At 47.4% G+C, this 121,896-nt stretch overlaps 2 protein-coding genes across 8 annotated transcripts; both read right to left on the reverse strand.

The window, feature by feature from the left end:
* Nucleotides 1-44,688: 44,688 nt before the first annotated feature.
* Nucleotides 44,689-121,655, reverse strand: FAM163A (family with sequence similarity 163 member A). 7 transcript variants are annotated; one of them, XM_032318763.1, is made up of 6 exons: nucleotides 100,259-100,298; nucleotides 82,066-82,382; nucleotides 52,880-52,970; nucleotides 49,706-49,727; nucleotides 48,630-48,744; nucleotides 44,689-48,080 (listed from the first exon to the last, which is right to left on the reverse strand). In XM_032318763.1, the coding sequence occupies exons 5-6, from the start codon at nucleotides 48,720-48,722 to the stop codon at nucleotides 47,673-47,675; spliced, it is 501 nt and encodes a 166-aa protein (XP_032174654.1). In that variant the 5' UTR covers nucleotides 48,723-48,744; nucleotides 49,706-49,727; nucleotides 52,880-52,970; nucleotides 82,066-82,382; nucleotides 100,259-100,298; the 3' UTR covers nucleotides 44,689-47,672. The 7 variants fall into 7 exon arrangements, with proteins under 7 accessions (XP_032174654.1, XP_032174655.1, XP_032174656.1 ...); XM_032318764.1 differs by lacking the exons at nucleotides 82,066-82,382; nucleotides 100,259-100,298 and adding an exon at nucleotides 121,517-121,655; XM_032318765.1 differs by lacking the exons at nucleotides 82,066-82,382; nucleotides 100,259-100,298 and adding an exon at nucleotides 121,510-121,655.
* LOC116576481 (mitotic checkpoint protein BUB3-like) lies at nucleotides 89,150-90,542 on the reverse strand. The gene has a single exon (XM_032318760.1). The coding sequence runs from the start codon at nucleotides 90,474-90,476 to the stop codon at nucleotides 89,496-89,498; it is 981 nt and encodes a 326-aa protein (XP_032174651.1). The 5' UTR covers nucleotides 90,477-90,542; the 3' UTR covers nucleotides 89,150-89,495.
* Nucleotides 121,656-121,896: the final 241 nt, after the last annotated feature.

Raw genomic sequence — 121,896 nt, forward strand, 5'->3', positions numbered from 1 at the left:
GATGATTACTGGTCGTGAACATCCAATATGTGTTTGGGATGCCTAAGTGCCATAGCCTGCACTTTACTCACAGTACCTAATGTGGCCATAGGCTGTCCTTGTTCTATCTTCATTCCTCAAAGGGTAAGACACTGTTATGAATGAGAATCCACCTCAGGCATTATCCCTGAACATATACCTTCCTAGGAATCACCTGAAGGGGCCTGTATGTGACACTTCATGTTTTCAACACAGACAGGTCCCACAGCTTCCAACTTTCCACAGACTCATCCTTGACGTGAGTACGTCCAGTAGCACTGTTCACTCGGGCATTTGAAGTGCTTTGAGCAGAGGTAGACACGCTGGAACTTCACAGGTGGTGAACTTCCAGTATGTGTCTTAAGGCCTACGTGTCTTACCCTTACCTTCACTCACAGTATGCAACCTTCCCTCTGTCCGTCCTTGTTCTTTCTTCTTTCCTCCATTGGAAAGAAACTGTCAGAAATAAGAATCCGCCTGATGGAGTTTCCCTGAAACAGAACTTCCTATGGTCAAGGGGATGGACGTCTGAAACTAGAGCCTTATCCGCGCCTAGTCCAGTTACCATACAGTCAGTCGCAACAGCTTCCTTCTTTGACAGACCAAACACTGTCAAGAAGCCCACCTAAGGCACACTTCCCTCACAATGTTTGATATTTTTTTGACACAGAAAGACAGTGCGGATGACCACTAGTCATGAACATCCTATATGTGTTTGGGATGCCTAAGTGCCATAGCCTGCAATTTACTCACAGTACCTAATGTACCCATTGGCCATCCTTGTTCTATCATCATTTCTCAAAGGAGAAGACACTGTAATGAATGAGTATCCACCTCGGGCAGTATCCCTGAAACATACGTTCCTATGAATCACCTGTAATGGGCCTTAATGCGACAATTCTTGATTTCAACACAGACAGGTCCCAAAGCTTCCCACTTTCCGCAGACTCATCCCTGTTATGAGTACCTTCTATAGCACTGTTCGCTCGGCCATTTGAAGTGCTTTGAGCAGAGGTAGACACGGTGGAACATTACAGGTGGTGAACTTCCAGTATGTGTCTTAGAGGCCTAAGTGTCTTACCCTTACCTTCACTCACAGTATGCAACCTTCCCTCTGTCCGTCTTTGTTCTGTCTTCTTTCCTCCACTGGAAAAACACTGTCAGAAAGGAGAATCCAATCCAGGGAAACAAAACTTCCTCAGGTCAAGGGGATGTACGTCTGAGACGAGAGCCATATATGCGCCTAATCCAGTTACCACACAGTCAGTCCCAACAGCTTCCTTCTTTGACAGACTACACACTGCCATGAATCCCACCTAAGGCACACTTCCCTCATAATGTTTGATGCGTTCTTGACACAGAAAGACAGTGCGGATGATCACTGGTAGTGAACATCCAATATGTGTTCGGGATGCCAAGGTCCATACACAGCACTTTATTTACAGTACCTAATGTGCCCATAGGCCGTCCTTGTTCTATCTTCACTCCCCAAAGGAGAATACACTGTTATGAATGAGTATCCACCCGAAGTAGCATCCCTGAACCGATACGTTCCTATGAATCACCTGTAAGGGGCCTGATGCGACACTTCATGATTTCAACACAGACAGGTCCCACAGCTTCCAACTGTCAGAAATGAGAATCCGCCTGAAGGCGTTTCCCTGAAACGGAACTTCCTAAGATCAAGTTGATGGACGTCTGAGACTAGACCCCTATATGCGCCTATTCCAGTTTACCACACAGTCAGTCCCAACAGCTTCCTTCTTTGACAGACTCAACACTGCCATGAATCCCACCTAAGGCACACTTTCCTCAATATATTTGATGCATTTTTGACACAGAAAGACAGTGCGGATGATTACTGGTCGTCAACATCCAATATGTGTTTGGGTTGCCTAAGTGCACTAGGCTGCACCTTACTCACAGTACCTAATGCGTCCATAGTCCGTCCTTGTTCTATCTTCATTCCTCAAAGGGGAAGACACTGTTATGAATGAGTATCCACCTCAGGCAGTATCCCTGAAAGATACGTTTCTATGAATCACCTGTAAGGGGCCTTAATGCAACAATTCATGATTTCAACACACACAGATCCCAAAGCTGCTGTGCCAATCCATGTTTTGGAGGCCCAACGGCTTTGGACTGCACTTACCCAGGTATCCAGCTTGTCCTGTGTCCGTCCCTGTTCTAACTTCTTTGCTGAACTGGGAAGAGTGCTATGAAAGGGTGTCCACCTGAAGAAGTTTAATGGAACACAGCAGTTCCGATGGTCAACGGTATATGACTCTTCATGTTTTCAGCACTGTAACATCCAACACCTTCCAGATTCCACGGTTGCATACTGCTGTGAGACATTTCAAAACATACTTCCCTTACTACTTTTGAAGCCTTTGTGACAGAGGTAGACAGGTTGCATTGACCACAGGTCATGCTCTGCCATTCCATGTTATGAAAGTCTAAGTCAATGGCCTGCACTTTACTCAAAGTATCCAACCTGCTCAGGGTGCAGCCTTGTTCTATCTTCTTTCCTCTACTGGGATCGCACTGCCATGCTTGGGTGTCCCTCTGAAGTCCTTTCACTGAACGCAGAACTTCTAAGCTCCCTGGTATGGATGTTCGAGATTAGGGCCCTGGAAGGGACTCACATTGGTTTCAACTCAATCACCTCCAGGAGATTCAATGTTTCCACCGACTAAAACATTCACAAGTCTTTCCTAAACAACACTTCCCATACCACTTTGAAGCTTTTTCAACAGTGGTAGAACAATTGGGATGACCTGTAGTGCTCTGCCATTCCATGTTTAGAAGGCCCAGGTGCCTTGGCTGGTACTTACCCCAGAGTATCCAACTTGTCCTGAGTCCGTCCCTGTTCTAACTTCTTTCCTAAATAGGGGACACTGCCATGAATGGGTGTCCATATGAAAGAGTTTCCTGTAACACAGAACTTCCAATGGTCACCGGTATGCCACTCTTCATGTTTTCAGCACAGTAAATTCCAACATCTTCCAGATCTCCTCAGTTGCAATACTGCTGTGAGACGTTTCAAAACAGACTACCCTTATCACGTTTGAAGCCTTTGTGACAGAGGTAGACAGATTGCATTGACCACAGGTCGTGCTCTGCCAATCCATGTCATTGAAGTCTAAGGTCCATGGCCTGCACTTTCCTCAAAGTATCCAACCTGCGCCGAGTCAGTCCTTGTTCTATCTTCTTTCCTCTACTGGGAATGCACTGCCACCAATGGGTGTCCCTCTGAAGTCGTGTCCCTGAATGCAGAACTTAAGCTCCCTAGTATGGATGTTCGATATTAAGTCCCTGGAAGGGACTGACCATGGTTTCAACTCAAGCACCTCCCGCAGATGCGATGTTTCCACTGAATAATACAGTTGCGAGTCTTTCCTGAACAACACTTCCCATACCACCTTAAAACATTTTCGACAAGGGTAGAACAATTGGGATGATCTGTCATGCTCTGCCATTCCATGTTTTGGAGGCCCAAGGGCCTTGGCCTACACTTACTTCTGAGTATCCAACTTGTCCTGAGTCCGTCCCTGTTCTAACTTCTTTCCTCAGATGAGAACACTGCTATGAATGGGTGTCCACCTGAAGATGTTTCATGGAATTCAGAATTTCCAATGGTCACCGGTATGCGACTCTTCATGTTTTCAGCACAGAAACTTCCAACACCTTCCAGATTTCCACAGTTGAAAAACTGCTGTGAGACCTTTAAAAACAGACTTCTCTTACCACCTTTGAAGCCTTTGTGACAGAGGTAGACAGGTTGCATTGACGACAGTTCGTGCTCTGCCATTCCATGTTATGGAAGTCTAAGGCCCATGGACGGCACTTTACACAAGTATCCACATGCCCTGTGTACGTCCTTGTTCTATCTTCTTTCCTCTACTGGGAAGGCACTGCCATGAATGGGTGTCCCTGTGAAGTCTAGATTAGATCCCTGGAAGCGACACAACATGGTTTCAACCCAGGCACCTCCAGCGGATTCCATGTTTCCACCGACTAAAACAGTTGCGAGTCTTTCCTAAACCACACTTCCCATATCACTTTCAAGTCTTCCACGTTTGAATCCTTTGTGGCAGTGGTAGAGAAGTTGCACTGACAACAGGTCACGCTCTGGCATTCCATATTATGGAAGTCTAAGGCCCATGGCCTGCACTTTACTGAAAGTATCCAACCAGGTCAGTGTCTGTCTTTGTTCTATCTTCTTTCCTCTACTGGGAACACACTGCCTTGAAATGGGGTCCATCTGAAGTCATTTCACTGAACAGAGAACTTCTAAGCGCCCTGGTATGGATGTTCGAGGTTAGGGCCCTGGAAGCGACTCACCATGGTTTCAACCCAGGCACCTCCAGCAGATTCGATGTTTCCACCGACTAAAACTGTTGCGAGTCTTTCCTAAACCTCACGTCCCATACCACTTTGAAGCCTTTCGACAGAGGTAGAAGAGTTTGGATGACCTGTGATCGTGCTCTGCCTTTCCATGTCTTGGATGCCCCAGGGCCTTGGCCTGCACTTACAGCAAAGTATCCAAATTGTTCTGGGTCTGTCCCTGTTCTACCTTCTTTACTGAACAGGGAACAGTGTCATGGAAAGGTGTGGACCGGGAAAAGTTTAATGGACTACTACACTTCCAATGGTCACCGGTATGCGACTCTTCAAGTTTTCAGCACAGTAACTTCCAACACCTTCCAGATATCCACGGTTGCAATACGGCTGTGAGACATTTCAAAACACACTTCCCTTACCACGTTTGAAGCCTTTGTGACAGTGGTAGACAGGTTGCATTGACCACAGGTCGTGCTCTGACATTCCATATTATGCTAGTCTAAGGCCCATGGCCCGCACTTTACTCAAAGTATCCAACATGCGCAGAGCCCGTCCTTGTTCTATCTTCTTTCCCTTCTGGGAATGCAATGCCACGAATGGGTGTCCCTCTGAAGTCATTTCACTGAACGCAGAACTTCTAAGCTCTTTGTTATGGATGTTCGAGATTAGGGCCCTGGAAGCGACTCACCATAGTTTCAACTCAATCACCTCCAGAATATTCCATGTTTCCACCAACTAAAACAGTTGCGATTCTTTCCACCTGAAGAAGTTTAATGGAACACAGCACTTCCAATGGTCACCGGTACGCCGCTCTTCATGTTTTCAGCACAGTAACTTCCAACACCTTCCAGATTTCCTCAGTCGCAATATTGCTTTGAGACGTTTCAAAAAAGACTTCCCTAACCACGTTTGAAGGCTTTGTGACAGAGGTAGACAGGTTGCATTGACCACAGGTCGTGCTCTGCCATTCCATGTTATGGCAGTGTAAGGCCCATGGCCTTCCCTTTACTCAAAGTAACCAACCAGCTTAGAGTCAGTCCTTGTTCTACTTCTTTCCTCTACTGTGAATGCATGGCTCGAATGTGTGTCCCTCTGAAGTAGTTTCACTGAACGCAGAACTTTTAAGCTCCCTGGTATAAATGCTCAAGATTACGGCACTTGAAGAGACTCACCATGGTTTCAACTCAAGCACCTCCAGCAGATTCGATGTTTCCACTGACTAACACAGTTGCGAGTCTTTCCAAACAACACTTCCCATACCACTTTGAGCTTTTTCAACAAAGGTAGAACAATTGTGATGACCTGTAGTGCTGGGCCATTCCATTTTTTGGAGGCCCAAGGGCCTTGGCTGGCACTTACCCCAGAGTATCCAACTTGTCCTGAGTCCGTCCCTGTTCTAACTTCTTTCCTGAAATGTGAACACTGCCATGAATGGGTATACACTTGAAGAAGTTTCATGGATCACAGAACTTCCAATGGTCACTGGTATACAACTCTTCATGTTTTTAGCACAGTCACTTCCAACACATTCCAGATTTCCATGGTCGCAAAACTGCTGTGAGACCTTTCAAAAAACACTTCCTTTACTACGTTTGAAGCCTTTGAGACAGAGGTAGACAGGTTGCATTGACCATAGGACACGCTCTGCCATTCCATGTTATGGAAGTCTAAGGTCCTTTGCCTGCACTTTACTTAAAGTAGCCAACCTGCGCCGAGTCGGTCCTTGTTCTATCTTCTTTCCTCTACTGGGAATGCTCTGCCACGAATGGGTGTCCCTCTGAAGTCATGTCACTGAACGCAGAACTTCTAAGCTCCCTGGTATGAATGCTCAAGATTAAGTCCCTGGAAGCGACTCACAATGGTTTTAAACGAGGCACCTCCAGCAGATTCAATGTTTCCACCGACTAAAACAGTTGTGAGTCTTTCCTAAACCTCACTTCCCATACCACTTTGAAGCCTTTCAACAGAGGTAGAAGAGTTTGGATGACCTGTGTTCATGCTCTGCCTTTCCAAGTTTGGAAATCCAAGGGCCTTGGCCTGCAATTACCCCAAAGTATCCAACTTTTCGTGAGTCCGTCCCTGTTCTAACGTCTTGCTTGAACTGGGAACACTGCCATGAATGGTGTCCACCAGAAGAAGTTTCATGGGACACAGCAATTCCAATGGTCACCGGTATGCCACTCTTCATGTTTTCAGCACAGGAACTTCCAACACCTTCCAGATTTCCACGGTCGCAATACTGCTGTGAGACTTTTCAAAACAGACTTCTCTTACCACCTTTGAATCCTTTGTGACAGTGGTAGGGAGGTTGCATTGACAACAGGTCGCGTACTGCCATTCCATATTATGGAAGTCTAAGTCCCATGGCCTTCACTTTACTCAAAGTATCTTACCTGCGCAAAATCCGTCCTTGTTCTATCTTCTTTCCTCTTTGGGGAACATACTGCCTCAAATGGGTGTCCCTCTGAAGTCGTTTCATGAACTTAGAACTTCTAATATCCCTGGTATGGATGTTCTAGATAGGGCCCTGGAAGCGACTCAACATGGTTTCCACCCAGGCACCTCCAGCAGATTCGATGTTTCCACCGAGTAAAATAGTCGCGAGTCTTTCCTAAACCACACTTCCCAAACCACTTTGAAGCTTTTTCAACAGAGGCAGAACAAATGGGATGACCTGTTGTGCTCTGCCATTCCATGTTCTGTACGCCTGAGGGCCTTGACCTGCACTTACCCCAGAGTAACCAACTTGTCCTGAGTCCGTCCCTGTTCTAAATTCTTTCCTGAACTGGGAACTCTGCCATGAATGGGTGTCCACTTGAAGAAGTTTCCTGGAACACAGAACTTCCAATGGTCACTGGTATGCCACTCTTCATGTTTTCAGCACGGTAAGTTCCAACACCTTCCAGATTTCCTCAGTCACAATACTGCTGTGAGTCTTTTCAAAACAGACTTCCCTTATCACATTTGAAGCCTTTGTGACAGAGGTAGACAGGTTGCATTGACCACAGGTGTGCTCTGCCATTCCACGTTATGGAACTCTAAGGCCCATGGCCTGCACTTAACCAAAGTATCCAACCTGCCCATAATCCGTCCTTGTTCTATCTCCTTTCCTCTTCTGGGAATGCACTGCCACGAATGGGTGTCCCTCTGAAGTCCTTTCACTGAACGCGGAACTTCTAAGCTCCCTGTTATGGATGTTCGAGATTAGGGCCCTGGAGGTGACTCACCATGGTTTCAATCCAGGAACCTCCAGCAGATCCATGTTTCCACCAACTAAAACAGTTGCAATCTTTCCTAAACCACACTTCCCATACCACTCTGAAGCCTTTCGACAGAGGTAGAAGAGTTTGGATGACCTGTGGTCGTGCTCTGCCTTTCCATGTCTTGGAGGCCCAAGGGCCTTGGCCTGCACTTACCCAAAGTATCCAACTTATCCTGAGTCCATCCATGTTCTAAGTTCTTTACTGAACTGGGAACAGCGCCATAAAATGGTGTCCACCTGAAGAAGTTTCATGGAACACAGCACTTCCAATGGTCACTGGTATGCGACTCTTCATGTTTTCAGCACAGTAACTTCCAACACCTTCCAGATTTCCAGGGTAGCAATACTGCTGTGAGACTTTTCAAAACAGACTTCTCTTACCACCTTTGAATCCTTTGTGACAGTGGTAGAGAGGTTGCATTGACCACAGGTCGTGCTCTGCCATTCCATGTTATAGAACTCTAAAGCCCATGGCCTGCACTTAACTCAAAGTATCCAACCTGTGCCGAGTCACTCCTTGTTCTATCTTCTTTCCTGTACTGGAATGCACTGCCATGAATGGGTGTCCCTCTGAAGTAGTTTCACTGAACGCAGAACTTCTAAGCTCCCTGGTATGGATGTTTGAGATTAGGGCCCTGGAAGCGACTCACCATGGTTTCAACCCAGGCTCCTACAGCAGATTCCATGTTTCCACTAACTAAAACAGTTGCGAGTGTTTCCTAAACCACACTTCCCATACCACTTTGAAGCCTTTTCGACAGAGGTAGAAGAGTTTGGATGACCTGTGGTAATGCTCTGCAATTCCATGTTTTGGAGGCCCAAAGGCCTTGGCCTGCACTTACCCCAGAGTATCTAACTTGTCCTGAGTCCATCCCTGTTCTAACTTCTTTACTGAACTGGGAACAGTGCCTTGAAACGGTGTCCACCTGAAGAAGTTTCATGGACACAGAACTTCCAATGGTCACCGGTATGCAACTATTCATGTTTTCAGCACAGTAACTTCCAACACCTTCCAGATTTCCACGGTCGCAATACTGCTATGAGACGATTCAAAACAGACTTCTCTTACCACGTTTGAAGCCTTTGTAACAGAGGTAGACAGATTACATTGACCACAAGTCGTGCTCTGCCATTTCATGTTACGTAAGTCTAAGGCCCATTGCCTGCACTTTACTCAAAGTATCCAACCTGCCCTCTGTACATCCTTGTTCTATCTACTTTCCTCTACTGGGAACGCACTGCCACGAATGGGTGCCCCTCTGAAGTCGTTTCAGTGAACACAGAACTTCTAAGCTCCCTGGTATGGATGTTCGAGATTAGGGCCCTGGAAGCGACTCATCATTGTTTCAAAACCCAGGCACCTCCAGCAGATTCGATGTTTCCACCAACTAAAACAGTTGCGAGTCTTTCATAAACAACAATTCCCATACCACTTTGAAGAGCTTTCAGACAGAGTTAGAACAATTGGGATGACCTGTTGTGCTCTGCCATTCCATGTTTTGGAGGCCCAAACTTGGCCTGATCATTTCAGTAAGTGCATCACGCGGAGCGACTGATCCTATAGGCCTCTTAAAAGCACTTTGTGCCCCATGTCCACGGGTTTTGGGCCTCAGGGTCTCCCCAGGTCTTGGAGCTCTGCCCCAACCTACTAAATGGTTTCAGCAGAGCCCACCCTCTGAAAATCTTTCTGAGAAGCAGCCTTACATGGGCAACATTTATCACCTTTGATACTGGTTGCCTGATGAACTCTGAACGCCCACCTGGCCGCCTATTGATAGACCAGTCCAGAATCCTTCAGCTTGCCCTTCAGGAAAATATGTGTATTTGTGTAGGTTAGGGCTTGGAATTAAGCAGCTCCCATGAACACCCCAAGAGCACATTCCTGTGACACACTCTCTCCCATCACTTGCCCTTTTTGAGGCATCATACTTAGCCTGACCTGAATTACCTGCACGTGCCCATAGGTGCCTGGTTTGCTGGCCTCCGGCAGCTCCACATGGGGGCACTGCTGCTCCGCCACCACCTCAGCCTCAGCCCCAGCCCCTCCACTTTCCCTAGGGTCAAAATTAGGAATTGTCTCTCTCTGTCACAAGCAGTGAACTCCAAAAACGAGGAAGTCATCCTATCTCAAGCAGGGTAATTTGCTTTAAGGTAAGTCCTTATAGAGGTGTGGACAACCAGCTTTGATTTGGCTCTAAGCTCCCTTTTCATCCTTGGATTTGTTTAACTGGGAAAAGATGCCAGTTTACTGAGATGACCCTATAGAATGGAGAAGTTTTTAAAGATTTTAATAATTTATTTGAGAGAGAGAGAAGGAACAGGGAGGGAGGGGCAGAGAGAGAGGGAGAAGCAGAGCTGAGCGGGGAGCCTAACGTGGGGCTCCATCCCAGGACCCCAGGATCATGACCTGAGTTGGAAGCAGATGCTTAACCAACTGAGCCACCCAGGCGCCCCTAGAATGGAGAAATTGTTTGCCTCTCTTTTTGGCTACCCATAATAAAACTTGGGCATGTTTTCAAACCCTCCCACCCTCTTCACATCAGAGGAAGGTAGGATGATCTTCCAAGATGCTCTTGCTGAAGGTGGTAAGACTCTTGAAGAAGCCCCTAATAATCCACTGAGAGCCCCTGCAACCTTAGCCATGCCAACAGCCGACTCTAGATGGAGCCCTTAAGACACCATAGAAACAAGCTTAAGCATTATAGACTCTATATTTAAAGGGCTAAAGAGGGGAATCCCAAATCAAAGAAGCAAAATAAAGTTCAGGAGATAAAACAAAAGCCTAATGAAGAGCTTTCAAAATGTTTGGAAATTGCTTTTAAGGTCTATAGAAAATACATAGACATGGACCCAGGGGACCCAGGATTTAAAAATGATTAAAAAATGACCTTTATTTGTCAAAGTGCTCAAGATAGTCAAAAGAAATTGCGAAAAGTAGAGGAAGCTCTAGACATGTCTGTGTCTCATTTGGTTGAAAGAGCCTTTAAATTTTTCAAGGGCAAAAACCAAGTTCAAGAAAGAAAAGGACAGAAGGTGAAACAGGTTGTTTTGGCCAAGGGCTACTCTGGACCCAGGACCACCTCGCTCTCTGCCACAAGGAAGAGTTCCATCTAAGGTCAGCTGTATGGACTCCAAGCCCCAAACCTTAGGGGACATGCCACAGTGGCACCCCACCAAATTGCCTACTGCAAGCAGGAAGGACATTGGAGAAAAGAATACCCCAGCCTAAACAAAGCCCCAGAAAAAGGCAAGCAGCCCACCATTCACTAGATGCCAGCGATCACTGGAAGTGATCAGTTGTAAGGAAGCCCATGAGCTCCCTTAGACCTTATAGACCCAGCCAAGATTTCCCCTATGGACTCCACATGACCAGTGGGAATCAAACTCCTGGACTTTTTTTTTTTTGCGGGGCGGGGGCGTTGGTGGAAGCAGAGGGAGAGAGAGAATCTTACAGTCTCCACACCCAGCACAGAGCCCCATGCAGGGCTTGATCTCATAACCCTGAGATCACAGTCTAAGCCAAAATCACAAGTCAGATGCTTAGCTGACTGAGCCACCCAGGTGCCCCAAACTCCTGGACTTTTTGTTTGATTCTGGGGCTAGCTATTTGGTACTCAACACTTCGTTTTCCAAATTGTCTAGAGAGTGTTAATGACTGGACTTTGGGGAAAAACCTTGAAAAAGTCATTTCTCCAACGCTTAGACTGTCAAATGGGAAAAATACATCTGAAACACAGGGTTTTTGTATTTGCCTCAAAGTCTTGTTCCACTGCTGGGGCAAGGTTTACTGACAATATTAAGTGTTAGAGTCACCCTTGCGCCCAGACAAATGGTCATCAAAGTTTTTACCTGATCAGGCTTACTCCCTCCAAGCAGTACTGTTGCAACAGACTAGAGACTGGCCAAGATCCCAGTAGAGATTCTGTGAGATGTGTGGGCAGATGGGAGGATGCAATGGGCAAAAATGGTAGTCCTTACACATATTAAAGTCTGTTCCGAGTCAAAGGTTTTAGACTTAAAATAGTACCCTCTGATGAAGCTTGCTAAGACAAGATATTGTCTTATTCACTGTGTTCCTTGAATGTGACCTCATCTGCCCTTGCTTTGCTCCATTAAACACCCCAGCTTCACCAGTGCAAAAGCCAGGCATACAAGAATACTGTTTTATCCAAGATTTAAGGGCAATTAATCAGATTGTAGAAGACATCCATCTGGGGGTGCCAAATCCTTACACCCTGCTCACCACTCTGTCCAGAGATTTTGGTTTGTTCACAGTTTTGGACCTTAAAAATGCCTTTTATTTATTTATTTATTTATTTATTTATTTTTGCAATTCTATAAGCCCTGATCCCCAAGATTTGTTCACTTTTGAATGGGAATACCCCAGTACCAGAGTCAAGGAACAATATTGCTGGACTGTTCTTCCTCCAGGGCTTCAAGAATTCTCCCACTATCTTTGGCAAAAGCCTGGCCAAGAATTTGAGAGACCTTCATTTGGAAGAAGGAGCTTTTCTCCAAGATGTAGACAACATTCTGATAGCCACTAAGACTAAAGAAACTTCAGATCAAAACACAATATTAACTCTAAACTTCCTAGCCAAGCAAGGCTAGAGGGTCTCAAAAAAAAAAAAAAAAAGAAAGAAAGAAAGGAAGGAAGGAAGGAAGAGAAAAGGAAAGGAAAAGAAAGGAAAAAAGAAAGAAAGGGAAAAAGAAAAAAAAATTTCCCAACCATTCATCAAATAGTTGGGTTTTCAACTGTCACTGGGGCAAAGGAGTCTATTCTCTGTTAGGAGGAAGTATGAGTGTGGATAGCAGGCCCACCACTAGAAGACAGTTACATGGATTCTTGGACATCTGCCATATCTGGATCTCCAGCTAATAACCAAACCCTTTGATGAGGCTCTCAAAGGAGGAGATAGTGAGTCCCTCAACTGGACTAGCAAATGCCATAACACTTCCCAAGTGATCAAAGAAAAGTTACTCACAGCTCTTGCTATGGGTCTTCTAAATATTAAAAACCATTTGGTTTGTTTCTTCATGAGAGACAAGGAATTCATCTTGGAGGTTTTAACCCAGAATCTGGGCCACAACAGGCGACCAGTTGTCTCCTTTTCAAAACAACAGAAATACAGTGACTAAGGGATGGCCCATCTACTTGAGAGCTATGCTTGTCACCCATGATCTACTGCCAGAAAAATGAGAAGTTCACACTGGAGCAGTCTCCCACAGTGTGCACATCCCACTATGTGCTTCCCCTCTGGGAACAGAAAAGGGGTTATTGGCTCACATCAAGAAGACTGGGCAAATATCAGGCCATCCTCCTAGACAACTCAAATGTTACATTAAAGGCAGTTTCAACTCCAAGTCATGGCACACTTCTTCCAACCAGTACAGAAGAACCCATACATGACCATATACAAATAACTGAACAAGGTTATTTCAGCTGCCCTCACCTGATGGGTTGCTATTAGAACAGCCAGACCTCAAGGTGGTCATTGATGAAAGCAGTTTCATATATCAAGGTCACCGTAGGGCTGGATATGCTGTAATGACTCACCAAGAGGTCCTAGAAGCAGATGACCTTCCACCATATACTGTTAGGGTCCGTGATCAAAGCAACAAGACTGATAGAAAGTGAAGGTCAAGCAAAGCTTTATTTCGCGCCAAGCATAAAGAATCAAACTGACCGGTCAGGGCTGTCTCTTACGAAAAGGCGACGACGATGATCCCGACAAGGTCACTCCCAAGAAGGCCGCTCCAGACGAGGCTGCTCTGCAGATGAGGCCGCTCCCCAGTCAGAGCCGCTCCCAAGAAAAGGCCACTCCGGACAAGGCCACTCCCAGGATGAGGCCGCTGCTCGATGAGGTTGCTCCCCAGACAGGGCCGCTCCCAAGAAGCGGCCACTCTGGACGAGGTCGCTTCCTGGGTGAGGCCACTCCCAACAACGAAGAGGCAACGATGACAGCGATGATGACAAGGAGGACAACCCCGATGACACAGACTCTGCTCCCATGACGCCACTCTGACAAGGCTGCTACCCAGAAGAGGCCACCGCTGCAGACAAGGCCGCTCGTGGTTCGGGGTGGCGAGGCATTTTGCAGCGAGGTTTCTGGTGGCTAGGGGCTGTTGGCATCTCAGGGCCACTGGCGTCTTGGGATCACTGGCATCTTGGGGCTGCAGGCGTCAGGACTGCTGACAGCTGGACCGCTGGTGTCTCAGGACCGCCGCAGTTGGGACCTCTGGAGGCGGTACCACAGGCGGCTGGAGGCTGCAGGCTGCGGCTCGGGGCTGCCAGAGGCAGGACCGCCGGCGGCGGGACCACTGGCGGCGGTTATAACTCTTAAAAGAGCTGTTACAGCTCCTCCACTCCACCGACTCTTCTGCTCCTGCGACTCTTCCGCTCCCGCCAACTCTTTCACTCCCGCCAACTCTTCCGCTCCCGTGGACTCTTCCTTCTGCTCCCGCCACAGCGCTCCTGCTCCCCTGACAGCCTCGCACACCAACCTTTATGGGGTTGGTTGAGCCCCGCCCCTCCACAGGTGGCCAATCGGATCTCAATTCACCCTAGTGGATATATGCGTGCCTCACTGATTGGACATCTCCACCTGGCCTGCCCCGCCCCTACATCCGGGGTCCACAAGCAAGTTCCTCTGGGAGGGGCAGGCCCTTACAATACTTAAGCACAGAAAGCAAAATGTAGCAAGGACTTTTCATCAAGATAAGATGAAAAGAGTGACTCTTTTTACTGACTCCAACCAAATACACTTTTTCACTGGCACATGCTCCTAGGACCATCTGGAAAGAAAGAGGACTATTAACTACAGTGGTAAAGGAGATTACACATGCCAAAGAAATCCTAGACTTGTCAGAAGCTGTTATGGAACCAAAAGAAGTGGTCATTGTCCACTGTCCCAGTCATCATTTTGTTTGGCTGCCCAAGGAAACAATCGAATGGATCAAGCCACACAAAGTTGCCTAAATCATCAATGATGGCTTTAATCCCGCATACAAACTTGACAAAATGTTGCCCCAAATACTTCCCTGATGATTTAGAAAGAGCTAATGAATGGGAATTTTGTTGGGAGTCCTGATTGTTCTCAAGATGCTAATTACAAATATACCCCCAAAGAAGTGGATTATAATAATCAGGGAAAATTCCTCATCCCTGAGCATCTTATAGAAGATGTCAAAAGTCACATTTAGGGGCACCTGGGTGGCCCTGTCGGTTAAGTGTCGGTTAAGTGTCAGCTCAGGCCATAATCCCAGGGTCCTGGGATCAAGTCCTACATGGGGCTCCCTGCTTCAGCAGGGAGTCTCCTTCTCCCTCTCCCTTTCCACCTCCCCCCGACTCATGCTCTCTCATTCTCAAATAAATCAAGTCTTTAAAAAAAAAAAAGCTACATTTTCCAGAACACCCATTACAGGAGAGATGCTACTCTCCAGTGAATTCAAAAATTCATCATAAGACCAAACACACACAGGACTATTCAAAAGGTAATTTAAAAATAGATGATATGTGCTAAAAACAACCCAAAGGTGGGACCGCCCATAAAAGAGGTCTGATCTAGAGGCACTGGACCAGGAGAAGATTGGCAGATTGACTTCACTATGATGCCAAGAGCAACTGGAAACTACAGGTATGTATTAGTGTTTCTAGACCGTTCTACTGGCTGGGGAGAAACCTTTCCTTGCTTATCTCAAAAAGCTTCTGAGGTTGTTAAAGCCCCCTGAGAGGAAATAGTTCCCAGCTTTGAGCTACCCATGTCTATTCAAAGTGACAACAAGAGGAGTTTTGACAGCAAAATAATCCAAAAATATCAGGTGCCTTGAATATTCATTGGAAACTACAGGCATCTTGGCGACCACAGCCTACTGGAAAGACAGGAAAAAGTGAATCATACCCTTAAAAATACATTGGCTAAAATTTGTGAGGAAATGAATTTAACTTGAACTAAGATTTTGCTAATTGTCCTGCTCTAACTAAGGATGGCCCCTAGAAGCAGGCTCCAATTGAGCCCCTACCAAATGCTGTATGAGAAGTCCTTCCTATACTGTGAGCATGGTATGAGCTTACCAGAGGGAACTCATATTAAGTGACTGAACACCATATGTAGTCTTTGAAAGCTACTCAAACTACTATACATGACTTTGCTTCTAACAGGTTATTATATCCTACGATGTTCCTCTCTACCACTTGTTTCCTGGAAATTGGGTCCCATTAAAATCCTAAACAAATGAGCACCTAGATTAACTCCATCCCCACGAGGTGGGACCATATGAGGTCTTATTGGTAATTAACTCTTCTGTTAAGTTAAAAGGTGTCAAGCCATGGATCCATCACTCTTAAGTTGAGATGGTTCCCTGGGAATCATCAGACCCACCATGCCCCACCTGTCAGAATGCCACCAGGAATGGAAACCATGACATAGAAGAACATAACAGCCCATATAATCCCAATATTGGCTTGTTTCATACCCCAGACACTGATTTCTCCAAATGGACCACTGAGGCTTTGCTAGACCTCCAAGTGCTGTTTAGAAGACAGACCCCAATGGACCAAAAATATAAGTATATGAATAATATTCATGCTATCATTCTCATTGCTTTGATTTAATTACATTGGGTGCTCATATTTAAGTACAAACATATAGCTCTTTTTCTTCTTTATCATATTTCCCTGATGATTCTGACTCCCTAAGCCTGGGAAGATAATTCCGTGATTAAGATTTCCCAGATCTGAGCTAATTCGGGAAATCTCTCTAGATGTTGATTGTCACTCAAAACCTTATTTGGAACATCATCATAGTGACCTCTTGCTAATCCCAGTGACCACATTTTCAATTGTTCCCAACTTTACCATGATGTATGACCAAAAAAGCCTATGCTAGATGCTGAGGAATAATGTAAAAGCAAAAAGAGTTAGAATCATAAAAATTAATTTCCTGATGGGCAAAAGAAACTCACTTGTTTTCTAAGATTTGGGTTACCTATACTGTGCATTTCATTACTTGGGTATGTAATAATCAAACAGGCTTTCTGATGTTGCTCCAAAACAAAGAAAGAAAGAATATTTTGGTCATGCAGAATGCACATGTTAAGGTAAGTACCAGAAAGTATTTCCAACAAAGTACAAAGGTGTTTCATTCCTCAAGCCCCTTTCCAGCAGGAAGTAGTCCGGGCAATTGTCATTCCGATCCCTCAAACCTTACGCGTGATCAAATGATGGGGGCCTGAAACTGACATGCCTAGTTAATAAATGCTTAATTCTTTTATCTAGGAAAACTCAGGTCAATCAATTAGATTTATGAGGTTGTTTTGTAGAAGTTGACTGATCACCAATAAGCAAAGACTAGAGGAAACCAGGAAGAATTCTTGCAGTTGCACAGAAGGGATCAAGAATGCACAAACCTTACTTACTTGACCTTCCCTTGCTTTACAGCCTTGTCATCTTTTTGGCTGACATGACTTGATACTAGAAAAGTGGGATCCAAAGTATCTGACCTCTGTCACTGGAACCACAGCAGATTCAAGGACTTACAAGAATGTACTGCACTCTATTATCCCCTCAGTGGCTTTGGGTCATGGTGGTCGTTCCTCTTGGTTCCAAATCTGCGTTGGTTGAACTCTAAGCCTTTCTTTGGGGGTCCTCTGCTGCTGGCTTCTGTTCTCACTCATTTCTGAGAAGGGAATTCCACCTGTATTCACTTTGAGTGGAAAATTCGAGTTTCAGGTGGTTGGTGAGTGCTCAGTAATTCTACTAAGGGGGCTTGTGATAATCATACCCCTTATGGAACTCCTACAGGATTTATGCTTAAGGAATATGGCTCTTCTAGCTGTAAATTTTTGCCCCATCACTCCTGTTATTTATATCACTCACATTACCTGGGATGATTTAAAACTTCACTGGCCAAAATGAACCACTTCTGATATCCCTAAAGTAATTTACTTATATGCACCACTGGAAAGGATTACACACCAAACAAAATGAGTAGGAAGCTTACTTTAATTGGCATCTGGAGGCCTCAAGAAGAAACACTGAGATTTTGTTTCTCTTCAGGCAGTTAACTCTAAACTTTTTGACCTAATTCATAGCTCTGAGAGGTTCTCAAAATTAGAAAAGTCAGCCAATGCCTCCCCTATCTCCTTCTTCAGAGTATACAGTTTGGCTCCCCATCTGTTTATCTGTTCCTCTTCAGCTCCTATGCATTTCTTGGGTCAAGATTTTCTTGAAGCCCCTCAGTCACACAGCTCCTTTTCCCCAAAGTTGGAAATATTTTAAAATATGGGACCCCCAAATACCAAATTTCAAGACAATCTAGACACCCTAATATCTGTCCCTGTTCTTTCTCTGAAAGACCCTAAACCAGAACCCCTCTTGCATTCTATTCCCAAGACTATTTGGTCAAAAAATTCCACCCAATTTAGTCATATTTATTATGTACTGCTCATTAAAATCCAGATTGTTTAAAGAAAGCTTCTGCCCAATATCAAAAGATACCCCTTAAGTTCTGAGGCAATCCAAGGAATTGAACCTAAAATTGAAGATTATTCACACACAAAAAATTAATTGTCCTTTGCATATGTGCTTTTGGTTCTGTAATACAAAGCTGGTTATTTCAGAAAAAGAAAGAAAAAGGGACCAACAAAAGTGGATGCAGGACGTTGTAGAAATTTTGAAGAAAAGGAATTTTATGTTGCGTGGCCAAAGCTTGTTGAGATTGAATGTGTTTGTAGGTTTTTTAAATTGAGCTCAATTGTGTACTAATATCAAATTAGAATTTGGTTTTCTCTCTGTTAAGACAACAAAATTATCCTAAATATTGGTCTGTTCTTAATAAGAAGATGTAAACAGGGGTGCCTGGATGGCTCAGTCAGTTCAGTGTCCAACTCTTGATAGCCACTCAGGTCATGGTCTCAGGCTCATGAGATCGATCCCAGCATTGGGCTCCACATTCAGCAGAGGAGTCTGCTTGAGATTCTCTCCCTCTCCCTCTGCCCCTCCTCGCTCTCTTCTCAAATAAATAAATATTAAAAAAAAAAAAACCTTGCCAACAAAGTTTCTTTACCATTAATGTAATCTGCCTTGGAAACAATGACTCTGGGTTTTTGTCTTTATCATGTATTTTATTACTTCAAAACTGAGTCTTCTCTATTCAATCTATGTAATCTTCTATATTTATATTTGAATTCTTTTTTGTCACTTTGGTTAAGTAGATAATTAGGTACTATCATAATTTTCTGCAATCCTATTTAGCCAAACATCTAAACCTTTTGATATTTTTAACAAACTTCCCCAAATCAAATTCTAAATAAAGTTTTTTAACCTGGAAAAATTGGGGGGATTTTTTTTTTTCTAGAGAGTCTCTGGAACATTCCAAAGGATCTATTAAACTAATTAGGCTTATTTGATATGATAAATTACATGATATGATAAATCTGACAAGCATTATCAAATAAGTAATACTAGGGCGCCTGGGTGGCTCAGTGGGTTAAGCCGCTGCCTTCGGCTCAGGTCATGATCTCAGGATCCTGGGATCGGTCCCGCATCGGGCTCTCTGCAAGCAGGGAGCCTGCTTCCCTCTATCTCTCTCTCTCTCTGCCTGCCTCTCCATCTACTTGTGATCTCTCTCTGTCAAATAAATAAATAAAATCTTTTAAAAAAATAAGTAATACTAAATTTTCTTTTTGTTATATTTACATGTGCATATGTTAATATAAGTGTTCCAAAAAATGTATGACATTCCTAAAATTCTGACACAAGTTCAATAGAAATCTGTTTTCTGTGTAACAGGATGCCCAATGCACTTACCCCCTGCTTCCTTTGGCCTACAGCTGATAAACAGGGATATACTTCAAATTTTCAAGAGCTTAATCAAATCTATAGAGGATAATCAAACTTTGGGAGAACGTCCTTTCCACAGCATGTTCCTGAGACAAAGACATTGACCATTATAGTGTTCAACCTAGAGACCTGGTTTATTAGAAAAGACATCTCCCCAAAGACTCCCTTCAGCATCGCTGGAAGCGACCATACCAGGTATTGCTAACTAATCTGCACTGCTAAATCAGAAGGCATTGACTCATGGATTCATTTCTCATTTTAAGAGGGCTCCAACATCCAACTGATCTATTAAACCAACCAAAGAACTCAAACTGACTATATCCCAGGGAAAAGAAGCAGACAAATCTGCTTTCCCAAGAGTCAGAACCTGGTCAGTACAATAATTTTTACACAATTACCAAAACCTTAGTGGAAACTACAAAACTCCCTGAGAACTTTGGACTCTTGTTCCTCTGTGTAGGAATTCTCATGGATTTTTGCTGTTTTATACTCTGTAGGATTTCTTCACTGGCGGTAACCAAATCTCCAAGGTTTCTGTGTACCTACTCTTGTTCCCTCCCTGCCTTTACATATATCAACACTACTAATTCTTTTGATCCTAATAGTTTTCCTCTCTCATCTTCTTCCACACATGGAAGGAAAATGTGATTGTTCAAGTGTCTCAATCCCTAGCTTTATCGGGGATCTGTATAACTGTTGAATCTGCAATCATTACCCAGTTTTTGCACACACACACACACACAAAAGTTTTGCAAAGACTAATGACCTAATAGTTCTGCCGGTCTCTAACTTCTCAAATGTTCTCAAACTTTACGGTAACTTTGGATAAAAAGCTTTGTGCTCTAGCCTACTGAGCCCAGATTTTCAGCCCCAAACTCCCATTCCTTGCTTTCTCCCAAAAAAAGCACTACCCTACACACTATCCACTTTTTTTCCCTCTAAAAAGACCAGTAAGCTCTTGGAAGGTGGGTTTTCAGGCTTACTTGTACCTGAAATACAAACGCATGGACCCATCTTTCCTGATAAGAATTTGCCATTTGTGAAACTTTCTTATCCAACCCTCTTCCCTTGGCCAGCCCTCCCCAAGCCTGTCAACTTAATGAAATTTGTGGAGAACTTCCTAAGACTGATCCCGACCTTGAACTCACCTCCTCTTCATTGCCTGTCATGGAATCTATAAATATTGTCAACATGTCTGGCTTGCTCTGTGCATAGAGCATATATTTTTGTGGACATGGTCACCAGTTTTGGGTCTATGAATGTCCTGCCATTTGGAGAGGCCTTGGTGGTGCGTGTTTTGGGAGGCACTTCACATCTCCTTTAACTGTTCTCAAAATGGCCTCCTGAATGTCACTCAAAAAGAAAAAGAGCCTCATCCATGGTGATTGATTACCTTTCCGAATATGAAGACAATAGCTGTGGCCACAGCCAGGGCTGTGATCTTCTTGCCAGATATTTCAGAGATCAAATATCTTTGAGTCTCAGGTTTGTGGCTTGGGATAGGCACATCAGACTTGGAAATTATGATGAGAAGTCTTACCAGAACTGTTAACAGAGTAGCTGCACCATTCCCAGAGCCATGGGAACCCAGAAAAGACCTTTAGGTTCCCTAGTATGGGTAGCCCTTCACAATGAGATGGCTTTAGATCACTTACTTGCAGCCCTCGGAGGAGTCTGTGCCACACGTAATACCTCTTGCTCTACTTGGGTAAAAACCTCACAGCAAGTAGTATTAGAAACCACTCTGTTGCTCAAATTAGCCACATCCTTAAAAGAGCATTTGAGCTTCACCCCAGGAGGCTTAATTTTTTGTTTGTTTGTTTTTGCACCACCCCCAGTGCTCCATGCAATCCGTGCACTCTCTAATACCCACCATTGGTTCCCCCAAGCTCCCACCCACCACCCCTTCAAACCCCTCAGATTGTTCTTCGGAGTCCACAGTCTCTCATGGTTCACCTCCCCTTCCAATTTCCCTCAACTCCCTTCTCTCCATCTCCCCTTGTCCTCTATGCTACTTGTTATGTTCCACAAAGAAGTGAAACCATATGATAATTGACTCTCTCTGCTTGACTGATTTCACTCAGCATAATCTCTTCCAGTACAGTCCATGTTGCTACAAAAGTTGGATATTCATCCTTTCTGATGGAGGCATAATACTCCATAGTGTATATGGACCACATCTTCCTTATCCATTCATCCGTTGAAGGGCATCTTGGTTCTTTCCACAGTTTGGCGACCGTGGCCATTGCTGCTATAAACATTGGGGTACAGATGGCCCTTCTTTTCACTACATCTGTATCTTTGGGGTAAATACCCAGTAGTGCAATGGCATGGTCATAGGGAAGCTCTATTTTTAATTTCTTGAGTAATCTCCACACTGTTTTCCAAAATGACTGCACCAACTTGCATTCCCACCAACAGTGTAAGAGGGTTCCCCATACTCCACATCCTCTCCAACACATGTTGTTTCCTGTCTTGCTAATTTTGGCCATTCTAACTGGTGTAAGGTGTTATCTCAATGTGGTTTTAATTTTAATCTCCTTGTTGGCTAGTGATGATGAACGTTTTTTCATGTGTCTGATAGCAGGAGGCTTAATTTTAAGTTTTTTTTTTATATTTTTAGCTGGATTACTTTAATTTGTGCCATATATGCTATTTTCAAATTGCTTATACAGCACATTGCCTATTGCTATACTACTACTCAAAATGTCAATGGTAATTGCTCAAAGACTCAAAACCATTAATCAAATCTACCATTTGACTAACAGAAATAAGAACCTGATTGACGGCTAGACCTTATTTCCTCAAACTTCCTTGTTACTCAAATGTGGCCATAAGACTCTCACCTAGGACCTACTTGGATATAATAAATATCAACCAGCTACGAAATGTACCCCCTCCTGAGAGATAAGATGGACAAGGATCAGGCTGCCAACCACTCCAGCAACGAAATGGAACTCCACCACCATGGACTTGATCACAGATGCTTTTCTGCCCAAAAGATCTTGATCAAAAGGGGAAAATGTGAGAAGAAATTCCAGCGCGACATAAGCATTGTTAAGAGACTCATTCAAAAGAGTCTAGGGGCACCTGAGTGGCTTAGTGGGTTAAAGCCTCTGCTTTCAGGTCAGGTCATGATCCCAGGGTCCTGGGATTGAGTCCCACATCGGGCTCTCTGCTTGGCAGGGAGCCTGCTTCCCTTCCCCTCTCTCTGCCTCTGCCTACTTGTGATCTCTCTCTGTCAAATAAATAATAAAAAAATCTTTTATATATATATATATATTTTTTTAATTTTTAATTTTTTATTAATATGTATTTTTATCCCCGGGGTACAGGTCTATGAATCAGCACTCACCAAAGCAAATACCCTCCCCAATGTCCATAACCCCACCCCCCCTTCTCCCAACCCCCCTTCACCCAGCAACCCTCAGTTTGTTTTGTAAGATTAAGAGTCACTTATGGCTTGTCTCCCTCCCAATCCCATCTTGTTTCATTGATCCTTCTCCTACCCACTTAAGCCCCCATGTTGCATCACCACTTCCTCATATCAGGGAGATCATATGATAGTTGTCTTTCTCTGCTTGACTTATTTCGCTAAGCATGATACGCTCTAGTTCCATCCACATCGTCGCAAATGGCAAGATTTCATTTCTTTTGATGGCTGCATAGTATTCCATTGTGTATATATACCACATCTTCTTGATCCATTCATTTGTTGATGGACATCTAGGTTCTTTCCATTGTTTGGCTATTGTGGACATTGCTGCTATAAACATTCGGGTACACGTGCCCCTTTGGATCACTACGTTTGTATCTTTAGGGTAAATACCCAGTAGTGCAATTGCTGGGTCATAGGGCAGTTCTATTTTCAACATTTTGAGGAACCTCCATGCTGTTTTCCAGAGTGGCTGCACCAGCTTGCATTCCCACCAACAGTGTAGGAGGGTTCCCCTTTCTCCGCATCCTCGCCAGCATCTGTCATTTCCTGACTTGTTGATTTTAGCCATTCTGACTGGTGTGAGGTGATATCTCATTGTGGTTTTGATTTGTATTTCCCTGATGCCGAGTGATATGGAGCACTTTTTCATGTGTCTGTTGGCCATCTGGATGTCTTCTTTGCAGAAATGTCTGTTCATGTCCTCTGCCCATTTCTTGATTGGATTATTTGTTCTTTGGGTGTTGAGTTTGCTAAGTTCTTTATAGATTTTGGACACTAGTCCTTTATCTGATATGTGGTTTGCAAATATCTTCTCCCATTCTGTCAGTTGTCTTTTGATTTTGTTAACTGTTTCCTTTGATGTGCAAAAGCTTTTGATCTTGATGAAATCCCAATAGTTCATTTTTGCCCTTGCTTCCCTTGCCTTTGGCGATGTTCCTAGAAAGACGTTGCTGTGGTTGAGGTCGAAGAGGTTGCTGCCTGTGTTCTCCTCAAGGATTTTGATGGATTCCTTTCGCACATTGAGGTCCTTCATCCATTTTGAGCCTGTTTTCATGTGTGGTGTAAGGAAATGGTCCAATTTCATTTTTCTGCATGTGGCTGTCCAATTTTCCCAACACCGTTTATTGAAGAGACTGTCTTTTTTCCATTGGACATTCTTTCCTGCTTTGTCAAAGATTAGTTGACCATAGAGTTGAGAGTCTATTTCTGGGCTCTCTATTCTGTTCCATTGATCTATGTGTCTGTTTTTGTGCCAGTACCATGCTGTCTTGAGGATGACAGCTTTGAAATAGAGCTTGAAGTCCGGAATTGTGATGCCACCAACGTTGGCTTTCTTTTTCAATATCCCTTTGGCTATTCGAGGTCTTTTCTGGTTCCATATAAATTTTAGAATTATTTGTTCCATTTCTTTGAAAAAGATGGATGGTACTTTGATAGGAATTGCATTAAATGTGTAGATTGCTTTAGGTAGCATAGACATTTTCACAATATTTATTCTTCCAATCCAGGAGCATGGAACATTTTTCCACTTCTTTGTGTCTTCCTCAATTTCTTTCATGAGTACTTTATAGTTTTCTGAGTATAGATTCTGTGCCTCTTTGGTTAGGTTTATTCCTAGGTATCTTATGGTTTTGGGTACAATTGTAAATGGGATTGACTCCTTAATTTCTCTTTTTTCTGTCTTGTTGGTGTAGAGAAATGCAACTGATTTCTGTGCATTGATTTTATATCCTGACACTTTACTGAATTCCTGTACAAGTTCTAGCAGTTTTGCACTGGAGTCTTTTGGGTTTTCCACATATAGTATCATATCATCTGCAAAGAGTGATAATTTGACTTCTTCTTTACTGATTTGGATGCCTTTTATTTCCTTTTGTTGTCTGATTGCTGAGGCTAGTACTTCTAGTACTATGTTGAATAGCAGTGGTGATAATGGACATCCCTGCCGTGTTCCTGACCTTAGCGGAAAAGCTTTCAGTTTTTCTCCATTGAGAATGATGTTTGCAGTGGGTTTTTCATAGATGGCTTTGATGATATTGAGGTATGTGCCCTCTATCCCTACACTTTGAAGAGTTTTGATCAGGAAGGGATGCTGTACTTTGTCAAATGCTTTTTCAGCGTCTATTGAGAGTATCATATGGCTCTTGTTCTTTCTTTTATTGATGTGTTGTATCACATTGACTGATTTGCAGATGTTGAACCAACCTTGCAGCCCTGGAATAAATCCCACTTGGTCGTGGTGAATAATCCTTTTAATGTACTGTTGAATCCTATTGGCTAGTATTTTGGTGAGAATTTTCGCATCTGTGTTCATCAAGGATATTGGTCTATAGCTCTCTTTTTTGATGGGATCCTTGTCTGGTTTGGGGATCAAGGTGATGCTGGCCTCATTAAATGAGTTTGGAAGTTTTCCTTCCATTTCTATTTTTTGGAACAGTTTCAGGAGAATAGGAATTAGTTCTTCTTTAAATGTTTAGTAGAATTCACCCGGGAAGCCGTCTGGCCCTGGGCTTTTGTTTGTTTGGAGATTTTTAATGACTGTTTCAATCTCCTTACTGGTTATGGGTCTGTTCAGGCTTTCTCTTTCTTCCTGGTTCAGTTGTGGTAGTTTATATGTTTCTAGGAATGCATCTGTGTTCGTCAAGGATATTCCAGATTGTCAAATTTGTTGGCGTAGAGATGCTCATAGTATGTTCTTATAATAGTTTGTATTTCTTTGGTGTTAGTTGTGATCTCTCCTCTTTCATTCATGATTTTATTTATTTGGGTCCTTTCTCTTTTCTTTTTGATAAGTCTGGCCAGGAGTTTATCAATTTTATTAATTCTTTCAAAGAACCAGCTCCTAGTTTCGTCGATTTGTTCTGTTGTTTTTTTGGTTTCTATTTCATTGATTTCTGCTTTGATCTTTATGATTTCTCTTCTCCTGCTGGGCTTAGGGTTTCTTTCTTGTTCTTTCTCCAGCTCCTTTAGGTGTAGGGTTAGGTTGTGTACCTGAGACCTTTCTTGTTTCTTGAGGAAGGCTTGTACCGCTATATATTTTCCTCTCAGGACTGCCTTTGTTGTGTCCCACAGATTTTGAACCGTTGTATTTTCATTATCATTTGTTTCCATAATTTTTTTCAATTCTTCTTTAATTTCCCAGTTGACCCATTCATTCTTTAGAAGGATGCTGTTTAGTCTCCATGTATTTGGGTTCTTTCCAAACTTCCTCTTGTGGTTGAATTCTAGCTTCAGAGCATTGTGGTCTGAAAATATGCAGGGAATGATCCCAATATTTTGATACTGGTTGAGTCCTGATTTAGGACCGAGGATGTGATCTATTCTGGAGAATGTTCCATGTGCACTAGAGAAGAATGTGTATTCTGTTGCTTTGGGATGAAATGTTCTGAATATATCTGTGATGTCCATCTGGTCCAGTGTGCCATTTAAGGCCTTTATTTCCTAGCTGATCTTTTGCTTGGATGATCTGTCCATTTCAGTGAGGGGAGTGTTAAAGTCCCCTAGTATTATTGTATTATTGTTGATGTGTTTCTTTGATTTTGTTATTAATTGGTTTATATAGTTGGCTGCTCCCACATTGGGGGCATAGATATTTAAAATTGTTAGATCCTCTTGTTGGACAGACCCTTTGAGTATGATATAGTGTCCTTCCTCATCTCTTATTATAGTCTTTGGCTTAAAATCTAATTGATCTGATAAAAGGATTGCCACTCCTGCTTTCTTCTGATGTCCATTAGCATGGTAAATTCTTTTCCACCCCCTCACTTTAAATCTGGAGGTGTCTTCTGGCTTAAAATGAGTTTCTTGGAGGCAACATATAGATGGGTTTTGTTTTTTTATCCATTCTGATACCCTGTGTCTTTTGACAGGGGCATTTAGCCCATTAACATTCAGGGTAACTATTGAGAGATATGAATTTAGTGCCATTGTATTGCCTGTAAGGTGACTGTTACTGTATATTGTCTCTGTTCCTTACTGATCTACCACCTGTAGGCTCTCTCTTTGCTTAGAGGACCCCTTTCAAAATTTCCTGTAGAGCTGGTTTGGTGTTTGCAAATTCTTTCAGTTTTTGTTTGTCCTGGAAGGTTTTAATCTCTCCTTCTATTTTCAATGATAGCCTAGCTGGATATAGTATTCTTGGCTGCATGTTTTTCTCGTTTATTGCTCTGAAAATATCATGCCAGCTCTTTCTGGCATGCCAGGTCTCTGTGAATAAGTCAGCTGCCAATCTAATATTTTTACCATTGTATGTTACAGACTTCATTTCCCGGGCTGCTTTCAGGATTTTCTCTCTGTCTCTGAGACTTGTAAATTTTACTATTAGGTGACGGGGTGTGGGCCTATTCTTATTGATTTTGAGGGGCGTTCTCTGAACCTCCTGAATTTTGATGCTCGTTCCCTTTCCCATATTGGGGAAATTCTCCCCAATAATTCTCTCCAATATACCTTCTGCTCCCCTCTCTCTTTCTTCTTCTTCTGGAATCCCAATTATTCTAATGTTGTTTCGTCTTATGGTGTCACTTATCTCTCGAATTCTCCCCTCGTGGTCCAGTAGCTGTTTGTCCCTCTTTTGCTCAGCTTCTTTATTCTCTGTCATTTGGTCTTCTATATCACTAATTCTTTCTTCTGCCTCATTTATCCTAGCAGTGAGAGCCTCCATTTTTGATTGCACCTCATTAATAGCTTTTTTGATTTCAACTTGGTTAGATTTTAGTTCTTTTATTTCTCCAGAAAGGGCTTTTATATCTCCCGAGAGGGTTTCTTTAATATCTTCCATGCCTTTTTCAAGCCCGGCTAGAACCTTGAGAATTGTCATTCTGAACTCTAGATCTGACATATTACCAATGTCTGTATTGATTAGGTCCCTAGCCTTCGGTACTGCCTCTTGTTCTTTTTTTTTTTTTTTTTTTTTTTTTTTTTTTTTTTTTTTTTTTTTTTTTTTGTGGTGTATTTTTCCGCCTTGTCCAGATAAGAGTATATGAAGGAGCAAGTAAAATACTAAAAGGGTGGCAACAACCCCAGGACAATATGCTTTAACCAAATCAGAAGAGATCCCAAATCGTGAGGGGGGGAAAAGGGGATAAAAAGAGGTTCAAGGGCGCCTGGGTGGCTCAGTGGGTTAAGCCGCTGCCTTCGGCTCAGGTCATGATCTCGGGGTCCTGGGATCGAGTCCCGCATTGGGCTCTCTGCTCAGCAGGGAGCCTGCTTCCCTCTCTCACTCTCTGCCTGCCTCTCTGCCTACTTGTGATCTCTGTCTGTCAAATAAATAAATAAAATCTTTAAAAAAAAAAAAAAAGAGGTTCAAAAAGAAAGAAAGAAAGAAAGAGAAAAAAAATAAAAGAAAAGAATTTTAAAAAAGAAAACGAATAAAGAAAAATATAAAAAGGAAAAATATATATATATTAGATAAACTAGTTAAAAAACGTTTAAAAAGAAAAGGGTAAAAGTTTAAAAAAATTAGCAGAAGAAGAGAAAAAAATGAAAAAGAAAAAAATTAAATTAACTGCAGGACTAAAAAAATCACAGGGAAAAAAAAAAAAGAAAATCACAGGGAGAAAGCCATGAATTCTGTGCTTTGCTTTCTCCTCCTCTGGAATTCTGCTGCTCTCCTTGGTATTGAAACCGCACTCCTTGGTAGGTGAACTTTGTCTTGGCTGGATTTCTTGTAGATCTTCTGGGGGAGGGGCCTGGTGTAGTGATTCTCAAGTGTCTTTGCCCCAGGCGGAATTGCACCGCCCTTACCAGGGGCTGGGCTGAGTAATCCGCTCGGGTTTGCTTCAGGAGCTTTTGTTCCCTGAGCACTTTCCGTAGAGTTCCGGAGGACGGGAATACAAATGGCGGCCTCCTGGTCTCTGACCCCGAGGAGCTGAGAGCCCGGGTCCCCACTCCTCAGTGCGCCCTCAGAGAACAGCGCCCAGTTACTCCCATCTGCCTGACCTCTGGCCACGCTCTGAGCTCACCCAGCCTGCGACCGGTTCAAGGTAACCCCGAGCTGTGATCTTACTGTTGGCTCTGTCTCTGTAGCCGTTTTTCCCGTTCCAATACTCGCAAGCTCTGTGACACTCAGACACCCCCGATCCTTCTGTGACCCTGCGGGACCTGAGGCCATGCTGACCCCGCGTGGGCTTCACCCCGGTTTAGCCTCTGGAGCGATGTCCCTCAGCAGAACAGACTTTTAAAAGTCCTGATTTTGTGCTCCGTTGCTCCGCCGCTTGCCGGGAGCCGGCCCCTCCCCCCGGGGTCTATCTTCCCGTTGCTTTGGATTCACTTCTCCGCCAGTCCTACCTTTCAGAAAGTGGTTGTTTTTATGTTTCCAGAATTGCTGTTCTTCTTCTCTTCGATCTGCCGATGGATTTGTAGGTGTTTGCAATCTTTAGATAAGCTATCTAGCTGATCTCCTGCTAGCTGATGTAGTCTCAGCCTGCTACTTCTCCGCCATCTTGACTCCTCCCTCGAGAAGTATATATATTTTAAGTCCACAAAATTTGCCAGAAACTGAAGAAAAGGTTTAAAACAACTTTTAGTACTTATACCTAGAAAGGTTAAATGCGGGTATATGTGTAATGAAATGGAGAAGATCTTATTCTCCAGAATTCCAGGGACTAGAGAAGGCAGACTGGCTTGACCTGGCTGCTTACCAAGAAATCAATACTTGAGATCAATAATAAAAAAATCTTTAAAAAAAAAAAAACTTTTTTTTTAATGCAACTAGGACCACTTCCTGGAATGTACCCTTCGACTTCACTGAATTAGAGATAATGTAACATCTGCTAACTAAATAACTAATCCTGTATCTGTCAGTTTAACTGCATCTGCACAGATCATAATTCTTTCAAAACAAATTATGTAACTTTGTGGCTTCTGCCTTTATAAACCTGCATTCCTGGGCCCACACTTTTATAATTCACATGTTGGTCAACTCTATGTCTCCCAAGATTGCAATCCCTAAGGCCCTAAAGCAACATTTGTGGGCTTTACAGGCTTGTGGTCTTCTTGGTCCACAGCCTCCAGTGTGGAGAGAGACCACCCCTCCAAAATCTTTCCAAGGCTTCTTAAATTGGCCATTTTCAGTTCCCATTTGGACTGACTGCCTGATAAAATCCCAAGCTTGTCCAACAATCAATGCTCCAAATATTGCTTAAGAGATGGTACCCCGGCAGTCCCACCCAGCACTGCCCTGGCAAGGCAGGCCAGATTTATTCAGCTAAACCTTCAGAGGGAATATGTGTATTTGTGTAGGTTAAAGCTTAGTATTAGAAGGAGGCCAGGTAGTTCCCTCCTCTGACCAGCCTCAGCTGATGTTGTCTTTTCTCAGGACCCTGGTACCCTACCTAACCTGTCCTCCCGCCACCCCTCAGCTCAGGCATGCACAATCCAAACCATGGTAACAAGGCTTGGACTACAAGAAGTTCTTCAGGACCAATGAGTTTGGGCAGGTCCTCCATCACCAGAATGGCCTCAGGGTACGGAGACCCCACGCCAGGAAAATATTTCTGAGTCTCCGCTTGAAACTGGGGATTGCTGATCCCTAGTTGGACTGGCTGCCTGAAGGTGTCCCAGGATTCTCCAGCAATGGAGGCTTTCCGATGTCTCTTCTTGAAGGGTATCCTAACCATCCCGTGTGGTCCACCTGGCTAGACCTTTCCAGTTTCCCCCAACTCTTCCCTCTGGGAGAATATGCAAATTTGTGCAGGTTAGTGCTCAGAATTAGCCAGATGCCTTGTGCCACCAACAGCCCATGCCCGGGACCTGGCTTCTTTAGCCCCTTGCACGTCCTTCTCTACACCCTTGCAGGTCCCGGACTATGTGGACCAATCTGCACGGCTTGTACATGCGCAGTGCACCCTGTGTCTTCTAAGTGTGGCTGGGGCTGCTGGAGCTACCCACATAGTCTGCGTGGACGGATCCTGCTCCCGAAAACCTTTATGAGGGGGTGACTTTAAGCTGGTGATAGTCCACATGAGGACTGGCTGCCTGGGGAGCCTTTGGCTTCTGTAGCCATGGAGGCTCCCAAGTGTCTCCTATTGGAGGATACTCTGGCCCGTCTTCCAGGCTGGATGCTAATCAGGCAGTGCGTTTCCTCCAACTCTGTCTTCAGGGTGACTAGGGGCATTTGTATAACACTTGAGATACTTGTACCCCAAAGAGCCTGCTCCTGTTGACTAGGCCTCTCTCTACACCTGCCCTGTTTCTGGTATCACAGCTACCCTGGCCTGAGCGGTTTGCGCATGTGCAATCCACACCTTGTCAGCCACCCCCGCCCCCACAGTGGTTTGCAGGAGCGCTCCAGCCCCTGGAGCTATGGGAGGACCTGACCCCCTGAACGGCCTCTGGGTGAAGGAAGCCCGGGTTGGCAAAATACTTTTGAGGGGGCCAGTTTAACTGGTGATAATCCCCATGTGGACTGGCTGCCTGAGGGAGTCCAAGGTTCTCCAGCAATCAAGGCTCCCAGGGATCTCTTTTTGGAGAGTATCAAAGCAGTCCGATTTGCTCCAGCTCTGCCTTCTGGGGGAATATGGACATTTGCGTCCATTAGGGCTTGGATTAGGTGGATGCCCTGTACTGGGGTAACCCACTACCCTGCCCCAGCCTCTCCAGACACTTGATCAGTTCCAGGTCCCTTGTGACCCTTACCTGCTGGCTTCCCCACGTGCAGAACTCAGGCCGTTAGCTGCTGGGGGTGGGGGAGGGTGTGGTCCTCCAGGTCCATGAGCTGAACCACCTGCATAGCCTCCTGGGGGTTTTCCAGAAGTCCAGACTCCCAGAGGTGACCTGTTGGCTTACTCCATCCTGTGCCTTGGGTCACATGCTGGCAATGGCCTCAAGTATGCACTTTCCTCCTCCAGCTCAGCCTTCAGGGCGATTATGTGCACTTGTGTGTGATTAGGCTTGAAATGAGGCCAATGCCAGGCACTCCTAACCTGCTCCTGTGACTCCCACTCCCTACAGCCACCTTTTCCCAAGTTCCTGGGCCAAAACGGCTCCTTCGACTGACCCTCACTGCTTGTGCATGAGTGTCTATACTCTGCAGCCGGCCTATGGCTGCTGGAGTATATCAGGACTTCGGGGTTCAGGCTGGTCCCCAACACCTGCATAGCTTCCAGGATACAGAGTGCCCCCTCCCCCGAAAATCTTTCTGAGGTATCAGTGTTAAACTATCATCAGTCCCAGTGGGAAAAAAACTGCTTTTCCCCTTTGCTTTTTACCCCTGCTTCTGTTCTTACTAGGACCTGCACCCCATCCTGCACATGCTTCCAGCCACGTCTTCCTTGTGTGGAACAAAGAGTTAATGATGTCTCTGAGGTCTTCCAGCACAGTGGTTTCTAAACCATGGGCACTAGACATCTTGACGCCAAGACCTCTGGCTTCAAAGAATGAGTGACTTATGATAGACACCTGGATCTTGTCCTCATCCCAGCCACTTCCTGGATGCCTGAGAGGACACGTACACCAGACTGGAAACACAGATAACACTCAGGGTGCTTTCCTTACCGAGTCTCCTGGGACCACCCCCCACAGGCGGCCCCAGGTCCTTGGACCCAGCCCACTGGCGTCATTTTGACCATCCCACACTTCCCACGCTGGTTATGTAGTTGAGTTTTCTATAGCTCTGTACTTAGGGAAATAGGCTCATTTGTGTAGGTAAGCCTTGGAACTAGCCAGATACCAGGTACCACCCCCACCCCCCAGAGCCTTTTTTGTGAACTAAACTCGTCCAACATTGCCCTGTGCCAGGTTCCGGACTAGCCTGAGCTATGAAGCCTGCTTATGCACCATATGCACCAATAAGCTGCTTTGGGCCGACCCAGCCCTCCAAACCCATACAGCGCAGGCCAGACGCCCTGCGTAGCCTTCTGCAACTCGGGATCCCACCTCCTGAAAACTGCTCTGAGGCAGCAGCTGCAAAGAGGGACAATCAGCCCCCTCGAGAACAGAACGCCTGATGGGCCTGTGCCACAATCAAGGCTCTCGGGTGTGTCTTACTGAGGCGACCCTGGCCAGACCTCCCATCCAGCCCTGGCGAGGCAGTCCAGATTCTTTCTCTCTGCCTTCCGGGGGAATAATCACATTGGGGGTGGGAGTAGGGAGGCACTTGGGTGGCTCAGTCGGTTAAGCATCTGCCTTCAGCTCACGTCATGATCCTGGGTTCTGGGATCGAACCCCGAAACCAGCTCAGCAGGAAATCTGCTTTGTCCTCTCCTTCTGCCCCTCTCCCTCCCTTAGCTCGTGCACGTGCATGAGTGCAATCTCTCCCTCTTCTCTCAAATAAATATAAATAAATAAATCTTTAAAAAATACAGATGCACATTTGTGTAGGTCAAGGCTTGGAATTCAACAATACAAAGCCCCAGGCGCTCACTCCTGTGAGCTCACCTCCCCAGGCACTTGCCAGGCTCCGGGTCTCTAGCTCCCTGAGCTGCGTGGTTCACACAGAAGCAGTGTGTATCATCAGCTGCCTCTGAGCAGCTGGCGGAGGGGGGCCAGGCCTGTGAAAGTTGGGCGTATCCCTGACTACTTGCACTGAGTCATCAGCTGAAATGGGCAACAACAGAGAGTTCCCAGTGGACCTGCTGGGGTCCTGGGCCTTGTGGTACAAGAAGGCTCCCAGATGTCTCTTATTGGAGTACACCACCACCAGTTTGCCCAGTTTAGCCCTATCTGTAAACCAGCCAGTATCCTCTCATCTTCAATCCATAAAAACATGTTAGTCAATGCTTTTCTTTCCAGTATTACCTGCAGTGTCTATTTGTTTTTATGTCTTTAAAAATCCATAGTTCAGTCCAGTACTGGGAAAAGACTTCCCACTCCTTCTTATGGAGGCTCATCAACTAAACTTACCCTTAGCCAAGGAGCACTTTCCTGAGCTGAAGAGCGCATTGTGCACTTGAGGAGTGGCGGCCTGCAAAAGGGCAGTGTTGGCAAGAGGATGGAATGCTTGCCACGGCTGGTCCATACTACGTGAGCCCTCCCTTTCCAGGCCCTCTCCCTGCCCTAAACTCCGTCCCAGTGTTATCAGCACAAAACTCCCGGCAGCTGTCCCTGTTGGTCAGATTAGAAGCAATTTAAATTTATTTCCCATCCCTGTCACGAAAGAAAGAAGCATCTCTCACCCTGACTTCCAAACACAGGTGCCTTTTGCCTTTTTTCTAGTTAAAAAAAAAAATGGGTTTTGCCAATATTCATGTCAAATTTCTTGGCATTCCTTCTTTTTCCTTAGGCAACCCTGACTGCTTTTGCATCTGTTTCTTTTCTTTTGTTTCCTTTTCTTTTCTTTCCTTTTTTGAGATTTTTCTGGTGGTTTATTTTGTAGCATTATGTTTACAATGCAAATTTATAATTTACAATATTTACAATGTTTAAAGCATTATAGGTACTTAAATGTTTGCCTGAACATGAACTATGACTATTATTTAAATACTCTAATAGACTATTGACTATTAGTTAAAATGACCTATATAATAAACACTTGCACACACACACATATGCATACATATACTTTTGGCTACTGCACTCACTTACCATGACCATAGGCGGGCACTATTAAGAAAACCAATAAATTGCATTTCTTTCTTATGGATGTTGAAGAAAATGCCTTATTCCCATGGGTTGTCTTGTTTTACTGAGAAGGAATCTTTTTCGTCTTTCTCAGTCAACTGATTCTTGATTGGTTCCAAAAAGACCCAGTTTATACAAGTGGCATGTGTCCTTAAGGATGGGACAAGAAACCGCCCTCCTTTAGCAGTAAGTCTAAGAGCCAAAGAATCTTGCAAGGGTCAGGTGACACCCGTGACACCCGTGGCCATCAGTGGAGTGACATAGTGCAGTCGCCAGGCCTGGAATCTGCTATGCCCTCCTTCACTATTTCCTGTGTGCCCGTTCTTATTCACGAGGCTTTCTTGAATCAGAGAGAGAGGGAGGTTGCAAGTCAGGCAGAATTACTCCCAGTCTGGGGTGTGCTGGCTGGGCATATGTTAACCCTAAGTGTGAATAACATTCAGCTGTGTGTCTGGAATGGAAGAAGCCAGAGTGTCTTCAGAATTCCTGCCTTAGAATATTGTCCAACCAGAATTAACGAGTCGAATAGCCCTCCACACCCCTCACCTACCCTTCTCCTGGCTTCCCGGCTGCCCTGTCCACACCCAACGAACACTGGATCTGTTGACAGACATCTTTTGTAAAATAGTTCTCTACCAAATCTGAATTTAGTTTTGAAAATCTCAAAGATTCAGTCCTGCAGTTTAGAAAAACAGGAACCCTCAGGAATACGTCTTAAAAGGCAAGCTTTCATTGAAATGGGCTCCCAAGAATGCGGCAAAACAGAGCCTGAAGGCAAAGAACACAAAATGTGTTAATAGTCGTTCCATAGACCAGTGGAACAGAGAGCCCAGATATGGATCCTCAACTCTATGGTCAAATAATCTTCGACAAAACAGGAAAAAATATACAGTGGAAAAAAGACAGTCTCTTCAATAAATGGTGCTGGGAAAACTGGACAGCTATATGTAGAAGAATGAAACTCGACCATTCTCTTACACCGTACACAAAGATAAACTCAAAATGGATAAAAGACCTCAACGTGAGACAGGAATCCATCAGAATCCTAGAGGAGAACATAGGCAGTAATCTCTTCGATATCAGCCACAGCAACTTCTTTCAAGATATGTCTCCAAAGGCAAAGGAAACAAAAGCGAAAATAAACGTTTGGGACTTCATCAAAATCAAAAGCTTCTGCACAGCAAAGGAAACAGTCAAAAAAACAAAGAGGCAACCCACGGAATGGGAGAAGATATTTGCAAATGACAGTACAGACAAAGGTTGATATCAGGATCTATAATGAACTCCTCAAACTCAAACACACACGAAACAGGCAAACATATCAAAAATGGGCAGAAGATATGAACAGACACTTCTCTAATCAAGACATACAAATGGCTATCAGACACATGAAAAAATGCTCATCATCATTAGCCCTCAGGGAGATTCAAATTAAAACCACATTGAGATATCACCTTACACCAGTTAGAATGGCCAAAATTAACAAAACAGGAGACAACATGTGTTGGAGAGGATGTGGAGAAAGGGGAACCCTCTCACACTGTTGGTGGGAATGCAAGTTGGTGCAGCCTCTTTGGAGAACAGTGTGGAGATTCCTCAAGAAATTAAAAATAGAGCTTCCCTATGATCCTGCAATTGCACTCCTGGGTATTTACCCCAAGGATACAGATGTAGTGAAAAGAAGGGCCATCTGTACCCCAATGTTTATAGCAGCAATGGCCACGGTCGCCAAACTGTGGAAAGAACCAAGATGCCCTTCAACGGATGAATGGATAAGGAAGATGTGGTCCATATACACTATGGAGTATTATGCCTCCATCAGAAAGGATGAATACCCACCTTTTGTAGCAACATGGACTGGACTGGAAGAGATTATGCTGAGTGAAATCAGTCAAGCAGAGAGAGTCAATTATCATATGGTTTCACTTATTTGTGGAGCGTAACAAATATCATGGAGGACAAGGGGTGTTAGAGAGGAGAAGGGACTTGGGGTAAATTGGAAGGGGAGGTGAATAATGAGAGACTCTGGACTCTGAAAAACAATCTGAGGGGTTTGAAGTGGCGGGGGGGTGGGAGGTTGGGGCACCAGGTGGTGGGTATTATAGAGGGCACGGATTGCATGGAGCACTCGGTGTGGTGAAAAAATAATGAATACTGTTTTTCTGAAAATAAATAAATTGAAAAAAAAAAAGTAGTTGTTCCCAGCCTCGCAGGTTTGTGGGGAGGTGACTTTTTCAATACATAAACTCACCACTGGAGGGTGTTATATACTTCTCCAAATACACTGGAACAGACTGAGGCTCCCGTACTGTGAAAACTGACCGGGGAGGATGGGTGGGGCTGTGAATTATTTACCTATTGTATGTAATAAAGAGGCTGTCAATCGCAAGTTGCAGTCTGAGTCATAGATTGGTTGATACAGAAGCTGACAAAGATTCTTGACCAAACTTTAGTCATGCTCTGCAACCTTCCTATAGGTCCATCTGTGCACTTTCTTGTAAAATACAGCTTGAGTACAAACCCTGCTAAGTCAGGTTAACCTGAACCCTACCTGCCCCCCAATATCTCATCTGGCTCCTCACCCTCCAGCGTCCCCCACAGCTGGTCTCCAGCAAGAATCCTGTCGGGTGGGTTTAATCAGAAGCTTCCCTCACCCCCGATGTGTCCCTGCCCGTGCTGTATCCAGAGTCAAGCCTGACCATCCTGACCCCCAGAAAATCCCACAGCAGGGGTCCCTATGCCTAGCATGAGGGTCCTGAACAAGGTCTGCCTTACCATCCTTAACAAGTATCACTGAACATTTTATTCTCTAACAATGTAGCTTCATCAAGCTACTCGAAAAAGGATATTAGCTACTGAGTGACCCTAGGCTACTCTGTGAAAAGGAAACAGAGTGGGCAGATCCCCTTTAGCAGAGGCGCAGGGCACTCCATACTGAGAAATCCACCCTCCCCGTGGGATCTGTAGGGACTGCAGAGGCCCCCCTACCCACAAACACTTAAAAATGAGACACTTAGGTGGACTTTTTCTGACCTGTAACCTGACACTTTCTAGGATCCCTGATTTTCTAGCATCAATGCAAATCACTATTTGAGGGGAGACATCTATTCAGCAATGTCTGTTATTAGCAAGTTACCCGAGGTGGCATTGTTAAGATCTCACGTTAACATCCCTCTGTCACTCCAAACATGTAACAATAATAGATAAAATATTTCAAGGGAACTTTAAAAACAGAGCCAGACTCAAAAACAAAGACGCGTCTTTGGGGCACCTGGGTGGCTCAGTCATTGGTGAAGCATCCAACTCCTGGTTTCGGCTCAGGTCATGATCTCAGGGTCACGAGGTCAGGCTCTGTGCTCAGCAGAGAGTCTGCTTGAGATTCTCTCCCTCTCCCCCTCTGCTCCCCCCAACCCCCTGCTCATGGGTGCAGGTGCACACCCACTCTCAAATAAACAAATCTTTAAAAAAAAAAAAAAAAAAGCATCTTTGAGGATCAAAAACAGAATAAAAACAAAGTGGCAAAGCCACAAGGACGTTGCATCCCATCAGGCAGGGGCTGCTGGACGCTGGGAACAAGGCTGCCCCCTGGAAGGCAGAGGGAGTTTAGTTACATAAGCAAGAGGACTTGTTGGCAACTCCTGCCACTGGTGGTGTTACCTGCAAATACTCAGTAATTATGTTGCTTCCAGCAGCTTTAAAAAAAAAATCTGGTTTGAAAGTCCCCCGTAAGTATGCTATAAGCCAGTTTCATAATTTCTTATACGTGATGTAGTATGTCTTTGGCTGAACAAGGTGATTATGAACCTGAGCTACTGTCCTTCTGCTTATAGACAGTAATTTTGTTACACAATGTGGGGTGATAATTACACACCAGACACATTACTAGGCAGTGTGAACACATGTCATATTTTTCTAGTTACTAAATCCCCCTGTTGGCTCTATTGGCAGGGATAATTGGGTGCCACTTTGTCAATTTTCCATTCTATTTCTTCAATCAGATTTTCGCCATATTGCTTCCTGACAGAGCCAGAAATTTCTCAGAAAGCAAGAAAAACAGAAGTGTCGATGAATTCATGAATCTACCATGCTGTCAAAACCATTACCAGTGGTTTTCAAATGTCCCTTTGTACATGGTACTGAATATTATTTAATCATGGAAGTTAACATTTATATTGCACTTCTTTTCTTCAGACTGGATTCTTTATTATATCTGATTCATAGATGCACTTATACATAATTTTGGAGTTATTTCCTTCCCATGAAATTTTGACATCCAATTTTTAATGAATACTTACAGGTTGTGAAGGATTTCTAATGGGACTCTTTTCTTTAAAAATGCATGGCCTAAATGGAAATAAATATCTAAAAATTAAATGTGGTTTTAAACAATAGTATCCCAAATAATCATGGGAAGATTAGAATGAGGATATCTAATCACTTAATGCTTTGTTTTATTTACTTTTTTCAGCTTTATTGAGATATTATTAACAAATAAAATTATATATAATTTAGGTATATGAGGTGATATTTTGATGTATGTATATTGTGAAATGATTACCACAATCAAGCTAATTAACACATTCATCTCCTTCCCTGGTTACCTTCTTTTTGTGGTGAGGACACTGAAGATCTTAGCAAATTCCAAGTATGCAATACATTGTTATTGCCATACATTAAATCCCAGAACTTACTCATCTTATAACTGAAAGTGTGTGCCCTTTGATCTATGTTTCCTCATTATTGTTTATATTTTAATTAAGTGGTGTTTGTCTCATCTTATTTTAAAAAAAATCCCTCTTAAGACCCATATCAACTGTCAATTTGTTTCCCTATTGTGTTCAAGTACACAATTTTTTTTGTACATTGAATTAGCAACTTTCAGTGTCACAACTTACTGTAACATTTTACTCTTGTGATACTAATAATTTGTTAGCTTAAATGATTAATTGATATGATTGATAGGATTAAATGATAGCTTTTCAAATCTGTCACATTATAGATCCTGAACTGGATTGAGGCATGTACACCATCCAGAGGGTCTCAACCACAGCACCATCTCAAGGCTCTGTCCTTGGGGAACAGCCTCTGAGAGCTGGGAAGGCAAGTGGAACCCACATCCCAAGGAAGGGGAGAGGATGAGGAGCCTCTGAGTGTCAGGGTCCAGCTCATAGTCTCTCAATAACCTCCCAACACTTGAATAACCAATAGGTTCTTTTCACTTTAGCTTTAAGTTTCTTTGCATAAAGCCTGTCAGTCAAGAAGCTGTAAAGAAAAGAGAGCATGAAATACTAAAATAAAATGGTCCAAGTGGTCATATAGTCAAACCCCCTCCTTTTACAGGTTTGGGAAACTGAGGGACGCCATGGCCATCTAAAGCCATGTGTTTGTCACTGCAAAACTGAGACCAAACCCGAGATCCTGGCCCCTAGGCCACTGTTATTTCTGCTGTGGAGACACCTAGCAAGTGAACTAGAGAAGCACAATATTTAAAAGAACCTACTGCTATATCAAAAACATAGACGGGGCGGGGAGTGGGTGGGGAGGGGGGAAGAGGGGGTAGGAGGAGGGTAAAAATGTAGAGCTTTGCATCCAAACTTAAATTGCCATCAACTTTAAAAAGGTAAAACTTTGGGGTGCCTGAGTGGCGCTCAGTGGGTTAAGTCTCGGCCTTTGGCTCAGATGATGATCTCAGGGTCTTGGGATCGAGCCCCGCATCAGGCTCTCTGCCCAACAGGGAGTCTGCTTCCCCCTCTCTCCCTCTGTGCCTCTCTGCCTACTTGTGATCTCTCTCTGTGTGTGTCAAATAAATAAATAAATAAATGATCTTAAAAAAAAAAAGGTAAAACTTTGAGCTATAAGATAATGAATTCATGGGTACCTGTGTGGCTCAGTTGGTTAAGGGACTGTCTTCGGCTCAGGTTGTGATCCTGGAGAACCAGGATTGAGTCCTGCTCCCAGTTCCATGAGGAGTCTCTTCCTCCCTCTGACCTTCTCCCCTCCCATGCTCTCTTTCACTCTTTCTCTCTCAAATAATAAATAAATAAAATCTTAAAAAAAAAAAAAAAGATAGCCAAGTCATGGGGATCCAATGAACAGTGTGGTAACAATACTGTAGAAAGTAGAGCTTTACGAAGACACAGGATTCCAAGTCTGTGCCCACAGATGGTCTGTAATCTAAGGAAGGAGGCAGAGTACACCCACAAGACAGAGTGCATGAGCAAATACGGTGACCTGGGGACGGAGAGGAAGGCTCAACAAACATGTGCAGCATGAAGAGCGTCGTGGAAGGCTTCCCAGAGGTGGTAATAGCCGGCTCCTTGCTTTCTTTTCTCTTTGTTCAAGTTGGACCTCAGGGGCAGAACGTGAAGTCAACATATTCCGCACATCGTAGCCGATTATCACTTACCACGGTTCTATGCCAGGATCCTTCCATGCTTTGTATGCTTTTTGCTTGCTTCTCCCCATCCCATTCCCTTCCTTCCATAGATGCCATTCTAACATTCAGTATGACCCATTTTTTTGGGCATGAGTAGATCTCAAAAGGCTCATCACTATACAGCAACGACAAATTTATACCTATATGTGGTGATGGGTGTTAACCAAACTTATTGGGGTGACCATTCTGCAATAAATACAGATATCAAATTGGTATGTTGTATACCTAAAACTAATACAATGCTCTAGGTCACTTATATCTCAACTTTTAAAAAGTTAAATAAATAAATACGTATGTAAGAGAAACTACTGCTGGGGCACCTGGGTGGCTCAGTGGGTTAAAGCCTCTGCCTTCGGCTCGGGTCATGGTCCCAGGGTCCTGGAATCGAGCCCCACATCCGGCTTTCTGCTCAGCAGGGAGCCTGCTTCTCCCTCTCTCTCTGCCTGCCTCTCTGCCTACTTGTGATCTCAGTCTGCCAAATAAATAAATAAATAAATAATCTTTAAAAAAAGAGAGAGAGAGAGAGAGAGAGAAGCTACTGTTGAACTATCCCGCGATATGAAAGATTGCTGTTTGCCCCAACTGATGGCTTTACCAGCACTCTGGACTTTTTTCAGAGCTCCCACACACACCCCCAGATTTGTCATGTTTACTGTCTTAAGCCCTGAGACCATGGGACCAGCAGCCCAGCTGGAAGGAGGGGTGGAGGGGGAGCTATAGGAGCCCCTGTTTGGTCAGTTCATCTACCCAACTGACTCACAGTTCCTGTCCCCCTCCCTCGCTACCTGGGTCTGTTGCTTCCCACCACCCCAGAGCCAAACCAGCCCTCCAGGCAGCAGCCAATCTGGGCATTACCAAGAGTGTGGGCAGCAGGTGGGGCAGAGCTTCCAGGCTGGGAGGGAGGGCCCAGGAGCGGAGCCTGGTGTGGAGCTAGAGAAGGGGGGTTGCTCCCGGCAGTCTCTGGGAGGTAGGTTGGGAACAGTGTCTAGACATGGGTCCCAGTTTGCACGCATGTGTGCTTGTTTCCCATGCTCCCACTCAAGGGACAGAGCTACTGTTGGTCCTGCTGCCCCAGGAAGAGACAGTCTGCACTGTGCCAAGTCCTGGGAAATAGCCATGGCTTCCTGGGCTTGCGGCCTTGCCCACCCAGCTCAGGGAGTTCTGAGCAGCCATGGTGCTTCTGGTTCAAATCCAAGGCCTTTGAGAGGCACCAGGGTGGGTGGACGCCACTCTACCCGGTCGGTCTAGGACTCTTGAAAAACACGCATCGGAGAAAAGCCAAGCCTTGAGCGGCGGATGGGTGACTTTAGATTCCTGCCTTCTCCCAGCTGGGCGTGGGAGCAGGAGGAATGGTGGGGTGGTTTTGTAAGAGTTTGTGAAGCTTCTCACTGGAAGAACCAGTGAGTGACCAGCTAATTTGGTTAGGGTCTGTCCTGGTGGCTGAGCAAATCCCAAAAGAGACCGAGCCTAGCGAGGAGGTGACAGGGAAACCGGAAACCTCAGATGTTACGGAAGGAGCGTGGCTTTGAATGGTCTGAGCTCCACGCTCCGGATCGGCTCGGAGAGCTGTCCGAGGTCGCCCCCACCCGCCCCCGCCGCAGGCAGCCCAGGACCCGGCTCTCATGCCCGTTACCCACTCCGTTGCAAACTGGCCACGGAATCCTTTCCTCCAGGGGCTCAGGCGACAACCTCATTACATGTCTGCCATAGTCATGGGCTTCGTGTAAATAAAACCTGCTATTCCCTCTTCTTCAATATTGTCACCTAAGCCCACTTCAAGGACATGTACAAAGGGAACAAAGGGGTATTCCCTACACTCAAATTTTTCTAGTTCACTTATATTTATGGTATGGTTCTATTTCTTTCTCTCCCCTTCTGAATACACCTGGGGTGTTTTGTTTTGTTTTGTTTTGTTTTGTTTTGTTGTTTTGGGGTTTTTCGGGGTTTTTTTTTGGTTTTTGTTTTTGTTTTTTTAGTTTTTTTAATGTTAAGAATGGTCTCATGATAGGGAGAAATGCATCCTGCTTCCTTTAGCAGACTTTGGGCACTGCAGACCACGTGCGGAGCATAGCGCTGAGCTCAGTGGTGAATTCAGCCCTCTGTGAACATTCTGTCTACTGAGGAGATAAAGGGCAGGATCAGCCCTCCAACTTAGAATGCCACAGGGAGGTAGAGATAGGCTGTTTGGGTTATCCAGAAAAAGGGAGAGATCACTGCAAGTGTGGTCAGAGGAGTAAAATGTTAAATCGTGGAAAGGCTTAAAGGACAGGGGAGATTTGCACAGGTGGAGATGGGTGCATGGGGTACGGGTTGTAAGTGAAAAGTCATTTCGGGTTGGATGAAAATTCCTGGTGTTTTTGTTTTTGTTTTCCTTTTTTTTTTTTTTTTTTTTTTTTGGTTGGGGGAGGCAGGGATCCTCGTTTATTTGTGGAGAAAGAGAGAGCACTCATGCAAGGGTGGTGTGTCAGCAGAGCGAGACAGAGAAAAGAAAAAAGGAATCCCAAGCTGACTTCCTGCTGAGCATGGGCCTGTTGAGGGGCTCAATCTCATGACCCTGAGATCAGGACCTCAGCCAAAATCAAGAGTTCCACGCTTAACAGACTGGGCCACCCAGGTGCCCCTGCCTGAATGCTTTTCCGATACCTGATGCACACACATTCCCTTGACTCCCCGGGTGTTCAGAAACCCCATGTGCCTTCAAACCGCTGTTTGGTTGAGTCCCTGGGGGGAGTCTGGTGACGGTTAGCGGGCACCTGGTTTGCTCTCCTTTCCTGCCCCCTTTCCCTCCCCTCTCAGTGGCCAGTGGTCCACCTGCTGTGGCAGTGTGAGAACTAGGAAGGGGACAGGTGGCTGCTCAGTGGAGCAGGCCCCGTGCAGCAAGGTCTACTGCCGAGAAGTTTGCCGGGATGGCCCTCGTGCCCGGTTTCCGTCTGGGGGCCTGTGAGTGGTCTCCCTGAGGCCTCTGCCGTCCACCCAGTGGACCTGAGCTCAGGACCTGAGCATGCAGGTGGCCGGGGAGGAAGGAGGCCAAGCCTCCAAGCTCCCACTGCCGCTGCCGGGCTCCACTCACCTAGCCTTGCCCCTCCCGGCTGGTTCATTCTCTCCACTGCACAAATCCTCTTCCTTTTCTTCTTAAAATATGCTGCCTGCCCAGGCCTCCCCCCACCTTTCCCACAGAGTTACATTCCAACACACTCATCTGTGGAGTTCCCTTGAAGTCAGGTTTTGCTTAGGAGAGTCCATCGTGGGAAAAGGGGAAGGGACGACCCCTCTACAGCCCACCTTCCTACTGGTTTGCTAAGACCCAGCTTCTGGCAGGACAGGCAGGGGGCCCTCCTCCAAAGCTTGGTTTTCATTCCATGGTAAAACACAGCTGTTAAAAATAATTCAAACATGAGTGGTCACAGAGGTTCTATTTGGGGTAAAAAGCTTTGGACACGGTGGTGATAATTTATGTAATTAATGTAATTAGTGCCACTGAGTCGTGCACCTCAAAATGGTGAAAATTGTAAATGTTATGTTATGTATATATTTTACCACAACAAAAAAATTGCAAAAAAAAATATATATATATATATACACGATATGAACCACGGCCAGTTAACCTTGTTTTCCCTCTGATCTTCCAACCATTGACCTGAGGGAGAGAAAATTGCTCCACACTTGTAGTGGAGAAGGCCCTTTGCCTGTCAGGAGGTGGGGGGAGTCCCCTGGGGGCAAGGAGCAGGGCTGAAGCTTGGGCTGCTCCCCAGTGAGGCTCCCTGGGCCCCTTCCCCTCAGGGGCAACGGCAACTACACTTCACAGCCCTTCCCCAACAAATAACACATCCTCCCTGGGCATGAGCTCTAATGGAGGCAACGTGGTGGACACCCTGTTGATGAAGAAGTAGGAGTGGAGAAGAAGCTGGTAGATTTTGGTGTTGAAAATGGACATTTGGGGAAATAAAAAGGAGCATTCACTCTTAAATCCATGCCCGGCTGCCCCCTCCTTGGGTGAATAACAGAGGATTCTGTGGGATTTCTATTTCAAATTCCTCATTTATTTGGACATTCACTTGGTTGTGACTCCAAGTTATCAAAGATGCAGGATGGGAAATCTGTAGCGGGAGCAGTGACATGGAGGCAGAGACAAGATGGCGGAGAGGATAGGGTCTTCATAGCCTCTCCTTCTCTTCCTGTTAGGGTACGATCTGAAAAGTGTCCAGATAGTGTCCCATAGCACAGACACCACAACAAGAGTGTGCAGCGCAGTTGAATGCGTAAATTCCTCTTCCATGGGTAAGGCCCTCCCCACAACAGGGGGGCGGACAGGCAACCTGGAGATCATGCCCCATGCGCTGTGGGGGTGTGTAGGGGAGAGCTGTGGCCCATCATCTCTCCAGTGCCCCAAACCCAGATTTCACATGTAGGGTGACAAGATCTTGGTTGGGAAAGCTACGGGAGGAGAGGGGACTCTATAAGATGCTTTTCCCTCAGGGACCCCATAGATCAAAACCAGAAGCAGGTGAGAGCTGACTGGACTGTCTTAATTTCTCCAAAGGGAGGAGGAACAACAATACTATGGTTTCGTGAGGAGCAATGGCCCTTGCTGTGGTTGACTGGCTGTGGAATTCCCGGGCAGCAAGGCACAAGGGCTGGTCATCAGGAGGCCACAATGCCTGTCAGACCCAGCAACTCATATCAAGTAGGGAGTGGGCTTGGCCCAATAAGGACTGGTGATGAGACGGCATGTGTTAAAGTTGCTGTTCTACACTGGTCCGTCTGGACTGGGAGACAGACCTCATGACCTCCTGCCTAGAACTGCCTCCTGGTATAAGGACGTGTAACCGTCTGAGATCACCCAGGGGGAGAATCAGACAAACGTGTTCGCTTTTCACTGAACAATTAAAATCGTTTTGCCTGCTGACCCCATATTTCAAGGTGCTGGCTTAGTCCTCAGTCCACGTCCCTGAGCACTGGATCAGGCCGTTGGCAGGTGCATCCGGCTCCTTCCAGGACTCAGGCAAGGAGGAGCCGCATGGTTGGCAGAACTCTTCAGGGAGTCCTGGCTGTTTCTTAGGGTCCATCTGAACAGGTCTCCTTTTCCTGGAGAAAACTGGCTCTCAGAGAAGATAAATGACTGTTCCTAGAGCCAGTGAATGACCTCAGTGTGACCAGACCCCAGGTCCGCTGATCCTCACCCAGTGGGCCCTAATGACAGCTGAGATGCAAAGTGACAGGTTCCAGACAGAGGAAACAAGAGGTGTGGTGAAGGCTCCCCCTCCTCCCCCTCTCCCAGGTGCACCCAGCTTCTCTCAATAGCTCCTTCCCTGCCCCACCCTCTGCAGCAGGCCCTGATTCAGAAGCGCCAGGGGTTAGGCGTGCCCTGAGAAGGAGCAGGACCCCTAAGTTTAGAGGCAACTGGAAAACTCATCAGGTATTTTCCCTCAGGCCACAGAGGAGTTCTAAGTGGGAACTGAGGGCCAGGCTCGAGCAATTAACAGGCCCTCACTGGAGCCTGGAGGGTTGGGGGAGTCCAGCGGAGGGAGGGCAGTGAGCATAGAATCTGGGGTGGGGGGGTGCTGTCCCCAGGGCAATGAAGTCATCCAGCCCTATGACAATGTGGTTGGGTGCCCAAGTAGAGCGCTGGGCCTCCGAAGGGGGTTGGGGGCTTCACGGCTGCAGCACTGTCCCTGGGAGACTGCAGGCCCTCCCCATACCCGTCAGCTGCTTGCTAGGGGACTAGCCACATCAGTCACCTTTCCCTCACGCTGTCTGAGGTCAGATTTCCCTTTCTAGTCCATGCATCAGAGCCCTTCCACTCTGGGGCTCCCAGAGGCTGCACAGCCCCCCACCCCCTGTGATGTGTGCGGGCGGTGACAGGTGTGTGCCCACCTGAGAACACACACACCCTCACAGCACTGCTCCCCCACCGCTCAGGGTGGCCGACCCAGGCCCCAGAGACATTCAGCAAGAAGGTCTCACTCGCCCAGCTGTTCAAACTCAGTAACAAAACTTCAACAAGGTTCTCCAGCAGCGGCAGCTGGTTCCGGAGGCAGAGAAGGAGGACTGGGGAGGGGTGGGGCGGGGAGACAAGGTTAGGCTTCCCTTTTTTCATGCATTCCCCACAAAGAACCTTATACCATGGCCTTCCAAGTCCACTCAGGGTGTCCCACGAGGAAGGGGAACATAGCAGGTTCCAGAATCAATGTCCACATTGGAACAGCGGCAGGGACCGCAGTCCCCATGATCACCAAATACAATACTGGCTTGGGACCTGGGTCTCGGTGTCATTTCAGCAAGCAGGTCCCAAAGAGGTCCCCTGAACACCTTCCACCCCCTTCTCAGATGCTGACGTGCCCTACTTCTCACACCTCTCCTCACCCTGGGTCCCTTTTTTCTTCCATCCCTCAAGGAGTCTTGGGGTGGAGGCAGCCTTCACTTAGCTTTCCCTGCTGCTCGTCCTCTCACAGTCCAAAGCTGGGGGGTAGCAAGGGAAGCAAGAGGGGTTGCAGTGGGGCTGGTGCTAGTGGAGGAAGGTTCAGGCACAGAAAGAGGCCCGGCTGCCCACTCGTCCTGCCAGCCCCCACCTACGGGCCATGGGGCCAGGCCCTGCCCTGTTCTCAATGCACTGGGCAGCTCTCATTCCACTGTGGGGCAAGAAAAGCCAAAACAAACAAACAAACAACACTGAGATGTCCTTGTGGGCTGTTGGAGGGGTCCCCCGCTGCTCCCTGGTGTTCCTGCCGGGACAGCAGTGTAGGTAGGTACGTGGAGGGGTCAGGGGTGAAGGGGGTTACACGTCTGTACTAATAGCCCTTGGATTGGTGAAGGCCTCATGCCCAGAGCCTGGCCACGTCACCGGGTAACTCTGGGGCACTGCCAACTTGAGGGGCAGGGGTCCCCCTTCCTTGTAGTACGTAGGAGCGAAGGAGAGCCTCTCCCCTCCGCCCCCATTGGGCACCATGTCAGCCGTCCGTATGTAAAAGGGGGAGCTGTACGGGGAGCAGGCGGTGCAGTGGCCGGCCGCCCCCCCACACGGCTGGCCGCAGGGCTCGCTGGTGAGAGGCGCCAGGCCGCCTCGGCCATCGGGGGCTTGGGAGCTGCAGGCATTACAGCTGGGGCCTCTGGGGTGTGGAGGCAGGTCGCGCTCCTCCTCCTCCTCGTCTGCATCTCCGGCTCTGCTCTTCTTGCAGCAGTAGTACTGAGGGGACAGTGGGGAGGGACGCTTGAGGGCCGAGGCTCCCCTTGTGGGACACAAAAGCACCCATGCCCCTGTCCACCAAGGACACAGCACAGAGCGCTTTTTGATGACTAAAACTCAGCACCAGACACCCACATCTCACCAGCACATACTCCCAGCCTTGCTAAACCAATACCTTCCCTTTTCCTTCCCCCTACCTAACCCTAACCCTAATCCTGCAGGATGAGGTCGAGAGAAGCAGGACCTCCATGTCTACTGAGAACAGGGGTGGGGCCACAGATCCCCCAGAGGGGTACCCTTCCCACCACTCCCGAAATCTCAGCTATGCCAGAGACACGACACAGTGACCAGCTGTCTTCCCAGCACAGCCTCTTTGGAGAACCCCTAAAGTAGACAGAGTGTGAGAGACACACGGCTCCGGTCTGGCTACCCTCGATTCCCAGCCCAGCCCCCACGCTTCCTGGCTTTGAGGTTTGTCACCCTGGAAGCGGGTCCAGTTTCTGCCCCTAGAATGGGGACATGGTTTGCCAGTGGCCTCCGGGGACTGACCTGGAGCCTACAGTAGCACAAGACGGCAATGATGCAGAGGAGGATGACTGTAGCTAGGATTCCGCCAGTGATCACAACTGTTCCCGCTGTCATCCGCCCGATGCCCCATCAAACTCTGCAAAGACGTGTGAGCACAGGGAGGTGAGGAGCCGCCACACTGCGCGCAGGGGAGGGGGAGGGCGGGGAGGCCTCCTGGGACTTCCTGCATAGGTGGAGGCAGGGAGGACCTGAGGGCAGCGGGACGAGAAGGGCCACGGGCACTGAGACACCGGGGGCTTCCTGAAGGCAGAGAGAGGCTGCAGCCTGGGCCAGGCTAACCTGGGGGGTGGGGGTGGGGGAGTCACAGCTGAGGTGGGAGTTGGGGGGGTCACAGCTGAGCAAGGGAAGAGTGGAAGCAGAGTACTAACGGAGAGCATAATTCCGCTCTTGGCCTCTGCTCAGTTTCAAAGCTTGCCGTGCCTTTCTCTAATTCTCCTTCTCGCATCCTGCTCGGCCTGGCCTCACCTCATGGCTCCATCCAAGGCACGAAGATGACAGCTTCCTTTCCTGGGGGCTTAGTCTGTGGCACTGCCCTAAGCTCTCCCCACTCCTCTCAGGTAACCCTCAAAATACCTTTCGGGACAGTTCGTTATTACCCCTGTGTCACACATGATGAACTGCGGCTTCGACTGGTTTGGCTGAGGTTCTGCCCAGCTTGGCTCACCCCGAGGCCATGCTCTCAATCGCACAAAAAGCAGTGGCCCCCCGAGCCCCGGACTCAGGTGGAGGGGACAGGGGCTGAATCTCCCAAGTTCCACCTGGTTCTTCCCTGACTCCAACCCACACTCCTTTTGGGGGCATCTCTGTCCTCTTTCCAACTCCTGTGCAAGACAAGGGCAAGGTGAACCCAGAGGGAGTGGGCAACAGGCAGCATTCTGGCCCCCGGACCGTGGCAGCGAGGCTAGAGAATGGTCCTGCTAATGGGGGTGAAGCTCCACCTCCCCCCAGGCACGTGGGGACAAGGCTGGTGGTGCCCCTGCAGCGGGAGGGCGGGAGGAGCCTTGGCATCTTGAGGAAGAATGACCATGATCACTTACGTTCAGTGACGGGAACAGAGACCTGCAAGACAATAACAGGAACAGAGCTATTGGGAGAAGACTGTTGCCCCTGAAAAAGGCCCCAAGAGTTAGACTAGTCCGCAAGCCCCCCTCCCTACCACCCACACTCTGCCCTGGTCACTGGGAGCGTCACAGACAAGCCCGCAGCTCCCAAGTCAGCCTCCCCTGTGCCTCCCACTGCAGCCTGAAGGACATTTCACTCAGGTGTCCCCCTGGGATGTCCAACTCTGGTACTCTGGTACCTGATGTGACAGCCTAAGTCATCACCCTCTTTCGAGGTGGGCACCCCCGCCCCCCCATCCCCCGTTCGTGCTTCTGCCAGAGGAGGCTGCTCGTTACTCGGAGGCCAAGCAGGGCTAGAAGGTGAGCGACAGTCCACGCCGGAAGCCGTAGGCCCTACTGTGTCCGCCTGGAGGAGGGGCGCCTTGTTCTTAACTCAGATACCTTCTGTGGCTCGCCATCCTCACGCACCCCGCCACGCTTTGCCTGCCCCGCGTGCCGGCATGCTCACCCCCTGCGGTCCCCCTCCATGAATCCTCTCTCCACCAGGCAGGCCCAGTTCTTAGGAGGCTCCGGGCCTAGGGTTGACAAGGCACTTTAACGTACCTTGTGGTACGGCCTAAGACACACAGAGCAGGGGCTGTGGGGGCACCGAGCAGGGAGCGACTAACTACTTGGGAAAGGCTCCTGGAAGCAGTTTCGCTCGAGCTGGGTGCTAGAAGCTGAGTGGGAACTTGACCCATAGGTAGACAAGGGGAGAGGGCAGGCTCAACAGCCCAGGTGCCTGAGAGACCATGGGGGCCTCCAGGAGCTGTAAGGACTCTGTAAAGGCCGGGTAGGGTAGGCATCAAGTGGGAGAGGCTGGGAGCCAGGCAAGGATTGGCATCCCACTCTCTCGGAGGCCACAGGCGTTCCTGAGGGGCCGCTGGTAGCAGAGTGCATAAGCCTGCTTTGTCCACCTGTTTAGATCCTGCCCACCCTCCAGCGCTCTGAGAGACCCCCTGGAATCCCCATCGTAGTGCTCTCTCTCTTTCCCTGGATTCCCACTTCAAAACCTTTCCATGGGCCACTTTCCAAACCCTCTCTTGGTAGGATACTTGTTTGCTTTCATGTGGGAACATCTTGACTCCTCTGGTACATGAGAAGTCCTTTGGGATCAGGAGCTGTGTCCGATCCGGCTCCTGCCCCTGCAGTGTTATACATGGCAACGTGCTTGATGAACCGGTGTCTGCTAATCCTCTGCCAAGTATAGGCCTTCCTTCCCTGGCCTGACAGTGATGACCCTGATCGACCACCGGGGGGCAGCAAGTTGCATGGCTCAGCTCCCATCTGGTCTCGCAGACTGGAGCGTCCCCTGTTCAAGTCCAATTTGACTGACTTTGCCAGATGCATGATGGTTCTTGCTTCCGGAATTTGCTAGGCATTTGTGGGGGGCGTGATAAGGGGCGGGAGATGAACCTCAGCCTTGGGAGAATGTATGTGCCCTCATGACAACATGTCTGCCCTTGACCCTGCTTGCCCGGACACTCACCACGTAGGGCCCTTTGAGCCAAGAGAGGCCTGTGGCGTGACCTGAAGCGGAAGGCAGCAGTGACTCACTCTACCTGCAAGTCTTGGCCTTGCCCCCTGAGATATTAGCCTGTTTTAGGATACAGGGAGTGAGGAAGCTATATAAGAACACAGCCCTCCCTCCTTCTGACCTCCACGCCTGGCCTCCCCTCTTTGGGTACCATGCAGCGGTTCCACAGAAGTGGCTGGAAAGTGGGGGTGCATGGCAGAGGCACACATCTGAAGGCCCATCGGAGGCCCAGCTGTGCCATTTAGCGGCTGCCCCATCTTGGAGGCTGACCTCCTTTCTCACTTGCGAAAGAAAGCTTAACAAAAAAACTCAGCTTACCAGTGTGCCTGTGAGGAAAAAGTGGGAGTCACGTATGCAAGAGCCCCTTGGGTACTATAAGAGAATCCTTCAAACCAGTCATTTGCGGGGGAAAAGGACCGCCCAGACATTTTAGATGTCGGCTTCAATGTGGCCTTATAGTCAGGAACCCAGAAGTCACTTGTGAAGGACACGTGGGGAACAGGCCGGGACCCAGCCTCTTGTCCTGCAGACCCTGTGGTCACAGTACAATCTAGCATTTAAATCCCCATCTCCAAGGGCTCCTGTCTTTGCAGGTGGGTTCATTTTCTTGCAACTAATGCAAATGAATCTAAACGGCACTCTCCAGTCTAAACACTGCTTCCATTTCCATCTCTTCCTGGGAGGGGCAGGCTCTAAGACAGCCCCAAATGAGCCCTGCCTCTTGTAGTCATGCCTAGTGTGCTCCCCTGCTCTCGAGGGGCATCTGACACTTGCTTCTAACCTACAGATCACAGCAAAGGCGATGGGATGTCACCTCTGTGAATAGACTGTATGCCAATTTTGGCCACCTTCTTGCTGCCAACTCCTTCCCTTGCTGGTTTGCACGCAGCAAGTTGCCATGTTGGGAGGCCCCTGTGGCCAGGGACGGGGGTGGCCTCTGGCCCTCCGCCCAGTGACCTAAATCAAGCTGGACAATCACAAGTGAGAGCGGAAGTGGGTCCTTCCCCAGGCGAGCTTCAAGATGAAACTGAAGCCCCAAGACACCTTGAAGGCAGCCTGATGACAGGCCCGGAGATGGTGACCCAGCTGGCCATGCCTGGAGCCCTGACCCACAGATGCTGTGAGCTGGTCCATGTGTGTTGTGTCAAGTTGCTAGGTTTGTGGGAGTCTGTCATGCTGCAAAAGATAACAGATGTACCTCGGAACCCCATAAAACCCCCACATGCAGGAGAGAAAGTTGGACCTTTAAGTGATTCCCCTCAAGTCATACAATAGCAAGTCAGGACCCAAGGGTCAGTGTTGTGTAGTTTTCATCCTACCCAGCTGCCTTCTACTGAGCTTCCCAAGGCCGGAAGCAAGAGGTTCCCTCCCAGGGCCCAGCAGATGGGTTCTGTGGTAGCCAAGTCCGGGAGCAAGGGCAGCCAAAGAGGACAAACCCATTGCCAACTAAAGATTCCCGGGACCTGCCCTGAGACCAAGGTTTTCTGGACCTCACTCCCCACCAACATCCCTCCCCACCCAGGGCCCAGTCACCTTCTCCTGGGGGTGAGGCTCAGCCTGCTCCTCACACTTACGCAAAACAGCGGGGCAGTGACGGCTCAGTCATGCAGGCTGTGCCCGAGCAGACAGAGGTTGGGGGTGCGTCATGGCCATGGGCATCAGTTCCTGCCAGAGAAGAGAGAGGAAAATCTGTGAGAGCTGGAGAGGGAGGGCAAGAGCACAGACAGACTCCAAGACTGAGTGGACGTCCCCCAAAGGGACTTGTCTGTTGGCTTCCATGGCTGCCTCAGTCTCTGAGACCCCCCAGCCTAGGAACCTGAAGACAGGCTTGTAAGGCCACATGCCATTCTGTCCTTGATTCCTTCCTTCAGTGCCATTGTGCGGAACCCACGGCCCAACACAGTAGCAGGACACTGGGCACGAGCCTCTGCCTATTCTGGGAAGCGAGGCTTAAGGTGGGGAAGGGGGTCTAGCTACTTCTGTCACACTCTCCTGGAGAATTCTGGCCTGTCCCCTGGCAAATGTGTCCTTGTTGCCTACGTGGCTGATTCTTTTCTCTATGGCCGCACATACCTCTCTCCCATTCCCTCCCCATCCTTCCCTGGGCCTGTCCATACTCCTAGTGCCCACAGCCCCACACTCCTGTCTCTCACTCCTAAATCCCAACCTGCCTCAGGACAGCATGCCTACAGGACAGTCGGGTCACACGCTCACGCTGGTGTGCCGATGGAGGAGGGGTGGCGAGGTCCTACCAGGACATTTACGAATCCAGTGCAAGCTAATCATTCCCTGAGGTCCCTTAAAATGAAAATTCTTTAAATATCCACTTGACATGATTTCCAGGAGAGTCTGGGCCTTAGACTGGGAACAGAAGAGTGGGAAAGAGGACACTCTCCAGTGAGGCTTCCCTCGGCTCATTGCCCTGAGAGGGTAAGGCCCCGCTGGGGGTCTTGTACTGGGAAGGGAACCCAACTGATAACTGGATCCCCACAGCCACCCTCTACAGGGATGGGCTGACCAGTGCAGGGCTCTCTGTGGCAGCCGCAAGCTGGAGGTCAAGGGCACACTAATGTCTCAAGGCCTGGATCTCATCTAGTTCAGCAGGCCTCAGGAGCAGAACTCTGGGAAAAGCTGAGAAGGCCCACGTTCACCCACAGATTTGGCCCAGGCCCACCCTCACGTCTCCTCTAGATCAAGGCCTTTCTGCCTATGATCGACCCGGGATGTTGTGGGCGCTCAGGCTTTCTTTTCTCAAAGATGTTCTTATTCTCATTAAAATGGCAGTCACGGGTAGCTGGATATCCAAGGAGATGTTTCCTATCTAGGTTTTTTGTTTTTTGTTTTTTTAAGATTTTATTTATTTATTTGACAAACAGAGATTACACGTAGGCAGAGAGGCAGGTGGTGGGGGGGCAGTCTCGGGAAGAAGGCTCCCCACTGAACAGCGAGCCCCACGCAGGGCTCAATCCCAGGACCCTGAGATCATAACCCAAGCTGAAGGCAGAGGCTTAACATACTGAGCCACCCAGGCGCTCCTCCTATCTAAGTTTTGACTGAGATGTCAACTGATAGAAACAAGAGGATGCCCCATGAGTTTGGGACAGGTCCCTCTTCCCTAGCCCCATGCAGGGGAACACACATGGAAATGCCAATAGTCTATTTCAGGATCCAGGAGCCTTTCTCCCACTTTGAAAAAATACAGATGGGTCAAAAATTTGTGAAGATATGGTGTGGAAGGTTTCCTTGGCAAGTTGCTGCTGAACCATTAATCCCTTACCTGAGCCCCCAAGGGCGGCAGGCCTGGGGCTGGCGCGGGCTGGCTCTCCTGAGTCCTGTCTAGGAGCGCCCCCCGGAGGCGTGACAAGAACTGCGACTGGACATCCAGGTGCCCTGGGGCTGAGCAAGAGGCTGCAAGAGATGCCTGGGACAGGGCTGATGTGTCTGCCTGGGGTAAGGGAGCTGCAGGAGAGAGGGGCCCAGCAGGCAACCTCCAAAGAGCCCACATACACAAAAAATATACAAAAGCAAGAGCCCTTTTGAAGCTTCCCCTGCTCTCTGACCGGTAAGAATTCCCCATTTCGATGTGGCAGCTCGTGAAACAGACCCTCTTGGGGGTGGTGGGAGGAAGGGAAGAGGTGGGGAAGTACAGACAGCAGAGGGACATGGCACACCACCCCTGCAGCTTTCAACCCAAAGCAGATCCAAACTGGCCCAAATGAGAACACGCTGTCAGTGATCCAACGATTCCATCTTCTACTTTGAGATTGTAGCTGTAGCTGAGTGGTACCACAGGCTATCGTCTAAGAGTGGGTGACAAGAAATGGGACTGGCCCACGTTTTCATCCAGAGGCAGGAGAAAATTTCTTCCATGGAATACATTCTTTTTTTTTTTTTTTTAAGATTTTATTTATTTATTTAACAGAGAGAGATCACAAGTAGGCGGAAAGGCAGGCAGAGATAGAGAGTGGACAGGAAGAAGTCTCCCTGCTGAGCAGAGAGCCCAATGCAGGGCTCGATCCCAGGGCCCTGGGATCATGACCTGAGCTGAAGGCAGAGGCTTCAATCCACTGAGTCATCCAGGTGCCCCCACGGAATACATTCTAAAGTAAAGGGATGCTCAAAGAAAAAAAAAAAAGAAGGAAGGAAAGAAAGAAAGATGTTTCTTAAGCACAAATCATACATTATACTTATTTAACCTACCAGCTACTAAGAGAAAAATGATCCATGGAAATGGAAGGACTCTGAGATCTGGCCCAGTATCTATTTCCTAGATGAAGAAACCAAATCAGAGAGGACATGTGACTGGCTTCACCACACACAGCAAGATAGAGACGGAGCAGCAGGGCCACAGGGAGTGGACCTCCTGGCCCCAGGCCAGGCTGGCCATGAGGCTGCAGTCTCTCCCGCACTTACTTCACCAGGAGCTAAGGTGGCTGAAGTAGTGTCTTCCAAATTATCTTGACAGTAACAATCACCTGAGTCAGGTGTCAAAAAACAGACTCCAGACCCACCAAGGCAGCATCTCCAGAGAAGGGGCCCAGGAATCTGTGTTTTTAATGGGCTTGCGTCTCCCCATCTGGCCCCTTTTAAAGATGATGTAGGAATGAAAGTCTTTGGGAGGATTTCAGGCTGCAGGCAGCAGGGGGTTGTGGGGGGGGGGGGTAGGTGACCTTGCAGAGCCTAGGGCATCATCTGCTGCAGCCCAGAAAACTGGCTCTGGACTGTGTCCTTGAGGATACCGGGCCAGAAGGGAAGAGGAAAGGAGGAGTACAGGAGAGCTATAGGAACGAGGCAACTGTGCTCGCTTCGGCAGCACATATACTAAAAATAGGAACGTGGCAACTCCGGGGAGGGGGTGGGGCCCCCTAAAAGGTCAGTGATGGGGAATCTTTTTTTTTTAATTTTTAATTTTTTATTTTTTAAAAACATATAATATATTTTTATCCCCAGGGGTACAGGTCTGTGAATCACCAGGTTTACACACTTCACAGCACTCACCAAAGCACATACCCTCCCCAAGTGATGGGGAATTTTAAAGGCCATTCTTCCAGGAGAGGCTTGGGGGAGGGGAGGGGAGGGGCTGCAGAGAGAAAGGCCACCCAGAGAAGATGTACTGGGAAGTGAGGGTCCCACTCCCCCACGCAAGGCCAGGGATCTGTGACTTCAGCTCACTGAGGCAGAGTCACCTGCTCACTGCTTGAGCGACATGGGCAGACAAGGCAGCCACAGCTGGCCACAGAATGTGTAATTAACGACCGGCTGCCCCTTGTTCCCCGCTCAGGCCCCCTGAGGAGCACAAGTTAATTGAGTGAGGCCTAAGCACCTCTGATCTCAATTTCTTCTGAGGCAATTAAAGCTTCTGCAATCATTTATTAACTCGTGAAATTGACACAGCAGGTTAGCAGCCAGGGAGACAGGGGCCAGGTTTTCTTGTCTGTTACCAGTCTTCCTAGACTGCAGTCCTCAGGCCAGGTCCGCAGAGGGGAGGAGGGGAAGGGGTTCCTATGCCTTTGTGCTTGTGGCCCTGACCAAGCCCATATCCCCGGAAGGAGGGCGTGAAAAAGGGCAGCCAGATGGGTTCCTTTGTCCCCGGCGGGTGACGACAGCAGCGGAGAAGAGGTCTTTCCAGGACATACAAGGAATCCTTGCAAATCCTCAAGAGAAAGAAGGGAGACTTGACATCCTAAGGGGCAATGAGGCTACCAAGAAAGTGAAGAGATGCCCACACTCACGGCTAATCTGAGGAATGCGGACGGTGGGCTCTTACTTTACTCTGGTAGGACTGGCAAAAATCAGAAAATGGGCTTGTCAACGTGGGGGGCTTGGGGGGTAGGAAAAGAATAAATGAAACAAGATGGGATTGGGAGGGAGACAAACCATAAAAGACTCTTAATCTCACAAAACAAACTGAGGGTTGCGGGGGGGGGGGTGGAGGAAGAGGGGGGGTTGGGTTATGGACATTGGGGAGGGTATGTGATATGGTGAGTGCTGTGAAGTGTGTAAACCGGGTGATTCACAGACTTGTACCCCTGGGGCTAATAATACATTATATGTTTATAAAAAATTTTTTTAAATTTAAAAAGAAAAAGAAAATGGGCTTGTGCCCAGGGCTGGAGTGGCCGTAGGAATTTAGGGGCAGGGCTGGTAAGGGTGTAGCCAGAGCAGCCCCTGGAGGGAGAGACCCGTGTCCCTTAGCCATGGTAAGTCCGCACAAGAAGCAATTCTGCTCCTGAGTCTATGTCCCCAAACCTTATCAACACAATATAAGGGGTCACGGGTGAAAGATGCGCATTGCTATGTTGTTTATGGTGCAGGGAATTGGAAGCGAGCTCAAGGGATCATCATGGGGGACTGGGGGAGTCATGTCAGGCTGATGCCACCTCGCAGGGTAATACAGCTGTTGAAAGCACTGGGCCAGACAGACCAGAGAAACAGTGGTAAATCTTAGCATGGCACTTAGTGAAAAAACAAACAACCAAAAGCCAAAATAAACAGAGTGAGCTAATACTGTCTCCATAAATTTAAAATGCAAGTGTACAGATCAACAATTCCCATTTTCAAGAACACAACCAAAAAAATGGGTCACACTCAATGTTAGAATGGCTGTCTGTGAAAGGAAGGGAACGGGACGGAGAGAAGCGAAGCGAAAAGCATACAAAGCATGAAAGGAGCCTGGCATAGACCCATGATAATCTGCTATGATGTGTGGAATATGTTAACTTCACCTTTTGCCCCTGAGGTCCAACTTGAACAAAGAGAAAAGAAAGCAAGGGGCTGTTACCACCTCTAGGAAGCCTTCCACGATGCACTTAATGCTGCAAATGTTTATTGAGCCTTCCTCTCCATCCCCAGGTCATTGTATTTGCTCATGCACTCTGTCCTGTGGGCATACTCTGCCTCCTTCCTTAGATTACAGACCATTTGCGGGCACAGACTTGGAATCCTGTGTCTTCGTAAAGCTCTACTTTAGTTGCCTGGAGTTCTGTGCGTTCTAGACACAGGAATGACCAGCTCTGATGGGGGAAGTCTCTGTATGCAGTGTGCCAGCCCAACACACAGCCTTCCCTTCTGGGCTCATCTGCTGTGGACAGTGGGAAGAGCACTAAGAAAGGAGTACCAAAATTTGGCAGTTCTATCTTCTACACTCCCCTGGATGACTTTGGACAATTAAGAGATTCATCTGCAAATGACACACCTTTCCTTACATGGTAAAGATGATGGGAAGGGGAATGTTATTTTGTTATTTTTAATTATACTGTCTTCTAGGGAGAGTGGGTGTGGTTCCAAGGACTCGGGCTCCCTGCGGTCCTCTGTCCCACCAACAGAAGAGATAGCCTTTCATTCTCACTTGGCCCATCACGAGTTGACCATGCCAGGGTTTGGGAGTAGATCTGGTCAGAGCTGGACCACTCGATACAACAGAATGAGCAGAGTTATTCAGGTGCATGGTAGCAGGTGGATAGAGAGGGTGGGATAAGGAAGAAAGGGGATCCAGAGGAAGGAACTGGCTGAGGTTGGTGGGGCTCAGTTGAGTTTTTTGGCCCATTAAAAATCCCAGCAGTTAGTGAGTGCAAACAGCTTTTAAGATCTGGGGGGTCTCTATGGTTTTTGTGTTGTCCTCTCAGACTGCCGGTAACATGGAATGATCTTTTTCTCATTTGTGGCAATCAGATGAAGGGGCTGAGCTCAGAACGGGGTGCACATTGGTGGACGCAGGTGACACAATAAGGACTAATTCAGCAGATGGGGATTTGAGCAGTACTTATCTAGATCCTTAGAACACATGACCCCAGATTCTGTAAGAGTTATGCCTTGGGGAACTCTTGTGAAAATAGCTTGTCATTCCTCTTCCATTCTGGTCCTGACCTGCCTCTCAGATACAATGCATCCCTAAGATCCCTGATCATGGCCTTGACTAGCATTTCCACTGAGACCTTTGTGTCTCAACATGATACTCATGGGAAACCTATGTCATTCCCCTCACTTATTCTTTGCCTACTAGTCATTTAGCACAGAGCCTGGCATTGAGCCCCACCTTGGGAACACAAATGTGATGGGACTGAGCACCCTCAAGAAGCTCACAGAGGGTAGGTGAGTAGTAAATAATAGAGAACATGGTCTCTGGACCCTCGGATAGAAGTCCTGGGGCCATCTGCAGTCCTTATCAGAGCCTGTAAACTCCCTGGAGCAGGCTGAGCTTCTTGTTCAGAGCTTGGGGTTAGCAGTAAATGTTTGCCACAGATATCTAGCAAAGATGGGGGTCCTGCTTGTCTCAGCCCAGGGCCAACCCAATGGTGTCACCTGCATCTTTGATGGCTCTCGCAGAGGTGAGGCTGAGCCTACCTCTTCCCTGTCTGGGGAGGCCCAAAGATGGACCCCTCTGCATGGTCCCTCAGTTAAAACTGCGCTGGTCCCGAAGAGCAGTGGGCACAGACGGGGTCCCACCTGTCCCAGCTCACAGCCTTCCCTGAGCTCACCTCCGGCAAACCCCAAATGCGCTCATAGTCTGTAGACACAATGAGCTTAATTTAGTTATGTGTCATTTTTGGTGGGCGGAGGCTATTTTGTACAGGGGATCCTTGTCTCTGCAGCTCTTAGACTCAGGGTCCCTGATCGTGGATCTGCCCTCTCTGCTTCAGAGAGACCAGAGCAGAGGTCAATACACTTGTTAAGGCTGTGATTCACCCCGCACTTGGCTTTGTTTCCCTTGCTGCCTTTTCAAATAATGTCCATTATCGCTTACAGAACTTTCCTGTGTTTCATCTTGTCTAATCTCCAGGCATGGCCATTTTTTATTTCTTTTCCAGAAAACATGAAGTTCGGGAAAGCCATCCACACAGCTAATTCGGGGTGAGGGGGAATGCCCTGTCTGCATTGTTCTCCCACGAATGGTGGTTCCTGTGGGAACACACATAGTGGCCCATCCCTGTGCCCCTCCAGCTCCTCTCCCTCCCCAACCCCCACATTCAATGCTCTTTCCCAGCCTGACCATTTACAGGAGGGAAGGCAGCACCATCGCCTGTGTTGTGGGAAGGGACTGGCTTTTCCTTTCCATGAGGTTCATTGTTCTGCACCATGGGCTTGGATTTCTCTCCAACTGTATTTGATGTCTACTGTTGTTTGGAAGGTGTTCCGAGATCCCCAGGCAGCAGGCCTCCAGCCTGATGATGGCTAAGCAGGGTTGTTAGGAAAGGGAGACACATCATTGGGGTTTGGGTCTCCTCTCTAGCAAGGTGTCAGCAGGCTGGAAGAGAGCCCAATAAGAACACAGACCATAAAGAAGAAATCAAACTCTCACTATTTGCAGATGATATGATACTTCATGTGGAAAACCCAAAAGACTCCACTCCAAAACTCTAGAACTCATATAGGAATTCAGTGAAGTGTCAGGATATAAAATCAATGCACAGAAATCAGTTGCATTTCTATACACCAACAGCAAGACAGAAGAAAGAGAAATTAAGGAGTCAATCCCATTTACAACTGCTCCCCAAACCATAAGATACCAAGGATTATACCTAACCAAGGAGGCAAAGAATCTGTACTCAGAAAACTATAAAGTACTCAAGAAAGAAACTGAGGAAGACACAAAGAAATGGAAAATGTTCCATGCTCATAAATTGGAAGAACAAATATTGTGAAAATGTCTACGCTACCTAAAGCAATCTACACATTTAATGCAATCCCTACCAAAATACCATCAAACTTTTTCAAAGAAATGGAATAAATAATCCTAAAATTTATATGGAACCAGAAAAGACCCCGAATAGCCAGAGGAATGTTGAAAAAGAAAGCCAAAGTTGATGGCATCACAATTCCAGACTTCAAGCTCTATTACAAAGCTGTCATCATCAAGACAGTATGGTACTGGCACAAAAATAGACACATAGATCAATGGAACAGAATAGAGAGCCCAAAAATAGACCTTCAACTCTATGGTCAACTCATCTTCGACAAAGCAGGAAAGAACATCCAGTGGAAAAAAGACAGTCTCTTCAGCAAATGGTGTTGGGAAGATTCGACAGCCACCTGCAGAAAAATGAAACTGGACCATTTCCTTATACGACACACAAATATAGACTCAAAATGGATGAAAGACTTCAATGTGAGACAGGAATCCATCAAAATCCTGGAGGAGAACACAGGCAGCAACCTCTTTGACCTCAGCCACAGCAACTTCTTTCTAGAAACATCGCCAAAGGCAAGAGAAGCAAAGGCAAAAATGAACTATTGGGACTTTATCAAGATCAAAAGCTTTTGCACAGCAAAGGAAACAGTCAACAAAACCAAAGGACAACTGACAGAATGGGAGAAGATATTTGCAAAAGACATATCAGATAAAGGGCTAGTATCCAAAATCTCTAAAGAACCTATCAAACTCAACACCCAAAGAACAAATTATCCAATCAAGAAATGGGCAGAAGGCATGAACAGACATTTCTGCAAAGAAGACATCCAAACAGCCAACAGACACATGAGAAAGTGTTCCACATCACTTGGCATCAGGGAAATCCAAATGAAAACCACAAAAAGATACCACCTCACACCAGTCAGAATGGCTAAAATTAACAAGTCAGGAAATGACAGATGTTGGCAAGGATGTGGAGAAAGGGGAACCCTCCTACACTGTTGGTGGGAATGTAAGCTGGTACAGCCACTCTGGAAAACAGCATGGAGGTTCCTCAAAATGTTGAAAATAGAACTGCCCTATGACCCAGCAATTGCACTACTGGGTATTTACCCTAAAGATACAAATGTAGTGATCCGAAGGGGCACGTTCACCCCAATGTTTATAGCAGCAATGTCCACAATAGCCAAACTATGGAAAGAACCTAGATGTCCATCAACAGATGAATGGATAAAGAAGATGTGGTGTATATATACAATGGAATACTATGCAGCCATCAAAAGAAATGAAATCTTGCCGTTTACAATGATGTGGATGGAACTAGAGGGTATTATGCTGAGCTAAATAAGTCAGTCCGAGAAAGACAAATATTATATGATCTTCCTGAAATGAGGAATTTGAGAGGCAGGGCGGGAGGTCGTGGGAGGTAGGGAGGGAAAAAAATGAAACAAGATGGGATCGGGAGGGAGACAAACCATAAGAGACTCATAATCTCATGAAACAAACTGGCAGTTGCTGGGGGCTGGGGAAGTAGGGATAGGGTGGCTGGATGATGGACACTGGGGAGGGTATGTGCTATGGTGACTGCTGTGAAATGTGTAAGTCTGATAATTCACAGACCTGTACCCTTGGGGCAAATAATACATCGTATGTTAATAAAAATAATTTAAAAAATAAAATAAAATAAGGTGGGGAAAAAAAAAGAACACAGGCCATGCTAGGGAAGGGGAGCTCAGTTTTTGAGGCCAGGTGGTGTTAGGAGGGCATAGCATTGGGAGAGAGCTAGCCTGTACAGGGCTAGTCCAGACCGAGATGTCAAAGCAGGGGAAGAGGAATTAGAAGCCTTGCTCAAGGCTTCCCAAGGGGGTCAGGAGTTGAAGTAGGGATAAGATTATACCAAAGGAAATTTAGACCAAATCCCAGATAATTCTCACAGGACATAAGCAAGTGTAACAGATGGGAAAACTGTGGCTGTGGGCTCACGTCTCACAGGGAGGCTTAGAAGCATTACAAAGCAGGTCGCTCTCCTGCCCTCCTGTCCAGAGGACCAGGCCTCTTTCTACACCAGTCGAGTCTGATGGGGCCAGACTGAGGGCAGGAGGACGGTGGGGACTGGAACAAGGCAGCTTCTGGGTTTAGGGACCTTAAAAAAGGCAGCAGAATGTGTTCAGAATATTTCATCATTTCAGAAAAAACATTCTAAAATGGGCAAGAGAGGCCCAAGGAGGAGCATTCTAAAACGGGCAAAACATTCTAAAACGGGCATGAGAGCCCAGGCCTTTGCTGGGGTGCTGGGTTGTGACATTCTATGGGAACCACGGGAGCCAAAACCAAGGGCTTCAGCAAGGGCTCCAGGCAGAACCCCATGGGCAAGCCCAGCCCAGACACAGCAGGATTGGGGAGAGGCCCGGCAGAATCTGCACAGAAGGCATGCGAGTGGATCAGAACAAAACCATCCCCTCAGCCACACAGACTGGAGCTCTGCCTCCCAACTGCCCGGACTTAGTGAGCAAAAATGGGGAGTTCACGTCCAGACGCATCTCAAGTCCACGGCACACCACAATATATATGGTTCCTGCTCCACGTTCGGGGTCTAGTACTTCTCAACCAATGTTTTGGGTGTCTTTGTGAAGGACCAAGCTAAACTCCTTTAGAAATTGACCTGCTAAAAAAAAAAAAAAAAAGAAATGGACCTACTTAACAATTAGGGTCGATACTGCAGAGAAACAAAAACTAAGGGAACAGCAGCTGTATCTCAATGGTATTTCTGTCTGATTGACATACTCAGACTTCTCTGGTACTGGTGGTCTTGTGATGGTTCTTTCAGCTGAATCTTTATCCCTCTGCATCTCATAGATGGGGTTGGGGAGGCTTTTGTAGATTCTATGCAGCAGCTCCTAACTCTTCCCCCAGAAATAGAGGTGAAGGACAGGAGCCCCATTTCATCCACAGGAACCGAAGGGCTGAGGGAGGGGTGGGGTGGGGTGGGGACCGCACGTGGCCGCCTGACCTATCAGGGGAGCCTCCAGAACAGAACGACCCAGATCAGCCAGAAAACAGGTTAGGAAGATTAGGAAGAGCACAGTTAGGGTGCCTGGGTGGCTCAGTGGGTTAAGCCTCTGCCTTTGGCTCAGGTCATGATCTCAGGGTCTTGGGATTGAGTCCCGCATCAGGCTCTTTGCTTGGCAGGGAGCCTGCTTCCTCCTCTCTCTCTGCCTGCCTCTCTGTATACTTGTGATCTCTGTCTGTCAAATAAATAAATAAAATCTTTAAAAAAAAGAGTACATTTACTCTTCTTTTGCATATCAGGAAAACATGTGAAGGTAGAACGTTCATAGGCTCTCTCCTCCTCTGCTTTCTGCTAAATTGTGTCTACAAGCTCATCTCCTGGAGTGGGCAGATTTGGGGTAAAAGAGAGGCTGGGAGATCCCATGTTGTTTGAATTTATGTGACGTAAAAAGGTCAGAGTGCTGACCTGAATACACTTGGACAATGAGAGAAGAGGAGGAGAAAATCTAAGAGCCAGCATGAGAGGCATTTGAAATGCATTCTGGAAGGACAGAGAAAAGAGGAGGTTCAAGACAGTTGCCATGTGCCTGAGTTACTGGGAAAGGTGGAGACAGGGAGAGATGATATTTGAAAGTTTTTGAAATATTACGAATATAGTTTCTCCCATTGGGATCTTCCCAAAACATGCAATCAAGATTTAAATTGCTTTCCAAATGTGGTGGGATTTTTTGCATAGAGGATTGGAATTTCCTGAGATAAGACTCCTTGAAGGGACTGAGACTATGGAGTAGCTTCTTTTCTTTTACAGGTGATTCATAAAGGTAGACGACTTGACTAAAGAAAAATAATCAGGAGTAACTTAGTTCAATCCGTGTCACTTTGAGGAAAGTCAAAAAGCATTTACGAACTTCCAAAATTTTAAGTTTGTGCATGTGTATGTGTGTGTGCATGCACATGTGTGTGTGTGTGTGTGTGTGTGTATGCGTGTGTGCACGTGCTTGCTTCTGGAGTGGCTGTATGGAGATTTCCTTAGTATCAGAGAACTCTGTGACTTCTGAGAATTTAAGGATGACGTATAAAAAGACTGTAAAAGAGGAATGGGATGGCTGGATAGATAGATTAGAAGACAACAGCTCTAGGGACGCCTGGGTGGCTCAGTTGGTTAAGCAGCCGTCTTCGGCTCAGGTCATGATCCCAGGGTCCTGGGATGGAGTCCCACATCGGGCTCCTTGCTCAGCAGGGAGCCTGCTTCTCCTTCTGCTTCTGCCTGCCTCTCTGTCTGCCTGTACTCGCTCTCTCTCTCTCCCTCTGTCTCTGACAAATAAATAAAATCTTAAAAAAAAAAAAGACTTTAAAAAAGAAGACAGCAGCTCTAAAAATAAAAATAAAAATAGAAAGGAAGAAAGAAAGGGAGAAGGGAAGGAAGGAGGGGGAAGTGAGACTCCTGTCTTGGGACCTACAAGTAGAGGAATGAAGAATCATTAAATTTAAATCATCTATGCATGGTCAAGACAAGATGTCATTTCCACAAGCAAAAATTAGCCAGGCAGAGGGAAGAAAGTAAAAAGACATAAAGAAGTCAGGGATTTGGTAGAAACATGAATGATAAATAGCACCTTAAAACGTTCCCAGGAGGAGCCCCTCTGGGAGGAGCCGACTGTCCCCACTGACAGGTGGCCAAGGCAACAGCACACATCTGGGTCTCTGACTTTTTTTTAACCCCCAAAGGGGATGTTTTAAAAAGCTCTCCTTCTATGTGCATGATCACTTCTTAATTTCACACATTTTCCTACTTGTTATTTTGTGCTTTTTAAAATCAATTTCTTAGAGGGGCACCTGGGTGGCTCAGTAGGTTGAGCCTCTGCCTTCAGCTTGGGTCATGATCTCAGGGTCCGGGGATTGAGTCCCACATCAGGCTCTCTGCTCCATGGGGAGCCTGCTTCTCTCTCTCTTTCTCTGCCTGTCTCTCTGCCTACTTGTGATCTCTGTCTGTCAAATAAGTAAATAAAATCTTCAAAAAAAATCGATTTCTTTGAAAATTTACCAATTAGGCATACTAACACTTATGGTGTCATAAGTACTATAAATATTTGTCCTACAATGGACTCCTTTTCTACGCAAGCATTTAAAGTTTTTAGGGAGCTAAATCTATTATTACTTTTTCTTTCTTACCTTGTCTAGGAAGTTTTCTTGCACACAAGTTTATGTCAGGGATTTCTCATTTTTAAAATATAATTCTTCATCCAGTGTGAAGGATGAAGGTTTCAGTTTCAGTACTTTTTTTTTTTTAGACAGAGAATCAATTCTGCCAGTTGAGCCCAATTTTCTTAAAACTAAATATTTTTTTAAAGATTTTTAAAATTTATTTAACAGACAGAGATCACAAGTAGGCAGAGAGAGAGAGAGGGGGAAGCAGGCTCCCTGCTGAGCAGAGAGCCCAATGTGGGGCTCGATTCCAGGACTCTGGGATCATGACCTGAACTGAAGGCAGAGGCTTTAACCCACTGAGCCACCCAGGCACTCCTTTCTTAGAACTAAATTATCATCTTTATGTACATAATTTATATACAGATCTATGTGTGAATCTGCTATTCAGTTCTACTGACCTATTTACCTACAATTATTAATAAGTCCTACTGTCTTTATTATGTTGCCTCATAATAAATTTTAATAGCTGGTAAGACTATCTTTTAGCCTTTTATTGAAAGGCAACATACAGAAAGTGGACAAGTCATAAAAAAGCATCATTGAACACACCAAGTAACTTGCACCCTTGGTCTCCCCTGGAACTCTGGCTTACGGGTCTCCTTGACCCCAGCAGAGCTCTGCTAGAGGGCATATGAATACAGACTTTCCCAAGGCCACTAGCTCCTTTGCTGCTGGCTCTTGGGCTATAGCTTCTCACATGATGGTTCAGGGCGTCAGAACAGGAAGTCAAGGTAGGGACTATGTCATGGCAGGACTATCATGAGAAAAGAAATGGGGGTACTGTTCTAGGCCTTTTCCACCAGTGGGGCACAGAATCAAGTCATCTGTAAATGAACAAAAGTGAAAAACTCCCAAAGTCTATACCCTCACTGTTTCTTATCAACAGCAGGAAGAGCTGGTCCATTCTCCTTTCGAGCTCCGCTATCCAGGCCAGTGAGATGGGGCGGATCTGGGACACAGTCCTCTTGAGAGGGTGAGGGGCCGTGGGCAAGCGCCAAGCCTGCTGCCTTTTTCTCCCTTACAGAGAGCTGCCAGGGGAGGACACCTGGCCCCAAATCAGAGCCACTCTGGGTAATACTGTAAAACTCCATGACTTCAGAGAAGGGATTGTTTTGTAGATAGGGGAATATTGTAGACAGGGGAATTTTTCTGGGTGATTCCGTGTTTCAGAAAATATTTTTCTTTCTTAATTTGAGTTTAGACTTAACTGTCTCTGAGAATGATGTGACCTTGGAAGCTATGTGGTATGAGTGTGTGTGTGCATGCACACGTCTGAACCAGCACAAACCCTCTGGAGAACTGTGGTAGGCATCTCTGCACATGGCATTGCCTGAGAGAGAGACAGAGAGAACCAGACATGGAGTGCCAAAACCCACCTCTGACTGCTCTGCCTGATGGAATTCAACACCAATGGGCTCAGACTCTGTGAAATAAACTGCTGACCCACTGTGTCCTTGCATTGCCATGGAGGGACAGAGAGATGGACCCTAAGGAACACACACGCCCTGTGAGTCAAGGACCGAAGAATGGTCCCCTCTGAGAAAGAGAGACAGAGGAGGAAGAAGGAAGAAATAACTTGCTTTTTCTCCCTTTAGATTACAATATTGGACTGGCCAGACTAAATATCCATTGAAATTTCCTCCTCCCTGCAGAAACCTCCCCTCTAATTACTACCAAATGCCCATCAAATCTGTTACACATTCAAGACCTGGGGTGGGGTGGTCAGAGGGATGAGCCAGGAATGGTGAGGGTGCATTTGTTCTCCCCCTGCACTGCTGCACGCAGGCTAATGTAGCAGAGGAGCATGGCATGAGACGGCCAGTGAGCCCAGAGTCCCAGGGGGGAGAGACACCAATGTGGAACAGCTGAGAAGGGCAGGGAGAGGAAGAGAAGGAGCGTACCATGAGGAGGTGCTGATGCTCGTGGCTGCCTTGTGACTGGATATAGCCAACTTCTGTATTTATTAAATTTTCTGGAGGAGGTGGATGGAGAGGGGAGAGGGAGAAAGACAACATTTGGGTAACAGATAAAAGAAGATGAACTGAAAGTTGCCTGTCTATAACTGTCATTTGTTCAAACAGGTTTACCCCCAACGGTCATTTATGATAGATTTATCTCTCTTCAAAAGACAGCGTTCTCAACATCTCAAGACAGACAGCAGGGCATATGAGGTCCTTCATGCTCTGCTAGATGCTGGGACAGAAAAATCCCCAAATCTGGGACCTGGGCCTTCCATGTGATCATGTAGAGACTCAGGGTCCTCCCATGTAGTGAGTCTGCTTGTAGCCATCCAGACAGAGGAAGAGTGGGCGATCACTGCAGGAAGGGTTTGGTGGGCCAGACTGTGAAGGGGAGCACTCACTCCCACTCACATGCCGTTGACAGGCCATGCCCAACCACAGAGGAGGCTGGGAGACATAAAGACACTACACACCCAGGAGGAAGGAGGAGGAGCACAGTCCCTAAATCCTGGTCCACCCTTATTTCTTGGCATTATCTCTTTGCACTTTTGCTCCAATAATACCAAAAATGTATGTCATTTCCTAGGTAAGCCACTCTCTCTCCTATCTCTCCATCCTTATACAGACTATTACACTTCCTAAACCACCCTCTCCACCCTAGTTGGCAAATTTCTATAACTCCTCTAGGAATCAGCTCAAGAACCCCCTCCTTGACTCCTCTAGGAAGAGGTAAACCCTTCTTATTCTCTACCTTATGGAAACCTCCTATGCAGCACTGGCATAATTTATAATTCATAATTTATCATTGTTTTTAATCATCAAAAAATCTGCCTCGTTTGCAAAATTGCCAGCCCAGGTTCAAGCAGGAATGATCTTTTTATCTCTGTATCTGCTTCGCAGAGTGCCTGAAACAAAGAAGACTCAGTAAAACAGTCACTGATTGAATGAATGAATGAATGAATGAATTATATACATGGAGATATTCCCCCTCAATTTCTTTTTTTCTTCAGGTTAAACCTTCTCATTTCCTTCTGCTTTTCCCCAGGTGGCATAACTGCCAGGTTTTCCACCATCCTTGTCTCCATCTTCAGAATGAGCTCCAATATATCTCCACCCATCAGATGTGGAGGCAAGGATCTGAACAGGATGCTCTGGGTTGAACTGATTGGCGCTGATTCACTGAACTGACTTTGCCCCTTTGCTTGATAAATCCACAGCAGGTGAAGGACCAGGTCTCAGCTATGGCCATAGACCCTTTTTTCTTCTTGGAATCCTTTCCCCCAGCCACACACCTCTACTATTTCACCCAGGAATCATCCACTCTAATAGAATATTTTAAAGACCTTAGAGGAGGGATGTTAAGTTTAGATGTGTAAGGTATTGCTGGGTTATGTGAGACTCTGAAAATTATGCCCAATGCTTCTCTGTCCTTAGATGGGCACGGTCACTTTGCAGCAGATTTTCTTTCCTAGTGGGAGAATCACTTGAGTAGCCTTTTTTTTTTGCCACAGAAATATACATGACTGGTGTGGTAGGTGGAGCACAACATCTTTCCCATCCTCCTACTTGCCTGTCTTAGGCCAAAGCCAGAATGCTAAATGTGACATTTTCCAGACTCCCTTGTATCTAGGGTTCTGGACATGATGTAAGTGTAGCCAATCAGATGTACTTGCATGAGATTTGGGAAGTGGAAGTAAAGCAGAAACTGCTTTTCTGCTGGCTGATGGTAAGTGAGGTTATTAGACATGGAATTTTCTGGATTATCAGAGTCTCAGTGTCTCTCAAAAGGCAGGGCGAGTGGCATCTATTTTTGCAGTGGTGGATCCAGCAGGATCTGTGTGGCTCAGAAGCCAACAGTTGTGGTGGCAGCTTCCTGATCTCTGGAATACAGCTAAGGCCATGAGCAGCTATGGCCAGCAGCCACGGTCTCAGCTTTATGAACACTCCACTTCCTGACATGATCCTATCATCCCAGGACTCATCTGAAGGGACTCAGCCTAGATCCTGCCCTTTGGATCTCCCAATGATTTGTAAGCACCTAATCCCCTGTATTAAATACACCCCCTCGAAACAGCTGAAATGAAATCAACAAAAATAAAGACAACTAGAAAAAGGAAAAAAATTTTTTCAATATGTAGAGTGACTTCTGTTTTTTGCAACCTGACCAAATGAATAGGCATCCACTGACCTCCAGGAAAGGTAACCCAAGCCTTTTGTAGTTTGATGAAAAGTGTATCACTTTTCTTGAGGCCAGAGCTGAAAATTTAGGGTATGAATTTGCAAAAGGATACCAAGATTCTTCTTAGAGGACAGAAACCAAGACTTTATCTCCTTCTGCCCAAGATGTGAAGTTACAGAATCCTGTGGAGTGGCCCTCACCAAGGTCTGCTGGAAGTAAAGAACTACAGGAGTGGAGGCAGAGGATTGGGGGGGCAGGGCGTATCTGTGAAGGATTCAGGCTTAACACAAAGGCGTAACAGTTGTGGAGAGATGACATGTCACCTGGCTTGGGCCAGAAGCTTCTCCTTCTCTAGTTGCCTTAGCATATAGTAAGGGAATTTGGGGGACAATGATTTATGGGAACCAAGATATTTAACTTGAGACCATGTCCTATTCACCACATCTGCAGGGAGGACTTAGCCACAGCAGTGGACATACACGTCCACGGACAACATAGAGCTAACATTCAATAGTCTGTCATGTAGTATCAATTAGTGCAAGACGACTCAGCAGGATTTCTCGTTTCCTTCTTGGTTTTGTATCTAAAAACAGGAGTAGCCTCCTCTGGGTTAACTAAGACCCTTAAGGGTTGGGGAAAGAAGGTAAGAGAGGTCTCGAGAGGAAGATATGGAGCTTTCAGCCAACAAGAACATTTGAAGGTTGAGTAATTAATTAGAGAATAAAGAGTTAGGAACTCACTTGTACCCCAAACTGGCGAGGTGAAAATTTAGTGAAAAATTAGTTACAAAGAAGAAAAACCTAACTACATTCAAAATTCAAACTTACAGGGGCGCCTGGGTGGCTCAGTGGGTTAAGCCGCTGCCTTCGGCTCAGGTCATGATCTCGGAGTCCTGGGATCGAGCCCCACATCGGGCTCTCTGCTCAGCAGGGAGCCTGCTTCCTCCTCTCTCTCTGCCTGCCTCTCTGCCTGCTTGTGATCTCTGTCTATCAAATAAATAAATAAAATTAAAAAAAAAAAAAAAAATTCAAACTTACATATGAAAGAACTCAGAATAAAAATAGACGAAAAGGTAAATAATAAATTGGGAAATTAGCTACAAAAAATATGAGAGCATAGTTTGATGATAAAGGAATATATTAAGACCAAATAGGTAAATGGGCAAAGTGCAGAAATGGATGGTTATACAGGATGAAGTAAATTAAAAACCATATGTAGAAATATACAATCTTACTAATAGTCAAAGAAGTACAAATTTAGACATACTTCTTCCTTCTACCAAATTAGGGGAAATTATAATATCTGGTGCTGATTAGACTGGGGTTTAATACTCTATATCGCTGGATGAAAATTTTGTAGAACTCTGTGGGAAAATATGTGGCAATATTTATTTTAGGAATATACATAACAAAGGCTTCGAGTTTTAAACAGCTGAGCAAAAGTCTGTATTTATCTTTCCTATCTCCCAACATCTCATTGAAATAGTAGAGACATATGAAAACATAACCTTAACAGCAGCACTAGGAAACCAGGATGGTGTACCTCCAATTAGGAATTTCTGGATGAGTTGAAGCTGAGGGGAGCAGATTGATGGTGAACCCCAACAACCTATGACCCCCTAACAGAGGGCAAAGAGGACATCCAAACCAAGTGGTTTTCCTACCAGAGTTCTGGCAAATCCCTCTATCAGATGCATTGGACCTTGGGAAAGAAGATGGCCTTGGGCATCAAACTTAGGCCTTCAGACAAACTAACTGAGCCAACCCCTCCCCCTACTGCCTGAGTTAATGACGTGGGCATTTGCCTGTGGGATAAAGCTCAAGTTTAAGGCTCTCTGAAGGAGGAATTTCACTACAGGAATTCCCCAGAACAGACACTAAAGTTACATAAACAAAGCTGTACCCTAATGATCAGGATGGATGGACAGTCCCCAAACCCAAAAGTCAATTAAATTATTGTTCATCTTCCTAGTAATCAGGAAATATATGTTGAAACAATAATGAAGTAGCACTATTTGCCCATCTGATTGGCTAAAATGTGAAAGACCAGTGTTGTTGAAGGTGGGGGTTACGGGTCTTTGCATGCACTTGTTGGTGGGTATAAACCAGCAGAGCCAATCTGAGGGCAATTTGATAATATGTGCCCAAATTTGAAAGGTACAAACAGTTTGCCCCAGCCAATTCTACTTCTAAAGAGTCCATCCCATAGCTATACACATGTGCACAGAATACGGGTACAAGAACATTCCTTGTAGTATTATTTGTAACTGCAAAAACTTGATAAAGAGCCATCGGTAGAGCAAAAGTTAAATGAATTAAAGTTCTCCCATGGAGTTGAGGTAGAGTAAGATTCTATTTGCATTAAAAGTTGGTGTATGAGGGCACCTGGGTGGCTCAGTCAGTTAAGTATCTGCCTTCCACTCAGGTCATGATCCCAGCGTCCTGGGACCAAGCCCCAAGTCAGGCTCCCTGCTCAGTGGAGAGTCTGCTTCTCCCTCTGCCCCTCTCCCTGCTCATGTTCTCTCTCTCCCGCTTGCTCACTCTCTCTCTCAAATAAATAAATAAAATCTTTTTTTAAACGTTGGCATATGAGATTAACACCTAAAAGTGTTCATATTGTTTGACCCAACATTCCAGTTTCTGGAAATATATCCAAAAGGAAATGATCCAAAATAAGGGAAAAGCTAGAAACAGAGAAAAAGTTAACTTGTAGTATTATTTATAATTGAGGGGAAAAAATGGAAATGCTAAATATCTAGTGACAAGGAAGTTATTTGCTTATGGATAACACTCAATGAAACATTGTATAGTTACCAAGTTATAATTACGAACATGTTATACTAACATGGGGAAACATTTAAGAGGACAAATTTGGTCATAAACTCATGTAAAATATGATCACAATCAGGCAAAACATAGAATATAAATGAATAAAAGAATGCACTATATGGTACTGGGCTGGGGAGGAAGTGATGTGCAAAGATTGTAGATAATTTTTCCCTTTATTTTCATCACTTTCTGTAATGCTGTTTTATAATAAAGTCTTATAAATTCTTTGTTGTTCTACAAATCCTCCTTAGATTATTTTTTTAAAGATTTATTTATTTGAGAGAGAAAGCTCGAGCACAGTGAAAGGGGGAGAAAGGGAGAAGCAGACTCCCTGCTGAGCAAGGATTCCCAATGTGGGACTTGACCCTGGGATCATGACTGGAGCTGAAGGCAAATGCTTAACTAACTGAGCCACCCAGGTGTCTCTAAATAAATTTTTACTTGTTTTTCAGTAATTCTAGTCACTCTGATGACCCTCTCCCATGCCCTGTTCCTACCACCTCTCATGCGCTTGCTTCTGTTGGAAGTTACAGGATGATGTCTGTGGTTACATGTTTCCATGCAGAGTCTGTGGTAAGAAGCCCAGGCCTTGGAGCTAAAAGACCCAGGTTCAGTTCCTGGTCAGTGGAACTTTAGATAAGTCACACGGCCTTGCTGAATTCGCACTTTCCATTTCCTTATGGCAGTACTTTTCCTACCTACGATGTTGCACCATTGTGTAAATGTCCCCCTTTAGCATTTCTTTGTTACCCTGAGTAATATCTTCATGGAATATCTGTCTGAATTCCTTTCCAGACATAAACTCCTTTGATGCAGGGACCTGTCTTATCTATCTTAAAACTCCCACAGCATCTAGCAAAGGGCTCTGTACATCATGGGTACTCGTATTTGTTAAATCAAAGTCTCACATATAGGCATTGTAAACCATATAAGCCCTTCACAAAAGCAAGAGAATGTTGTTTTTTAATTAAATTTTTTGCAAAATATGCTTTTTATTACAAAGTATTCAATTTTTCTCTTTTTTAAAAAAGATTTTATTTATTTATTTGATAGGCAGAGATCACAAGTAGGCAGAGAGGCAGGCAGAGAGAGAAAGGTGGAAGCAGGCTCCCTGCTGAGCAGAGAGGCTGATGTGGGCCTTGATCCCAGGACCCTGAGCCAAAGGCAGAGGCTTTAACCCACTGAGCCACCCAGGTGCCCCTCAATTTTTTTTAATTTAAAATTTTTCTCACCCATTTCTCCTACCTACTCCCCATCACCCATCTCTGGCAACTACTAATGTGTTTTCCATATCTACACTTTTGTTTTAGAAGGTTCATTTGTTTGTTAAGATTTCGCGTATTAGACAGATCATACAGTATTTGCCTTTCTCTGTCTTATTTCACTTAGCATCATACCCTCAAGGTCCATGTTGTTGCAAATGACCAGATTTCACTTTTTTATATTTTTATATATTTATGTATCTAAATAGTATTTCCTTAAATATGTACATCACAATTTCTTCACGCATTCATTCTTCAATGGACAATTAGGTTGTTTCCATATCTTGGCTATTGTAAATATGCTGCAGTGAACATGGTAGTGCCAATATCTTTTCAAGTAAGTGTTTTCATTTTCATCAGATAAACACCCAAAAGTAAATTGCTGGATCATATGGTATTTCTTTTCTTTTAAGATTTTATTTTGTTTGTTTGACAGAAATCACAAGTAGGCAGAGAGGCAGACAGAGAGAAAGGGGGAAGCAGACTCCCTACTGAGCAGAGAGCCTGACGTGGGGCTTGATCCTAGGACTCTGAGATCATGACTTGAGCTGAAGGCAGAGACTTAACCCACTGAGCCACCCAGGTGCCCCCTTTAATCTATCTTGAGTTAATTTTTGTGTATAATATAACATCGTGGTCCTGTTTCATTCTTTTGTATACAGCTCTCCAGTTTTCCCAAAACAATTTATTGAAGAGATTCTTTTGCCCCTATTGTGTATCTTGACTCTTTTGTCATATATTAATTGACTATATGTGTGGGTTTATTTCTGGACTCTCTATTCTGTTCCATGGATCTATGTGTCCAGGCTTATTCTAATGTCATACTGTTAAAATTTCTATAGTTTTGTAATATAGTTTGAAATCAGAAGCATAATGCCTCCAGTTTTGTCTTCTTTCTCAAGGTTGCTTGAACTATGCAAGGTCTTCTGTTCCATACAAATTTTAGGATCATTTGTTCTATTCCTATGAAAAATCCCATTGATATTTTGATAGGGGTTGCACTGAATCTGTATATTGTTTTGGGTAGTATGAATATTTTAACAATACTAACTCTTCCAATTCATGACCATGGAGTATCTTTCCGTTTGTTTGTGTCCTCTTCAATTTCTTTCATTCATGTCTGGTGGTTTCAAATATTCAGGTCTTCCACCTCCTTGGTTAAACTTGTTCCTAAGTATTTTATTCTCTTAAATGCTATTGTAAATGAGATTGTCTTCTTAAGTTCTCTTTGTGATAGCTCACTACTAGCATATTGATTTTTCTGTATTGATTTTGTATCCTGAAAATTTACTGAATTTATTTATTAGTTCTAACAGTTTTTTGATGAGTTCTTTATGGTTCATGTATATATAATACCATGTCATCTGCAAATGGTGATGGTTTTACTTCTTCCTTCCCAATTTGTATGACTTTTATTTCTTTTTCTTGCCTAATTGCTCTGGCTAGAACTTCCAATATGATGTTGAATCAAAGTGGCAAAAGTAGACATCCTTGTCTTGTTCCTGATCTTCGAAAAAAAGCCTTCAGCTTTTCACATGAGTATGATGTTACATGTGTGCTTTTCATATATGGTCCTTATTATGTTGAAGTAGTTACCTCTATTCCTGCATTATTGATGGTTTTATCACAAATGGATGCTGAATTTTGTCTAATGCCTCTTCTGCACTTACTGAGATGATCCTATGACTTTTATTTTCTTTTTTTAATAGATGTATCAAATTGACTGGTATGCAGAAAACTGTTGAAAATCTTTGCATCACTGGAATAAATTCCACTTGATTATGGCATATGATCTTTTAATTGTTTTTGTTGAATTTGCATTGCTAATATTTTGTTGGGAATTTTTACAACTGTGTTCACCAGGGATATCAGCCTATAATTTTTTTTTTCATGGCATCCTTGTCTGGTTTTGTTATCAGGATAATCTGTCCCATAAAATGAGTTGGGAAAAGCTCTCTCCTCTTCTTTTTTTGCAAGTTTGAAAGAAATTGGTCTTAAGTCTTCTTTGAATGTTTGATAAAATTTACTGGAAAAGTTTCTGGCCCTAGACATTTATTTTGGGGGGGAAATTTTGATTACTGACTCAATCTCCTCATAATAAGCAGTCTGTTCAGATTTTCAATTCCATCATGATTCAGTCTTAGCAGATTGTAGGTGTCTAGGAATTTATCCATTTCTTGTTGGCTGTCCAATTTGTTGGTATATAAATGCATGATGAGCCTTCTAATTTTTAGTTTAGTTTAGTTTATAGACTCTTGGAATTTTGCAAATAAAGCATAAGCAGCTTTTTTTTTAAGGTTTTAATTATGTTATCACTAACAAAGTGGTTACAGTAATGTACATAATATATGTAGGGCTTTGAATATCTCCTGTCATTGGAGAATACGGAGAATGGACCATTCCTAGAGAGGGGCCAGTGAGACTTACAAACAATTAGGTGAGCAATGGTTGGAGAAATCAGTCTTGTTGAGTCTGCCTAAAGATGTTGGATAAAGAATGGGAGGAGAGGCTATGATAACTTCTAATATTTGAAGACCTGTCACTTGAAAGAAGGGTTTGTTTTATTCTATATTTCTGTTCCTTAAAACTGTGTGACTCCATGCTTCCTTCTTCATGATAGTCCTTTTCCACCACTGCCTCCACCTCTCTCAAGTTCCACTTCCTCTATAAAACCTTCCCAAGGCAGGGCCTGTTGTCCCCTCCTTCAAGCTGCCAGCGCCTATCACACTGTGTTCTTTTTTAAAAATATTATCTCTTTGGCGTGCCCAGGTGGCTCAGTGGGTTAAGCCTCTGCCTGCGGCTCAGGTCATGATCTCAGGGTCCTAGGATTGAGTCCTGCATCGGGCTCTCTGCTCAGTGGGGGGCCTGCTTTCTCCTCTCTCTCTGCCTGCCTCTCTGCCTACTTGTGATCACTCTTCTCCCTCTGTCATATAAATGAAAAAAATCTTTAAAAAAATATATATCTTTGTATCTCATCCACTGGAGTCTGAGTGCCTGAGGGCAGGAGCTAGAACACAATTTTGCATTTCAGCACCTAATACAGAATAGACATTCCATGCATATTTACATGAATAAATTACAAGAATAAATGAGTTAAGGGTCATGTTTCAAATGGTTTGTCTCTTTCCTACCTATCTCTCCTTCTTTCCATCTTTTCTGTATGCTGCTGTATTTACCTTTTGAAATCATTCTTTGGGCATGTCCCTTCCCTCTAAAACACCCTGGGGTTCACCATCACCCACCACATAAAACACAGTCTCATCAGCTCATCCCTCCAAAATGTGGTCCCAGTCCTACCATTCCATCATTACTCCCTACCTTCCAAAATATGAGTATTTATCTCAAGCCAGACTGGTCTATTTGTGGACCCTGGCAGTCAGATGCACCAGGTTCAAGTCCAGTATGTGCCATTTATTGGTGTGCAATCTTGGGCAGGGCTCTTAACCATATCTGAGTCTGAAAAATGGGCATGATGACATGACTTTATTATTAAATGACTTTACCTTTCTCCCTGGATGGTTCTGTGGACCAACTAAAATAGTGTGACAATACTTTGAAATTTAAATCACCTTGCAAATATATTGAGTTTTTAGTCACTGACAGTCTCATCCAGGATGCTCTTTGTCATTCTCTTTTAAGGAACACCTCCAGGCAAACTTACTCCTAGTTGGATGATAAGATTCAGGACCTAACAATGTGTTAAAATGAAAAAGAAAGAGAAAGATGAAAGAGGATTGTAGAAGAGAAGAGAGAACCTGATCTCCTCTCCTGGGAACACACTGGAAGATTCTCAGATGAAGTAACCAAAAATTTTCATGCAGTTAAAGAAAAATTGATGTCATGACCAACCAGAGCCATCTTTGTTTGGGCTTACAGAAGGGAGTCTGGGACCGTCACGTCCACAAGGAGACCATGTCGCCTGCATTGGCATGGGCCTAGAGGCTGGTGGCTGATGTGTGCTAACTGAGGAGGCTGTCTTAAGGGACAGGGGAGGATAGCAAGGGCTGTGCCCTGCACTCAGGGCCCAGTGAGGGGCAGTTCCTTGTTCCAGATGTGTATAAGCACCAGATAAGTGAAGTGAGCTAGAGGGTCAAGCCTTGCTTGAGAACAGTCACAAAGCCAGAAAGCACTTGTTTGCAGAATTGAACATTTTACTTTTGGAGATGTTGCTCCTTCCAAAAGCTCCAATTCCACAATTATATATTCTTATGCAGCGTCATACCTGAAACGTAGCATGCGTCAATTCCTTTGAATCTTGCAAGATCCTTGGGGTGTAGGTTTTATTTTTCCCTCTCCAGGGATGGTGAAACTGAGGCTCAGCAATTAACATTACGTGTCCAGGGGTGGCTGGGTGACTCAGTGGGTTAAGCCGCTGTCTTCGGCTCAGGTTGTGATCTCAGGGTCCTGGGATGGAGTCCTGCATGGGCTCTCTGCTCAGCAGGGAGCCTGCTTCCCCCTCTCTCTCCGCCTGCCTCTCTGCCTATTTGTGATCTCTGTCAAATAAATAAATAAAATCTCTAAAAAATAAATAAAATTACTTGTCCAAACCCATACAACCTGTCAGAGGCAGGGCTGGCATCTCTCCCCAAGTGCACAGGCACCAAAGCCCACACGCCCTACATAGATTTTATATGGGCTCAGCCCACTGGAGTTCGGTAAGGATCCTCCCAGGCTTTGGCATGTACCAGAAGGCCATAGGGCCAGTGGATGAGCAGGTCTGGGCCAGAGTAGGTTTTCCTTATGAGGTTTATGTCAAGGAAGCCCCCCTGGGAGAAGGGAAATGGGCTCTGAAAGGTTAACCAGTGCAGTCTGGCAGTCACCGTCTTCTTTAAAAACCAGAGGACTATCACTTGGATAGTCCAAATATAGGAACAGGTGAGTGGGCCGTGGGAAAGGAGGAGGATTATTCACTTTCAAAATGGCTCCCTTCTTGTTTCCCTTGACTGAAGAAGAATCCCTTTTCTCCTTGACTGGTCGGAGGCTGGAGGAGCAACGAAACAGGGGCAGAAGGGTTTGAGCCTGAAGGTCAAACCTGCTGCTCTTCACACACTGAGAGGAGTGGTCAGGTGGCGGTTGGCAAAATTACCTTTTCGGAGAGAACCCTGAGGAAACATGATCGCTCCTATCTGTGTAGCATTTTACAACTTACAAAGCCAACCTATTACGTCATCGTCCCCAGAATCTCTGAGCTGGAGGACACACTGGCCCTGCTCATCGGGAAGTTCAGTTTCCATGCAGACCCCAGACCCCACCCAGACCAAAAAATCAAAATATTTGCAGGTGGGAAGCCCCAGGGTTAAATGCCCCCCACAGGGCTCCCCAGGGGTCACTGGATTTGGGCACCACAGCTCTCAGCTAGGCCAACGGCCACCGCCTCCCATGGTCTGTGGATGCGGCCCCGCCTTGGGCTCCTTGTAGGGTTACCATCCTCAATCCTTCCCCACCGGGTCCCTTCTTCACTCTACCACCAGACTCAGCTCCCTGAAACACACCTGATCGGGTCCCTCCCTGACTCCGTCCCGCTGCCTGCCGCCTGGTACTCCAGGGTAGCTGTGGAGGGGCATGTCTAGACCCTGCTGTCAACCTCCAGCCCCCTCCTCATGCAAAGCTGCTCTGTGGAGGGGTTCCCAATTTCACCCCAGGCCTGTAGCAGGTGCTGTGTATCCTCTATTAGCACCACTCTCGGTGTTGTGCGCTTTTCAATTACAGACCCACGTAACCACACAAGAGTGAAGGGGAGGGGGCCTTCGGGGCAGGGTATGTGTCTTGCTCATTTCCCTATCCCTCCTGCTTGGTCAGGGACCAGCATAAGGTACGGGCTCTATAAATACCAACGGAATGAGTGAACAAGTGAACGCGCGCACCGGCAGGTGCTGTGAGCTGTCATTGCTTGCTTTAGATCAAGCAGGTCACAAGAACATCTGTGTTTAGGGTGAGCTCTCCTTGCTCAAAGGGCTAACAGCACAGCCAAACAGTTTACTGTATTTACTGTAAATTAAGAGGAGCCTGGGGTGAAAGTTTAGGAACTAGAAGACAGCTTTGGGCTTGATATCACTGGTTCCATGGGCCACTTACGTTTTTTAAATTATCTCATTTAAAATCCTATTAATAATACTGCTTTGGTAAGTCAAAAGATGTCAGGGTTCGCCTAATGGGCTTATTCTAATCCACGATCCCACATCCCTGGTGCTGGGGGAGGCCTTGCTCCCCTTTCCTAACAGCAAGCCTGATGGGGGCGGGATGCAGACAGGGCCTGTCCCAGCCAGCTCGTCCCACCACGGGACCCTTCAGAGAGGGCCCTGAAACTCACACTAATGCGTAAGGACAAGGACAGAGATGCTGGGCCCAGAAATGCCAGGAACCTAATATGTCACAGATCACACTGGAAAGCTCCACATAGGGGGTCTGAAGACTGCATTTAAATCTTGGTTCTCCTTGTGACCTTGAGAATGTTATTCAATGTCTGAACTCAGATATTTTCCTTTGTAAACAGGGATAATACTTGTATCTTCCTTACTGGGCTGTCTTGAGGACTGAATGACCCAGTTATGTCAAGGGGCTTAGCAGGCGGTGGGGCGCTACACGCAGGTGGCTAGTGAGATGCGGCCCGGAGATCGCGCTTTGCTGCCCAGCCAAAGGCTTTGGTGGGGCAGCAGAAGAGCCCAGCCCTGCAGCTGAGCCCACATTCTAGCTCAGGCTCCTGCTCAAGTCTGCACTTCTCTCTGCCGATGACCCCTGGGGCCTGCGGCTGACCACAGTGGTGGGCCCTGTAGGGTCCTTCCTCTTTCGGGCTAATCAGAACACAGACCCTTCAACCAACTTGTACCTGGCTCTGGATCCACCCTGGGGAAACTGGGACCCCACTGCTGTCTGTCACTGCCACCCTCCTGAGGGGAAGAATCTAAGAAGGGCCTAGCTAAAGGAGAGGTGGGGGAGTGGGCAGGGGTGAGCCCATTTCAGGGTTAAGTTCCTGGTGGTTCTAGGAGCCTTCTGTTACATGACCATTTCGACTAAAACAACATGACATCTTTGTTTTTACTGCAACAAAGCAGTCCATGTTTTAAAAATGTGTACTGAGGAGTCCGTTTTTGGCAACGCGGGGCGGCGGAGGGGGGGCGGGGGGTATACCCAGAAGCATACATTAGCAAAGTGTATGTGCCTTTAACCTTCCCAGAAGGCAATCTGGCAACATGTACCGCTTGTAAAAATCAAGGGTCCAGCAACTCTACTTCACTTTTTTACCCCCAAAGAACTAATTATGGTTCTATGCAAACATCAAGTCAGTAATGTCCGCTGCAGCCGTGTATCTGGGGGACAGTCCAGAAGTGATCAGAATGCTGAACAGCAGGAGAAAGTCACATACATTAGGGAACATAGAGAATACCATAAAAAAAATTCACATAAATACTCCTCCGCCAGCAGGCTACAAACCAGTGTTACTGAAGGACACCCTTTAAATATGTTTTTGTAAAGAAAAACAAATGTGTGCACCTACAGTCTGGGGAGGGAGGAAAGTCTGGAATAATCTATAGTAAAATGTTAATAGTTTTTGTTTGTTTTAAGGAATGGGATTGGAGTTACTTCCCCATGTGCTTTTCAGTGTTTTCCGAGTTTTTAACCTTGAGCTCATACACACTTTAGACACCACGAAGAAATCACTGTTATGGGGAAAAACAAAAACAAACCTGGAGTCTGGGTTGGGGTACGTAAGGCATAGAGTCCCACGAGAGGCTTCGAATTCCCCAGCGCGTTCCACACGGCAGGCTGCGGAATGAAGACCCAGGGGATGCCTTTTTGAGCCCTGGCTGGATATTCTTTCATTTTACCCCAGGAAAACCTCTGCTTTGGAAGACGTGGGTATGGAGGAGAGAATGCGCTGCAGACTTGCACTCGGAGTTTAGAAACGCCTGTATTTATAGCCTGTGCAGTGACCTTTCTCGTCGACCGCAATTTATGGTTTCTTAATTGGTTTTCTTGAAACAAGCAGCAGTAAGTTATATCCCTGGCAAGGGAAGAACAAATCCCATCAGAGGCCAGGAGGGTGAGGGCTGGAGGGGGCGGCGGGTGAGGGGGTGGGGGGAGGGGATGTGGACAGTGGGGAGTGGAGGGGGGTGGTGGGAGAGGTTGGACCTGTTCTCTTCCCAACCTCCCTGACACACTGAATTACGGTGCCTTTAATTGATCTGGTGCATCACAGTGAGGAGATGGTGGAGAGGCTGGGTTCTAAGTGAATAATCTCTTGATGTTCTATATTTATTTGTCCTCCCGCAGTGACATCCGTGGCCAATTTCTAAGGATGGACAGCTTTTTTTTTCCACATTTGGGACCACCTGCCTGGTAGCCAGGCAACAGAAGAGTCCAGCTTACCTCAGAAAATTGAAAGGACAGGAATGGGGAGGATTCAAATCACTTGGTAAGTCAGTAAATAAAATCATCACAAGGCAGGAGCCGGAAAAGAATGGCCTAGAGCCCCAGCACTGGGCTTTTATGCACCCGTGATGGGTCTCAATTCTGGGCTATCTTCCACATGCAAGAAATGAGATGCCGGATCTTTTTTCTTTCTCTGGCACAAAACAGGAATTTGGCAGATGTTAGTCAATTTTTTTTCTAATTTTGTGTTTCGTATACGCAAGGTTTTTTGCCTTCCCCAGGTGATAAGCCCCTCAAAGGATGACACCAGGTGGTATTTTCTCTGCATCTGGGGATCCAGGGATTTGGGGCAATGCCGAACACAGAATAGGAAGGGAATTCTAGAAGGTTACACCAGAGGGACATCTTTGATGTGCCGGCACTGAGTTAACTGCAAATTTAGTTCACCCTCACAACAAATTCTATAATGCAGAATCATCTTCATTCTCAGATAAGACAAGGGTTTCTGAAAGATTGAAATAACTTGCTTGTGTCACCGCCCTAGGAAGCAACACAGCTAGGTCATAAAAAAGCAGGGTGGATTTCCTGGCCTAACGCAGGACAGGGACACATGTAGCTATGGCCAGGTCATTCTTGGAAAACACAGAAAGTTCTGGAAGGCCCAGGGTTCTGGTGGGTCAAGGGCAGGCTTGTTTTTAAAGAGAACCAACCCTGAACTGCCCTTCTAGCAACCCTCCAGCCTGGTCAGTACAGACCAGAGACAGCCTCTGGCTCTGACGCAGATGGGCCAGAGGACACAGGAAGCTCACTGCCCGTTTCTCCGTAGGGACTTCGATTCCAACCAACTATGTCTTCAAGAATGAAGATGACCAGTGTTCGAGCAAACTCTGGAGCCAGAAGGTATAATCAGGGAAATGGTCCTTACAGCCACCTAGCCTAGCCCAGCAGGAAGTATTTTTTTTACATGCTCAATTACAGAGGGGATAAAATGGAAACTATAAAAACATGCTAAGCATGACCATCTCACATAGTGGCCGAGACTTAGGATCAGATTCCAGATTTGCTACTTAATATCTGCAGGACATCAGATAAATCTCGAAACCTTTCCCTGCCCTGCTTTTCTCAATATAAAATTGAATTATCTTTTCCTATGTCTTCTACTATTTCTGTGGAATGTTTGGGGATAGGAAAGATAGACAGAAGGAGGCGTGGACTGCCATCCTGTCACCACCTCTAAAAAGCCCGGTGGTCTCAGACAAGTTCCTAAACTTCTCTCGAGAACAGTTTGTTTCCCTGCAAAAGAAGGTATAGACTCGGGACAGTTTAGGATGGCTCGGTGCGAGCGTTCTTTACTCTCCAACTATGCGGTGGGCTTAGAACTGCCTGTTCTAGAAAGGGGAGGAGACAGGCCTCACTGTGTCCCCGCTGACCGACCTCCTGGACCCCTTCACCCACCCACCCCCACTCCAGCCTCTGGCCCGGCTGCCCCCATGTTGGACCCTCCTTCTCCCCTCCATGCTTGCTAATTCAATGAGTCCGGGTCTGTCCAATTAAGCCCACTGCTGCCCTCGCCAGATCTTCTAACAGCCCTAATTGGAAAATCAGCCCCAGCCTCTGCCCATCAAAGCTGATTACATCTGCGAGCAGAGGGGCCTGGTCCCTGTCCGGGATGCTCTCCCCACCCAGGTCCGTGAGCTCATCCCGCCCGGTTCCCTGGGGCTGTCTGCAGCGGCAGGAGTCAGCCCAGCCCCGAGAGGCGCCTCCTCCACTTGGAGGGAGCAGCTGGCCTCCCCCGCTTCGGTCTGCGGCAGAAACAAATGTGTGCTCACCCCAGCGACCTGGAAACCACACACTCTCAGAGCAAAAAGTCATTTTCTCTGAGCCGCATTCACTTTGCCCCTCCACAGTCCCAGGGGAATCTCTGGACCGGGGCGGGGAGGATTTCCGCCAAGAAAGGGTATACTTGCCTCAGGGAGCCATCCTGAGGGAACCACAGTCCAGCCTCCGGAGTTCCCAGGGGTCTGCTCAATGGAACCCCTTCCTCAGGAGGGTCAGAACTGGCAAACAACCAGCAAGGAAAACATTCTTTTACGGAAAAACATTTTTGGGGGGCGCCTGGGTGGCTCAGTGGGTTAAGCCTCTACCTTCGGCTCAGGTCATGATCTCAGTTCCTCGGATTGAGCCCCGCATTGGGCTCTCTGCTCAGCAGGGAGCCTGCTTCCCCCACCAACCCCACTCTCTGCCTGCCTCTCTGCCTGCTTATGATCTCTCTGTCAAATAAATAAATAAAATCTTTAAAAAATAAAAATAAAAACATTTTTTGAAATAAAACTCACACAACATTAAAATTTACCCATTGTGAAGTGTGCGGTTCAGCAGTGTATGAGAATACCCACGGTGTTGTGCAGCCGTCACTGTTGACCCCAGAACATTTTCATCGTCCCCAAAAGAAAGCCTAGACCCATTCAGGGGTCACTGCGCATCCTCCCTTCCCCCCGGGGCCCTGGAAAACCACTAATCTACTTCTATCTCCATTGTATCACTGGGTTTAAGACTCACCAGGCATACCTGCTTTCCCTGCTTTCCATCTGGGCATTTTGTCATGACTGGCTACCAAGAGACTTTGCAATCTTTTGCTTTTGGCTCTGTCTATACATCACTTCTTCAAGCTAAATGATTATGTTGAAGTCGTCTTGATCATCCTCATTGGTAAACAACATTTCTTGTACTTTTATAAGTATGTGCAGGTTTGGTTTTGTTTTGTTTTAAGATTTTGCTTTTTTATTTGGAGAGAGAGAACACAAGCAGGCAGAGAGGCAGGCCAAGAGGGAGGGAGAAGCAGGGTCCCTGCTAAGCAAGGAGCCCAATCCGGGGCTCGATCCCAGGACCCTGGGATCATCACCTGAGCCGAAGGCAGATGCTTAACTGACTGAGCCAAGCAGGCGCCCCATCATAAGTATGTTTTATGTTCAAAATTTTCCATTACACACTAGGGAGCTGAGGTCAGAATCCTTAATGTGCTTGCAAGGGGCACCATCAAATACTGAATAATTTACCCATAACATCAGCACGTATGTGCATAGCCCTGGACCCTTTGGGTGCATCATCTATAGGGTTCTCCTCTGAACATGTGTGTCAAGGCTAGTATCATAATATCCACATGAACCTGCGTGCCCCCCCCCTTGCCATGTGCTTCGCTCCAGGGATGGAGCCAAGACCAGACTTTGAGTTATGGGCAGACACTCTTCAGGGCAGGCACTCTGCGAAGAAAACAACCATACTTCTTCCGTAAAGAAACAGTAATTCTTGTAACAGTAAACACACACACACACACACACGCACACACACACACGGTCTCTATAGTTTATACAGTATTTTTACATCATCTAATACAAAGCTCAAAGGGACCCTGTGACATAGGATGGGATGGCATTACTATTCTATTTAATCCATAAATAAACGGAGACTCAGTTTACTGAAGTGATTTTCCCAAGATCCCACAGTCATTTGGAAAGTCAGCCATGGCCCCTTAACAGCACTTTACCATTCTCATGGATTCTCAGAGTTAAAACCCCATCTGTCGAGATGGAGGTCTTGGGACCTCCACTTGAAAACAACATAAATCTGTTTGTTTATAGTAGAATGGCAAAAACCAATGGGTGCAGATAAGCAGAAAATGTGAATGCATATTAGTATTCAGTTTTTAGTCTCAAATGCACCAAATGCAAGACCATGTTTCCTGGAACATCTCAGTCTATTCATTTAGCTGAAACATCATCTTGTCATTGCCTGGGCTCTGTCTCTGAGACCCACTAACCAAGTCCCATGGGGCTTTTAAGGCATGTGGGAGGAAGCAACTCTCTGTCTTAGCTAAGAGCCACTCGCAGTCCCCAATCTCATTAGTTCTCACTAAAGTACCAGGGGATCAGGAACACTGATGGGCTGGGGAGGCACTTGGGCTCTTCAGGGGCTGCTTTACTACAAAGGAAAGGTGTGACCCTGACTCTGACCACTCCAGCCTATCTATCCATCCATCCGTCCATCCTCTCTCCTTCTCCCGCCCCCCCATCCCTCCTTCACTCTATCCCTAGGCTACCTCCCTCTTCAAAATGTTTAAATCCAACACCTTCTTTCTACTCCGGCCACCAATACACAGGTTCAGAGCCTTGTGACCCCTTACAGACTATTGCCAGTATAAAATATTTTCAATGTTTATTTTGATATAACTTTTACTCCTTTTCTAATAAGATAAACATTAGTAAAAAAAATTTTTTTAAATAAGGAAAATAAAAACCACCTAGATTTCTAATAACTAGGATAATCACTATTAATATTTTAGATCATTTTTCAATATGGGAGTATCTATTGACAGCATTTAGTTTTGAAAGCTTCTTTCTAAAATACAACTATGGGGGTGCCTAGGTGGCTCGAGTGGTTAAGCCTCTGCCTTTGGCTCAGGTCATGATCTCAGGGTCCTGGGATCAAGCCCCACATCGGGCTCTCTGCTCAACAGGGAGCCTTCTTCCTCACCCCCCTCTCTCTACCTGACTCTCTGTCTACTTGTGACCTCTCTCTCTATGTCAAATAAATAAATAAAATACTTTTTAAAAAATAAAATAAAACATGGGGGCTTAAGTGGGTAGAAGAAGAATCAATGAAACAAGATGGAATTGGGAGGGAGACAAACCATAAGTGACTCTTAATCTCACAAAACAAACTGAGGGTTGCTGGGGGGAGGGGGGTTGGGAGAAGGGGGTGGGATTATGGACATTGGGGAGGGTATGTGCTTTGGTGAGTGCTGTGAAGTGTGTAAACCTGGTGATTCACAGACCTGTACCCCTGGGGATAAAAATATATGTTTATAAAAAAATAAAAAATTTTTTAAAATAAATAAATAAATAAATAAATAAATAAATAAATAAAATAAAATACAACTATGTTGCTCTCCTGCCTAAACCTTGCAAGGGCTCTTCCCACCTCTGGTAAACATCTGCTGCCCTCCGGGGTCAGTCTTATGTCTCCTTTTGAACCTTATTCCCAAGACAGGGGGACTCTAGTTCAGAACCTGAGACAGACATCAAGCGTGCGCCTGGCTGGCTGGTCTGTTATGGCTCCCAGGGTTTGAAAGGACAGTGTTGCTAGGTGGGGTTGGCAGCACCTGGCCCCAAGTACCTTACACACACACACACACACACACACACACACACACACACACACACGCAGCCTTATACACACAGGTTAACTGCGTACACCTGCAGTTGAGATCGCAGCTTGTGTGTCTGGTACACGGATCCGTGTATCTTCCCCTACGTATGTCTACAAGCCTTTGCGCAAGCGATTTCCCCTGCCTAGAATGCTGTTATCCTTCCTACCACTGGTCAGAAAACCCAGATCATAGCTTTTTTTTTTTTCTTTTTCAGATCCCATGGTCAGAAAAATCTCTTCCTCCCCTTTGCTCCTGGGCAATGGGATACTCCACTCCATTTCCATGTCCTAACCACTGTCTTTTCTGCACATGTGGTCTTGCCCTCTGGAATTCCCCAGGGCCTAATATCATCCTCGCATTGTCTTTTTTTTTTTTTTTTTTTTTTATTTATTTGACAGAGAGAAATCACAAGTACACTGAGAGGCAGGCAGAGAGAGAGAGAGAAGGAAGCAGGCTCCCTGCTGAGCAGAGAGCCCGATGCGGGACTCGATCCCAGGACCCTGAGATCATGACCTGAGCCGAAGGCAGCGGCTCAACCCACTGAGCCACCCAGGCGCCCCCTCGCATTGTCTTTTATTCCATAAATGCTGTTCACAGCAGAGGTAGAGGGTTGGTTAGACCGAAGCCTATCATGAAAGTCTGAGGTCTTGGGACCATCCACCTTCACCTGATCTGTCCTAGGCACTCTCTCTTTTCTAGAACCCAGGCCAGTAGTACATGAGGAAGCTTCTCTGGCTGACTCGTGATCTTATCTGGGCCAACTGGGATTCTACACTCGGAGTTCCCGGTGGGAGACGGTGTATGGTCAAGACTACCAAGATGAGAAAATGATTCTTTGTATCTTACCTCAACCCAAAATGAATTTTAGGTGATTCAGAAATACAGATCATTCAGTAGGGTAGGAATTAAATAAATAAAATAAGTAGATAAAGACAGCAAGGAGGGTCTCTTAGCAACAGGCGCCCAGCTGTAAGCTGGTATTCAGAATGGCGGGATGTGGGCAGCAAATCCAACTCTGGGCTTCTTAGCCACCAAAGGAAAAAGGGAAATAGGGTCAGTTACAACAAATCCCAGTTTAAGAGGAGCTCAGTTTTCTTTCCACTAAGCCTTGAGAGGAATCCTCTTAAAGGGAGAGGCTGAGATCTACAGGAGAAAGTTGTCACTACATCATCACACATATTTTAAAAAGCAGCTTTTTTTTTTTTAAGGGTTCTGAATCTCTGATTTATTAGACAGCACGGCAATAACAGGGTTAGATTATTTTACAAAAAGAGCTCAAGCTGCTCCGAAACTGCAACTGGGCTTTCTGGGGGTAAAAAAAATTCTTCGGACTATCACCCAAGGACACAAAGACTCCTCATCCTACACAAAGTCAGCATGGAAGGGCACAAAGACAAGTTTTTTTAAGAAAGAAAACAGAGAAATCCACATACTAAATAAGGTGTCCACAATGACTACAACGCATCCCTTAGGGGATGAGTATGTATTTGTAGGAAGCAAAACAAAGCTTGCCATAGAGAAACCACTTTCACGAGATGATTAGGTGGACTTGGGTTTTGTTTCTGCATCTGTCACTTGGCGAATGAAGATACCATCTTTGGGATGTTCTGTGTCATCCATTTCATACATATACGACGATGCTATTGCGAGTGTGGTCCCGTCGTTACTGAAGGCCAGAGACGCAATGCTGGTGGGGTACCGGTGGAACTGGCATAGCCGCTTCTTGTTAAATGGGTCCCAAATGTTTACAAATCCATCAGAGCCACCTGTAGCAAATGTGTTGTGGATGTTGTGAAAGGAAATGGCATTGACCGGGTAGATCTGCTCGATGTTGTTCTCCTTCAGTCTGTGACACTTGAAGGCGTACTTCTTCTTCTGCACCTCAGGGCTTGGGTCCAAGTACTCAACTGCCACTTGGCCTTCTATGGAGCTTAATACATAGCCCTGCTTGTTGGGAAATGCCCGGATGCAGCGAGTCTGGTACTTGAGGCTGGACTCCCGGCGCTGCTGCACGTAGCCCATGTTCCGTAAGTCCCACACCAGCACTCTGCGGCCTGCAGTGCCCACAATCAGCCGGTCTCCAGACACTGAGAGGGTGTACACCTTTTCGGGCTGAGAGAAGGTCCCTGCATTACAAGGAGTTCTGGGATCCCACAGTTTAACTGTCTGATCCCAACTCCCTGTCACCATCACATTCACTTCTGGGCAATATTCAACACATCTGATAGGGGCATCATGGGTTCCGACGAGATTTTCTTGATCAGTGTTCAAATCATGCATTTTCAACTGATGGTCTAATCCTCCACACCAAGCATGTGTTGGATCGTAGAAGGCACAGTCCAGGACGGCGCCGGTGTGCTGGTACTTGAGCCGCATGGAGTTGGCCGGCACGTCGTAGAGGCGCACCGACGTGTCCCAGGACGAGACCAGGAGGAACTGGGAGGTGTTGGGGCTGAACTTCACCGAGGAAATGCCGTCCTCGGGTGGCTGGTTCAGTTTGAACTCGTTAGAACCGGTCATCTTGGACTCCCCTCGAAGCAACTTAGCCGCTGCTGCCGCCGCCACCACCTCCTCGCTTTCCTCCGAGTACTCCAAAAAGCAGCTTCTCGAATCTCCCAGGGCAGTCTGAGAGCCTAAGACCCAAGACCTATCTTTGAAAGAAAGTGTGCCCAGAGGTGGTGGTGTTCAAGTCTTCAGGCCTCCCGGACGAGCCCGACCTGGGGCTCGGCATGTTGAGAACAGGGGTTCTGACGGCTGCTGCCCAGAGCCAGGGAGGACTGAGCCACCTCAGATCTTTGGGGCACGGATGGGAGTGGGGGACAGCGTGTGGAGGCTGATCTCATGGCGCTTCTGGCCTCTCTTCTGCCTCACCCAGAGCACTCTGCTTCTCTGTTTTCTATCTTAGAGTTTGGGGTCAGCTGTTTGACAAAAGGGTTTTGCATCAAAAAACCCAAAGTTTAAGAACCTGTCATGGGTAATATTTCTCCTCACTGAGATGCTGATGGGCTTTTGCCAGCAGAATTTAAATTCATGGTTAAATTTTGGAGCAAAAACTTGGAGATTACCCAGAAGAATGAAAAGCAGGTAGCCACACAAATACATGTGCACACATGTTCTCAGGATCACTATTCCCAGTAGCCAAAATGTGAAGGCAGCCCAAAAGTTAATCAATGGAGGGATAAAAAATTATGGTATATACATAGAATGGAATACTATTCGGCCATAAAAAGAAATGACATTCTGATACGGGCTACAAGAGAGATGAACCTCAAAAACATTACATGAAATGAAAAAAAGCCGGACACTGAAGTTCACATACTTCAAGACTCTATTTATATGAAATTTCGCGAATAGGCAAATCCATAGACACAGGAAGCCGATTGGGGAGAAACTACTTAACAGGTCTGGGGGTTTTGCTTTTGTTTTAAGATTTCATTTATTTCTTTGAGAAACAGAGAATGAGCAGTGGAGAGGGGCAGAGGAAGAGAACGAGAGAGAAGCCGAATCCCTACTGAGTAGGGAGCCTGATGCGGGGCTCGATCCCTGAACCTGGAGATCATGACCTGAGCCAAAGGCAGACACTTAACTGACTGAGCCACCCAGGTGTCCCTGGGTCTTTACTCTGGAGTGATGGATACTGAACAGAAGTGATTGCACAACACTGTGAATGTACGAAATGCCACTGAATTTCACACTTTGAAGTGGTTATTTTATGTTATGTAAATTTCACTTCAATTAATAAAACAGAAACCCTTGGAGGTTAGACCACCAATGGTGGCCACAAAAGGCCATTTTGCCAAGCGGCAACTGAGGGAGCAGAGGGTAGAGTTGACATCCTCAGGACCACGGAAACCTTCGTGGGGGCCCGCATGCACATACTCCCTCCCAGAGTAGAACTGAGGGGCACGCGGCTAGAAGAGAACGTTTGGGCCAGGTCGGTTCTCTTTCCTGGGATTCCTGCCTGGGTTTACACTGCCTTTATCTCTTCAGCCCACAGTTAGTGCTCCTAACACATGGACTGGTTGACTAGACCACAAGTCAAGTGTCAGCGTCTGTATTCTGAACTCATGACTCACAGAATGACATACATGACTATTTCCCTAACGCCACCCCCAACCCCCGGCCCCCATCAAGTCATTCAGCCTCATCCGCCTCTGAATTTATAGCAAACAATTACAAGAATTACAGGTGTAATTACAATTACACCTTTCCTGTCCAGGATGCCATGGAGTATCTACTGTGGGTAGAATTAAGATTAACCTCCAGAGGGTCACTTCACAAAGTCAGGTGTATCATTTTCCTGTTCTTTTCTGCTGGATTAAGGTCCAGCGTCAGCCGTTTTCCTGAGAGCCCTCAAACCATTCCCCGGGGGACAACCCCTCCCCCAGAAAATGACACGCTCTTTTATATTTGAATTCATTCATGCACTGAATTAGTACTTACTGAATACTGAGCGTGTCTCCGGTGCCGGGCGCTGGGCCAGGGGAGCAGTGGGCTGCAGTGTGGACAGGAGAGACAGCGCGCCCCTACACAGGGAAACAGAGGCACCAGCACAATTACAAGTGTGCTGGGGGCTCTCGAGGGGAGCGCAGGGGGCTGCGGGAACGCACAGGTCCAGGGGTTCAGGGATCTCCCTGAACTTGACAGTCATTAAGGAGAAGGGCTCCTCCAGGACCTGGGAGTGGAAACAGGCTGTCCTGGCCATGACTTCTGCCCAGACTGAGAGCAGGTCGGACCATCTAACCTCACTTGGGGGGAGTGCACACTGGTGGGGAAGAATCAGTGTTGCTTCACCTACAGGCCACAGCAAAGTACTTTCTCCAGGCTTTTCCACTCTGGCTACTTCTCTACTCCACCTGGCCCTTCCTTGCCCCTCCCTTACCACTCCTCCTCCAAATCCCTCTTTCTTTATGTCACTGGGTATCATTCTAAGCTTTTAGGGGTGTACAGATGCCTTTGAGAATCTGATGTAAGACATGGGTGCTCTCCTTGAAGACAAAAGCCCATAAAGAATTCTGCCTACAAGTTCAGGGAATTCATGGAGCCCCGAAGGCCCACCGCTGAACCCCTCTATGAGTCCATGGGTTCCAGAGGCCTAGGAGGCCTGGCAGCCAGCAGTGCCCCCAGCGGGCAGCCCTTGCCCCACAACATGCTTGTCCCCCAGGGCCACTGCTTTTCCAGGTGGGCTGCCCCGTTCTCCGTCCATGCTGGCTCTTTGACAGGAGCTCTGCCTGACTCTCCCCCTAACTCCCCCAGATCTCTGTCTGCACCCCTTTATTCTTTCTCCAGATGCCCATCACCCCTCCCTTCACCATCTTTCTGCCACCGAGGCATCCCTCCCGAGGGGAGCGGCCCTCCGGGCCCTCCTTCCCCAGGCCACGTCAGCACCTCTCTTGGCCCCTAATGGGGCAGCTCAGAAAGCTGCTAGGAAATGCCTCTGGGCAGGATTCTAGTTGAGCAGAAGCTCCTGACAAGCGGCTTAATTCCTTCCCATGGGGTCACAGTCAAGTTCAGCAGAGCCGCCCAGGGATGAGGAAGCAGCTGATGCTGGGCAATGCCTTGAGGAAGGAGCCCAGAGCATGGAGAGAGATGACAAGACAGAATTCTTTGAAGTTACCTTAAAATATGCTTCATTGCGTCTCCCCTCACTGCGGTCCCTACAGAAACATATGGATGGAGACAGCCCCTCTCCGTTCATGGCCCCTTTCCTTTAGAAAAGGTTCTTCTCACTCTCTTTTATTGCATTTTCATGTGGCACCACACCTAAGAATCTTGGTGCTTTCTCAGAATGGAAACTTCCAGAAGGTAGAAAAATCTGTTTCACTGGCGTTATTCAGGACCCTACAGGTGAAGAGGGAAATGCTTCACGAATAGCGTTTACACCTGTGGGGCCTGCCCCCGAGAGGCTACGGCTTTAATGAAAACACTGACCTGGTGAAGGAGTTCAGACTGAGCCACCCCAAAATATGCCACTCTGGTATGTGGATTATTTTGAGCCGAAGGCATTGGAAATCAGCAAGCACACAGAGGGGCTTTCCCTGAACTCCTCTTACCTGCGACAAGACAGACCATCCAACAAGAACTTAACGATCATAAATCCTCTCCCAGGGCCCGTTTGTCTTTCATCAAAATCATTTACTCTCCCCCTAGTTCCCCATTCCCCTTCCTCCTCCTTATTAAGACCGTATATAAGCTCTTAAATCTCACTGCCTTTTGGAGTATTCACTCTTTTTCCCTGTGATGCGCCCTTGCACATAATATTAAAATTAATAAATCTGTATGCCTTTTCTCTTGTTAATCTGCCGGTTGTCAATTTTCTTCACGGACCCAGTTACTGAACCAAGGACTATAGAAGGAGTCTTTCCAGTGCTCAACGTCACTCATCATCAGGGAAACACCAATCAAATCCACAATGAGATACCACGTCACGCCTGTCAGAATGGCTAAAATTAACCAGTCAGCAGGAAACAACAGATGTTGGCAAGGATCCATAGAAAGGGGATCCCTCTTACACTGCTAGTGGGACTGCAAACTGGTGCGGCCACTCTGGGAAACAGTATGGAGGTTCCTCAAAAAGTTAAAAATAGAGCTGACTTACGATCCAGCAATCACACTACTGGGTATTTACTTGAAGGATACAAAAATACGGATTGGAAGTGGTACATACATCCTGATGTTTGTAGCAGCATTATCAACAATAGCCAAACTATGGAAAGAGCCCAAATGTCCATCCACTGGTAAGTGGAAAAAGAAGATGTCATATACATACAATAGAATACTACTCGGCCACCAAAAAGAACGAAATCTTACCATTTGCAATGACATGGATGGAGCTAGAAGTGTATTCTGCTCGGTGAAATAAGTCAGTCAGAGAAAGACAGATACCCTATGATTTCACTTATATGGAATTTAGGAAACAAAACAGATGAACACATGGGAAGGGGAAAAAAAGAGAAAGCAAGAGGGAAGCAAATCCTAAGAGACCCCCCTTTTTTTACAAGATTTTATTTATTTATTTGAGAGAGAGAGTGAGAGAGAGAGCACGAGAGGGGGTAGAGTCAGAGGGAGAAGCAGAGCCCCTACTGAGTAGGGAGTCGGATGCGGGACTCGATCCTAGGACTCCAGGATGATGACCTGAGCCGAAGGCTGTCACTTAACCAACTGAGCCACCCAGGAGCCCCCACAAGAGACTCTTAATGATAGAGGAAAAAACTGAGGGTTGTTGGAGGGAGATGGGCGGGAAATGGGTTAAATGAGAGGTGAGCATTGAGGAGGGCACGGTTTTGATGAGCACTGGGTGTTGTATGTAAGCGATGAACTGCTAAATTCTACACCTGAGACCAAAATTACACTATATGTTAACTAACTAGAATTTGAATAACAATTAGGGGAGATAAATAAAGACCTAACAAATGAACAAAAAAAGGAGAGTCTTTCCTCCCCTGCACTGGCAAAGTATGGGCTGCCCAGAAGGCACCTTACTGCGGGATCTTAAAGGTCTTAAGTTTGCTAATAAACTGGGACTGTTCACAGCAGGACACTGGGTTTTTGGTGTTTGGAGGAAACCGTTAGTTGCTTATAACATCTCCCCTTCCTTATTAACAATAGAGCCTCAATTCTGTTTTTGTTTCTTCAATTAAAAAAAAAAATGTAGATTTACTTGCAGTTACCGTGTAAAGAAATACTAGAGATCACATATACCCTTTACCCAATTTCCCCCAATGGTAACATCTGGCCAAACTATGAGCACCATCACACCAGGAAACTGAAATGAACACAATCTAGTGACCAGCAAAGTTCACCAGTTTTATAAGAATCCGTGCTTGTTTGGCTGTGTATATTTCCTTCTCTATAATGTGATCACGGGTACAGATACATGTGACCACCACCAAAGACACAGAACAGTTCCGTGACTAGGCCCCCCGGAGCGACCCTTTGACAGCCCCCATCACCTCCCTCTCTCCCCATGCTCCAACTCCTGGTGACCATGGACCTCTTACCCATTTCTGTATCCATTTCTTACCAATCCTTTCGAGGATGTTATAGAAACAGAATCATACGGGATGTAACCTTTTGAGAGAACCTCAGTGTTCAGCTGGACATTCTGCCATCCAGAATAAACGCTTCATTTCCCAGGTTCCCTCTAATTTCGTGTGGCTATGTGACCACATTCTGACCAGCCAGACTTAAGCGCAAGTTTTATTTGGGTCTCATGGGAAGGTTGCTTAAAGCTTAGAGCCCATTCGGCTGGAAGAGTCCACCTTTCGGCTCTTCTGTTCCTCCTGGTCTGTACTGGGACGTGTGATATTGTGATTTTTGACAAGAAATGTAAATTTGGTCTTTATCCAATTCCTGGCACAGAGCTCCTAAACCTTTGGGATATCATAAAGCTTGAAAGCAATAAAAGTGTCTTTTGTTATGTTCATAAGGTAACTTCTGCAAAGTCCCTAGGTAACCAAAGGATGGGGGCTGGCTGCCAAGAGAACTAACCCTGGGATTAGAGGTTGGGAACTTTCAGTCCAGCTTCCTGGGAGAGGGGTCCCAAGGGCTTTCAGACTGAGGAGCCTGTGGAGGTTGGGGAGAGTGGTGGGTTCAAAGGGGCCATGGAAGCTCTGTGCCCTTCCCCCCACACCTTGCCTATGTATCTCTTCATCTGGCTGGTGGTTCGTATCCTTTAATATCCTTTGTAATAAACCAGTCGTCTAGTGAGTAAAATTATTTTCTGAATTTGGTGAGCTGCTCTAGCAAATTGACTAAACCCAAGGAGGAGGCTGACAGAGCCTCCAATCTACACAAACACTGGTGATAACAGGGACTTGCAACTGGCACCTGAAGTTGTGGGGAGGGCTGTCTTGTAGGACTAAGCCCTTAGCCTGTGGTGTCTGAGGCTATCTGTAGAAAGATGTGATAGCTGGAGCACTAGCAGCCATCCTGAATCATGAGGAAACTTGATGACCAGAGGGTCATGTTCCAGGAGCGAAACAGAAAGCTAGGAAGCTGGGTGTTCTCAGTGACCCCACAGAGCTGCTACGGCAGCTCTGCACTGCCCATGAGAAATAGATTCCTATCTTGGGATGAGAAATAGATTCCTATCTCGTTTAAGCCACTTTTTCAGTCATTACCTCCAGCTGAAACCAATCCTAAGTAAACATGTGTATTTAGTGGTGTGTTTTAGGACAGCAGTTTTCCAACTTCAGTGTACATCAGCATCTCCCCACACAGATTGCTGGGCCTGGCCAGAGTTTCCAAACCAGCAGGTCTAGAATGAGGCCTGAGAGTATGCAGTCCCAGATGACGCTGCAGCTGCTGGTCCAGGGATCGCACCTTAAGAACCTTGAGCATGAACAGTGGACTGGAAGCGTAAAGGCTGCAAATAGGGCAGGAGAGAGGGGAACAAAAGGCTTCTGCCAAGTGAAGATTGGGTAAAGGAACTCAGAGGAGGGGGATAGGGGAACCTCAGGGACAGTGACGGGACTTCCGGCCTCACAGAGGCAAGCCACAGAAGGGGCCACAGGTAGGAGGGAACCGAGAATGGCAGTCATGGGACCAGAAAGAGAAACTCCAGAGAAGCTGCCATTCAGGGGGTTAGTGCTGGAGTTCGGCCTTATTTGGCAAAGCGGAAAAGCTAACTAAGTGCAGGAGAGGTCGGCATAGAGACCTGGGGCCCGCTGCCTCCAAGAGGGGTGTTCTGGAGCAGCCCTGTAGATGGTGTGGGCAGAGGGCAGGGTCTCAATGAAACTCGCTTTCAGAGGCCAGGAAGGCGGGGATGTGCCGGCAGATGAGTCAGAAGGCGAGGACGAGGCTGGAAGGCCGGCTGGTGCAGAGCCGGGAGCCTGAAGAGAATGTCTGAAAGCAGAGGCTGCGATCAGTCTCCAGGAGGCATGGAGGCCAAGGAGACTCCCGAAGACCTGGGATTCGGTGAAGCACAGGCAGCTGCATGGAGACGGGTCTAATGAGGAAAGGGGGAGAGAGCCAGCATGAGAGCTTGTGGGGTCACAAGGACAGGGGGAGCTTCATGAGAGGTGACATCCTGCACAGGTGTAGACAGAAGGAAAGAACGGGAAGGGGGGGCAGATGAAAGATACTAGGAAAATGGGGGTCTCGATGGCACAGCGTCCTGAGTGAGGAAGAAGAGGATGGACGCACGGGCCAGAGGGACCCTTCAGAGAAAGGACTAGACAATGAGAGAACAGAGCCTCTGGAAAGGAGAGATGACCGTGACAGCGTTCTCACAAACGCAGCACAGCAAGGCCCGGAGAGCAGGAAGAGAAGGCTGCTGGACTCTGAGCATCCAAGGGGCAGGCAGGGAGGGACCCCAGTGTCACACAAGGCTTGGGTGCAGAGGTGACGGGAGGCAAACCCAGGACACGCACCTGGGCAGGAACCTCTACCTACTGGGCCTGGAGCTGTGGGACCACCAGGGGACCATGTGTAGATGGCGCCCTGTGGTCCTGCACCAGCACCCAGCAGGCCCCGCCAGCAGCAGCTGGAATCAGCTTCTGGTAATCAGCCATGGGAGTACATGTGGGATGACTGAGAGCACAGGAGGGTGGGTGTCTGCGGCCTGCGACAGTGCTGCCTGCTTGGTGCCTTGTACGTTGCTTTGTTTCTCCTTGCTTTTAGATCAAATATATTCTGTTGATTAAAAAAATAATTATAAAACATCTACAGTATGGGGAGCTAAATGCATTGGGGGAGCGGGGCTGGGGGCGTTAGGGGATGAGCTCAGAGCAGGATCACCAATGCCTAGGGCAAGGCTTCCAGGCAGAGTGAGGTTTCATTCAGACCTGCCCACAATGAGTTACCCAAGAGTAGGCTGTGGCGGGAGTGAGAGTATCCAGGCAGAGGGAACAGCATGTGCGAAGGCCTGGAAACGAGAAAGAGCATGGTGTCTGAGCACGTGAAAGAACTTCAGGGTGGCCAGGGCATGGGGGGAGAGAGGCCGGGGGTGGGGGGACAAACTGGAGGGACAAGTAGAGTCAAGTCCCCAGCGACTCAGTAAGGCACCGCTGGAGTGAGGACTACCTCTGTGGGCAGAGGGAAGAAGTTCTGGGTTTTCCTGGAGCAGGGCTGGGTGACAGGACCTTTGGGAAGGAACGAGGGATGGGCGACTGAACACATACAATCATATTTACTTCCTACTGTGGACAAACAGACGTCAGTTAGGAAGCTGGGAATGGGGGACAGGATGGTCTGGTGGAGAGACTACCTGGGTCAAAGCAGGAAGGCCTGAGCCTGGGCCTCAGGAGAGAAATCTGGGCCTTCCTGCCCCTGGCCGCCCTGCGTGTGGCTCTACGCCGATGCCTCCCAACGGCCTGCAAGTCTCTTTGTGTGTTTGTTTTCACCTGGCCCGGGAGCGGTGGTATTTTGCTCACAAACATTGATCGTGGTCCATACTGCTCTTATTTCTGCAATAACCTGCTAAATTCCTAGGGAGTGGACAAGGGTGGCCCTAGCCAAGTGTAAGATTTTTTTCTAATTTTTTTTAAGATTTTATTTATTCATTTGACAGACAGAGATCACAAGTAGGCAGAGAGGCAGGCAGAGAGACAGGAGGATGCAGGATCCCCGCTGAGCAGAGAGCCCTACGTGGGGCTAAATCCCAGGACCCTAGGAATCATGACCTGAGCCGAAGGCAGAGGCTTTAACCCACTGAGCCACCCAGGCGCCCCCCCCTTTTTTTTCCTAATTTTTAAGATGAAAAACTTTTTATTACAGAAAACTGAAGACCTATACAAAAGTAGAGACAGTGGTATAATGCGCCCCAGCCTTTTTCATCCAAACCTCTGATTGTTATTTTGAAGCATATCTTAGATACCATGCATTGAATTTCATAACCACTGTGGTATGCCTTTTTTTTAGTAGCTCTCTTTACTATAATACACTGTCATCAGCATGCCTAAACAAGTTAGCAATAGTCGCATCACTTGATTAAGAAAATCTGGCGTCCATACACATAGACCCTTGGACCACACCAAAGTCAAAGCCAAAGCTGGGTGTTCTCACAGGCACGCAGCCATCAGCACCAGCCGGCACATCACCGTGGGCCTCGCAGCATGTCGGATTCTGTGGGGGCCTACCCTAGTACACCCAGGTGGGACCAGAGCCCCCCACGTCCTGATGCCAGGACCCAGAAGACAACATAGAATCCTGGGCAAACACACATCTGATCCACTGTGTGGTCGCAGGCAAGTCACTCTCCATGGGTGCCTGGCTGCAAAATAAGGGGATAAAAAAAACTGAGGAACCAGCCCAAGGGTCTGTGGGCAGATGAATTACTAAAGAACACACAGTTGGGGCACCTGGGTGGCTCAGTGGGTTAAGTCTCTGCCTTCAGCTCAGGTCATGATCCCAGGGTCCTGGGATCAAGTCCCGCATCAGGCTCTCTGCTCAGCGGGGAGCCTGCTTCCCTTCCCCTCTCTCTGCCTGCCTCTCTGCCTACTTGTGATCTCTGCCAAATAAATAAATAAAATCTTTTTAAAAAATTAATAAAATAAAGAACACGTGGTGTGTGTACCCACACAGACACACACGTGCACGCGTGCGCACACACACACACACACACACACACACACAGGAATATTACACAGCCTTAAAAAGGAAAATCCTTCACACACCCCAACATGGCTGAACCTCATGCACATTACACGAAGCAGATAAGCCAGTTTCAGAAGGGCAGACACTGCATGGTTGCATTCATGTAAGGATCTAAAGTCATCAGAAATCACAGCAAGTAGAAAGCTGGTTGCCAAGGGCTGGGGGAAGGCAGGAGGCAACTTAGTGTTCGGTGGGTATAGAATTTTAGTGCCGCTGGGTGAGGAAGGTCTAGAGATCTGTGGCTCGCCCACGTGAACATACTGAACCCTGCTGAACTGTGCAGTCAGCTATGGTTAGCAGAGTGAAGGCTATGGTACGTCTTTCACCACAAGTAAAAACACAAAAAACTTCTGGCGTCCATCCTAACTGTAGGAATTGGAAGGACGTGCTAATTCTGAGACCTCACTCTGCTCTGTGCTGGAAGGCACCTCAGAACTCCATAGGCTCCTTCAGAGAGTGGGGTGGGAGGGAAGCTGTGTTTGGGACCTCCTCTACTTTTCTCACACACACACACACACACCTCGCACCCCGGAAACAAGAGGGGGCACCCAGCAGCTGCAGGCAGGGGCCGGGGAGCTGGGCAGGCTCAGTAAGGTACTTGTTAGGGGCAAGGAGTGGGGGTTGGCCAAGTCAGAGAAACAAAGGGAAGCAAAAGCCTTTATCCAAGGCTGGGCTGTCCTCGGGAACATTCTGGAAGGAAAGGAGAAAGCCCAGTTGGCCGGGGGCAGCCATGCGGGGGGATCCAAAGTGACAGATACAAATGTGTAGTACTCTGGGCAGACATGGGGAAGATTAGCAGTGCGCAGATGCTGACAGCGGGCAAGACGGGGTGAGGGGGCAGGGAGCTGGCAATACCGAGTCCCCAGATCTCTTCCCAGGCACCCAGGTCTGCAGAGTGCTTTTAGGGCACATTATCATAAAGTTATTTTTCAGATTCTCGCAAGCCTGGCCCAAGGGAATCCAGGCAGCAGGAGACAGGACTGGAGGTCCAGCTGCGTGTCTCCTACGTCTCCCGGGAAGGCTCCCCCGGAATCAGTGCAGCCAGAGAGCAGAGACCAGATTCTCCGCACTGGACAGTAACATCATCTCGGTGCCCGCCACAGTGTCTGGGGGAAGAGGACCGGGAGAGGGATGGCACAAAGGACTCACGTGCAAGCCTGTGAAAAAGGAATAAAGGTGTCTCGAATGTGAGGGGCACCAGTGATGCTCACGGGGCTACTCAGATTATTTGGGAGAGTTGGGTCCATCCATCGCAACTGGAGGCCTAAGAGCCAGGTGGCTCATGAAAGTCAGGGTCTAGGTTCCTGCTGGGCAATGTCACCGTGAGGAGGTGTTGGGTGGGGGCCAGCCTCATCTGGGGGTTTGGGTCTCTTCACGCAGCAGCTCTGAACCTTTCTGCAATCACCTTCCATGCCTGTCACACTCTCCACGTGTGACTTTCTAGGCATGAGTGGGGCACCACATCCCTATGTCTACCATTCCAGAGAGCAAATCCACCGACAGAAGTGAGAATAATAGGATTAAAGCTCTAAGTCTTAAGCCAGCTCTGGTGTTTAAAATAAGCAAAAAAATGACTCCTCGTGTGTATTTCCTTGATCAGTGTTATTAACTACCTGCTCCCATTCCTCCCTAGAGATGTCCACACCTGCTAGTGGTTTGGGAGCCCAGGGGGCTTCCCCACTCACTGAGCTGCTCTCCTAACCCACTCCAAGCACATCTAAACGACCCCCATCCCCCACTAATGCTCTAACCTTAGGAAATTCTCATGGGCATGAATTCCACAGGCTTTCACTTGGGCTCACCCAGACTGTCACACAGCATGGCCTTGGTCTCACGCCGCGGGTCCCGGGCCCACAACTTCACCCTGAGCTTGGTACAGATGCAGAAACTCGGGCCTGATGAATCAGAATCCACACTGAACAGGTTTTATCAAGATCCCCCGCTGGCTGTTGTGCACGGTCAAGTCTGAGGGCGACCGCACTGAGACATCGCACCCTACCTCCCCCACCACCTGGTAGAAAAGTGGAGGAGCATCCACTCCGAGGCCCGGGCTGATCAAAACAGCTTCCACCAGCTGCAGCCGTCCCCATGCTGGTGGGGCGGGGGAGACACACACGAGAAATTGCTACAGTGAACAAAGTGCACCTAAATTTGGAGATACTGAGGGATGCCTGGATAGCTCGGTAGGTTAAGCAACTGCTTTCAGCTCTGGTCACGATCCTGCAGGTCCTGGGATCGAGTTCGCATCAGGATTCTTGCTCAGCAAGGAGCCTGCTTCTCCCCTGCCTGCCACTCCCCCTACTTGTGCTCTCTCTCTCTCGCTCTCTCTGACAAATAAATAAAATCTTTTTAAAAATAAAATAATAAAAAAATAAATCTGGGGACACTGAGATGAATTCTAAGAAGGCACTCCATCAGTCCTGAGATCCTGGAACCCTGGGTTTATTAATAGGCAGACACTGGCAGAATGATGACCGGAGCTAACACTGGCTGCCCCCTTACTATAAGACAGGCCCTGTTTTAAAATCAAGATGTTTTACATGTGATTTCTATAATTTCACATAGCAACCTTTTGAGACTAGGTTATCATTATATCCATTTTACAGGTAAGGCCACTAAGGCACAGACAGGTCAAGTGATTTGCTTCACAGCTGGCATGGACGACTGCCAGGTGAGAACACCTCAGGAGGGAGCTGGGGGAACACTGTCCCCACCCCAGGCGTTCCCTCTGAAGCTGGGACACGCTCACAGTGATCACCTGTCTTCATTTGCCCACGACTGGGAGGGTTTCCTGGATGTGAGAACTTCAGTGCTAAAACAGAGGGTGTCTTAGGCAAGTTGGTTATCCTAGGGTACCCAAGGCCAAGACCTTATTTCCCACAGAAGAACGACACAAGAGAAATAAAAGGAAAGGAAAGGAAATGTAGTGAGAAGCCTTGAAATTATATAGAATTCCAGCGCTGGAGCTCTGAATCAGAGTCTGGGCAAGCTGTTTCTATGCGGGGAGCCCCACAGCCTGTCCGCTGGACTCCAGACAGGGCACAGTGTGCAGCTATGGCCTGGTCTCCCTGCTCCTCCGATGGCTGTCCTCTGCCTTGCTGACTTCCCCGTCCCTCCTGCCCAGCCGCCAGGACATGAAACAGAGCCTGTTGCTGCGGCGTGGGACAGCGTCAGTGTCCTGAGGAAAGAAAAGCAGATAAAAATACTGCCTTGTGTCTCCCTTGTCAAGGTCACCCTATGCCCACATGGGCGTCTCTCCATCAGCTCTATTTTCTGCTGTACTGCCAGCCAGTTCTGTGAACCTTGTTTCTTTTGAGCCCCTGGGAAAGTTGTTTGATTGGTTCAGATTTCATTTAGCCTGAGAGCCATTTATGATTTCCATTATAAAATACAAAGAGCACACTCAGTGTGTGTGTGTGTGTGTGTGTGTGTGTGTGTGTGATCTTTCAGAAATAATTTTTCAAAGTGGTTCCCCAACCCAAACTGGATGCGGCTGGTGAGGAAGCCCCAGAGGCAAAGTCAGAGGGAGGCTCAGAGAGAAGAATGCAGACTCCTCCACACACCTGCCTGAGGCCTCTGGGAAGTCTGGGAGAGCACCTTTTCTCAGGTAAGGGAAGGCAGCTTTCTCACGCCCTTTGCAGAGATCCATGCATTGGGATTTCCCTGCCTTTTGGGGGGGGGGGATGGTGAGAGTTGGGGGAGGGGCTGTTCTGGTCTCAATTTCCACATCTGTAAAATGGGACTTGCCCCAGCCTACCACCAAACATCTCTGGGGCGGAGAGGCAGGTCTCTAAATGCTCCCTCCACCCTTCCTAAGAAGTCAGCTCCTGTAGGTCTTTGCTGATTAACCTTATTAGTCTTGGACTGGAGAACTGCAGGGTCTTAGAGCAGAAGGAGAAGGGAAAAAGGCAGAATCCATCCCAATAGCCTCATTTCTCAGAAGAAACTAGCCAGCCCTGTGTCCAGCAGCCCCTTCGTTCCCAGAAGTCCATGAGTCAGTGGCATTGCTCTGGGATCCTACGAGCACTGTGTATTCTCTTTTCAAGGAAACTGAGCTCCTGGCCTGAACCATTTCTCTTCTCAGCCCCCACAGCCGTGTGGACACCACGGCCTTCACTCCTGCTGCTGGCTGCCAAAGGCAGAGGCGGCACAAGGAATAGGTGAGCTTTTTCTCTGCACAGCAAGGAAGATGAGTAAGGAGATCAGAGAGGTGAACCTCCGCTTTCCTCCTCCATCTCTCCTTGCTGAGCCAATAACCAAGCCCTGAGCAGCCCACGTGGAGAAAAACAGCTCTTCATGTGAGTTCAGGGAAGGCCATCCGTTTGCTACAACCTTGAAAAAATAAAAATAAAAATAAAGCATTTCTCTCACCAGTGGCCCAGGAAAGCTGGCTGTTTGGGCCTCCTTTGCAGGCACAGGCAAAGTGCTAGGTCACGGGAGGACCTTGGTAACCAATTTGCAAACATCTAGCTTTGCACATGGAAACTCGACCAGGCCAGCACCTCTCTTCTCCGGAACCGTGACAGCACGGCCTGACCCACATACCCAGCGTGATCCCAGTTCTCCCCAGCACTCGATAAACGACTCTCCGGAGGTTTACTCCCATTACAGCCATTCCTCATAACTCTTGGGGAAGCAACAGAATATGAGCGAATCCTGGCCACATTCATTTGTAGAACTATCTACGCCATAGATTTGTAATGTGATTATGTCTCTCTGCCTTTCACAAATCGTTCTCTCTTTTGTTCATCCATCCATGCACCCATCCACCCATCCATCCAACAGGAGAATGTGGCATCTACTCCACGCTGAGTAACGTCTAAGCCAAAGTCAATGGGACATTTTCCAAGCTTTAAAATTCCCTGCCTTTACAGTCTCTGTCAAGCAGGGAGGTGTAGGCCGGGGTGGTGTTCATCAAAAAGAAGAAAAAGGTTGGGGTGGGAGGGGCTATGTTAAAACCTAAGCTGTTGTTAACTAGTGATTTATTCCTTCTGACCCTGTTTCAACAGTTCCAAACAGGGACTGTGGGAAGAATTGTCCTGATGTATATAGTAAATGTATATAGTTACAGACTCTGGGCTTGGCACAGAAAAGGTACTTAGTAACTGTTAGGTTAAAGAGAGTGACCCAATATTATGCTGAGCGAAATAAGTCAATCAGAGAAAGACATTATCATACGATCTCCCTGATATGAGGAAGTTGAGAGGCAACAGGATGGGGGGTTTGAGGGGTAGGAAAGGAATAAATGAAACAAGATGGGATCGGGAGGGAGACAAACCATAAGAGACTCTTAATCTCACAAAACAAACTGAGGGTTGCTGGGGGTAGTGGGGAGGGAGAGGGTGGTGGGGTTATGGACATTGGGGAGGGTATGTGATATGGTGAGTGCTGCAAAGTGTGTAAACCTGGCGATTCACAGACCTGTACCCCTGGGGCTAATAGTACATTATATGTTTATTTAAAATTTTTTAAATTAAAAAAAAAAAAAGAGTGACCCAAGAATCGAGCACGTTCCTCCACACTCTATTGTCCTAACACCTCACCAACCCCAGTCAATATCCCTTCATGTTTATTTTGCTTCCCAGGACAGTGTGCTTTTGGTTTTAATCCACTGGTGAGCCAGACCTGTCTTTATTCGGACTGATGGGCTGCACCATTCTGAGACTATGATCTGTATCGAAGTCAGCCGGGAAGCTCCTGGAGCTTGGGGAGGATGGATACGTAAAGTCTTGTTAATAAATAAACACACAGACATCAAGGCCACCGGCTGGGCTGTCGGCTGGCTGTCGTCGTAACAAGACTTTATGCCTTCCTAGCTCCTGTCATCTTCGGGACTGAAAGCACTTAATGAATTCTTCTTGCTTGTATCCTCCAGGAGAAGGACACCAAGTGTCTCCGAAGAGCAGTCAGGGTCACCAACTCGAGGTCAGGGACTCTTGGGAACGCTGCTGAAACCAGACCCCTAGAGCAGCTTTGTACATCTTTTGAGTCTCATCATAAAAGTCCTAATTGCGTATTAGAAGATTTTTAAAAATGGGTAAGTCAAATTCCCCTGCGACTCCGTCCACTGGGAGATAAGCGCTGGTGATACTATGTCATCCCACCTCCCCCCCAACACATGTACACACACGCACGCATGTACACACGTACACTCACACCATTTTATAATTTAGCAATAGATTGCGAATATCTTCTCATGTAAAACGTTTCCACATCATTTTATGTGGCTGCTGGTTTGCTGGAGAAATCCCTCCTTATTTGAAACAGTGAAGTTGATAGGAATTGCTTTCACCGTGAGAACCATCGAGCATTTTCTCTGCTTTTGGATTTTGCCCAGAGGTGGAGTGGGATGAGGACACCCAGGAGCCCTTGTGGGGAACCTCCAGGGACACACAAGAGGAGGGGAACACACAGAGGCCTTCAGCACTTCTAGGCTTTGCAAGGACCGTCTGGCAGCAAGACAGGAGCAGGTGCCCTGTAGGGGACGACAGCAGAGACCCCACACCTCCCTCCACCCCTGTGTTCACCTTACAATCAGTTGCCCTTTGAGACCCAAAGGTTGCATTTGCTGCCATGGTCTGGCCCTTGCCTGCCCCTCCAGCCTCCTTCCCTACCTGTCTCTGCCCTGCCATGCCGTGTGGATGCTCTGGGTCTCTGCTAGATTGTGCTAGGCCCAGCGTGCCCCTTCTCCTCCCCCTTCTCACCTGATGAACTGATTTATTTTTTTTCAATTAGTTTAGGTGTCACTTCCTCCAGTTTGCCCTGACCCTCCCCATCTCCCAGGCCGGATTACCTCCCTCTTCACAGGACATCTTGAGTCTGAGTGCATTATGTCCATGTCCCTACTAGACTTGGAGCTGCCTGGGTCAGTGTCTTACATGTTGGGCAGACAGTGGGTACCTAATAAATGTTACTGAAAAAGGTAAAGGTGGTCCCAGTACCCAAAGCCTTGGGTATGACCAGTACTGGCAACCCTTAGGTATGACCTTGGGCATGACCAAACCCTTGGGTATGACCAATACCCGTACTGCCAACCCTTGGCTATGATCATAACATTTGAGATATCATGAATGGGGGTGGGGGGCAGACCTCAAATCCATCTGTATCTCTCTCCCTCTCCACTGCCAAGCTCCAGGCTACCCTCAGCCTCCTGCCTGGCTCATTCAGTCCTTTCCCAACTGTCTGCCACTCAGCAGACAGACGACCTCCCTCACACATCAGTCCGTGTGTATCTCTTTCCTTCTTATAACAGCACAAATATTTGGATTACTACTACAACAGCACCGTTTACAAGGCCCTGATAACCCAGTCCCTACCCACTTCTCCAGTCTCGGCTTATACCGCTTCTCCCTTTGGTCTCTAGGCCCCGGCCAACAAGCCTTCTTTCTGTTCTTCAAATAGCCAAGGCCCTTTGTGGGATCTTCTTGGGATCTTCTCTTGCCAGGAACGTTCAATCCATCATTCCTCATGGGACTGGCTCCTTCTCGTCCCACAGGCTTCTGCTTTACGGCTACTTCCCCCGGGAGGCCTTGCTTCAGAACTGCACCTAAAATAAGTCTCCTTTCATTCTCTAGGAGGGCACATGCTCATATTTTTTCCCAGAGCTTCTTTATACTTAGTAATTGCATTTTTATTTTTGTGATCAGTTGTTTGAGAATACTTTCTATTCTCTCTGTGGGGGAGGGGGTATTATGTCCCCCACGGGGACATTTGGCAAGGTCTGCACATGCATGGTCTGCACATGCATTGTCACCACTGGGGGAGGGCGCTGCTCACCAGCATCTAGTGTGTAGAAGCCACGGACCGCCGAAGCCCCAACCAGACATGGAATAGCCGCCCACGGCGAAGGACTGTCCACAGGGATCCGACTGACAGGCCCTGCTCAAGACTGCAGGTCCCCCGAAGCCTGGGAGGGACCCCGCCTCCCTCATCCACCATTTTATCTCCAGCACCCGGCTCAGTGCCTGACACACAGTGAACCCCCAGATAGAGCTGCATGGAAAAACAGGTGGTGAAGGAGGGTCACGAGAACGCCTGGTGGGGCACACGGGGACCAGTCAGAAGTGATGCCACCACAGCCCGGGGGCCGGCAAGAGGCAGTCCCTGCCGTGCCGGGCATGATCCCCTCAGTGCTGGACTGTGGGGGGAGTCTGGGTGTCCTAAGGGAGAGGCTGGAGCAGCCCCAGGTGGGGGGGATTCAAGGAACCCCAGGAAGCGGCCATTCGCAATATGACAAGAAAGCGTATAAACACTGTGGCACCCTGCACCGCCCTCCCAAGTCACACCGCCTTAACGTCAGCCCTGGACGGAGGGATGGGTGTCCAGAAGGCCAGGGACCACTGGGCAGTGGCTTATGAGGTGAAGAGAGGAAAGGGGCAAGAAGGAACTGGTACTAGGGTCTCTGAAGACCCAGAATCTCTGCCTTTTACACTTACACTCACCGAGTGAGGGAAGGGGTGACGTGGAGGGGGTCTGAGCGGACGCACGGAAGGCACGGAGAGAAAGCCGACGTGGGGGGGGGGGGCAGCATTGATGTGTTTCTTCTTCCTGTTGTTCGTCTCCTAAACCACTAAAATCCTGTTTCCAAGAAACTGCAGCTTTTTCTACGCAATTACTGTGGGGAAATACCTTGATTTAGAGTCTAAAGAATCCAGAAGATGGAGTTAGCCTGTGTCCGCCAGTGAGGATGCATTTGGGGAGATGATCTGGTTGAGAAAAGCTCCGAAATCCCAGTAAGAATTCTCTCCCAGAGCAGATCGGCATGTTCTCGGAGCAAGGCTTTGTTCATAGAGACAGCAAGGGAACAAAAGGCTACAAGAAGACTTCTTGCAGCTCCCGCTATGACCTTTCGATTAACAAGGTATCAAGAATCCAGTAACAATAACAACACCCAGGAGCCTGTATCACCCGGGGCTCGGAGATGCCAACGGCAGGTTCCTGGGCTTCTCACTGGTTCCAACACCTTCTCAGTCCAAGGGGAGCTTCTGCCCAGCAGCGGAGCTAAACAGCTCTGTTCGCAGAGTCTGGAGGCTTGAGAGGATGCTGGCTTTTAGCACCCACATACTCCTGAGATACTCTCATCACCTATAGGACTTGTGGATTTCATGCCACTGCCTCGATTCTGACATGCTCAAAAACCTTAGCGCCCTCCTCCAAATTCTCCCCCAAACAGCTGTCAACACAATCACCACTATTCTGTTGTCTGGGCTCAAAAACTTGAAGTCATGGATGCTAACACATCCATTCCCCTTAGGGATTGTTCCAAACTTCCCCCTTCTTCTCATGGCCCCCACCGACTCCCATTCTTTTCACATAACCTTGTCTACATCATGGGGGGTACTGACGCCACCAAGGGCGAACCTTGGTCTTCCAGCCCCCATCCCTAACCTAACCCAAAGTCTTATCCAGGGTTATGCCAATGCTCGTCTTCGTCCTCTGTGTCTAAAAGCTGAAAACTTCCTCCCTCCTGGTCAGTCCATCCCCCTACCTGGGGTCCAGATCCCACCTCCCCTCTCTCCTTCCAGTCCAGGCTCCATTGAATATTCTCTCTGCCTCTACCTACCTCACTTCCCCTCTTGGAGGTATCACCTTGGCCCACAGACATGATCGAGTTTCTTCCACTCTGAACAACAACCCATTGTTTCTCCTCACACACCCCTCTCACTGTTATCCCAGCTGCCTCTTCTCTTTCCCAGCAAAGCTAGGAATAAAAGTCTACGCTTGGTGCCTTCATACCCTCACAATAATCATCCAGATACTGGTGCATTTCTCTGCCCTTCACAGCAAGATTTCTCACATGTTTGTGTATACTTCCATTTCTATTTTCTCAGAACTTGTTCATTGTGAATTCACTGAAATCTGGCTTCCAACTCCCACCCACTACTCAGAAATCACTTCTGACAAAAGTCTTCAATGACCTCCGTGTTGCCCCTCGCAAAGAGTCTACCACTGACTACCCACACCTCCTTGAAGCCTCAATCCCTTAACTCTTCTCCTCACCACCACTCATGCAGTCTATTGCCTCATAGACTATCTCCTCTAGACCACTCCCCTCATAAACGTGAGTCTTTCCCCAGGCCCCATCTTTGCTCCCCCATGCCTGTCCATGGTCAACTCCCAGAGCTATGTCACTAGGCTGAACTCTCCTGGGTTTCCAGCTTGCGCCACCAAATGGCTCCTAGACACTACATCCTTAGCTCTCCCATTGTTAATTCGAATGGTCTCGAACAGATCTCATTATTTTATCTGCTCTTTGCCCACTTTTCCTCCAGCATTCCTCCTCCTAGTAAATGGTACCACCATCCACCCAGTCCCCAAGCCCAGTAACCTGTGAGTCATTCAGTCTCCTCCCTCCAGCTCTCCCCTCAAATCCACTCAGCTACTAAATCTTATCCACTTCATCCCTTAAATGTTTCAAGGGTATATCCCTTCCCCATCCTTCTATTACCATTATCTCCATTTGCCTCATTAACTTTTTCCCCTTTGCTAAAACACTGACCCACTCAGTACACTCACATCAACAAAGGCAACTGAATTCTGCATCTATCTCCACCTAAATAAGGTTGCGAACTCACCATTCTCAAGTCTTCACCTCCTATCCAAGTCTCTCCCCTGTTGTACTCCCTGCCTCTCAGAATGGCACCATGGCTCCCCAGGCCTCCTCCCCCATTCAAAAATCTGAAGGTCATTTTTGATTCCTTACTCTCTCTTTCCATCCCTCTCAACTCTTGACCAGACAGGAGCAATACACCTGTCTGTACCCAACCACCCACCCTTACTAAGCCAGACAAGGTCAGTATTGCTTACTGTTCTCAGTGTACTAGTCTGGCTTTTCTTCTTAGACTATGAGATCTTTGAGGGCATGGACCAGGTCTGGTATTTTTTCAGATTCCTCCAATGTGCCCAGCATAGCACTGGGTACAGAGTTTGCCCAACAGAGAAGAGAGTCGGCGATGAATCCCATCTGCCAAGAGAAGCCTGCTGTTGAAATATCAGCCCCCCAAGATGAATGGCACTATTGGCCTGACTCCTTTGCCGCAGCGAGAGGACATGCCTGGGATCAGCGAGACCTCAGCAAAGAGGCTGGAAATGATTCTCTGAGACATCTGGGAGAGAGACTTCACCAAGGACAACATCACGGACTGTCGAGTCATCATGTGCACTCAGCCAATTTCTGAGGTTTTGAACCTGAGGGTCCCCATCTGTAGGCTATAGTGGTACTCCAGTGGTACTCAGTGACCCAAAGGCTTGGAATTACATCCCACCTGTTTTATGGTGGCCACCTCCCCTTGGAAATAAGCAACAATTCAGTCTTTTCAGGAGTCTAGTCTGTTTTCCAGAATTAGACTCTAGAGTGTTTCATTTCCTTTGAGGTCCATGATATTTTATTATTCTTTACCACATCCCTCTCCCCATCACTGCCTCTCCTTCACTCACTGAGGACTCTAGCAATTGTTTCCCTTTCATCTGAGGTTCTACCATCATCCTAGAAAGTTCTAATATACACAGATAGCCTCTCTAACACCCCAGCCTCTATTTCCATGACTTCCACAATGCCAGTGGCTTTTAGTTTCATTTCACTCATCCACTAGCATGACCCCACCTTGGACCCATGTCACTGAAACTGCCGTTAGGTCAACCCTCACCTAGACCATGACCACTGCCTCCTGACCAATGAGTGTGCTGCTGTCCAGAATTCTACAGTGGCTTTACATCTACAAGTTCAAATCCAGGTCCTTAGGCCAGGACGCAGAACACCAGCCTGCTGTCGGGTCTCACCTCATTCCTGCAACCTGGCATTTCCTGTTCTGACTTCGGACAAAATCCATTTTCCATTCCCCCGACCCCCATCGTCTCCTGACCCCCACTGGGCCTAACTGGGCCTCGAAGGCCCAGAAGACTTCCCTTCATGTCTGCAAGGATGTTCCCTCCTTGTCTCTTTCCCTTCTGGCCCACACAGATGTTAACCTTCACATTCTAGCTCAAACACCACCTCCTCTGGGAAGCCTTCCCTGCCTAGTCTGGGCACATCTAGGGGCTCTTTTTTCTGTGCTCTCCAACACGTGATGCTGTCTTTACAACTTTTGTCTGGTCAAATGACTATCACAAGGGCAGGAACCATTCCTATTCACTCTGTATCTCGGCCCCGGGTACAGGCCTGTTTCAAAGTTGCTTTCACTGGATGTTATAAAAGACATGAAGGAGTGACTTCAGTAGATGCCCTGTCCTCTGTAGATCAATGAGGTCAGAGGAGATTGGGCTCTTGAATTAATTGAACCTCTTCACTCTTCACCCTGGCCCAGTGCCCTGCCCATATGCTTGACTCCCCTAATAGAATCTGCCCTGGCTAAGCACCATGTACAAATAAATCCTTCAGCATTAAGTAGCAAAAAAGCTTCTGACTGCTTAGAGAAGAAAGAGACTGGTGCTTCACAGATAGGAAGGGAGACAGGCGGCATATGGAGAGAGGTCTATCTGATTTTTAGGTACTAAATACCCAGGAGTATTGATGACTATTTCATACTACAATCAAGTCTGTGTTCAGCCCTGTACTAGCCGCTGATGGTAAGAAGAAAAGTTCAAACAGCAGCATACGTCTGCTGATCACCTTCTACGAGCCAGGCACCAGCCTGTGGAGTCGGCATCCTGGTGATCATTCCCATTTCACAGGTAAGAAACAGGCTCGATGTCACATGGCTGATAAATGCTCCAACGGTATCACCTCTCGCTAGTTTCTTCACCCTGTCCCTTCACTGTCCTCATCACCCTCATTTGAAAATAAACTTCTTCCTCCGTCCTGCCTCCCCACTAAACCCCCTCCTGCTCTGCATCAGACAGCAACGTTGTCACCTCCAACACCTCATACAAACTCACACCTGTCCACATCCTACCCTCCTTCGGTCCAGTTGTCCAAAAGAATGACCCCTCTCCATCCTGAGGCCTATCCTTCCACCCTCACGTTTGAGGCTGTCTGTCCATGTTCTTAGAAACCTCACATTAGGGCGCCTGGGTGGCTCAGTGGGCTAAGCCTCTGCCTTCGGCTCAGGTCGTGGTCCCAGGGTCCTGGGATCGAGCCCCACATCGGGCTCTCTGCTCAGCAGGGGGCCTGCTTCCTCCTCTCTCTCTCTCTCTGCCTGCCTCTCTGCCAACTTATGATCTCTGTCTGTCAAATAAATAAATAAATAAAATCTTAAAGAAAAAAAAAAGAAAGAAACCTCACATTATGACTTATCCTTCCTTGAACCTATTACATTTCCATTCGAATGGATCTTTCCCATTGACACGTAGAGGTGCTCAACTCTCTCCCATTCAAACAGAACAAAACCAGCCTGTCTCTTCAACGATCAGGGACAAACCTCTGGAAAGACTCACTTATGGGTTCTGGGTCCACTTGGTCCTCCAACAACTACAGTCTGGCTCTAGCCCATCAAATCCCATTGCTCTTGATTAAATCACCTGTGACCTCTGTTTCTGAAGCCGATGGAAGTTTACTGGTCCCCATTGTCACTGTCAGGGACTTCCCCGCAGCCCCTATGCTTCCTCTTCTCCTTATTCGGGAAACACTCTGCCCTTGGCTGTCATGACATTTCCCCCTCCTGGCTTTCCTTCTGTCTCTCTAGATCATCCTTCTCTGCTTACCTTCTAGGCTCATCCTAACTCAAAGTCAACGCCAGGCCTTCCTTTCCACACCCATCCTTCCTCCCTCGGCAGCCTCCTCGACGCCATGGTTTCCTTTACCCCTGGGTGTTGATGACTTACGGGGGCACATCTCCTGCCCAGACCTCTCCTTTTCCAAATTCCTGTCCCTATAGCCCCCTGGCTTCTCGACCTCTGCACTCTGATGGTTCAAAGGGTCCTCACGTACAACACAGTGGGATTGAACTTGGGATGTTTGATGGTTCCCGTCGCAGGAATCTACACATCCATCCACCGCTACAAAGCTGGTCCCTAGGGCTCATCCCCAATATCTCCCTCTCACTTCGCACATCCAAACCATCACGTTCTGTCCATCTGACCTTCTAAACCGCTCCAATCTATCTGCTTCTTCCTACCCCACAATAAATGTCCCAGCATGAAAACCCGTGTCCCGATAGGTCTCCCTGAATCTTCCCGTGGCCACCTCAAATCTACTCCCCATGCTCAACAGTCACAGTGATCTTAGTCATAGTGATCCTTCTGAAATGGGACATCTGGCTGTGTCACCCTCCTGCTTAAGCACTTCAGTGACTACCTGTCACTCTAGAATCAACATCAGAGTCCCTCCTGTGGCTGCTAAGACTCCCTCCTGCCTCTCCTGCTCAGCTCACGTGCTTCTCCCTCTCCTTCTCTGCACCCTAGTCCACTGGCCTTGGGCATCTCCAAATACCATGCCTGCTCTAGCCACAACCCTCTCCCATTCCTGGAATATCCTTTCTCAGCTCCCAAACTCCCTGCAGCAACTCTGCTCCTACTCACTCTCCAGGTCCCGGCTGAACCATTGTTTTCTGAGGGTGATTTCCCAGGTCCTCCCCGAGGGGGCCCGGACCTCCTGTCAAACACTCTTATCATGTCCTGGGCCTCTACTTTTATAAGTGTCATTTTACATTTACTCGTGACAGATTTGTTTCCCCAAATGACTTCAAGTTCCATGAAGGCTGGGGCTTTGACTGCTCTGGTTTTCCCCCCTCCACCTTGTATCCCCCGTGACATTCAATAAATACTTGCTTGACATCATGAAGACATGACCCAGCTTCTGGCCTCATTACTCTTCTGAAATTGCCCTTGCTAAAGTCATCAACAACCTTCAAACTGCCAGAACTGTACGACTGTGGATCCCTGGTGTTCTACCAGCTGGACCACGGGTTTCCAGCACTAAAATAGAACCTTGGCAGTCTTTCCCCAATTCATAGAAAAAAAAAAAAAATGAACTGACAGACTATCCTCAATTTAAAGCTTTTGTTTCATAAAGTTTTCTTTCTCAAAACTTGGTGTCTGCTAGTCTATGTCTGTGGGCAAATGTAGCAGGAGATGCTCTCTGATATAGCTCAAAATTTTATATTCGGCCCTTTCAAAATTTTATGGTATTCTCCAGAAAGCACCATGATTCCCGTGGGTTTCACAACATGAACAAGTGTTTGAGACCCACTGGCCAAATCCAAAGAAACATTTTTAGCCCTCTGTGCTCTCGATCTGTATCTGTTTATCAGGTTGTATAACTCTTATATCTGTTCTGTTTCTCAGGCTGCTTATTCATTTTAGCAACCAGCATTTACTGAGCACATACTATGTTTTCCCACCGTCCTTCATTGCTATTCTTACTGTGGCATTTATCAGCTTCTGTGATCTCTCCCACATACTGCAAACTCCTGGAGGCTGCAGGGACATGCTTTCTCTTTTGTCTCTCTCTCCCGCTCTCTCTCTCTCTCTCCCCCCAGCTAGGCCAGCACATGGCTCAGGCACAAGCATCATCTTTGTTGCACGTAGGAATAAATGAACGAGTGAATCCAGGGGTGAATGAACAGCTGAACAAAATGGTGGGGTACAGCTTGAATCCCCATTCGTGAGGCTCAGCTGTTTCTCCACGGGGAAGCTCATTGTCATGCAGCGGTCACATACAACAGAAATGTCAATTTTACACAGGTAAGCTACCACCTGCTGTTATTGTAACAAGTAAAATGAATCTGATGTAAACTTAATATAGTTTTATAGTCTTGAGCTTGTGGAAGTCACTTCTATTATTTATCCATCACCAAGCCCTGTTGATTTTACCACCAAAATAAATAAATAAATAAATAAATAAATAAATATCACAGTGATTGCCTATCTTCTGGAGATATAATCGGTTTTACTCTAAGTATCTGAAAATACTATGTATTTTGTCTGCAGCAGAATTTGAGTAAATATTGGCATTACTGATATTAATGTATCTTTAAACGCCCCACAGCCTATCAAAACCCATTCTCTTGGCTTCTTCTGCCCCTTCTCCTGAGGTTGTCTATCAAAATTTAATTAACCTTCAAGGCCCAGCTCAAAAATCACCTCCTTCAGAAAGACTTCAGTAGTCTTCTGGAATTACAGGGCCAGCCCCAGGTTCACTTGAGCTCTACTGCATGTGACTGTAAGTCATTTGTGGCTCTACTTAGCCCTTCTTTCTTTAGTCTGCAGGGTACAGCTGCTGATGTAAATGGTCCTCTCCCACACTGCTCTGTGGGCAGCTCGAGCCCAGGGACCACGACTTGCTCATCTTTCTGTCTTCCCAGTGCCTTGAACAATACTCATATTCCGAACTGAAATATGTTAGACTACCATTTTGCTATGCTACGCAAACACCATTTTTGTGTGTCATAAGGTGACTTTTTTCCCTAAATAGTTGGGGCATCTGGCTTTTGCCCCAACCCCCCAGCTGTGGCAAGGTTCTAGCAGCCCTACCTGAGAGCCCCATCCAGCTTCCTGCTCTCACCCCCATGAGCCATAGCAGAACATAGAAGAAACAGCTGTCCTTGCTCTAGAATTCATTTGGGGAAAAATTCAAGCTGTTACCTTTTGAAGTGGAATGGGAGTCAGAGGTGAGCCCTAGCCAGTGAGCTGTGTGGGAGGAGAAATGTTTGCAGTGAGCCAGGCCCATGCCTCTCAGACTTGTTTTGTCAAACAGCAGGCAGGCTCCCAGCACAGACCTGGGCCTCGGGGACCACCCTGCCCACCTTCTTCCGGAGGTCCCTTGGGGTGGGACAGACACAGGGCCTTCCGAGCATCTCGATGCCACTAACATCTGGAGCAAAGCAGAGACAACCCCTCCTTTTCCCCCTCTTCCATCCCCACAGGAGATCACGCTCACGGTCCACAGGGCCCAGCACTAACGCACACGCCACAGAGACAGGAGCAGGAAAGATGGAAATTCAACCTAAGAAAACTGACTGCTTTGTCCCTGAACTGTGCCTTGTACAAACCTCTCCAGACTGCAAACATTCCAGCTCACCCATCAAAGTGTGTAACGTTCAGCCACATGCTGTTAGAACCCAAAGTGAGTCTCCAAGCACCTGTGATGCTCCTGTGCCCCTGCTTCAGGTCACCGTGCCAAGAAGGAAAGTCATCGGGGGAAGAGCAGAAAGGTGCTGCTTGATGGCAGAGAGCCTGGGCTCCCCCACATACGTGATCACGATATTAAATGAGATGATGTAGGCAGAGTGCTTAGCAGAATAGCTGGAACTTAGCTCTTAAGGAAGGCTTCCCCCCTAACTGTGCTAGAAAGCCTGCCCTCATGCCCTTCATGCACCTAGAAGCTTCCAGAATGGGTGAGGATCATCAGAAGGGAAATCCTGGGGAAAGGGAGTGCTGAGCTGGCTGTCTGTGCTGATGGGAGTTTCCCGAGGGGGCGTTCCAGAACACACTGATGGATGCCTCCACAGCTGTGTCAATAACCCTCCTTCCTCCTCCGGGACAATCTGGCCCTAGACACCAGAGCAATTTTCAAAACTTTTCTTTCAAGCGTATCTCTCCTCTTCTCCTTTCAGAAGCCCAATTGTAACACCAGAAATAGACCTACTGACCTTGCTGATGGGCAGCCACATGCTGCCCAGGGGCTAGCAGCGTCTCCTGGATAAGGGAATTCTCTGCCTCCTCTCTCATAACATAGACATTAGCGTGTTAGAAACCCTCTATGCATATTTTCCACCTAGCCATATATCTTAGAAATCATTCCCTGTCAATTATGGAGAAACTTCCTAAGTCCTTTTTTTTTTTCTTTTTTTAAATAATAGGACAGTATTCAACTACCCGGAGGTACCATGAGATTTAAAAAATAAAATAAAAAAAAAGTCCCTCTCAGACGAGCACGTAAATTGTTCTTTCAAATGATGCTATACTGTGCGTCTGTCTTTGTGACTGGAGCCAATACAAGGGCAAGCTCAATTCCTAAAAATGGAGTCACTGGGTCTGACGGTGGGCACTTCTAATTTTGGGAGATGTTTCTAAAACACTCTCCAAAGAAGTTGTACCCATTTTCTCTTCCAACAGTAACACAGGAAAGGGACTGTTTCTCTAGGATTTCATCAGCAGTTTATAAACCTTTTGGATGCTCATTGAAAGTAAATCGCAGTTTACACTTTATCTATTAAAGAATTGATCTTCTGTGTACAGTTAAACCCCTGAGTCCTCGAGGGAATGAAGAGCACGTAGTTTTTGTTGTTTTGTTGTTTTGTTGTTTTTTTGTTTTGTTTTGTTTTGTTTTACCAGGCCAGCACTTTCCCTAAAGCCCAACAGGATCCCAGCATCTCTTGGTGTGTGTTCACCACGGCTCCAGATTTTCAGCTTCCACACCCGACTCTGTACTTAACAGGAGACCGTTAGGAAAAAGGAAAAGGGCCTTTGGAACTGGGAGACCCGGCTTCACGCAGCAGCTCTGCCACTGACTGGCTTGATGCTCTTAGCAAATAATTTAACTTCTCCCCAACTCAGTCTCCTCTGCATGAAATACAGAGATAATCATATTGATTTTTCAAAGCCTTGTGTCTGGCACAGAGAAGGGACTTAATAAGTAGCAGCAGTTTTCATTAGTGTTAATGATCATCAGGCTGGATTCGAGACCTCAGGGCACTTTTCACAATTGACAAGACCTGGAATGGCCCAGCCAGGGCCGTTCTGTTAAGAAGCCACCCAGACGACTCCCAAGTTCTGCTCCGATCCATCCCAGCCTCCTTCCAGAGTTGCCGGGAGAGGCCACTACAATCCCACCCCGGGCCTCTGAGTGAGGGTGGGCGTTTCCTGGGCCCCGGTGGCTCTGTTGTTGCCAGAGCTTGTCTGCACGCAGCCCCACAAATCTCTGGGCCAAGAGGAGCTCATTTCCAATTACAGACCCATCTGCTGGAGACAAAACAGAGATCCTTGAGCAAAGAAGGAGGGACTTGTTCCCATCAGCCCTGGAGCCCATTCAGCTTTTCCTCAGCAATTTTTGATAAGGGCACTAAAGGCAAATTTCTAGTTCTGGCAAGAATGCCAAGGATGCCCACCACTGGGGTTTCTGTGTGTGTGACACAGACATCCTGCCCCCAGCAGCCTTTTCAAAGGCTTTTCTCATTCACACTTGGTCTTCTCTCATTTTATCCCCCAGGTGGCAGAAATTCTAGCCATGCTCCTCATGAGGGGAGAACTTTGAGGAGGGGGCTGCGATCCCCCACCACTGGTCCACCCTGGGTGCCCACTCCACCACCACCCCCTCCATCTCTACATGCTGGTTTAGATCCTCGCGGGCACTGCAGCTGGAACCACTGGAGAGAGGTCTGAGAAATTACCGTCGCTCTCCGAGAATATACCTCTACTCTTTCTTCCCCTTCATCGGCCTCTGTCAGTTTAAAGGAAAGGGGCGGGAGCTGCATAGAGTCCCGAGTACTTCAGGAATACAGAAAGGAAGCTGCCTCCCCCGCCCCCACCTCGCCCCCAGGAAGACTCCAGATCCCAGCGAATCTCAGGCAAAGTGCTCTTGCCAGACCTGAAGTCTCCCCCCGCTCCCCTCCCGTTTGTCTCTCACGCGGTGTAAAACGTGGGTCCGGCTCAGCCACTGGAGGACCCGACACAGGACACAGAGATACGACTGCGTAGACGTCAACCCCTGACAGTTACGCTGGCCCCCCAGCCCTGCGGGTGAGACCCCCCAGCTCCATCCGGGTCCTCCGGCCAGGCCACGAGTGTGGCCCCGGGCTGAATGAGGGTCCGGGGGTGGGCAGACTGGAAAGAACCGGAGAAAGTGCCTCCGCTGACTGCGGGGGGAGAGCGGCTGCCTGACCCCACCCTCCACTCTCCGCCTCAAACTTGCTAGAAAGAGCAAACTTTCAGGGCCCCACAATTCCACCCGGAAAAAAGGGATGCCCAAGTGTGACAGAAAAGCACGGGTGGTGTATGTAACCCAGGGTCACCGACAGAGAAGACAGATCTCCACTCCTATGCTCCCCAGTCGCCTTAGGCAGCGCAGAGACCGGAGGAAGCCACCCGGGCAGGAGGTCTCCCGGGCGCCGCTCCGGGCACTCTCCCCGGGCCACCCAGCCAGACGGGTGATGGGGACGCGAGCACTGCCTTCAGCTCTTGCCCTGCTTCTATTTGGGCCAAACCCTCCTCCCGGCCGCTGAGCGAAGCTTCGATGTGGCCCGGCGCCCCCAGCGAAGCCCTCGGCGCACCGCCCGAGAGCGGTGCGCGACGCCGCCTCCGGCCTCGGGAGCGAGCGGACCCCGGCCCGGGTGAGAGTCCGGTTTCTCCGTCCCTCAGGCAGACGTCGGCCCCGGTTGCCTTGGAGATGGCGACCCTGAGCCGCAAACGCACCTCCGCCCTCCTTCCGTTGTCAAACTTCAGCAAAATCCCCAGCAAACCGCACCCAGGTCGCAAGGCCGGCGCAGAGGCGCCCACGCGCTCCGAGGCACCCGGACGCACTGACCGACGGCGGTGGCGCTGCCCGCCCGCCCGGCTCCCACCCGCCGCGGTGCTCAGCTCCGGCCCCGCTCACTCACGCGCGCCGGACGGTCCCGCCGAGTGTGCAGCGTCGCGAGCCGGGGCCGCCGCATGCTCCCGCGTCCGAGTGCGCACCGGCCAGGGGAAGGCGCTCGGGGAGCGGTAGCGGGCGGCAGCGGCGCAGGCGGGGACAGGAGCCCCGCAAGTCCGGCCCGGAGGCGGAGACAGCGCGCCCAGCGGCCTGGCCACGAGGCGGGAGACGTCCACCCCCACCCCCTCGAAGCACGCGGCTGCAGATGTGGAGCCGGAGAGCCGAGCGCCGAACCAGACCCGGCACTGCCCGGTCACGGTCAAGATAGGGGCGTGCGGGGAAGGCGGCCCCGGGGCTCGCTGCCGCCGGTACTAAGGCGCCATCGGAAGTACGCCCCGGCCCGGCACTTCCCCGCGCCGAGCCCGGCACCCCGCGGGATCCTCGGCCCGCCCCCCTCCGCTCCCTCCCTCCTTTTCTTCCTTCCGGGAACCTCGGCTCCAAGAGCGCCCTAACCCGTTACCGCGGCGCTTCGCTCCGGCGGCCGCTCCTGGGTTCGGCTGGCACCGGGTCTGCGCGCGTCCTTCCGAGCGCCCGGGCCTGGGGCTGCCGGCGCGAGGATCCTCTGCCTTCCCCGGCGCTCCGAGCACTGGCCCCGCACTGAGCCGGGAACCTCATCGCCCCTCCAGGTGGCGGGGGCTGGGGGCAGGTACCGAGCAACCTGATTGGCGCTGGCCAGAGTCCTGGGAGAATCCCCCACCCGAGAGGCCGCTTGCACCAAGGCGAAGGGAAGGGACAAAACGGCGCAGGCTGGTGCCTTCCAACGAGTCCCTTAGCTCCGCTGTCTTTTTGCCCAAGAAATGTGAGCTCAGGAGTCGGCTCCCTAAGAACTTCGCGAGCCAC

The sequence above is a fragment of the Mustela erminea genome, chromosome 17, assembly GCF_009829155.1.
Source record: "Mustela erminea isolate mMusErm1 chromosome 17, mMusErm1.Pri, whole genome shotgun sequence".
In the NCBI taxonomy this organism is placed as follows: Eukaryota; Metazoa; Chordata; class Mammalia; order Carnivora; family Mustelidae; genus Mustela; species Mustela erminea.

Excerpts from the sequence above, each read along its gene's own strand:
- FAM163A (XM_032318764.1), bottom strand. The coding sequence starts at position 48,722 with ATGACAGCGGGAACAGTTGTGATCACTGGCGGAATCCTAGCTACAGTC. Across the intron at positions 48,081-48,629 it reads TGTGCTACTGTAGGCTCCAG|TACTACTGCTGCAAGAAGAG; the intron begins GTCAGTCCCCGG and ends CTGTCCCCTCAG.
- LOC116576481 (XM_032318760.1), bottom strand. The coding sequence starts at position 90,476 with ATGACCGGTTCTAACGAGTTCAAACTGAACCAGCCACCCGAGGACGGC.